This window comes from Parasteatoda tepidariorum, chromosome 11, assembly GCF_982258835.1.
Source record: "Parasteatoda tepidariorum strain Cologne lab strain chromosome 11, Ptep-v5.0, whole genome shotgun sequence".
NCBI classification, from domain to species: domain Eukaryota; kingdom Metazoa; phylum Arthropoda; class Arachnida; order Araneae; family Theridiidae; genus Parasteatoda; species Parasteatoda tepidariorum.
Genome location: NC_141765.1, coordinates 94,511,046 through 94,655,224, shown reverse-complemented (window position 1 = coordinate 94,655,224; position 144,179 = coordinate 94,511,046). Strand labels below are relative to the sequence as shown.

The 144,179-nt window shown below is 28.1% G+C and overlaps 2 protein-coding genes and 1 long non-coding RNA gene across 6 annotated transcripts; 2 read left to right on the top strand and 1 right to left on the bottom strand.

The window, feature by feature from the left end:
- Positions 1-35,238: 35,238 nt before the first annotated feature.
- LOC147801910 (uncharacterized) lies at positions 35,239-37,485 on the top strand. The gene is made up of 3 exons (XR_015430555.1): positions 35,239-35,396; positions 35,879-35,952; positions 37,415-37,485. It is a non-coding gene; the product is annotated as an uncharacterized LOC147801910 (long non-coding RNA).
- Positions 37,486-46,516: 9,031 nt separating this feature from the next.
- On the top strand, positions 46,517-86,193 carry LOC147801909 (uncharacterized). The gene is made up of 6 exons (XM_087154534.1): positions 46,517-46,576; positions 59,155-59,217; positions 64,757-64,845; positions 67,484-67,582; positions 82,486-82,660; positions 85,959-86,193. Exons 1-6 carry the CDS (start codon positions 46,517-46,519, stop codon positions 86,088-86,090), a joined length of 618 nt encoding a protein of 205 aa, XP_087010660.1. The 3' UTR covers positions 86,091-86,193.
- Positions 86,194-112,084: 25,891 nt separating this feature from the next.
- Positions 112,085-133,905, bottom strand: LOC147801908 (WD repeat domain-containing protein 83-like). Of its 4 annotated transcripts, none has more exons than XM_087155395.1 (7): positions 133,743-133,905; positions 133,446-133,670; positions 130,168-130,280; positions 126,390-126,522; positions 122,151-122,259; positions 118,614-118,728; positions 112,085-112,497 (listed from the first exon to the last, which is right to left on the bottom strand). In XM_087155395.1, the coding sequence occupies exons 2-7, from the start codon at positions 133,651-133,653 to the stop codon at positions 112,342-112,344; spliced, it is 834 nt and encodes a 277-aa protein (XP_087011521.1). In that variant the 5' UTR covers positions 133,654-133,670; positions 133,743-133,905; the 3' UTR covers positions 112,085-112,341. The 4 variants fall into 4 exon arrangements, 3 of the variants coding, with proteins under 3 accessions (XP_087011521.1, XP_087011523.1, XP_087011522.1); XM_087155397.1 differs by having other exon boundaries at positions 112,456-112,497; positions 118,610-118,728; XM_087155396.1 differs by lacking the exon at positions 112,085-112,497 and adding an exon at positions 115,572-117,265.
- Positions 133,906-144,179: the final 10,274 nt, after the last annotated feature.

Sequence of the window (144,179 nt, the reverse complement as noted above, 5' to 3'; positions counted from 1 at the left end):
AAGACTGAAATAGATACATTGTGTGAAAGATGCAATATTAAATGAAACTACGAAAATCGCCTACCTATTCTATGATTGAACTTTGCACCATCCTTATTCATCTTGCAATTTTTATAGTTATATATTGCCAATAACTTTATAAACTATTATTTAAAATTCCCATAAAAAAAAATTATCATTTTTGCTAAAAATTATTCCTATTTTGTGAAATATTTTTTCCCTTACATGTCTGATGATAAAGAATCTCTTCGAAAACGATTTGGAAACAGATAAAAGCGGACAATTAGTGGAACTTACACTGAGTTTGACCATACAGATATTATCTCACTTCCTTTTTGAACCATGATCTAAATATTGTGACATCTCCCCGTGTATAGTAGTGTGACATCTCCCCGCGTAGCACAGTGAGACAGTTCCTAGTGTGACATAGTGAGAAAAATCTCACAATGATATTTGTTCTACTCATGCGCAGAAATTCTATTCAGGACTTACTTGCATGAGGTCTCGACATTATTGTTCGATATTGCAACAATCAACATTACTTGAGCTTCATCAAGTGGTGGTGTTGATATTTACTCTGCAGGATTGACATTTTGGTGAAACAACAGATATGCGTGTTCTGGTTTACTCTACTGCTTGATAAAAAGAGCTTTGACTCTACTCCCGCGCAACGTTTTCACATAATAACTATATTATTATTATTGTTGTTGTTGAACTATTTATTCAAAGAGTGTTAATTTCAATGACATTTATGCCTATAAACAAAGGCAACAAGCTAAATAAAATGGGGGTGACTGAAGAAATAAGTTTTTTGATAATCTTAATAAACATTATAGTATCAAATGCAGGTTTACATATTTTAAGTTATCTGTATAACCTCCCTGAAAAATTCGCAAATTCATTTTTAATTTATGTAATGCTTACCTGACTGTAATTTATTGTACTAAAGTATAATGTAAACCACCACACAGTTTGCTTTAAAAAAAATAATAAATAAATAAAAAAAAATACAGAAAAAAGGAAAAAATATATATCTATAAAAAAGAAAAAAATGTAAAAAAAATGTAAAAAAAGAAAATAAAAAAAATATAAAAAAATGTATGAAAATAAAATAAAAAGAAAAAATGTTTAAAAAAAAATAAATAAATAAAAAAAATGCAAAAAAAAAAAAAAAAAAAAAAAAAAAAAATATGAAGAAAAAAAAATGAAAAATATGCATACACAAAAAAATGAAAAAAAATTATTAAAAAAAGCAAACTGTGGATATAATTTATGTATCATTATTTTATATATTTATCTTTTAAATTGCATGTAAAATTATTTTTGTATTATTCTACTGAAAAAGTGAACAAACTAATATTTTGTATGCTTTTTTTTAATTTTAGTGGTTTGTGTATTAAATTGTTCTTACTATTTTATTTATTTATAAATATTGACAATTTTCCATAATTATAGTAATTTAATCTATTACTTCAAGAATTTAACATTCAGTTTGTATTAAAATTTTGTATTTTTTTAAACCTTTTTAAATTTTTCTTTATCTAATTATAGGCTAATTGTGAAATAAATTAACTGTCTTGAACTCTTAGAACTGAAAAAAAAAGTTAAGTATTATAAATTAGAAATATTTGCATCAGTGTTTTACTCTTTTTTAACCCCAATATTCCTTTTAAAAATGGGTAAGATACATTGTTTTAAGTTCGGAAATGATGAAAACCTTCAGTACGAGAATAAAATTTTAAATGATGAACAGAATTAAGTACTCCAAACTAAAAAATTTATTTTCAATTTTTGAATATCTTTAAGCTAATAGATTCGAATCGATTAATGAAATCCTCAAAAACATTGAATCAAATGGACGATTCATCAACTGTTTCTATTCAGATCATCAACTTAATGTTTCACTCCAATCAGCAGTACTATAAATTGATATTAAGAGGACGTTTTTCAAAAGTTGAACCTGTTATCTTAAATATTTACAATGAAATAAAAAAATTATTTTTAAAACAAGGCGAAGTCATACCTCTAATTTTACTTATCGTTCGAATTACTGGAAGCCAGAAATTATGAAATTAAGAATATTTTTAAAAGCTGAGCGAAGCAAAATCGTTCGTTTTGAAATGTTCGTTCCATTCACATAAAATTAATAAGATTTTGCGCACACTTTCTTAACTTACGTCCCTGAAATATAATTCGTATGTGGAAAATTTCTTTTAAAAAAATTAGAAGATTTCGTTTAGATTAAACCTAATCTTTTTTTTTCTAGTTTTTTTTCATTGTGGTGATATTTATATTCATTCTTAAATGATTGTATGTAAGTGAATGGCAAGCTTTATCACGATACCCTCTTACATGAATTCCAAATGTTCTTAGAGTAAATAAATAATAATTTAATTACTCTTTCCAGATTTCAATTAAAAATCTTGTTTTATTTTCATTGTAACATTTCATCTAAAACACCAATTTACTAAAAAAAAAACTTTTTTCAATTTTTTTTTATATAAAATTTTTATGTGCAAAACTTTCATGCTATGCAACAAAAACCTGAATTTTTTACAAATATTTTAATTAAAATTATAATTTTTTGTCATACAAGTTAAAATAATACAGAAATCAACAGTTTAAAATTGCTATGCCATTGTGTTTAGCCATAAACAAAAATATAGTAACTGGAAATATTTTTTTTTTTAAATTTAGCAAATTTTTGGTATTGTGCATGTAGCGACCTCTAATCAATTAATAAAGTCAACATTTATAAATGTTTCAATGGTTTTTTGCTTTAATTTTTTTTCTGTCATAGCAAAGAGATTTCTTCTACTTTATGCAATGTTATTAGTACGAGACACTGGCGGAAAATGTTTCGTTTCTTTCTGTTTGTCAGCCAAAATGCAGGGAATTATTATAAAAAATAATTTTTATTATGCAAAAAAGCCACGATAATCATGTTGAGTAAGTAAATATCTATTAGTAATTATGTACCTTTTGTTATTTTTTAAAAAATAATTTTCTTTTTTAATTGATGTTTATGACTTTCTGTAAAAGGCCAATAGACTTATTGATCTACAACATTTAGGCGACCATCTTATTTTAGTTTCAATTTCTTTTTATTGAAATGAAACATGATTAAGGGAAATGGAACAAATAACTAGCTGTATATACAAGTAGCATCGAAGAAGATTCTTTTAGAGAAACCTTTCACTCTTTGCGTGAGAGTACTTTTAAAATAATGATCCATATACCCAGGAGGGAATTTTATTCATGCCCTATTTTTCGTGTGGGTCAGGATAAGGAATCTTAACGAAATCTACTATGGAACCAGGAATTGCATTACGATTCTATTAATGGATTAAGATAATTCAGGAATTTTTTTATCACTACCAAATTATTAATTAAGAGGACATAGTTTTGCTTGATGTATTTTTTTAAAAAATACTTGCATTTATTATTTTTTTAATTTAAAAGTTTATTTCAATTTGTGATGAACAGGAAGCATTAAAAGATCTGTGCAGTAATAAAGCGTTAACAGTTTCTCTAATGTGTTTTAAATTTGTTTCAGTTATACGGATAAATGTACGAAAATGGGTGAAACGTTTACATTCTAAAACTAAGTTTTTGGTTTACTTTATTTATGAAATGTTTCTAGTATTATTGAGACAGACATTTTCATTACTTTAACGAGGAAAAATATGTTCAATATAAATGAAAAATGATGTTCGTAATGTTTAAAAAAAGTACTTCAAATATGGTATTTTCATAAAACTATTGTAATTTTTTAAAATTTTTAAAGGTCTTTAGTCAGTAATGAGCTTTCAGAAACAAAATATTTTTATAAAAAAATAACTAATCATGCACTGTTATTTTTGTAACTTATTTTGTAATTTTGTACTTTGTAACTAAATAGTTGACGGTAAATGTTTAAATGTTTAATTTCACACGGTTTTATCTTTAAAGTACATTTTTTAAAATTTTGTTAATGAGATTTACCTCTCGATGAAAGATATTTTTATGATTTTTTATGCTTAGTGCAAATTTTAAAACTCAGTTTTCGAAATATTTATTTGGAAAATAATTTTGGTTAATGAAATATATTTTCTTAAAATTATGTGACTGAAATATCTATGCACATACTTCTGACTCTGCATAGAAGGAATTCACTTGGAAGGAGTGGTTAAGTGGGATGTGTAAAAAAAAAAATAAATACAAAAAGCAATTTGTTCTTAGTTTGGCAATTGGTATATTACAAATTTATTATTAATGGGTTAACTTATATTTTCTAAATATTTTTAATTACGCGTCAATTTTAAAAGTCGCGTATCTTAAGGTGAATCAGTTTCCAAATATAACCTTGTGTGAACGTGCTTCCCCTGTTTGATTTTCATCAATTGTCCGTTCGTTTCCAATATTAATCTTTTAACTATTTCCAAGCTAGAAAAACTGCCAGAAAAGAAACAAGTATCCTGAATTTTTAATGATAATGTGCCCATTTCTTTCCTTTGAATATTTAACCAGTGATTTTAATAGTAATTAATTTTCTGTGCAAAACATTGGCATTAAATACCACTTAAAAAAATATATACACAGTAAAATTTTTAGTTTAAATAAGTATTATCCCTATTGTTTCATATTTTACCAATATATAAACTGCAGCGATGAACACGCATTCTTTCTTAAACTTCTGCAAATTTTGTAGAGTTTCAAGTCTTTGGTAGGTTAATTATGATGTCAAAAAGAAACCAATATATCATCGAAGAAATTTTTTAAGTTTAAATTTATGGTGCAAAATCCTTTTTATGCTCTTAATAGTATTTAAATCAGTAGTTTTGGAGTTTAAATGCAGTAAAAACTGATTGCATTAAAAGAAAAAAAAAACGAACAAGGAACGAACTCTCAATTCTCTCTCAACTTTAGTCTTGTAAATCAGTTATGTTGTCAAAAAATATCTTGCATATATCCGTTTTTTTTAAAGAAATTTTATTACGCTTTTGTTCCTTTATGGTCAACAGTTGACAACGAAACTGTGAATTAGCTTTTTTTTCCTTTATAGTTAGTTCAGCCCTGAGATAATAGATGAGTACTCGTTTTTTTTTTTTTTTTTAATAAAAATAGATAATCAAAGAAATTGCCAATATGTTTTTTAACCATTAGATTTTACTAAGCCTGTTGTAAAAAAGAAATATTTAAAAAAAAACATATAATTCTTAATATTAATATTTTTTACAATATTTTTAATAATATTAATATTAATATTCTTAATATTTTTTCCTATTCAAAAATGTATAAAAGCACTTATATATTTGTATTACAGAATATACTTATCCTCAAATTTAATAACTTTTTTTAAAATTTCATTTTGAGGTTGCGAGTATTCTCTCTGCTGGTGGCGGGATCGAATGATGTATAACTCACTTCTCTGACTGACATTTCAAAGTTCCTTGATTTTGTTTGAAATTTTGGATATTTAAGATTTAATGAAATGGTGGTTGAAAGTTGAAATCTTCCCAGTCTTATTTGTATTTCAATACTTTATCTCTTATCTACTTTATTATAATAACCGTATTAAGAAGTCTCAAATAGTAACTAATAGGTCAAACTAGATAAATGTTATAATTCCCCCTTTTTTTTTAAAAAAATTATTACAATCTGAAAATGAATTAACAGTTTTATTTAAATTCATTTTTGTTTCATAAACTTAAATGTTCCATCGCAGTTTATTTTAAGATATTCTGCATGAAAATTGTGATTACTAACTATAAAATAGTTTAAAGGAAATGTTACCTATTATAAGATTTTTAATTGCATTAAGATGTGCCTATTTTCAAACATTATTTTTTTATTCAACAAATTGCAATTATTAAAATAGTTTTTTGAATAAAGTTGAAATATGCCAAATTGCATTTGAAAAGGAAAATGCTATTAAGAGGTGAAATGTATGAGGAAGAATATGCTAGGAAATTATATATATTTTTTTAATACTATTAATTTATATTTTTGATAAAACAATGTAGTTTATATGATTTTTAAAATATTCAATCTACTTTGAAATTTAATTCGGTGCGTTGTCCAATAACCAATCTCAAAGCAGTATCATAGACGCAATTTCTTTCAGTTCCATACGCACCATAGATATGTCCTTTTTTATTTTCTCGTCATGAAATGCATAAAAGAAGTTAAATTGAATTAATGATTAAGAGCTTTATTTTCTTTAAAAGAATTAATAGTATAACATTGATCGGCAAAGCTCTCAGTTTTCCAAAATACAGTATTAAATGTATCAACTGGTAAGAGCTGTGCACTGCTATTTTAAATATTTCATTTAGTCGAACTTTAATAATTTTAATTTTATTTTAGCAGTTACTAAAATTTTTCCGTCTTTAAAAGTTGAAATGATAATTTCCCCACTAATGATTAATTAAATGTTGCCCATCATTAATTTTAATCATTAATTAATCATTTCTTTGTTGTTGAATATAGCGTTTAAGAGCACAAGAGCTGCAGACTCCTTTACTGCTCCAAGACCAAGCATCGCTAACATCTATTCAATTTAATGAAATCAAACAGTGATATAAAACAAGTCTGATGCAAAAATAAGAGGGATAAAATAATTTGTAATTCTCATTCTTATTTTGAGTCAAAAATATAAATTTGAATTTGTTATTTAATGCATATTTTTGTTAATTTTCTTCCATATAAAATAAACGCTAATTCTTCTAAATAAAATAATCTTGGACCTGCAATCACCGCATTTTTTAAATATTAGTATTTTTTTTAATTTAAAGCTACTGTATTGGTCAATGTTTTAATGTAATTTACATCTTAACAGATCTTTAATAGCTTTTAAATAACATGAAACTGAATATTTAACGTTAATAGTTTTTTTAATATAACAATATTGACAAATATTGAATTTTCAAGAATAAGACAAATATTGAATAATTGAAAACAAATAATAATAATTTATTGAATAAAACAAAGATTGAATTTTTAAGAGCTTATAAAAGACAATAGACATTCCTTAGATAATAATTAATGACAAGTGTTCTATAAAGCAATGTGTGGATTAAAAGTTTATTAAAAACTTAGGCATTTAAAAATTTTATTTATTGTTATTAAAATGAGTTACATGTTGAGTAAAAATATATTCTCAAAATTAAAGTAAAAATGTTTCCAAAATATTACCAATAAGAAAATTGTCGTTAAAAAAACCCTGAAAACACTTATTCTGATTAAGTATGTAACTTACTATTTCTTTCAAAGATATTTTATAAAATAATCTAAAAAACTAAATGAAAATTAATTTCTTTTAAAAAAAACAACTTAACTATAAAGCAAAGTAAGATTTTATTATTAAATTACTTACACAAATTTAAATTTGTGATCACAATATTCTGTAAAAACTTCAGAATGATGGGATAAAAAAATCACTATTTTGTATTCTAAATGACCATTGTCCACTCCCTTACCATTTACTTAATCACTTTGCTTTACGCGTATGTGAAAAAGATAAACATTAAAAATCACAGAAACCAAAGACTTTGTGCATTTTTATGTGCTATTATCATTTTTAAAAAAATAAAAATAAAATATCCTCTGACACCTTTTTTACTGGTCCACCTTAATTAGTAAAAAAAAACATTTATGTTGAGATTCATATTTTTTTTAAGGTAAACAGTTATACTAAATTTCTGGATTCTTAAAATGATTTTTCGACTGATTGCATTTATCTCTTGTCCAAAACTATATAGTTGTTTCTTAAAAGGCATATGTTTTTTAATGAAAAAATTTGTCATTTTTTCATTCAAGTTTTTTTTATCCTATTGGTTTTCAGAAAGGTTGTCTTATTACATAAAATCGTCAACTGAATAAAACAACGATAGCTAAAATTAACAATGGCAGTGCTTGCTGACAGTTTTGATATTTTAAAAATATCAGTTCTTTCTTAAAAAATTTGATTTGCTTTTTCGAAAAGAGAAAATGTTACTGTAATTTTTGTTCTAAGATTATCATTGAAATAACAATAAACCAAAGTTTAAAATTTTGAATGGTTGCTCATCTATTTTTCTAAAGTAGATATTTTGTGATTTGCAGTGAAGTAGAATATTTTGGATTTTTATATTTCTCGAATTGTTACTGCTTCTTATTAAAGTGGTCTCAAAATATGTTTAAAAAGTTTCAATGATAACGAATAACACGAAATAAAATTCAGTTATATGGAAGTATAGTTCATTATGTAAACTTTATTTTGGTATTCATCTTTACTTAGTCCTGTTGAAAAGAATATAATTTAAAAGAGTACAAAAAAATCTAAATTCCATATATGTACTAAAAAATCAGTGATTTAAATTACATCATATAAAATATTTGAAATATTGAAATAGAGGTTAAAATGACAAATTTAGATTTCGATATATTTGGATCAATATTTTCTAATTTATCATCTTTTCAATAGTTTCATCCATCTTCACAATTGATAATGATTCCCATGTTTAGTGGAGGAAAATGCACCTTAAAATTCTTTCTAATTGCTCTAGTTAATTTTTTTCTATTAACAGTTTATTAATTGATACATGAAAAGAAATTTATGTCTAATGTTTGTACACACGTATCAGTAATTACACACTGGCTTTGTTGCGTGTCTTCCTTTTAAATATAATTTACTAAAGTCAGTTAAATATTTCCTAAGTATAAATTGCAATTATATTTGGCCTCGATAACTTTCAATATTTTTTTCTTAAATTAAAAATAAATCTGCTAATTTTTTTTAAATAAAAGTTAAAAGTATAAAAAGTCAGTTTTGATAAATGAACAATACTGATTTCAAAAATAAAAAAGCAAAATAAAACAGTTCTGAAATTTTCTACATTTATTGATAATTATTTGGATTTTGAGATCCTTTAACAGTACAAAATTGTACTTGCGTTTTTGTTGTTAAAATCAGTTACCTCTGTTCGTTGAATGGGAGGATTTCCGTATCGTTAATTACATTAAAATAATCTTAAAGGTATAATATGAATAAATAAAGGTAATATAAATAAATAAAGGTATAAAATAAATAATTAGCAGAGGCTAATCACCTCGTATAACTGTAGAAAAACGTAAGAGTTGGACTAATGTCATGTCACCACCAATTCTTTTGTTTTTACTAGTTCAGTTGCTGAATTATTGACGTACCTTTGGCATGAAATGAAGCACTTTTTAATTGATCTGTAAGTGATCTAAGTTGGATAAATTCTCAATAGTTAACAGTCACTTACGATACATTTTAACTTCTCTCCATGGTTCATGATTATATGGTAGATAAAAACCAAGCTTTAAACAAGCTTTAAAGTTCTTAAAAACCTTTTGTTTCAACTTAATCAAAATAAATGTGCTAATATACGTAAATTGTTTCAAAAGCTATTTCCTAGTAAACGTGGCAGCAGAAACAATGCAGCATGGTCAAGGGCTCTGCGGATTTTTTTTCTTTTTTTATTACTTCTTGGGTGAAATAGAAAAAAAAATTTTGAAGATAAAATTTCAAAAAATTGTCAAAATTTGTCAAAATTGTAAAAATTGTTCGACAAAAAATTGTCAAGCTAAGCATTTTTTTTATATATATATATATTTGCTTTAATACTAATTTTTTTTTCAATGGGCTTGGCGTAAACATCTGCTAGACCAGAGTTATTCATTTTTAACTATGCCATATTTTAAAAACATCTTTAAACTTATTTTCAATCAAAAATATATAGCTGAATAGACAGAACATCAAGAATAAATTGTTCGTCAAAGTAAAACTAAAGACAAACATTCCAGATCATTTTGCATATCTTAAAATGTTTAGAAACTTCAATTTTATATGTTGGAAAATAAAGAAAAAATAATTGTAGGAAAATGGGAAACGATTAAGTGCAGCAGATGGAGAAAGAATTACTCCATTCGTATATTCAAAATATTCTTGTTAATTTTCCATTTATTATTGATAAATGAAAGGTATCCATTCTGTTGAGGAAACAAAACATCAAATAATTTATGAACATCTATCAATCACAATAACATAAATAATTCATTAATCATATATCAGCTACTGTAAACATTTAAAAGTTTGTTATTGCAGCTGATGAATATTACTGAAAAGCTGTTATGAAAATCTTTTGCTTATTAATTATACAGTAAATCATTTTATCATTCATGGCTCACATATTCTACAATCTCACACTTACTGAGTGTGTTAATATGAATATAGTAAACACCATTTTCATTTTTATTCAGTTCAAATCAGTAAATAAAATCAGAATCGAATTTTTTCAACAAATTTTTTATTTTATAACCGTAGTTGAACAACCGACCCAATTTTTGGTTTTCGACTACTAATGTTCCTCTCAGTAGCCTTGCAACTTAGAGCCCAATCCAGAAGACAAGAGAACTCCTGGATCAAGTATTTGGGGAAATGTGCCCTCGTGGAAGGCTTTTTGATGGAATTAACACGCATTTGCGTTTCATGGAGATGAAAACCATGAAAAACTCCCACTGATTGCCTGACTGCAAGGGGTTTCTAACCCATGATCCGTCTACCACTGAGGATATTTCACGTCAGCACTGAAGTCGGTGCGAACCGTTTGCGGAATTCATGTCACCCAGCCGTCACTGGGATTCGAGCCCGGTACCCCTCATTGGAAGGCGAACTCTATATCCCCTAAGCTACCGCGGCTCTTTCAACAAGTACTGTTATTAATGATATTTTTACCACAATTATAGCATTGGATATTTGCCTTCTTGTGCAATATAATGCAAAAGAGTGTCGCCAACGCAGCGCGCATATTAAGGTTTCTTACGTTATCCAAGAGAAAGAATTTTAAAGCTTGACATTATTCCTGACTTTATGTTTGATATGTAATGGATTGTTGTTTAAATTTATGATAAATTTCTATGGTTAAAGTTTAAAATTATTTTTTGTTAATATGTTTTAGGATATAATGAGATTTTGAGATTGAAGAAAAATTGTAGTAAAAGAGCTAAATCAGGAAGAGTTTAACCCTTTCTCACCAAATTGTTTTCGTTTTGAAACGCTGGTAAAATAGAGAGATAAAAAAGAAACCTTGAAAATGTAAGGAAATTCCATAAATTTGAGGACAACTAAGAAAATTCAGGACAAAATATTTTCACCTTCAATATTTATTATCGTAAGGATAAAATTTTCTCGCTTATTTATCCCCTTCTCTATTATACATATAAGGTAGTTTCCTACTACCATATATGTATCATACATGGATATCTAGTTTCCGACTACAAATTATTTAGAACAGTTAACTGTGCTCGAATGGTGACCCCTATACATAAAAAGGCTGACTAAGGTCTTGAAGTCTGGGCCCGTGTGAAAATCAAATTGTGAGTACAAAGGAAAGTATTTTGTTGATTTGAGATACAGTTATGAAATTGCATCATTGTTTAAAATTTGAATTATTGTTTAAAATCAATATCAGGTTAATTTTGAATAAAGATGGAATCTTCTGGATTACTTAAAATAGATTGTAAGAAATAACTAGACTTCTTAATTTAATTATTATGTATAGTTTTAATACGTAAGATTAATATATTCTTGACTCCCGATGGCTGACCGGTAGCTCTTAGAGCTGTCGTGCCTCAGGTCCCTGGTTCGATTCTCGGGCCGGGCAAGGTTGACTTAGCCTTTCATCCCTTTAGTGGGTCGATAAATGAGTACCAATCATGCTTGGGAACTAAACACTGGGGGTTCCGCGTTCGGCTGACCACCTGACCGGAACATCTGCTTCTGCACCCCAGAGCCCAAGGTCAAGAAAACTGAGATGGGCACAGTAGGCCTTGGCCCTGTAGGGCTGTCGCGCCGCTGAGTTTAGTAGCTTAGTTTAATATATTCTTAACACTTGATAAATAAGTTACACTTGATGTATGCTAATAACCAACTTTTGAATGTCAATTCCTGCCTTCCTTCATTTGCTTAGCAGTGAAAAGCTTAAGAATTGAAATGATAAAGTGATTAGCACAAAACCGTGGGTCTATGATAATTAAAAACGAATTTTAATCGTTCTAAAAAAGGAAAAAAGTAAGATATTGCAACAGGGGATAAAAAAATTATGGAAACCAATTGATGTGTTTTTGTCTTTGATGGTGTAAGGGACAAACGAAACAAAAAAATGTTTGATGGAGAATTATAGCTTGCTTTGAATGACTAGGAAAAATAAGGAGGGTTTCTAACACGAATTTAAAACGTGCCCCTGAAAAATTACATTTTTCCAACAATGAATGATGTTATGGATTTTCTCGGTCTTCGCAATGAACTCAAAAAAAAAAAAAAATATTTGGACATTAAATACAATGTGAATTCCCCTTTTTGTTGTTTTTTCCTCGTGAAATCGGATTTAAAATTCATGGTTTGCAGAAAGGAAGTAAACAAAAGTAAATCAAAAAGTAAGGAAATTTTTTTATTTTTGCAGTATGTTGTATCTGAAGTCACCACATATATGCTGTGAGTGAAGTTGGAATATCCATTCATCTAATGGAATGTCGTGAAGGCAAATTTATGGATGTACTACTCCATGAGTGCATCATTGAGTAACCCTTCGATTTATAGGATGTAACACTACACCACAGTTTACTCGATGGTACTTTCATTAAGCAGTGCTTTCATACGTATGACCTTCGACACTCCATTGGTACATGGGCTGTAATAGATATACCAACCACACTCATAGCGTATATGTTATGACATCAGTTTTTTTTTTTTACTCTTTTTTTTTTCCTTGCAAAAATACGAAATTTAACTTTTTGAGTTATTTTTATATTAATGCGTAATTCAAAATGAGAGGGTGGGCCAAATTTTAAATATATATTCTTAAATTTCCTGCATATTTACTTCTTTTTGCATATTTCATTTACATTTAATGTCTTCCTCCGTTTACATGTTTTTTTAAACTCCTTTTCTTTTAATCTTTTGATATATTTCTCTGCTTTTATTTTCCTGTTATTCCATATTATTTCCTTAAATGTCTTTTTTTTAATTTTATTTTTAATAATTTTTTTCCTCCCTTACCTTTAGCCCATAATTGCCTTTTACCTTTTTGTTCATAGATTTTGTTTGTTTCTAATAACTAAATTCTACGTGTGCGTTATATTACTACCAATCTTACTTTTTATTTTTATTTTTTATGTAAGATTTAACAATTTATTATTTCTCTTGCGTTATCAAGGCAGAACTTGAAATTTTGTTGAAAATGCATAATTACTTTATAGTCTATTTTGAAATTTGATATTAAAAATAATTTTGGTAAATAAATTACAAACTGATTGAAAATTTTCAATTATTTGTTTTTGTGAATTGTTAATGTTTTAATGTAGTTTTTAATTTAAAGCTTGCGTCTTACAAAACAGTGCCAAAGTTCAATTCTAAAAATTGCATGATATTTTAAAAATTAAAAATGCGAGCTTGTGACAAATTACACACGCATCGAATTGCATTCACAATACTTTTAACGACATGCAATCTCACATAGCGACTTATATAGAATTTTACGTATTGTGTATAAGTCCTCGTGATTTTGAACTGAACTCAGAAGGCAAAGAAATTTTATATCAAAAAAGGAATATGAAAGAGACAATAGAAAAATCTAGATAAGATTTTAATTCATGATGTGGTTTTTTTATTATTAAGGACATTTTTTTTAATTAAACGGCTGACAATTGAACATAATGCTAACGCAGCTCCTGAAGCCGGAATGCAAACATCAGAACAAGAGTTCAATATTGAATTCTTGATTTTTTTTTACTGAAAGTTTCGGTTGATTTGGATAACTGATATTTTTTCTCTTTAACTGAATTAAAATTTTCCCCCAGGGGGTTTGCTTAACCCTACAATAAGAATTTACTTTATTCTTAATTCTGACTATTTTTAAATTCATATTTTGTATAGCTTTTATTCGTGTGTATTTCTTTTGGAAAAAAAATCGCATGTAAAAGTTAAACTATTTTTTTTTTGTAAAAATTGAAAATAAGCATTTATATTTCTTTTAAATGTAATTTTTAAAAATGTATTTTTTTAGACTTTTAACGTTTTAAAAATTTTTCAATTTTAATAGTCAATTTCAAAAAAAAACAAAAAACTTATGTGAAAGGAAAAATGGAAAATCAATAGTGAAGAACGGCTTATATCCATTTGTTAACAGAAATGACGATTGGTTCGTAAATTTTGAGAGTTGCTAAGTTTTGGAAAATCATTAACGTGAAAAATCTTCCTGAAATTTTGTTGAAAATGCATAGTTACTTTATAGTCTATTTTGAAATTTGAAGTTTTAGTCTATAGCCTATTTTGTTCCTAGTCTGTATAGTCTATATAGTCTAGTTTATAGTCAATTTTGAAATTCTGTAAGTTTAACGTGAAAAATCTTCTAAAAATCTTCTTATGCACTATTAAGATAGGCAGTGCCTGAAATGGTTCCTGTTCAATCATCGATACTAAGAAAAGTATAGCGAATAGGACAATACTTGTAAGGGAACATTTATGGAAAAAAAGTTTTGAGGGAAAAAAGTATGTTTTCCAATCAGATTTTCAAATTGAATATTTCCTGAACAACCAGCTATTTAAATACAATTATCAATATCAAGAATTGTAAACTTCGTTTTGAAATTCTAAGGGACGCAGATAAATGCTTGTGATATTCGTATACATTTTTACTTTTACGATTACGATGATCCTGAAAACTCTCAAACCCAGAACCAGCTTTCACGGATATAAATCTCCCCTCTTGATTTTCAGTTGTTATTTCATCAAATTGTAGGGTTTAGCAAATACGGGCTTCACTTACCCGGGGCCCCAGTGACGTCCATCTTCATTTACATCCTTTAATTTTGGCATGCTTGATGCATTTTTTTTAAATATTAACTTCGAATGACTAGAATCTTATTTCCTAAAAGAATAATTTTTATATAAGTAACCGCAAAAGAAAATTTTATGACTCACTAACTTATACATTTTAAATAGTTAAAATTTTTTTTGTAATAAATTCAATGAAGTCTAATATATCTACTATAAATTCGTATTTTCTTCAGAAAAATGAAGATGGACGGTCGGATAGAGTATTTTTGTTTTAGGTAATTTTTCAACATTGTTCTAGGCATTTTTTAGATATTATGATTTAATAGAATTACAAAATATGGCCTCCTAAAAATTAAAAATATCAATCCGACTTTTTTACAAAAATTTATACATCTGATTGTTTAAAGGAAAAATATTTTTCATTTTTGACAGCTAGAAAATAATGGGAATTAAGAGAATTGTTTCATTATCCAGTTTTACTTATAAAGAAAAGAATATTTAATTAGTATTTATTAAAATACTTTTTCGAGAAAAGTTTCAAGTGACTTAACAGAAAGGAATTCTGTAAGTTTAAATAGAAGTAAGTTTGTTTGTAATAGTAAGTTTGAATTGCAAAGAGAGGAATTCTATAAGCTGAATTCATAGGCTTGAAATTCTAGAGCTTTCTATTTACTTTTACTAAACTGTTAGATTTAAGATATTTTTAATGTATGGAAGAACAAATGCTCCCAGCAGGAATTATTTTCAGAAACGTTTCAATATTAACAATTTGAGTGCTTGTTTTTAATGAATTTTTTTAAGGTAATTGGTTTTTAAACCAAACATTCCACATGTAATCAATTGATTTAAAAAAAATTACACAGCTATTAATTCTTTTCTACGATTGTGATTAAAGAATAAAATGGAATATTCTCCTAATTCAAATTCGAATACATTTGTTTTTCCAAATTGAAAAGTTTCTGTTCTGAATTTAAAGAAGTGTTGCAACTGTTTTAAATCACAACTAATGAAAACCTATTTGTTCAAAAAATTGTATTTTATTTAAAAATCGAACATAAAAAATGTGTGTGGCTGGAAAGATTATAAAACTCGCATTTATTAAAACTATAAATAAATATCACACTATCACATATATTATTACATATGATTAAAACTATTAATAAATATTTAGCAATATTAATAAACTTTTTTTGAAGAACGAAAAAGTAAAAAGAAATTCTGTTTTCAAGAAAGCAAAACTTTTTCTTGGAACCGATCCAATAAGAATAGCTTCTTTAAGTACAGAAACTTTTAATTTATCATTTTTGATTACATGTATTTTACATAGTTTTATGCTTTGTATTTTACACTTATGTATTTTACACTTATTTATGCTTTGTATTTACATGTATTTTACATAGTTTAGTTCTCGATAAATCTTTTCTGTACTGTTGTAATTTTTCAGGAAAAAATAAAAAAAGATCAATTAATAGAAAAAAATTTCTTAAAACTTAAATGTAAACTAGTTTTTGTAAAAAAAAAAACTAGGTTATCCTTTTCAAATAATCTCTATATTAAATTCATTCACAATACCCATTGTTTTCCTATTGGGGGTTAAAACAATTTTCGTCATTTGTTTTTTTAATACATGGGATTCTCTAAAAATAATAAAGCTCTTATTTTGTGAAGTATGAAAGTTGAATAGGTATTCAATTATCGGAATTGCTTGATTCAGATAACTGCATTAAAACCTGTCAGGAGCGACCACTCTACTGTTCCACATTAAAATGGTAGTTGATGGTTGTTCTTAGAGGTTACCTCCATTGACTTCAAACTTGGTATGGAAGGTTCATGATTTTTTCGCAAGCGTTTTAAATTTTTTTTCTGAGTCATTTTCTTGGTGCGGAAGTACCACTTCTGTTGATGTCATAAAAATAAGTCTGGATGAATAAAATGTAGCATTCATAAAAATGATCCCAACTGATATAATTTAGTATAAAAACAAATTTTCCAATTATGAATGATAAAGATATTTTAAATAAATAAACAATTATGTTTTTTTTTCTTTAATTTTAAATTTAATTTCATATCACAAAAATTAGTTAGCTTTAAAAGATGAGAAGAGATTTGTTTGTTTGAAATGTTTTTTTTTTCTAAAATGACATTTTTTTTTCTCTTTTAACAATCAAATCTATAAGAGAATGACAGATAGCATCTTCTTTAGTGCCCTCTGATTGCAACATGAGATTGTATTGTCAAAAGAGCTTTAGCCAAAATAAGCATGAAAAATATTTTATATGAAAAAAAATATAAGAGCTGCTGCTTTCCTAGACTTTAAAGTTACAGCCAAGCATTAAAAAGTAAAGGTTTTCACATTTATTTTTATTGTTAAATTCTTGTATATACATTATTATGATGATTAGGAGAAATTTTTTTTTAATTTCATTTACAATATTGCATACGTCTTACTAAGTTTAGGACACTTTAATAGGAAAATTTTTAATAATTGAATCAATTTTTTAGGTGAACACAGTTTAGTTAGCCAAACTGTGGTTACTTGATCCAACCCTTTTTGTAATTCGTGTATTTATAATATTTATACATAAATGTTTGAGTGTATTTGATGGAGAAAAATATTCTCTTGTTTTAAAATGTTATTCTTAAATAGAAAGTTTCGTAATTTAGAGCACAAACATAAAAAAAAAAGTCGGAAAAGGAAATAAAAATTGGTAGTTTGATATTTAACCTATGTTTGTTCAACGTAATGTTTTGTTGCTTTAGTTAGAAATAATTTCAGTAAGAAAATATAAGTGATATTTTTTCAGCTCTAAACATAGATTTTTAAGTTGTCAATTAATGGGTAGCATATTTTTACAGTTAAATGAAACGCTATGAGACTTTTTAACATTTTCAGAATTTACGAATAACAACCTGGTCGCTCACAAATATCAATTTTCTAATTTTATCTAATTTAATTAGACAAAAATGAAATATTTTTAAGATTTTCTGACAATTAAGAAGTGTACATTTTTGTTTTTAGAATGTAAAAAGATTCTTTGATTCATTAGTGATACGAACTTGCTTTATATTTTGAAACTTTCTATTTATTCTTCTTTTTAAAGAGGTGCCAACTGTTACGGTTTATCTGTAATTTTTAGTTTCTTATTTAATAATAAATTCCTACACAATAATAATAAATATATTGGCATATATTTTAATATTAGTATTACTATACATAATTATATATTATTAGACATAGACTATATAAAATTAAGTAGATTATTTGGAAATTTCTATAGATTATATATGTTACCGTGATAGATTGAAATAAAAAGAATGTCGACCTTCTCTGATGAATGTCCGAAGTATTTCTTATATCCTATTTGATATTAATTTATACATTATTCGATTATTACATTTATTCGATATTTTAATATCTGATAAGAATAGATTAAAAGACACATCAGTGTTCGGAGTTCCATTCCAAGAAGTGACACTTGACCTTAAAAAACATCAGTGTAGGGTATACCGGGCAAATGTACACCAAGCACTTAACTATACCTAGTATATATTTCGGACATTTACCGAAGCGACTATGTGATTGTCAAAATTCGCCGGTGCAAGTCAACAACCTAAAATTTCGGTCATTCACAGAAACATATATATTATTGTAATACTTCTAATTTCTGATATCTAGTTAGGAAAGTTGGCACCCCTCTTCTATAGATTTTAAGTTTTCTTTACTCTATTCAAAAATATTAATTTGTTTTTATTTTGTTTTGTTTCTTATAAATGTGTTCTGGTTTTTAATATTATGGCTCTTGATACTATGAATTTTTTAAAGTGTTTTCTTGAGATCAAAGCTATATCAGGATTAATAATTGTTAATCTATTATTAATGAGCTATTATTATATTCTTACAGTTTTCATAATTTATATTATATTTATATTATAGTTATCCTCTCAAATACGCTTGTAATATTTATTTCCTTTTTTTTAAATAGAAAGCTTCTGGAAAATGCGATTGTTGGCTTAACATTCAGACTAAGAGTTCATCACTACTCATAGACTAATAAAATCGGATTAGACTGTTACCCTAATTGTAAAACCCACTCCTCCTCTTGAAACTAACTTCCCTTAAAAACTCACTTCCTCCCTGATCGCATTAAATTACTCAAAACTGATTCCTTAAAGAATTAATTATAAGATTGATTTATTGGTTTTCAATTGGTTTGATGAAAATGCTAAAAAACATAGTTTTATGTAGGTTACATTAACACAGTTTTATGCAGCATAAAAAATATGGAAAAGCTGAAGTACATAAAGAAAGAAAAGATTGCCAGCTATTTTTCACAATTAAAAGATTTTATTACGTTTTTATATTTTTTCCTGTGCAACTAGCCAACATACATAGTTCTAAATTGAGTTCTGATTGAGCATATATAGTTCTAATTGAAAGAGTTGAGTAGAGTAAACTTCCGGCGCAACAAGTGAAATTATATATTTTTCAATTAAGTTTTGAAAGAGTTGAGTAAACTTGCTACCCACGACGTTAAGTTTACTTAAGCTAAAATGTCGAAATTTTCTTTCAGAAAAATGTCAAGTTGTGAATAAGGAAATTTACGCAGAACAAAATATAATTTACACATTGAAAAACAAATATACAACTTAAAAGAGTTTGTCCCAAATGTTTTTTCTAATCAATAATTCAAAAAATTTAATTTCAATCGAATTTAAATTGAATTGTAAAATATTTTTAGGATAAAATCATTTTTTTTTGTTACAGTTACGTGTTTTTTAAAATAAACTTTAAATTGACGTTTCATGTCATGAAAGTTTGTATGAATGTTTGTTTACATTCATCTAAATCTCTAATCAGTAATTTTTTAATTATAACAAGATTTAACTAAATCAAACAAAGCTGACAAAAGTTTTCATGCATTAGCAAACAAAAAAATTGATATATAAATTCGTTATCTGTCTTAAATTAAAACAAAATACTGATCTAAAATTTACAAGTTAGCACAATAATTTTGCACAAATATTTCTAATTTATTCAAGAACAAAATTATTAAAAATGTAGGTCTTATTCAACTTTAACATTTTTGAATTCTTAATCTTTATTGTTCTTAAAGAAAGAATCAACAAAATTATTTTGTGCTCAGTGAAATGATTATTAAAAATACATTGAAAAATAAATTTAAATCACTAATCTTTTCTTTTGTAGACGCGCTATTAAACATTCATTAAATTTTTCAATCATAAATAAGTTTGCGAAATATCATTAAATTTAATTTGATTTATTTAGTGATTATTTCAGAAAAAGTATTGCAACCTAAAAAAATTTTTAAGAAGAAAATACAGTTTTTTTTTAAATTTTGCTCTCGTGTTGAGTTTAATTAACAATGTGTAGTCAAAAAATTGGTAAAGAACAGTAATAAATCCAGACATAACATGCAGGAAAGGTAAAATAGACAAATATTTATTTTTCTAGAATTTTATACAAAATCAAAAATGAATTTTTTGCCTTTTTTTTGGCGTTCCTTTGCGATTGCCTGGGTTCACCAAATTATAAGTCCAGCCCTGTTCAAATACAGCAAGGATTTGCCATTTTATTCATAAGATTCTTCCTAGCTGCCTATTGGCAATCATAGATGAGCAGTCTACCTATATTATTAGTCTACGGAAGAACTCTTCTGTATGTGTAGCTAACTTAGTTTATTCTGTTTTGTGCCATACATAAAACAGAAGGTAAGGTAGAAGGTAATATTTTAAGTAAATAATGGATAATGGAATGTTTTTAGCGCCTTCTGAGTTTGGAGTTCAAAATATAAAAATAATAGAACACGCAATAAGTAGATAAGCTGATTATCAAAGGTTATTAAAAAATAAACATTTAATCACATACGTTTAGCAAAATCGAATTAAGGAATAGCGATTTGTCTACGAAATTTGAATTTCATTTTACAAATATGTTATATCTAATTTACAGTGTTATCAACTGCCACAGATAACGCTTAGAAAATACTTAATTGAATGAATTTCTTAATCTCAAATTTAAGGTAAAATAATTGTTGTTGACTATCATATTTACGACGTCGGTAGTCATACGTCTACTTTTTACTCTTTAAAAAACTGTTGTGCAATATTTACTTTTTAGATTTGTTTTTAATCAACTATTTCTTTTCAGGTGAAACTAATACATATTTTAGATTTTTTCTAGTTTATTGAAGTCATTGTCTTGTGTTCTTTGATTTTATTCGACTGGATGAATGACATTTTGTATGCATGCACACAGATGAAGATAGCAGGAAATACTTAGCAGGAATAAAATTTTGCAAGATCGTCTTTTTGGGTGAGTTTAATAATTATATTATAATGAATTTATAATGATTTGAAAATATTTCCCTTGAAAGTTGATGATGGCTCAGAGGACAGAGCGTTTGCATTCCAATGAGGTGAACCGAGTTCGAACAACAGCGATGGCTGGTCGATGAGAATTTCGCATCCGGCTAGCATCGACCACAGTTCTGACGTGAAATATCCTCAGTGGTAGACGGATCATGGGTTAGAGTCCCCTTGCCGTCAACGCTAACCGTGGAAGGTTCTCGTGGTCTTCCCCTCCATGCAACGCAAATGCGAGTTAGTTCCGTCTGAAAAATTCCTTACGAAGGCAATTTTTTCCTAATACTCGATCCAGGTGTTCCCTTGTCGCCAGTAGCTGTGAACCCAAAAAATTTGGATCAGCTGTTCAAGGGCGGTGATGAAATAAAATAACTAAGATGAATTTTTATTTTCTATTCGAATAAAATCTGTGACTTAAGGCATTCTATGGATAGACGTGACGCACAATGAGAAAAATAAATTTGAACTTAACTTCCTGAATAAGTTTAGATTTAATGATCGGATTTTCACGTCGTGCGACTCAATCTTAAAGCATGGTGCTTAGCGTTTTTAAAAAGTGCTAGAAGGTGCTTTATTTCGATTTTCGTTTCTTGAAAACCCTCAAAGATGCTTTTTTCATTGGGTGTTTTTAAAAAGTGCTTGATTTTCCCTTTTCAGAAATGAGATTTTTTTTCTTAACTATGTCGATTTTTGCCACGTATTATGCAAAATCGTGCTTTTCATATAATTCTATTCACCGTTTTCACAATTCATTCAACCACAATCGATTTCGGCGCACCGTCGGTCCATAGTGTATGAAAGCGCTAATCATTTAAAGAATGAAAAGACTTCCTTATGGGCGTCTAATGAACGGTGAGATTATTGCACCCTCATGAGCAACTCTGTTACATTTTGCAAGATATTCCGGCTTCATTTTCCACCCTCACCGAAAAAATCTCTCGATCATTCTATAATGGTTAATATAATCAAGTTATTTGACGGAAACTAGTTATTTTATCATGATCATGTAAAGTCTTTGAAAATTATTTTGCATTTCGCTAATGTATGCAGTGATTAAAAATATTTTTTGTTGCTTAAAAAGTACTTAAAAGGTGCTTCTTTTTTGCTGAGAAATATCGCTACGCACCCTGTAAAGGTTCGAGAATGAAACTACATATATATATATATATATATATATATGCTAATTAATTAATGCGAATGATATATTAGTTACAAATGAAATACGAAAACGTATTTTCTTTGAATGAAAATGCCTTTTTTTCATCACAGATTTGGATTTCTGACTCTCAAAATATAGTGGGGGGGGAAAGAAACCAACCTTAAAGAACACAGGGACTAACCATACTTGTGTTCATGGACTAAAGCCCTGATAGAGTTATCCAAATGAATATCTTCAATAGGACATCTGAAAAAAAAAACTGCTAGCGGCTGATCTCAAGGAGGTGTTTTATGACCATTACTTTGGAGTCGGGTATTAAACAGTCTAATAAAACATTTCAGCTACTTTACTCAGGGATATGCAAATGACATTGTCATACTCATCAAGTCGAAATTTTTGATGGTTTCCCATTGATGTACCAACATAATCTTGATAGAAACCATCAATAATTCCATCATGAACCATTATATTTTTGATGTTAACCAACATAAGTGACCATCACCCCAATGTAACCATCCCAGGAATTTGGACTGATTTATGATGGTCCAACATAAGAATAGCAACTTGTTTTGATGGTTTGTTTATGTTGAACCATCGGAAATTTCGAACATAGTTGTTGGAACGATCATGCTGCACAATCCCCTCAATGTAGGAATTTGGACTGATGTATGATCGTCCAACATGGAAGAAAAAAGAAAACAAATGGTTTTGATGGTATATTCCTAAGAACTAACAAGAATTTCCATTTAACGGTAATTGGAACTATTATGGACCATCACGGTTCATCATGGATGTTGATTCATGAGAATTCTCTTCATGATTAACCACCCTAGTATTCAAGTAAAATTTTCCATCATAAAATGAGGGAAGTTTGTTGGCATATCAAACACTATGAACACAGAATGGAACATGTTGGATGATGGTGACCATCAAATGATTTTGGACCATCATGAATCGCACTGAAACCAACATAAATCATCGAAACTTTTCAAATTGGTCATCAATAAATATTTTTCAAGTAAAGATTTTCACATAACTTGCAAAATGCTATGTAAGCAAATGGCGTATTGAAAGGAATCCACAGTTGACCACTCTTGTACCATGCACTCACAAAATAAAAAGAGATTATTTTTTCACCTAAAAAACTGCTAAATGTCCAAATCAACATTGCCTCTAAAGGTTTTTGCCTAATCCTTGACCAAAATTCAACCTTGGAACAAACATGTTGGTTGCAAAATTAATCAAACCAAAGAATGTATCTTGATGTGTCGTGCTTATAACTGAAACAACAGGGGTTTATAACCGAAAATTATGAAGCAAAAAAATAAATGAACCATCCCGAATAGTTTTTTAAGAAATCGAATTAAAAAAGAGTCGTATTTTAAAAATTTGAACTATTTGACCTAGTTCATTCAAATTTTGTATTTTGCCGTGTAAAATTATATTTTCTTTATAATGATGTAAAAAATTTTATACTTTGCAATATAAAATTTTTTCGACTAATATTAAATAAATAATAAAATATAATAAATATTTATTATAAGTTATATTTTGCAAAGAATTATCTTTGTATAAATGAATTTTATGATTGTTTGGTAAAGATTTCTAATTGTCTTTTAAATATCTCGAGATATTGATAAACGCGCAAAAAGTAAAATAAACATTAAGGGGTCTAAATTTTGGAGCACTCTCCTGACCTAACTATTGGGACCCTATTCCTAGATCCCGTTAGCTGAGACGCGATGGCTCAGGAAATAGAGCGTTCGCCTTCCAATGAGGTGAACCAGGTTCGAATCCCAGCAATGGTAGGAAGGTACGAATCCACATCCGACTTGCAACCGACCACAGTGCTGATCTGAAATATCCTCAGTGGTAGACGGAGAGTTCCTTTGCCGTAAGGCTAACAGTGGGAGGTTCTCGTGGTCTTCCTCTCCATGTACGTATATGTTTATTCATCGAAAGTACGTTTTTGTGTCTAATTTCTTATCTTAAAATATCGTCTGCACTAATTAATTAGCATGTTTGAAATAACACCCTCGAACCATTAAGATTGAGTCCTAGAACGTGAAGATCCGACCATTTGATCAAAAGTTATTCAGGATGGTCCGTTTTTTTATTTTGCGCACTGTACACATCAATAGTCAGGCCTGCCATCACTTGCGCTCTGTGATTCGGTGGTGAAAAAAGGAGCAGAACTAAATTTGTAATGGTGCCTGAATACAAGTGGTTTTTTAAATATAAATGTTTTTCTTCAGTTTCATATTTTATCTACAAGATGGTACTCTTTTCTTTGGTTAAACTATGTTGGTAGCTCTGCTATGAGAATATAGTTGAAGATAAATGATTTCTTCGATTTATTAGGATATATTTAACAATTAAAATTTAAGACAATGGAAGCTTATTTAAAAATTTTATTTTGCACTTCAGTATTAAGGTTCCAACTCAAAACACTAAAGTACTGAATAGTTTCACAACTATGATAATACAGAGCAATAGACTACTTTTTTCAACGTATTGTAGTGTGTCTACCACTACAAAAATACAATGGCAATTCAATAGTATATCAGATATTTAAACCCAATTCTATGTTGGGGTACCTTTACGTACATGAAGGCTGACATTGTCGGTAACTCCTTTCCCCACATTGGTGACCTTCGGACTTGATTTGAACATGCCTACCTTGACAGTAACGGCCACTTCGATCTGAACACGCCTTCTTCGATGGATGGTTCACATTGAACAGTTGGACTTGTTAGTCTCCATTGCTACTCAGTCTCGATCGCACACAACGTATAAACTCGACTGCTAAGGAACAGGAGCGACCACTACCGTGAACTTAATACAGCTCTCATGATCAGCTCAAAAGTACTGTGATCTTAATACAGCTCTCCCGGCTTTTCATAAAACAGCAATAAATCAACTAGTGGTATCCATTCATTGAATTCTATCACAGTTATGATTCTGGTGGGGGAGTACTTCAGTGTGTCTATCACTGCAAAAATACAATTCACTAATATATAAGACATGTTAACTCGATTCTACGTTGGGGTACCTTTTCGTAGATGAAGGTTGACATTGTCGATAACTCCTCTCCACACAGTGTGTTTTAAAACAATCCGATTGTTTTTCTCTTTAATTTTTAAATATATTTTTTAAATAAAAAATGTTCTGAATAAGGAACTAATTATTTTTCTTAAAGATCGAAAAATGAACGAATGTATGAAGGTAGTGCAATCTTTCGTTTTCCCATTACGAATTGAGTTTAATTTTCTTTTCTTTCTAGAATCTGAAGAAAAAGATTACCAGTAAGTTCTCATCTGACATTCATGAATGAAATCAGTGAAGAGTTAGTGAGTATTTTAGGTAAGTTTTAATTAAATTCAAGAAATATTTTACGTGACGATCACAAAATGGCTGCGTACTTTTCTACGTTAATAGGTAAGCTCACACTTGTAAGGTAAGGCACTTATTTATTTTACATGGTACAATACTGGAAGTAAAGTCTCATTTATTACTGAAAAGAGGTAATGCATTTTTTCTTTGAATAGAAAACAAAATAAATTGAATTCGTTCTTTTTAATTATTTTTTTCCGTCGGTTTGCCGTCGGCTCGCAACATGCGCTCGAGGTTTTCTCGCTTTTAAATCACGCGCGACGAATTTCGATCGATCGGGTTTATCATTATTTCATCATAAAGCGCATTCCATCTCTTTTTTTTCCTTTTTAACTAATTAGAATTTTTTTCATCGAAGTTTTGAGTTTAAAATTTTTTCATTTTAGTTTCTATTTCGTATTTAGTGTGTTCCAAACTTTTTCTTCAAATGCTTATGCTCCAAATTTTTTTTATCCAGTATTTATGTTCCTACATCTTTCGTTCTATGTTCCTGTTGCGAAATTTTTCGTTCTTTGTTTTCCAAATTTTTTCATTCTGTATCGGTGTTCCAAATGCTTTCACCTTGTATTAGTGTTTCTAATATGTTAACCCAGTGTTTGTGTTCCGCATATTTTTCAACCATTGTTTGCGATCTTTATTTTTTCACGATGTGTTAGTGTTCCAAATTTATTCATCCCACTATTTTATATTTCTGTATTCTATTCTATATTTTTTTACGTACTGTTTGTGTTCCAATTAATTCCTTCCAATATGTGTTTTTTAATTTTTTCTCTGAGTGCTTTATGTGATGTTTAAATGTTTTGAATGTTTTCTTTAGTATTTTCAAAGTGTTATTCGATTGATAAATTTTTTGTTCAAGTACATTCAATAAATTTTTTTTTTGAGAGGCACCATCTTTATGTATTTTTACGTGCTCAATTCTATTTCATATTTTCTTTATGTTCTACTTTTTTTCATCCAATGACATTATTTCAATTTTTTTATCCAGTGTTTATTTTCCATTTTTTTTTTCATCTAGTGCTTGTGATCCAAATTCTTTCTTCCAGTAATTGTGTTTCAAATTTTTTCCTCCAGTATTTTTGAACCAGGTTTTTCCGTCCTGTGTTTCTGTTTCTAATTTTTTTCAACCTATGTTCGTGTTCCAAATTTCTTGTCTTGTGTTTCTTCCAAATTTTTTGTTCATTGTTTCTGTTCCTTTTAGTTTCGTACGTTTGTTCAATTTTATTCCATATTTTTAATTTTGTTTGGATTTTTCATATTTCCAATTTTTATTTTTGATTTTTCAGGTTTTTTTTCCTTTTTAATGTTTTTTATCATTTCCTATTGTTTAATTGACTTATTTAGTTTTTCTTTTTAATGTAGATTCCATTTCTTTCAATATATGATCCTTTTTTTTATTTAATGTGAGTTTTATTTCCACTATATTTCCAGTTCTTTTTATATTTCCCTTTTTATTTCCAGCTTCTGTGCCCGCTTTTTTATTCCAAGTTTGTATTTCGTTTTTATTTTCATTGTATGTTTCAAACTTCCTTTTATAATATGTATTCAACTTTTCATTTTTCAATATGCGTTTAAATTTTTTTTCTTTCAATGTGTGTGTCAGATTTTTCACTCAACGTGTTTGTATTGCAAATTTTTTCATCCAATGTTTATGTTTCAAAATGTTATGTCCCTATCTTTGTATTTGAAATTTTTTCGTGCTTTGTTTGTTCTTCAATTTTTATCGTTCTGCGTTTGTGTTCCTACTTTTTTCGTCCTGTTCCAAATTATTTCGTACAGTGTTTGTGCTCCAATTTGTTTGTCCTTTGTTCCTGTTTCGAATTTTTTCAAACTGTGTTCATTTTTTAAATTTCTTTATCTAATGTTTGTGTTTATATCTTTTCATCAGGCATTATGTTTCGATTTTTTTTGTTTATCCTGTATTAGAGTTTCAAATTTTTTCATCTTATTTTTGTGTTCCAAATTTTTTTCATTCAGTATTTGTGTTCCAATTCATTTCTTCCAATGTACGTGTTGTTTAAGTGTATTTTGTATTTTTTAAATGTTTTCCTGTGTCTTTTTCAGAGTGTTTTTCAAAGGTTAATATTTTCTTTCCAGTGAAGTTGATCAAATCCATCCCTGTTTTTTTTGAAGAAGTTTTTCGTTACATCCATTCTCTTTTAATATAAATCGTTTTGTTTTCAGAGTTTTGTACTTTTTGCTTCAGTTTTTTTTTTTTTTTTTTTGTAATTATCTTTTCCAATTTTGATTTCCTCATATTTTTCCACCATTTTCAAATGTTTTCCACTCTTATTCATAGTGTTCCAGCTTTCATCTTCTTTTTTCTAATGTACCCTCTGCTTTTCAATGAGTAAGATTCAATGAGTAAGATATATATAAAAAATTAAATCTGCGTTTTTATATCCTATGTGTGTTTTGTTTTCGTTTCCAATGTACATGTGTATATCTTTTTATGGAGTTTTTTTTTCTCGATGTTTTTTTTGGCGTGTTTATCTTCCAATGGTTTTTTCAGTGCTTTTTTTCATATTTTCGAATGGATGTTTGTTTTTCGTATTGGTGCACCACTTTTGTTCCATGTCTCTTCCATTTTTTTCCAATGCGGGCTCTAATTTTTTTTTGCTTTATAAAATTTTCGTTTATGTGCATCTGATCAAGTCCATTTTTGTTCATGGCCTTATTTGGTTTTCATATTATTCGGTTTTGTTTACGGTGCGATATTATTCTTACACAGATTTAACTTTTTTTATTATTAATTTTTCAATTTGAGTATATCCATTTTTAATCTTTATTTCAAGATTTTTATTACTTTAATTATTTTATTCCTATGTTTTTCTCATTTTATGATTTGACATTTTTTTAATTGATTTAGAAAAAATTTTCCTGTTTTTTTTTTGTAAGGATCCAGATTTTAATATGTATTTTCTTTTTGTTTCTTTTTAGCAATTTTGTTCCTCGTTTCTTTTCGAGTGTGTCTGATAGATTTTTTTAATAATGTTTTTAATTATTTTCTTTGTTTTTATCAGATGTAAATTAGTGTTTCATCTTTTGTATTTTTTAGCTATTTTTTTCCATGTGTTTGTAAGTATATTGATTGCTTCCGACCATGTTCCTTGTGCTGTGTTTCCATTACTTTTAATATCGTTAACTTTCAGTTTTTCTAATTTAAACTTTTTCTATATTTTTTTGAGACCTTTAATTTGTTTGATATTAAACCTGTCTCTCTAATCCAATGTAATTTAGCTTTGTAGGATATTTTCTGCTCAATAGGGTGACAAATAAGGAACAACCGGACAAAGTGGGATCTGTTTTGCTGATTGGAACTTCATGTGTAAGTAAAATTTAATCTTCTTAGAAAACTATTTCAAATCCTGTAATTAATTTCAAATTGCAATTGCTTTTATTAAATTCAACAATGCTTGTAGGATAAATTTCAGCTCAGTATTGTGACAAATTGGGAACAACCAGATAAAGTGGGATCTGTTTGCAACTTCATCTGTAAGTAAAATTCAATCTACTTTGCAAACTATTTCAAATCTTGCAATTATTTTCAAACACACATCTTGCTACAGTTTTTTTCCTTTGTTAACAGGCAATTTCTAGCTGTTTAAACAAAGAGTTATAAATTGTATAATATGTGATTTTAATACAAATTCTAGTACGAGGAATAATACATTATATTAAGATACATATGTACGGTGCTCAATATAAAAAATGGGCAACCCTGAATTACTTTTAGTCCAATGATCATATGTTCAAAATCTTAGTAGTTAAAGGGAGTGATCCAAAATATGTTAATAATTAAGTGCAGACGATATTTTAAGTTACGAAGTCAAACGCAGAAACGTACTTTCTCAAAATACGCGAAGCTTTTTTCCTCCGAGGAATTCGGATTTCTGACCGCCAAAATCTAAGAGGAATAATTTTGGGAAAAAACATAATTTTATTTTATAAACTCCCTAGCTTTTTAATTTTGAACCCAATCCAGAAGACAAGGAAGCTTCTGGATCAAGTATTGGAAGAAATTTGCCTTCGTGGAGGATTTTTTGATAGAACTAACCCTGTATTTGCATTACATGACGAGGAAAACTATGAGAAACCTCCCACGGTAAGCCTGACGGCAAAGGCTCCCGTGATCCGTCTAATACGGAGGCTATTTTACGTCAGCACTGTTGTCAGTTCAAGCCTAATGCGGAATTTGTATCGATCAGCCATTGCTGGGAGTCGAACCCGGTTCCACTCATTGGAAGGCGAGAAATATGGTCCCAATAGTTTGATCACGAATGCGGTATTATTTAATAATAGTCGAAATAATGTCGATTTGTAAAGTATAAAATTTTTTACATCTTTTTAAAGAATGTAATTTTACAAAGCAAAATATGACATTTAAGTGAAATTGGTCAACTAGTTCTTGAGAAATTGAATTTTAAAACAGTAGTATTTTTGAAGCTCGATTTTCCAGGAACTATTCCACTACTTCTTTTAGATTTTGCCTTTTTATATGTGAAATTGCATTCTTTGTAATGATGTAAAAAAATTATACCTTACAATTTAAAATTATTTGACTATTAATAACCAAAATAAAAAATAATAAATATTTGCTAAAATTGATTTTTTCGTATCTTTAGACAAAAGAATTTTATTATTGTGTGAATTTTTTTTTTCAATTTACTTAAAAATTTCTCTAGACACTGCGAAATATGCATAAAGTAGATTAATAAGGGCTTCAAACTGTGTACCGTTCTCTTGGCCAAACTATCACGACAAATTTTTTTCCAGATTGCAGCTAATCCCTATATTTTGGGAAATAGATATCCGATTCCGTTGTTTATTCAGAAAAATTACTTTTTTTTGTCTCTTGTCTGATTTCCTAATATAAAATATCTTCTGCAGTAATTAGTTCCCCCACAAACCATTAAAATTGAGTACGTAAAAATCCGATGATTAGATCAAACGTTATTAAGAGTGGCGCTCTTTTTCTTTGGTCACTGTACCTGCGCTCACAAAAATAAACGAATTCTATTACGACAAAAAGTTAAAACTAGTTTTAAGCCATTTATGATCTAGAACTTAACCTCCTTTTCCCTTTCAACTGGTTGAATCATCCGGACTGAGCTATGGTGGCTCAGGGGATGGAACGCTCGCTTCCAATGAAGTGACTCTGGTTCGATCCCAGTGATAACTGGTCGATTCGAATTCTGCTCAGCCGGCACGCACAAACCTCAGGGCTGATGGAAAATATCCTCAGTGGTAGATGGATCATAGGTTAGAGTTTCCTGCTGTCAAGCAAACCATGGAAGGTTTTCACGGTTCTCCTTTCCATGTAACGCAAATGTGGATTAATTGCATCAAAAAGTCCTCCACGAAGGCAAATTTTCTCAAAATACTTGATCCAGGAGTCTCCTGGTCTTCTGGGTTGGGTTCAAAATTAAAAGGCTACGGTGTTGAACATTAGTAGCCGTAGACGCTAAATTAGGTTGGCTGCTTAATGACGGTTATAAAATCATTCGGACTCGCCATAGACCTGAAAAAGCACCCTGGGCCCCAGCCAAAGCCTTCCTTAAAAGTGGGGCCGTTTGACTCCCTGACCTTTAGAACAACAACAACAAAAATGAAGCATTTTAAATATTCAGTATAATTTTAAAACGTATTTTGTCGTAATTCATTTTATTTTTGACATTATGAATATAATATTTAAAATATTATTATTTAAAAAATAAAATACTTATTTAGAAATTTATTTAATAACTAAGTTGGAGGCTACGTTGTGCGTGCTATTTGAATAAATATAGGGCATTTCACCTTTAGCCTAATGCACGTGCATGAAATTCTGAGTTAACAATCGTTTGAGTCAACAAACCGGGGCCTCACATACAAAAGTTTGAAACCAAATTTAGTAAATATCCGTAGAAATCAAAACAATAAACTAATATTTCGTAGTTCTTCCTCCTTTTCTTACGATTCAAAACTTTCCTCACTTGTTCCTTTTTGGTCAATGCCAAGGTTGTTAACGCCTTTTCAAAGAAAATAATGAAACTGGGGAGTTGTCACTGTGAATCTTGGAATTATGGTCCCCCTAGATTAATACATTATCTGATCAGATCAAATTCCAAAACTGTTTAATTCGAACTTGCAATGTTTTATTAATATTATTGAATTTTCTCGCACAAAGTGTGCACTTACTTTGAAGATAAAATGCATCGAATATGTTGGGGGCTCCACAGATTTCCTGGACCTATTGTCATGAATTATGACACCTGTACAGATAAAAATTATATTTTAGTTGAAAACAGTTTTCATTTAAGACTTCAGACAATGTTGGTTTAAACTCATAACAATGTATGTCTTACTGTGAATGACAGAGATTGGTGGACTTAAACTGGTGAATGTTGACAATCACCTAGTCTATCTTGTTAAATGATACTACCCGGCCTACATTTGTCCGCTTTATATCCTACATCAATGTTTTATTTTAAGTTTCAATGTTTACCCTATACTGAAGTTTTCTTAAGGTTCGATATGGATTTGACCGGTACTCCGAACACTGATGTTTCTCCTAATCTATCTTCAGAAGAGATCTTAAAATATTGTATAAATATGATAATATCAAAGAATAAATATAAAATAGGATGTAATTAATATTTCGGCCATTCACCAATGTGACTAAGTGATTGTTGGCATTCACCGGTGAAAGTTGACATCATTTCAATGGTAAAAACTTGATTTCGACGATTTTTCATTCATGGTAACAACTACATTTCGAAAATAGTCTGTAAAAAAAGCAGTTGCAGTTAACTACATTTCATTTTTATTTTATAACCGTCGTTGAACAGCCAACCTGATTTTTGGGTTTACGACTACTAACGTTCAACTGCGTAACCTTGCAATTTTTTAATCCAATCCAGAAGACAAGGGAGCTCCTGTATCAAGTATTGGGGGAAATTTGCCCTCGTGGAGGATGTTTTGATGGAACTAACCCGCATTTGCATTACATGGAGAGGAAGACCACGAGAACCTTCCACGGTTAGCCATTCGGCAGAGGATCCGTCTATCACTAAAGTAGGTTGACATTCACCATTGAAAGATGACATTTTCTTCATTTCGGTGACTAACAGTAATATAGGCCTTTCAAAATTTCTTGCTGATTCAGAATATCATTGGTTTTATTGAGCAATTAATTTTTAAAAAAAATATCTTTCACTCATCAGTTTCTAAATGTTAAAATGCGTCACTCAGTGGAAAATTTATGACATACATTTCTGTTTCATTTGTTGCCTAACAATATAGGCAAACATTTTGTTTACCTGTAAAGTTGGCATATTGATTGAGTAAAAATGTGTTAAGAAATGCTTTGGTTTACAATAGTTTAGGTACTTCAAACAGTTTTAAATGTCACTTAAAGTTGGGAAAAAATAAAAAATAATTTTAAAATCAAAATAAACTAGTTATTGGTACTAATTAAATTCAGGACTAAAAAATTTCATATTTTAATTTTCTTACAATAAATTCTAAAATAAACAATGTTGACTAATAAGTAAGTACTTTAAATTTAAATATAAAATATTTAGTTCCCTAAGGAATGTTTAATATTTCTTATAAAATTTGAAATCGAGTTATGAAGCGGAAGTAGTAAGGCAGTATTAACTAAGTGTGAGAGGTTTCCCACTTTATGCAACGCAAATACGGGCTAGTTCCATCAAAAAGTCCTCCACGAAATCAAGTTTTTCCCAATACATTATCTGGGACTTCCCTTGTCTTCTGGATTGGGTTCAAAATTACAAGGCTAAGGAGTTGAACATTAGTAGTCGTAAGCCCAAAAATTGGGACAGTTATTAAAAAAAAAGAAAGTGTAGTATTAAATTATTGTTTAATACTGTAATTTTATACTTTAATTTGTTTATATTTGTTATTTTTTTACTGTTAATTTAATACTGTTTGTTTGTCTGAAGATTTTTTGTATGTTTAATTTTGTCTGATTAATAATGTTTTTTTGTTTACATTTGTTATTTTTTTACTGTTAATTTGTCTGTCTTGAGATTTTCTGAAATTTATTTTAATTTTGTCTGCAAAATTCGCAGTGGATGCAGCTTAAAATTTCTTTTAACCTTAATCATGCAATAATGTAAATATTTTTCACAACCTAAAAGTGGACAAAAGTATAGTATTAAATTACTTTAAGAAAATGCTGCTCACAGTTAATTAGCTTAGGTTCACGTATTGATGTAATTTTGTCAGAAAAATGCATTGACCTTCTAGAATATTGGCTGTAAAATGTCTCCCTTTTATAATTTAATGTAGTTTTGGAAGAAAAATTTTATATTAGTTAGAATGATTATTGATAATTATTTAGGTTTTATTTATAACTGATTAACGAAAAATTGGAGTGGAAGGTTTTGTTTCTGATTTTCATTCAATTATACTTTCAATGTAAGTATTTTAAGTTTGAAAAGAAATCATGTCAATCATCTTCAGGTTGGCAAATTTATTGTTTATAAGTTTTTATTTAATTTGTTTTATTGAATTAAAAGATATAAAATATTTTAATATTATAATATTATACCATGCAGAGTAATATAAGAAAAATACATTAAAGTTCGATTTCAGTTTGTTTTATAAGCTCGTTTTTGCATTTTATTAAAAGTTCTGAATTCTTATTTTCTGCAGTAAACTATATTTTTCTTTCTTATTTTTTAAATTTGTGGAACACTAATTGAAAGATATTGTTAAAATTTTTTTTAAAATTTTCTAGTCATAAATTTTTAAGGTTTTATTGCAATGTTTTAGTCTAAATTATGCAATACATATGACAAATTAAAACTTGAATTAAAATTGCTTTTTGGATTATGTTTTAAAACTCCTTTACCAAAATTTTATTAGCTACGCGTTATAAAATTTTTTCACCCTACAAAGCGGTAGGATGTGTAATTATTGAATAATAAAAAATTCAAGTGCGTTACTCTTTGAAATCGATTTATTGTTCTGAGAACTTCTTTTTAAAGATTATTCCTCTTTAGTTAAAAAAAAAATTCAAGAAGCTCAAAAATTATAATTTTAGGTAATATTAGTTCACTATAATATTCCTTGTATTTTATTTTTCTTGTAACAATGCTTAACTTTCCCTTTTTTTTAATAAACTCATCTGTTACTTGAACTCTTAAAATAGTTTTAGCATTTATTATTATTATTATTATTAGCAAGTGGAAAAGTTATATTATTGTTAAATGGAGTTTGACTAAAACATTTTAATGTGTTAACTGTTCCAAATAAAAAACAACTAATTTCATTTTTTTTTCTAATCTTGGATCAACTATTTTAAGTAAAATATAATCTCTTAACTTTCTAAGTGTAATTTATTTTGAGTTAATTTGGAAACTTTTCATTTTTTTGGAAATAATGTTTGTAGTAGTTTTTAGTTTAAAAAAAAGTAATTTTGATTTATTTTAATTATTGTTAAATGTGATTCATTTTTTTAAGGACAGCTTGATGAATTTCTTACCATTTTGAAATTTATTAATTTTCAGGGAATAATTCAAAAGTGCCAACTGCATGGAATGATACTCATGAAAAGCTTCTTACCTGTGAGTCATAAAATAATTGTGAACTCAGAAGATAATTTAAAACAAGTTGACGTAATGAAAGGTAATTTTTATTTTAGCAAAATTTTTTAACTTGAATTTTTTTTTTTTCTTAAATTTTGGAAGATAGATTATTTTTCTTGACTGATATTCTTATTTATTTACTGTTTTAATACTTATAAGTAACAAACTTTTTTTAAAAAAAATAAATGTGTAATATCTTATTTTCATAGTTCGTATCTGTATCAAATTATAAATAACAATAATTACTTCTTTAACATTAACATTTGTTTTAGACTAATTTAAGTTGAGAAGTAAGTTAGTAATGGCAGTATAAATCAAATTCTAAGCAATTTAAGCAATAGTTCAAGATCAAGAGCTAATTTAGGAAGTTTTTACCTTATTGAAATTGATAATTTGCTAAGAATGAATTGTAAAACGTAAAATTATCAAGGTACTCAGTTTATTAACATGTTAAGTTATCATAGTTTGGTAAATGAAAGAAATAAAAATTCATATTCAAATTTATTGTTTCCTTTTTTTTAGTTTGGGCTGGAAAATTTTTTTTTCTTAATCTGGCTGCAGGAAGACCATTAGTAAAATCTAGATCTGAGCTGATGGTATTTTTTGTTTTATGTATATTTTTATATTAGATTCTTTATTAAATAAATATTTATGTAATATTTAAAAAAAGAAACATTAATTAATGCGTGATTTTTTATGCAAAACTACTTATTAATTACAGTGCATCAAGTTCAAAAAGGGCATATGCAAAAAGTAAAATTAACGTTAAAGAACCAAGCATTCGACTGCTTTCTATTGGGATCAGATTTAAGAGATGTCCTCCTTGAGTGTTAAGATAGAAAGATTATTTAAAGACGTTTTTGTGACTGATTTTTTTGTTTAAATATCATCTATACAAATTTCTTAGAATAATTTAGATCGTTAATAATTCTAAAGTTATTAACATTTTATGTTAGTACTGAAAATCCAATCATTAGGTCAAACATTTTTCAGCTGTTACTTTCTTTCTTGGGCCCAATAAAACTTTTAGAGCTGTAACTTTTGTTTTAGATTTGTTATATTTGTTTACAGTGAATAAATAAGATTTTGAAAATAGAAAAGTATTTAGTAAAAATCTTCAAATTAATCGTTTTCTAGTTTTTGAATAATTTGTTTTATTTGATTATAACAGGCATAATAAAGTAAGAAAAAGTAATAGTAAAATAAGAATCTATTTCAGTTTGTTTGATAAATTTTTGTTTTTACATTTTATTAAAACTTTAAACTCTTATTATCTGCAGTAAACTATATTTTTCAGTCTTATCTGTTAGATTTGTAAAAAACGCACTTTTATTGATAGATATTTTTACTAAATTATCTGTTGACAAATTTATAAGGTGTTATTGCACTGCTTCAGTCTATATCATGCAATATATATATGACAGGTTAAAACTTGAATCAAAATCGCTTTCTGAATAATGGATTAAAATTCATTTACAAAAATTTTATTAGAAAGACCTTGTAAAAAAGTTTTACCCAACAAAACTGTAGGATGTGTAATTATTGAATAATAAAAAATTGAAGTACGTAAACTATTTAAAAATGAGTTATTGTTCTTTGAACTTCTTTTTAAAGACTATTCCACTTTAGTTGAAAACAAATTCAGAAAGCTCTAAAATTATAATGCAAGTAATATTAGTTCACTATAATATTCCTTGCATTTTGTTTTTCTAATAACGTAAATTTCCTTTTTTAATAAACTCATGAACTCTTAAAACAGTTTTGGCATTTATAATTTTTTTTAGCAAAGAGAAAAGTTATTTTATAGTTAAAAAAATTAACTGGAAAATTTTAATGTCTTAACTGATGAAAATAAAATACAACTAATTCCATGTAAAAATTAATAATTTTTCATGTAAAAATTAAAGAAGACAGAAATCAGTGGATATGAAACAATTTTAAGTATCGAAGAACGTGCATACTGTATCACAGAGTTATTTAAGAGCATTTCTTGTTTATTTATTTAGTTTTTTTTCCTTGCACCAAAAAGATAAATTTAGCTGCATTTTTCATTTATAGAACTTGAAGAATGAAGTGCTTGTTGATGTTATTTAAAAAAATAGTGGTCCATATTTCTAAAGAGGTAATAAATTATTCTGTAACAAAACATATTTAGTTTAAAATTTTACAACATGTCTTAGTTAATTTATCAATTTTATTTGAAGTAGCATAAAAAAATTAATAGAAGATCTATGAACTTATTACTTTCTTTATTATAATGTTACCACGTTTGAAACCTTTTGATTTGTTGAATTTGATATTTTTACAATTTTACAAATTATTCCTTACCTGGACGTTTTCTGAATATCATTTCTATGCCGCTTTTCCTAAAAGTGCAATGCCATCATTTCTTAGATATTCATATAACAATGTTGAGTTATTTCAAAATTTTTCGTTGTACTGGGGGATTGTTGAAACAAATTGAGGCTATATTCTTCTTAATTCAAAATTATTTTCTGCCCAATTTATGGTTTTGTTTTCCCTTCAAGTGTACATATAAATTTTTTGGAAATAATTATTTAAATATTTTTTTTTATTAAAAAGCTTGAGAATTACCACCGTAAATAATGTCTGAAGAATATTTTAAACTGATAAGTAAATTTTTTTGTAGTTAACTGATTTCTTTAAGAAATGCTTCAAGGTGTGCTTTGTTAGATTGGTAATTCTTTAAATTTATTTCTGTCTGAAAGGAAAACTTTCAAGAATGAAGAAAAATTTGAAGATTATTACTTAAGACTGAAGTGACTAAGAATTATCAATCTAAATAATCTCTTTGTTAATTAAGTTTGGGTGCTCTAGTTAATAAAGTTTTGTTATATTGTAAAGTTACATACACACACATGCATATGCATATATATATATATATATATATATATATATATATATATATATATATATAGCACATAAATAAAAATAAAAAGGAGAAAAACAAAGAAAATCAGTAAGTTTTATTTACTGCTCCTAATCTGCAAGCATATAGAACTCATAAAATAAGTTCAAAATGTAGAGAAAACATGGAAAAATTTACAGAATAACGAAAAAAATATTTAAAAGAAATTAATAAAAGTCCGGGGGAAAAATGATAATCTCTTCATCAGCTCAGACGATTATATCCGCGAAAAGGAGTGCTTTCTAATATTATATCAATATAGTCTATGCAAATACATCAATACAATAGTGTGAGGAGCACTAAAGAAATAGTGGATATAGTCATGTGACTATATCTGTCATTCTATACTTTATTTTTTTGCCCCCGGACTTTTATTAATTTTTTTTCTAATTTTTTCTTTAAAATAATTTTCTTTTTTCAATATTCTGTAATCTTTTCCATGTTTTCTCGACATTTTGAACTTTGAGCAAAAATTACTAAATGTAAACTAATTTTTAAGAATAGCTCTTAATATATATATATATGTATATATACACACATATATTAAACAGCTTTTTTCCAAAATTGGTTTATATTTTGTCATTTTTGCTTTACAGTTATTCTTCTTAGAAAAATAATTCGAAACGCAGACAAAGTCTTAAAAAATATTGCATGATATTTTATACGAGGGAAATCATCATTGCAAGTAGCTTCTTTTGTAACTGCACCGAATCAGTTGAGTTCTATAAAATTGTCTTTGTATAGTTCAAAATTAAGTACATATAACATAAAATCCTCCTGCTTTTAAAATTGTGTTCTATTTTTTATATAACCTTGGATCAACTATTTTAACTAAAATATGATCTTTTAACTTTATAAATTTAATTTATTTTGAGTTAATTTAAAAACTTTTCATCATATTTTTTCTTTTTTCTGAAATAATGTTTGTAGTAGTTTTTAATTTAAAAAAGTGTTCTAGCTTTATTTTACTTATTATTAAATGTATTATTCGTTCTTAAGCATAACATAATATGATTTTAAAACTTATTTATTTTCGGGGAATAATTCAAAAGTGCAAACAGCATGGAATGGTACATATGAAAAGCTTCTTACCTGTGAGTCATAAAATAATTGTGAATTCAGACGTAATGAAAGGTAAGTTTTATTTTAGCAAAGTGTTTTTAACTGGTTGTTTCTTTATTTTTAAAAATTTAGAAGATTGATCATTTTTATTGACTTATATTCTTATTTGTTTAATATTTTATTACTTATAAGTAAAAAACCTAAAAGAGAAGCCGTGTGTAGCATCTTATTTTCATAGCTTGTATCTGTATTAAGTAATAAATAACAATTATTAAATCCTTAACTGTTTTATATTTGTTTCAGGTTAATTTAAGTGTTTTTTATGAATGAATAATTATTTTCCCCATGGTGTGTAGTTTTCTTAAGAAGTACTTATTTTCAATTTACGCTTTTTAATTTTAGAAGCCTTTAAAGAAGATTTTTTTATTGGATATTTTTAAAAAGTGCTTAATTTTCCTTTTGAAAATGAAATTTTTTTCTTTGCCTTGTTGATTTTCATCACTTGATATGCAAAAGAGTGGTTTTCACATTGTTCTTTTTAACGTTTCCACAATTCATTCAAATGGAATGCATTTCGGCGTTATGTGTATCAGTAGTGTATGAAAGTCAATCATTTTACATGTTTGTTGAAATACTTGCAGGTCCATATGTGCGTTTACTGAGCTTGGGTTCGGTGAGATTCTTGGACTCTCATGTGCAACTCTTTGCCAGATATTCTTAATTTCAGTCTTCATTTTTCACCCCTGAAATAAAACTGAAATATAATTTAAAAGAAGAAAGAATTCTTTGTCAGAAACTGATTATTTTATCATGATCATTTAAAGTACTTTAAAATTATTTTGCATTATTTTTTTACTGAACATAGTGCTTAAAAAGTACTTAAAAGGTGCTTATTTTTTGTTGAAAGATTTGGCTACATGCCCTGTTTCCTCATCACTTTAATCTTTCTAGTGTTTCTGATGTTTAGTAAGTTATGGTTGAGGTATTTGATAGAATATGAAAAATAGGTTACCTTTGTTTTGTTTATTTCTTTCTAATTTTATTCTTTGACCCTATACATTTTATCAAGAGTAGCTCTATGACTTTGAATCTCTATCTATTTACCAGGTCTTTTATCTATAGTGCCTTTTTTCTTTTTAAAATTCGTTCTCCTAATTATTTTTTACGTCTTTTTTAGTAGAAGCATTTTATAAATTTTATGTAAGGGTTAGGCTCGGTATTGTTATGTTTTCACATGGCTAATTACCTTTAACTTCTTCATAAAGATGGACCCTGGTCATTAGATCTATGGATAAAGCAAGAAAATGTTTATTGCTCTCCATAGATCTGTGCTAAAATTATTAAATAAAAAATTATCTGTTCTACTATTTAAATAAATGTATATAAATTTCATTTTTATATTGAAATAATATTTTTCTGTTAATTTTTTCTCTCTTGGAAATTTTAATGGAAATATATGAAAAATTAAGTCTGATTTTATTTGGGATTGCTTATTATTAACCTTTCATTATTTTTTTTATCTACATGGGCACATCTTTTCATTGAGTCATAGATTTATTCAGATCCATGAAACTGTGGATTAGATTCACAATTCTCTATTTCATTATTTTTTTTATTAACTTTTTTTCCCTATTTATTCTTAGTTTCTATAGTTTCCTTCTTGATGCTAAGGTCGCTGACCAGACTTAGATCAAATTGATATTTATTTGAAAGTCTTACTTGAATGTAATATTAAAAAGCTAAATCAGTTTATTGACATTAAAACTTGCTCAATATTTAATCAAAAATAGCAATAATTTTGTTTTTAAGATACTTAAATTATGAATTAAAATGGTAGTTAACATTAAAACAAAATTTTAATGAAGAATAAATATTGATACTACATGTATTTAAATCGAATAGTTAAATGTGGAGAAAAAGTATTTCTTTATTCAAACTTTTTCGGTTATTATTATTTCTCTATTTATTTTTTTGTCCTATTTATTCTTTGTTTCTATTTAGTTTCATTCTTGATACTAAGGCCACTGTACAGATCAGAATTAGATCAAAATGATCATATGTATTTGAAAATTTTACTCTGATGTATTATTTAAATGCTCAATATTTAATTAAAAAAAGTACTAATTGTATTTTAATGATACTCAAAGTATGAATTAAAATAAGAGTAAACATTAAAACTAAATTTTAACGAAGAATAAATAATAATACTACATGTATTTATTCTTATAGTTAAAAAGTATTAGCACATTAGTAAATAGCAAAGAAAAAATATTTTTTTAAAATTCAATTTGTTTTTAATTTCATATATATATGTATATATATATAGCACAGCAAATAAATACAAAAAGGATAAAGAGAAAAACGAAGAAAATTAAGTAAAAGCAAATAGCTTTTATTTAATGTGCATTAGCTGTAAGTATATAGAACTCATAAAATAAGTTCAAAATGTATAGAAAACAAGTAAAAAATGCTAAGGCTAATGAACAAAGATGAAATAATGAAAAAAGAGAAGAAAAAAATAATTGAAAATAAAATAAAAAATTAATGAAAATCCGAAAAGAAAAGATATAAGCTTTTCATTAGCTCACAAATATATACACTACAATATTAGAAAATACTCCTTTTTTGTGGATATAATCGTGTGAGCTGATGAAAAGATTATATCTTGTATTTTCCGGATTTTAATAATTATTTTTCCCTTTTTTCGGATTTTTTATTTATTTATTCTTAATTATTTTTTTTTATTTTTTCATTATTCTCTCTCTATATATATTTAATTTTTGTTGTAGCACTGATTTTTGGACAACATCATTTTAGCAGTTGCGTCGATGACAAAAACCTTGAGAAACACAGATGTTTTGTTGTAACACAGTCCCAAGGTGAGGTTAGTTAGTTTTATGTTCCATATTGTTTTTAATTATTTTTGTTACTGTGTGCAAACTATTATTATATTCTTTGTTTTAACTAATATTCTTCTAAATAAGGAAAAATATTTAAGCTGTTTACTTCATTATTTATTTTGATAAAACATTTTTGTTTGGTTTTTATTTGAAAGCTTTAGTTTATTTACCATTTTTTTAATATTCGTATATCCCATTTTCATCAAAGTGAATTCTAACCCAACACTTGCAACTTTTTAGTGTTCACGTTTCACAATTTTTGCAACTGCTCTTAAACTTTTTTTTGCATTGAACATGTTATCAAGTACGTAAAAAGGTAAATAGAATAAATAAATTAGTGGTTCCCCAATTGATTCTGTTTTACATAACATTTTTAGTGTTCCAAAGCAGACAAAAATCCCCAAGTTTATTCTATCTAACACATTCTTTCTCTTCATGTGTTTCCATTTTTGCAAAAAGACAAAATTATTTTCTGAGCTTTAGAATACCACAACTGTTTAACCCCACTTTTTTTCCCCATATTGACAGTTAGGGTGAGACGATGGTTGAATCAATAATATTAATAAAAATGTGCTTCGGGAAAAATAAGGATTTCGGTATTTCTTGCTAATCGCGAGAAATCCAAGGCCCAGAAGTTTTAAGAAATCATCGATTACATTTATGCATAAAAACTCTTGTATATTTTATTTAGAAATATTAGAACTAGAATTCATTCTTGACCTATTTTTTATTTGTAAATATTTTTTCTGGTAGAATAATAAATGTGATTAGAGATAAAAATAAACTTATGCATAATTATTTATTTAAATTATGCTACATGTAGTTTACTTAGAATTTCATGTTTTGAAAATATCAGCCGCTTAAATTTATAGAGACATTAATTTTTTGAAATGTGTCAATGATTTTACTCAAGAAATTTTCAGGATTTTTGAGTTGGGCTCGCGATCACCACTGATATACTTCTGATTGTCTGCCTATAACTTTTGGTTGATCCGGATTCAAAAGTATTAGGAAATATTGACATTCATTATTTCATTAGTTTGTACGTTGCAGTGCGTCTACCACTACAGAAATACAATTCCAATTCACTAATATATAAGACATGTTAACGTGATTCTATGGTGGGGTACATTTTCATAGATAAAGGTTGACATTGTCAACAACTCCTCTCCTCACTTTGGTGAGCTTTGGACGCGATGAGAACATGTCGACCTTGGCAGAAACTTCCACTTTGATTTGAACACGCCTACTTTTATGGATTCCTTATTAAACAGTTGACTTGCCACTTGTGACTGCGACATTAATCACCTCCTCGCGTTGTTGCTACTCAGTCTCGATCACAAACAACGTTGGCCTGAACTGCTGATGTCAACACATGAGCGACCTCGATCGTGAACTTAATACAGCTCTCACGATCAACACTCAAAAGTATGGTGATCTTAATACAGCTCTCCCAACTTCTCACAAAACAGCAATGAATCTATTAGTTGTATCCATTCATTGAATTCTATCACAGATAAAATTCTGGTGGGGGTGTACTGTAGTGTATCTACCACTACAAAAAATATAATTTCAATTCACTAACATATGACATGTTAACTCTATGTTGGGGTACCTTTTCATAAATGAAAGTTGGCATTGTCGATTACTACTATCCCCACATTTTTTTTATTTAAAATTCTTAGTTTATTTACCATTTTCATAATATTAATTTTTACAATAATAAATTCCTAATTATTTACATACATTTACAGTAAATAATAATTTATTATTATTTACAGACTCCTGTTTATACTTGATTCAAGATGATTAAGATTACTTGATTCAAGATGAAGATTAGGAAATATCGACATCCATTACTTGCTATTTCTTATGATAGTTTTTAATTTTTTTTCATTTAAAGGTTTCTACTTTATTTACTGTTTTCATAACTTGAATATACTGTAAATTCTTGGGGTCCTACCAGGGAATTTGTAGAGTCAAAGTTGATTTTCCTGAAAAAAACCTAAATCTAGAATAGGAGTTTCCTCAAGCTTTAGGAATCTAGTTTCCGAAGAAACATGGATTTACCGCTAAACAAAAGATAAGACATTTAAAAGTGGGTGGAGTTTCAGATTTAACCAATCATCAACAGGTTTTAGTGTGTAGTGCGTGGCCAGAAGGAATAGATTCTAGTACAAAATACAGAGTGTTAATATTGATCAATTCTCATATTTTCCAGATTTTTTTTAACATAAATTTGAAAGCGCAATAAGGAAATTCATTTTGAAAGTAATATTTGTTTCAGAAATATAATTATTTTAATATGTCTTTATATTAATATATCATAAAGATTAATTTTACTTTAATTACCGAATTTATTTAAATGTAAAACATATTGTATTTTTTATGTTGGAAAACAAAATATTACAGACTGCTAAAGCATACTGTGTGTTTTTAAATGATGATGATATGATTCAATCTAATTTAATACTTGTGGCTTCCAAAATTTTATGCTTACTCTTTGTTTTGTGTTATAACTCATCCATAAAATATGATTAATCAAGAAGCCAATGATACATACGAGTGTATTTAAAGAAAACCGTTTCGGTTGAATGTGTTATTTTTTTTCTTCAGTAGAAAATCAGTTTGAATTTAATTTGATATTGGTTTTAATTTTGTTACATTATGTGTACAAAACTAAAAAATATTCCAATGTAAACTTCAAGTTGAACTATAAAAATTTGATATGATTTTAATATTCTCTGTTAGAAATAATATTCTCTGTTAGAAGTTGTATTTAATTTGAATTAAGCTGTTTTTATACTAGGAATGTGACGTGAAGAATAATAAGATAGATTTAATTTTATTTTTACATCTAATAAATTAAATGTTAAGAAATAAAGTATATTTAAATTAATAACAAACAATATTTCTACAGCTAATAAGTAATATTTAAATGTACTAAAATGCTGAAGATTTCATGAAATTCAAAATTTAGCATACAGTTACATAAGCTTTTAAATATTTTTAAGAATACCATTTATAGTTGCAACTTATTTTTAGTTTCTTTGATTACACAATTGATGGTTTCTGCATCAGTCTGTTATAAATCAATTTTACTTAGGGAATATTTTTTTTAAAAAAAATTTCTATCTATTTATATATTTTTTTCTGTGTTTTACATATTTTTTTCTTAAAAATTTATATATTTTATAATTTATTTCTTCTATTTTTTAATGGATTTTGAGACCCTACCCTTTGCTCGCACCGATTCACAGTCATAATTCTTTTTCTTTGCTTAATAGTCAGTGTATCTTATTACTTTTCATTATCAAGGGAAAAAAGATCATCTTTGTTTATAAAATATATAGTTATTGCAATGATATGTATTAATATAATGATATCTCAATTGTAACAATTAGCTGCATTTGAAAATTTCAACTGTACTAGTGAAAAATATTTAATCTTAATAATGCTAAATGTGCAACACAATCAAAAACAGGAAAATATAAGTTATTTTACTTATTAACATTATGTAATGATAACCTTCAGTTTGAATTGAAAAAAAAAATTTATGTCTCTTGAATCTTTAATATTTTTAAAAATTTTAATATTAAACGTTAAGATTTATTTCTGGCAACATCTAACCTTAGTTTTTTTATTTATTCAATTTTTTTTCGTTTATGATATCAAGCACGGTGTAATCTATAAACTGAAGTTCTCGAAAAAGATAAATATATTTTTTGCAACTATGAATAAATAATTATTAATAAAAATAAAAACTGAAGAAAAAAAATCCCCAAAAAATATTTTTTTTAAAAAAATATCCATTTATTTCAAACTTAAATATAATGTTACTTTTATGATAAAGACACTTTACAAATAACTTAAAAATAAAACGAGTCTCAAGAAAAAGTGAGTCTAGATTTATTAAGATTCACTCTAAAACTAATGAAGTCTTTTATTTAATAAATTTTAAACGATATTAAACTTAAAAATCCATCGATTATAAGTTTAGTTCAAATTTAAGGTTCAATAATATCTTAAATAAAATTTTTACTTTTTGTTCAATTAACTCTAAATTTTAATTAATATTAATTTTTTTGGCGACTTAATAACATAAATTTGTTTTAGATAATTTATTTTTGTCTTCTAATTTAGATAATGAATTTAGATCCCGTTTACCTCCTTTTTTGATCTGTTGGAGCAATATCGCATAAAATTCACTTCACCAAACCATGGCTAAGCACCTAGTCCCTTTTTTCAGGTCTTCATCGTTTATTAAGCATGGTAGGAATGCTATGTAATTATGGCCTTGATCAGATAACGGGGTCAACGCCTGATCTGGTATCCTTCTCTCTAAACTTTTGCATCACAATCTACATGGCACTTTTAGCCACAATAGATTTAACGTGAACCTTACTGTGTATTTACACTGATTGTTTAGGCGACTTCTAAAATTGAATTTATAACTCGCAAGTTCGCAAGTGAAGTGAGCAGCCAACGGCGCTACCACCATCGCCTTCAATTTAATATGCAATAGAGTCACGATAGCTGGTCGATACGAATTCCTCACCAGGCTTTCACCGACCACAGTGCTGAAGGAAAATATCCTCAGTGGTAGAGGGATCATAGGTTACAGTTTCTTTGCCGTCAGGCTAACCGTGGGAGGTTCTCGAGCTCTTCTTCTTCATGTAACGCAAATGTGGTTTAGTTCCATCAAAAAGTCCTCCGCGTAGGCAAATGTCTCTCAATACTTGATGAAGGATTTCTCTTGTCTTCTGGATTGGGTTCAAAATTACAAGGCTACGGAGTTGAACATCGGAAGTTGTAAACCCAAAAATTGGGTCGGCTATTCAAAGACGGTTATAAAATAAAACATGCCAATAACATAAAATGTGTATTAAAAAGTTTATGGAGTCACATTAACTCAACTGTATGTAATTAGAAAAATTATTTGTATGTTATTTTAATAATTTTTGTATGTTATTGTAATAATTTGTATGTTATTTTAATAATTTATTTGGTTCCTTTGATCTTTTTATTACATCGCTGATTATTCGCAGCTTTCAATTCCTTATTGTTTCTTTCATTTTTCCAAAGGATTTGATTAACAGCCTGCTCTACTTCAGATTGTTTATGCTAATGTGATAGATACACAACTTACTGCTTTTTTTAGCTTTCTTTAATATTTTTTTAATGTTTTTAAGATTTTGTATAAAAATTTTAGTTTTAAAATTTCACAAAAAACATGGAGATTTCTTGGTATTTATGTCAGAGTCAATAGATGGATATTTAGGTATCAAAGAAATATAAGTGAAATTCGATTTTGCTAACATTAAATATTTTAGTCATCTGTATATCCAAAATAATTATTTCCCTCACAATAAAAAGAGATATTAAAAGTTACGTACAAAGCAGTTAAATACTACAATTCCAAAGGACAGTTGTGAAGTGCAGCAGAAATTCCATAAAAATAATTGAAACCAATAGAAAATTTAAAAGAAGAAAACAATGAAAATTACGAAATTGATGAAAAATATAAAAATGTCATTTTTATATTTTTAATTGTTTTCTTTTAAATTTTCTATTTGTTTCTTATTCCCTTTTGGTCTTCACCCAATTTTGACAATTTAGTTTTGTAAAAAAGAGTTTGATCTATAATACTATCTTTCCTTAAAAGATTATTCATTTTACCTCTTATGTTATAAACATATAGCTAATGGTGATTTTACTTTTTATCTTTTACTTCTTTGAAGCTTCTTTAATCGACTTAAATTATAATCTTGAAATTACGGTATTTTCTAGTTATATTGCATTTTTTAGATATCCTGTCTTTTAGGTGATGATAATATGTAATGGTATATATACGTTTGAAAATGTTAATGATTATTAAATTTTTTTCAGGTCAAAGCATTAACTTATTATTCCACGACTAGTGCATCATTTGTGCCATTTAGACTGCTTTCGATTGTTGAAGATCTGGATAAAAACAGGTGACTTTCCTTTTTTTAACTGCTGAGTATTATTAAATTAGTTATTTAAAGAAGTTTTTTTTTTTTAATATCAGTTTTTATAATAATTTTAATTTAAAATTCTGTTTGTAATAACTTTGTTTTTTTTATAATAATTATAATCTAAACTGGTTATTCATTTTAAATCCAAAAAAAGAACATGCATTTTGTAGCTATTTTTGTTTTTGCAAGTTAAATTTTTTATTAGCTTGTATTAACTATTAATTTTTTATTAATTTGCAAGCTAACTTTAGAAACTTCAGGCTATTTTAAAGCTTAGCAAATATGCCAATTTTAGCATAATTTACAATGCATGTCAATTTGTTTTAAAAATTTATTTTAATGCTCAATATTATAGATGTGAGAATAGTCTAATCACTGAGTTTGATATTTTTCTTAATACAACTATGCTGAATATAAATTGATTTTATGATCTTTTAATTCTTTTTCATATTATTCTGTAACTACTACTATATTGCAACGCAATACAAAAAAGCTAGCTGTTTTTTTTTCGAAAATTAAATGAAGTAAAATAAGGATTTTTTTAAAGAAATATTTATAAAAATAGCTGTATTTTTTATTAATGTATTTTACTTGCAATAGGTAGGGTAAATAATTTATTATTGATAATTCTTCTAATAAGTGATTTATATGTATAAAAAAATGACTGCCTTGTTTCCAAATCCTTCTAAATATTTAAAGTAGCCAAATCAAATCTCATAAAATTCGAGATCAAATATTCCTGAAAACATTTATATAACATCCAAAATAGACAACTATACACGCCAATAACTTGACAGTTAACTCACTGAGTAAAATATTATTTATTTTATTAGTGGCAGGTAAGTTTTTACCTTACAAAAAATGAAATAAGTAGGAACAAGCAAAATACAATTGTATTTTTCAGAAGCTTTTCCTCAACTCAGGGTTACAAGTTACAAATTTTGACTCGAAATTTTGAACTCAGTCCAGAAGACAAGGGGACTTCAGGATCAAGTATTGTGACAAATTTGTCTTAGTGGAGGACTTTCTGGTGGAACTAACCCGCACTTGCGTTACATGGAGAGGAAAACCTCGAATATCTCCCACTGTTAGCTTGACGGCAAGGGCCCCCATGATCCGTCTACCACTGAGGATATTTTACGTCAGCACCGTGGTCAGTGCAAGCCGGATGCGGAATTTGTATCGACTAGCCATCGCTGGGATTTGTGCCCGGTTCACCTCATTGGAGGGCAGGGAATATGATCCCTATAGTTTGATTAGAAGAGCAGTATTGAGTTGAGACCCCATAATGTTAATTCTATGTTTTACGTATGTCACATGCATGCATTGTTTGCCATATATCGAGAATTTATGAAGTAAACTGAAAATTTTTTGCGCACAATTATAAATTTCGTTTATCTAAAGATAATTCTATGTTAAAAATAGCTTTTAATAAATAATACATTTTTTATTTTGCTTTAATAATAGTAATAATTTCGATCTTTAAGGGATACCATTTTTTTCATCATTTTGAACAATATAATTTTACAATGCAAAATGAAACATGAAACCAACATGAACAAAATTAAAAGGTATACCTTACAATTTAAAATTTCCTGACTGTTAATAACTAAAATAAAAAATAATAATTATTTACTAAAAATTATTTTTTTTGTATCTTTGGACAAAAGAATTTTATCGTGTACAATTTTTTTTTAATTTACTTAAAAATTTCTCTAGACACTGCGAAATATGCATAAAGTAGATTAATAAGGGCTTCAAACTGTGTACCGTTCTCTTGGCCAAACAATCAGGACAATATTTTTCCAAATTGCGGCTAATCCCTATATTTTGGGAGTTGGATATCCGATTCCGTTGTTTATTGAGAAAAATTACTTTTTTCTCTCTTGTCTGATTTCCTTATTTAAAATATTGTCTGTACTAGTTAGTTCCCCCACAAACCATTAAAATTGAGTAAGTAAAAATCCGATGATAAGATCAAAAGTTATTAAGAGTGGCGCTATTTTTCTTTGGTCACTGTTCCTACGCTTTATTTTTTGCAATTCTCTTGAATTAAAAAAAAGCACTTCTTGACAGTTTTTTTCAAAAGGATAAATTCACTCTTAGTGTATTTCGAGAAAAGACAACAAAAAAATATTCATACACAAAAATCAGGACACGCTGAATTCTAACTTTATCTCAAAAAAGTAGGCGAATTCTAATAAGTCTAAAAGTTCAAGCAAGTTATAACCCATTTATGATCTGGAATTCAACCTCCTTTTCCCTGCCAACTGGTTGAATCATTCGCACTGGGATAGAGCGTTCGCCTTCCAGTGTGGTAACCCGGGTTCGAATCCCAGTCGATACGAATTCCGCATCTCACTTGCACCGACCACATCGATGACGAGAAATATCCTCAGTGGTAGACGGATCATGGGTTTGAGTCCCCTTGCTTCAGACTGACCGTTGGAGGTTCTCGTGGTCTTCCTCTCTATGTAACGCAAATGCGGGTTAGTTCCATCAAAACATCCTTCACGAAGGCAAATTTCTCCCAATACTTGATCCAGGACTTCCCTTATCTTCTGGGTCGGGTTCAAAATTGCAAGGCTACGGAGTTGAAGATTAGTAGCAGAAACCCTTAATTGGGTTGGCTGCTTAACGAATGTTATAAAATCATTTCGGACTGGCCATAGACCTGAAAAAGCACAATGGACCTCAACCAAAGCCTTCCTTAAGAGTGGGGTCCTTTGACTCCCTGCTCTTTAGAACAACAAAAAAGAACCATTTTAAGTACTCAATATAGTTCTAAAACGTATTTTATCATAATTTGTTTTTTCTTTGACGTTATGAGTATAATATTTAAAATATTATTTAAGAAATGAAATATTTATTTAGAATTTTACTTAATAACGAAGTTGGAAGCTACATTAATGTGTCACTATTTTTATTTAAATAAACGTAGGGAATTTCATCTTCAGCCTAACGCGCGTGCATGAAATTTTGAGTTAACAATCATTTGAGTGTACAAACCGGGACCTCACGTACAAAAGTTTGAAACCAAATTTAGTAAATATCAGTAGAAATCAAAACATTAAATTATTTTGCAGTTCTTCCTCCTTTTCTTACAATTCAAAACTTTCCTTCCTTTTTGGTCAATGCCAACGTTATTAACGCTTTTTCAAAAAAGAGGGAAAAAGGATAATGAAACTGGGAAGCTGTCACTGTGTTTCTTGAAATTCAGGTCCCCCTAGATTAATTCAGTATCTGATCAGATCAAGTTCCTAAACTGTTTAGGTTGAACTTGCATTGTTTTATTAATATAATTGAACTTTCTCACACAAAGTGCGAAGTTATTTTGAAGATAAAATGCATCGAATATGTTCAGGGTTCCACAGATTTCCTGGCATTAATTAAGTCACCTGTACAGCTAAAAATTATATTTTAGTTGAAAACAGTTTTTAAGCTGTTTTCATTTAAGACTGTAGGCAATGTAGATTTAAACTCATAACAATATATGCGTTACTGTGAATGTCTGAAATTGGTGGTCGTTGTCTTCCACTGGTGAATGTTGACAATCACATAGTCTAGCATGATGCGTAGTGTTTTTTAAAAGTGATTAAATGTGCTTATTTTTGATTTTCGTTTTTAAAAAGCCCTTAAAGGTGCTTTTTTCATGGGGTTAATTTTAAAGTGCTTAATTTTTTCCTTTTCGAAAATGAGATTTTTTCTTTTACCCTGTCGATTTTCGGTGCGTATTATGCAAAAGCGTGGTTTTCACTTTATTCCATTCAACGTTTTCATAATTCATTCATCCACAATCCATTTCGGCGTACCATCGGCCCGCAACGTATGATAGCACCCCAATCATGTTACATGTTTGATGAAATACTTGGAAATCTGCATGTGCATCTGCTGGGCTGAGTCCGTTGAAATTCTCGTACTATTATGTGCAACTCTGCTGCAATTTGCAACATATTCTCAATTTCAATCTTCATTTTCCTCTCTATGAAATTGAACCAAAAAATCTTTTTATCGTGGCTAATGTGATCAGGAAAAGAATTCTTTGTCAGAAACTAGTTATTTTATCTTGATCATGGAAGCATTTGAAACTTATTTTGCATTTTGTTAATGTACATAGTGCTTAAAAATATTTTCTTACTGCTTAAAAAATACTTAAAAGGGCCTTATTTTTTGTTGCGACCTTTTGGTACGCACCCTGTCTAGTTAAATGCCACTACCCGGTATACATTTGTCCGGTAAACCCTACATTCAATGTTTTTTTATTCTTCAGTGTCGCGGTCCGATATACATTTACCCGATATACCCTACACTGATGTTTTTTTAAGGTTCTGTGTCACTGTTCCATAAGGTTCAGTGTCATTGTTCATTTCACCAGTACTCCTAACACTGATGTTTCTCCTAATCGAACCTTAGATGATATTAAAATATAATATAATAATATCAGCAAGAATAAATTAATATAAAATTAGATGTAACAAATATTTCGGACATTCACCAAAGTGATAAAGTGATTCTTGACGGTAACAACTTGATTTCGATGATTTTTCATTCATGGTAACAACTACATTTCGAAAATAGTTTCTAAAAAAAGTAGTTGCAGTTAACTACATTTTATTTTATAACCATCGTTGAACAGCTGACCCGATTTTTGTATTTACTATTACTAATGTTCAACTGCGTAACCTTGTAATTTTTTAATCCAATCCAGAAGACAAGGGAACTTCTGTATCAAGAATTGGGAGAAATTTGCTTTCGTGGAGGACTTTTTGATGGAACTAACCTTCATTTGCGTTACATGGAGAGGAAGACCACGAGAACCTTCCGATGTTTGCCTTACTGCAAGGGGACTCTAACCCATGATTTGTCTACCACTGAGGTAAGTTGACATTTGACGGTGGAAGTTCACATTTTCTTCATTTTGGTCACTAACAGTAATATATGCATTTCAAAATTTTTTGCTGATTCGGAAGATCCTTTGTTTTATTGCCCTATAAATTTGTTTAAAAAATTTCTTTCACGCATCAGTTTTCAAAAGTTGAAATTCATCACTCAGTCAAAAATTTATGAACTATATTTCTGTTTGTTCTGTTGTATACTTTTAATTTCGGTCACTCACAGTAATAGTATATGCATTTCAAATTTTCTCGCTGATTCGAAAGATAATTTGATTTATTTACCAATAAATGTTAATGTGAACAAGTTAAAGTTAAGTAATGATAATTCTAAATGCTTAAAATAAAATAAATCATCTCCAATTCCATGTTTTGATAATTTTTATAAGTAGCTTAATAAAGTAATTTATTGAATAAGTTGAGATAAAAACTTGGAAAATTTTTTCCTCCATCTTTTTTTTAAAGATACATAAAACATTGCTATAATTAAAAGAACTACCGGGAATGAGGCAATTTTTTGAATTTTACATTTTATTTTTCCTTTTTTTTAAATTTTTTTTTCTGTATTCATTTATTTTTCAATCATATTTTTTAATATTAGCAGAAAAAGTTTAACAAAAATATTGATAACTCATTGAAGCTATTTTCATTTAATATTATTTTATTTAATAATGTATTATATTACTAAGCATATTGTTTTCCTTAAAACTCTATGTAATATTAAAATAAATAATGAAAGTCTTTTATTCTTTATTTATTAATAAATAATTTATATGCATGTGTTACTATTTTATGTATATGTATTAATACATCTAATTTATAATTTTATACTTTTAAACAAATTGTCTAAATACTTCATTTAATTTATATTGATTCAAATGGATGAAAAAGAAACAAAAATGTTTATATCAAGCTGAGATTATTACATTTTACAGCCGTAATACTGACGTAATCTTGAATTTTCATTTGCTGTTTAAGTGGTGTTGTAAAGTAATATGTAAGCATATTTAAAATCTCAAGTTACTATTTTTTTAAATCACGATAACTGAACAACGGTGCATATTTTTGAATTGTTAATCAAAAATTAAACTGAAATGTAAAAGAAATATTTTTAAAAAAAATCATTGTTTATAGAAAGCACAGGTTTTGAAAATGAATAACCTGATTTTAGCTATTTGTTAATGAGATTACTACTATCCAGTTGTGCATATTATTATTCTTTTTTTATGAACATTTAATTTTGCTTATTTTTGATTTGGTGAATGGATTTTTTTTTTGGGGGGGGGGGCAGGAAAAATAATGTGTTGCATTTTTATTGTTACCTTTTAGATACTAATTTAGCAAGTTTGATAATTTTTCTTAAATGGTATTGCAAGTATTAATGCCAGTTTCACATTATCATCCTGTTCAACTAATTCTGCTCACTATTCTTTGTTCTTTTAACTGCGATTTATTGTCCCCTTGGGATTTATTATAGCCACACAAAATACTAAATCAAATTTCAAAAAGGTTTCCTACTTTATAAAAATTTCATTAATTTACGATAAAAATATATTTTATTAATGTTAATAATTGTGGTTGTCTATTTATGTTTTCACTTTACTGTTATTTCTTGAAAGGATAGTGGTGTTATCAAAGCAACTTCAACCGAGCAAGTCCGCCATTCAGTTTATAGCGATATAGTTTTTACAAAGATAAACTTTAAGTCTGAAGTGAAAAAACAAGGGCTTGTAAGTTCTATTTTTCAATTCCTAGTGCACTTTAGCATCCAAATAGAGTCTCGGTGCTGCCATCTAGTGTGGCAGAAACTAGACGTCCAAATTAACATGACCAACGGTATCTAACCCATTGTGGTGGTCCTGAAAGAGTGGATACCACTTCTGGAGAACGCACTAGGTCTGCTTATCGGCAAGACCGATTGTGCAGCTCATTGGAAATAAAATAAAAAGTTCTATTTTTCCAATTAATTCCTACTATTAGTTCACACTCTTCCTATTATCTTGTTCAAATTTTCAATCGTTCGTAAAATACTTTTTATTCATCCATTCAAGGTCAAATATTTGTAGTGGATGACGCTTGATGTTAATATAATTTTTTTTTAAATATTAATTCATTCATTAAATTTAATTAATTAATTTAAATTTTATATGGAAGAAAAAACTGAAATTGTTTATTAAAAAGTAACTAAAATAAAATTTTTCTTTTAAGACCTAAGTAGGAATTTAATTTTTTTTTTCTATATTACTTGTTTTTTCACCTTTTTGTATTGAGGCATATTTTTTTTGCTATTGATTTCATGTCTCTTTCTACTAAAAAGTTTAAAGTGTTCATTTATTAATTTTTGTTGATGATTCCAGTTTTGTAATGTAATTTCTATAAATTAGGAACAAATATTCTGTAAATTAAATAAGTTTTATTAAGGGCTCAATTCCTTTCAATTTCTTAATTTCCCTAACAAAAGAAAGTGTCTTTAAATGTCGTTAATTATTAAACATTTCAATTAATGTCCTGAAGTCCCGGATAGCCTGGTTTGTAGCACAGTGTGCCCATGTCCAAGAGTGCGTGGGCTCGATCCCCATTGACCAAAGACTGCGTAGTAAATGGCGACTGATGCACGTTAAATCTGTCAAGTCGCAAAGTCCTCCATGTTCCCATAACAAATCAATACCTCTGGAGGTTTTCCAAAAGGTATTAAATCCAGGAATTTCGTTGTCTTCTGAATTGGTTTAAAATTACAAGGCTAAGGAGTTAAATATTAGTAATCGTAAACCCAAAATTTGGTCGGCAGCTCAACGACGGATAAAATAAAATAAAACATAAATGTCCTGAAATGTTTGTATGTTCCAAATTTTTGTTAAAGTTAAAAGCAAGAATAAATATTATTTATCTAAAAAATTTAGTTATATGAAAACAATGTATGTAACAAAATAAATGCTTAAGTTTTCATAGCGTGTTAAGCATGGTATTATTCTACTTCCATAGAGACAACCCTTAGCTTGATGGTATAGAACAGGGGTGGCAGTGCTCCTTGATAGTCGAGCCATTTTTCAAAATTTGAAATTTTTCGCGAGCCGCAACTAAACACTTATTTAAAAGGTATGCAAAAAAGGTATTAAAATAATTATTTTTACAGAAATTATATTTATTGTAGGCATATAAATAAAAGTACAAAATATGTGTATTGAATTAAAATATTAAAAATTAAACACATTTATTTTACTTCTCTTGATAATTCTTTAAAATTTGGTGAATAATTGGTGACAGCACTTCTCAGTAATTCTTTAAGAGGCTGGTTAGGTAATACTGATGATTTGGATTTCACGAATTTTAAAGTGGAATAAAATGATTCACATAAGTACATTGTTCCGAATATTGAAATAATTCGACAAGCAGCCTTTTTTTATCGGTATGAATTTTGGAATTTGAGAATCATCTCTTAAAAGCCCAACAAGACTGATTTTTTTACCCAACATTGCCGGAGCTCCATCACTTGCAATGCTTACAAATTTATTAAGAAGCACATCAAAAGTTTTCATTATGGAATCTATTAAATTTTTAATATCATCACCTCAGCGACTCAAGCGGGTTGAAGTGCTAATAAATCTAATAATTCTTCTTTAACGACCAAGTCACGTTAAACAAAACGTATGAAAACTGCCAATTGCGGAAGTTCTGTGATATCTGTCGATTCGTCAAGGGCTAAGCTGAATGCAATATAGTTCTTCCGATCATGTTTTAAATTATATGCAAGAGCTGTATTAATCGCAGTTATGCGTCATTAAGCTGTGTGTCTCGAGAGGGGACTTTGCGAAACAACTTGGTGCACTGCTGCACTATTTGGATCTAAAACTTTAAGAACATCTTCCAAGTTTTTTGTTAATAAACTCTCCCTCTCAATACGGGCGTTTTGCATGAGCAATATTCCATTCAATAACAAAACAACCTTCAGCCACATTATTAGCTGTATCGCTAAAGGTCATCAAAATTGCTTATTTAAATTTCATTTTAAAGCTTCAAAGAGCAGCATGTACCTCGAGAGCCGCAGGTTGTCCCCCCCCCCCTTGTATGCAACATTCCATGTGTGGGAAATATATAAAAAGCTCTTATCTCTATTTTTCTCCTCCATCACATATATATATATAATATATATGTAGAGTCGAAAAGTAAGTTAGTAAGTATATATCAAATTCTAAGCAATAGTTCAAGATCAAGTGTTAAGTTAGGAAGTTTTTTTCTTATTGAAATTGATAATTTGCTAAGAGTGAAATGTAAAATGTAAACTTATCAAGGTAGTCAGTTTATTAACATATTAAGTTATCATAGTTTGGTAAATAAAAGAAATTCAAATTCTAATTTTTTCTTTCTTCTTTTTTTTAGTTTGATCTGGGAAAAAATTTTATTCCTAATCTGGCTTCAGGAAGACCATTAGTAAAATCTAGATCTCAGCTGATGGTATGTTTTCTTTTATGTATATTTTTATATTAGATTCTTTATTAAATAAATGCAGTTTATGTAATCTTTAAAAAAAGAAGCATCAGTTAATGCGTGATTTTTTATGCAAAACTACTTATTAAGTACAGTGCATCAAGCTCAAAAAAATACTTTAATAATTTTTGATGCAACTAAATAATAAATAATAGAACAGGAAATAATTTCACAAAATTATGATCTGTATGAGACTCTTTAGATAAACGAGTTTCGTGCAATTTTGTTTTATTTTCTAAAATAGTTCTTAAGACATATGCAAAAAGTAAAATTAACATTAAAGAACCAAACATTTGACTGGTTTCTATTGGGATTAGATTTAAGAGATGTCCTCCTTGAGTGTTAAGATAGAAAGGTTATTTGAAGACGTTTTCGTGACTGATTTTTCTGTTTAAAATATTGTCTATACAAATTTCTTTGCATAATTTAGACCGTTAATAATTCTAAAGTTATTAACATTTTATATTAGTAATGAAAATCTAATCATTAAGTCAAACATTTTTCAGCTGTTACTTTCTTTCTTTGACTCATTAAAACTTTTAGTATTGTAACTTTTGTTTTAGATTTGTTACATTTGCTTACAGTAAGTAAATAAGATTTTGAGTATTGAAAAGTATTTAGTTAAATTCTTCAAATTCATCATTTTCTAGTTATCTTCTGAATAATTTGTTTTATTTGTTTATACCAAGCATAATAAAGTAAGAAAAAATAATAGTAAAATAAGAATCTATTTCAGTTTGCTTGATAAATTTGTTTTCACATTTTATTAAAACTTTAAATTCTGCAGTAAACTATATTTTTTAGTCTTATCTTTTAGATTTGTAAAAAATGCAGTTTTATTGATATTTTTACTAAATCTGACAAATTTATAAGGTGTTATTGCACTGCTTCAGTCTATATCATGCAATATATATGACAGATTAAAACTTGAATCAAAATCGCTTTTTGAATTATTAATTAAAATTCCTTTACAAATATTTTATTAGGAAGACTTTGTAAAAACTTTTCACCCAACAAAACAGTAGGATGTGTAGTTATTGAATAATAAAAAATTCATGTACGTAAACTATTTGAAAATGAGTTATTGTTCTGTGAACTTTTTTTAAAAGATTATTCCACTTTAGTTGAAAACAAATTCAGAAAGCTCTAAATTTATAATGCAAGTAATATTAGTTCACTGTAATTTTCCTTGCATTTTGTTTTTCTAAAAACTTAAATTTCCTTTTTTTAATAAATCATGAACTCTTAAAACAGTTTTGGCATTTATAATTTGTTTTCAGCAGAAGGAAATGCTATTTTATTGTTAAAAAAATTTAACTAGAAAATTTTAATATTTTAACTGATACAAATAAAATACAACTAATTTCATGCAAAAATTAGAGAAACTAGTGGATATTAAACAATTTAAAGTATCGAAGAAAGTGCATACTGTATCAGTGAGTGATTTAAAAGCATTGCTTGTTTATTTATTTAGTTTTTTTCCTTAATTTTTTTCCAAAAAGTTAAATTTAACTGAATTTTTCATTTATAGAACTTGAAGAATGAAGTGTTTGTTGAAGTTATTGAAAAAATAGTGGTCCATATTTCTGAAGAGGTAATAAATTATTCGATATCAAAACATAGTCAGTTTAAAATTTTACAACATTATTTAGTTTATCCATTTTATATTAATTAGCATTAAAAAAATTTTATATGTTTCGCATTCTATGAAATGAAATGATTGTAGAAATAAGTGTTTTGCATAAAACATTTTTTTACTGCAAGGAATATTTGTGCATATTTTATTCTTTCATGTATGCATTAAAAAAATTTTTTTTATAAAGTGAAAGAAATTTATTTTAAAGCCCATTTGTTTTAGTAATATAAAAATGTATTATAAGAACTTTGAATATCGTTGCTTTAACAATCCCCCAAATGTCCTATTTTTTTTCTTCCTACAAATACTTTGTAGAAAGAAATATAGAAAGAATAGTGATATTTTTTTTCTACAATTATTTTTAAATGCAAGAAATATTCGTGCATATTTTATATTTTCATGTATGTGTTAAAATTGTTTTTTTTGTACAATGTGAAAGAAATTTGTTTTAAAGCACTTTTACTTTGGAAACATGAAATATTTTATTTCATAGGAGCTTCGAATATTGTTACAAATTTTGCTGCTTTAGCAACCCACCAATAGTCTTATTTTTCTTTCTACAATTTGTTTCCTTCTACATATACATTGCATAAAAAAAGAATAGTCATATTTTTCTTTCTAAAAATACTTTTTTTAATGCAAGGGATATTCGTGCAGATTTAATATTTTCATGTATGCATTAAAATTGTTTTTATTTGCAAAGTAAGAAATAATTATTTTAAAGTACGTTTACTTTGAAAACATAAAAATGTATTATTTTGTAAAATCTTTGAATATTGTTACAAGTTTTGCTGCTTTAGCAACCCCAAAAGTAGTCGTATTTTTATTTCTACAAAAAAAAACCTTGTTGGAAATTTTGTGGGCGTTAAACTGCATGAGACTTGCTGGAAACACTTTTTTATCAATATCTTTTTAATGAGCTAAAATAATCGCCAATTTAGGTTCAGTTGCTGTAAGCAAATAATTTGTTTTAATGGTTTTTGTACTAAAGATATAGTTGCTTCTCTGACTTAGAATTTTCTATGTCAATTTTTGAACTTAACACAGAATAATGTTTAAAAAAACATGCTTGAAATAAGTGTTTTGTTTAATGTGAAAAGCAAGTGTTTTAACGGGATATTCTGGTTAGCAGTGTACAGGACTCGTGTTCGTGAAAATGGGGTCTGGATGTGGCAGAAGTCAAATTCTTGGTTATAGATTGTGCCACTAGAAAACAAATGCAATCACACCCTAATGGCCTACAACAACAATAAGTGTTTTAAACGTAACTCTGATTTTCAAAAACAATTATTACCAAGCCAATTCCTACCCATTCTTTGTGAAACGGTGGCTCAATTTATAAAAGCATAGTTTATTTCTTAACTAAATAATCCTTGCATAATTGTTTTTTCCTTATGTATCTAAATTTATATTTAAGTACTGCTTATGGGTGTATACTTTTAAAATTATATTAAGAGAAGACCTATGAACTTATTACTTTTTTTTATTATAATGTTACCACGCTTAAAACCTTTTGTTTTGTTGAATTTGATATTTTTAAAATTTTACGAATTGTTCCTTACCTGGAAATTTTCTGAATATCATTTCTTTGTTGCTTTTCCTATAAGTGCAATGCCATCATTTCTTAGATATTCATAAAACAATGTTGAGTTATTTCAAAATGTTTTGTTGTACTGAGGGATTGTTGAAATAAATTGAGGCTATATTCTTTTTAATTCAAAATTATTTTCTATTCAATTTATTGCTTTATTTTTCCTTTCTATGTATATTTTTTTTTGGAAAAATAACTATTTAAGTATTTTTTTTATTCAAACGATTGTGAATTACCAATGTAAATACCATCTGAAAAGCATTTTGAACTGATAAGTAAATTTTTTTGTAGTTATCCATTTTCCTTAAAAAAAATTTGAAAATCAGGATGTGCTTTTTAATATTGATATTTCTTTAAATTTATTTATCTCTAAACACAAAACTTTCAAGAATAAAGAAAGATTTGAAGATTATTGCTCAAGACTAAAGTGGCTAAGAATTATCAATCTAAATGACTGCAGCTCTTAGTCAATTCTTTGAGTGCTCTAATTAATAAAGTTTTGATATATTGCATATATTGTAAAGTTATATCTATACAATCGAACCTCTATTTAAAGATGACACTAAATCCTGATAATAAATTCGATACATGGAAAATTCCTTAAAAAGGAAATACCTTTTTAAAAGCTAACACAAAACAGGTTTTAAATTCATAAACACTAGACTTAATTAAATAGCAATTGATACACCTTTATCTTGTAAACTAGTATATACTGTTTATTTTATAAATTGTAAGCAGGAATAGAGGTAAACATTACAACAACTTCAACAAACAAACAACAGCATTACAACAACTAAACAAACAAACAACTTCAGTGTTATACTATCATGTTACATACGTTTTCAACTGAAGAAATTTATATTTATGTATAAAATTATAGCTGCATTTATTATATAATTAATTTTGCACATGCAATACCATCTTAAGTTTAATTGCTACTGATAAAATCTGTTAATTTTGTCTGAGTTTTTTGTTAATAATGCAAACAAGAGAGGAAAGGGATTCTCTAAATGTTAAATGGCTTCGAAAATCAATTCAAGGTCATTTTCTCCATAAAATACATCCACAAGTTTGAAATATTTTGAGAAATAGGGATAGGTGGTTCTCAAAGAAAAATTCATTAAATAGAAGTCCGACTATATATATATATATATATATATATATATATATATATATATATATATATATATATATATATATATATATATATGTGTGTGGGAGTTAGTGCAGCATAGGAGTAAATAACGACGATAATTTAGCAAACATAACAATTTAATAGGAATAAAAAGGATAGAAGGATATAGCAGTTTTATTGACATGACTCGTGAGAGCTGCCTTCGCGCAGAGGTCTCCGGAATGCATGTGAATAAGAAAAAGATTGTTCTATGGTATTGAAACCTACATATATATAATATTAAACAGCTATTTTTAAAAATTGGCTTATATTTTGTAATTTTTGCTTAAGAATTATTTCTTCTTAGGAAAATAGTTTGAAACACAGATAAAGTCTAAAACAATATTGCATGACATTTTATAAGACTAAAAATGATATTTTTGAAGTAGCTTCTTTAGTATCTGCGCCATATCAGTTGAGTTCTATGAAATTGTCTTTGTAAAGTTCAAAAGTTAGTTAATTTAATATGAAAATTTTCTTTCTTTTCACAAAAAAAAATTGTGTGCTGCTTCTGTAGAAATTTTTTTCTGACCTTGGATCAACTATTTTAAGTAAGATATCATATCTTAACTTTTTAAATGCAATTTATTTTGAGTTAATTTGGAAACTTTTCATTTTTTTGGAAATAATGTTTGTAGTAGTTTTTAATTTAAAGAAAATTTTGATTTATTTTACTTATTGTTAAATGTGATTCGTTTTTTTAAGGACAGCTTGATGAATTTCTTACCATTTTAAAACTTATTAATTTTCAGGGAATAATTCAAAAGTACGAATTGCATGGAATGATACTCTTGAAAAGCTTCTTTCCGCTTAGTCATAAAATAACTGTGAATTTAGAAGATAATTTAAAACAAGGTGACGTAATGAAAGGTAATTTTTATTTTAGCAAAATTTTTTAACTTGTTTTTTATATTTTTTAAAAATTTTGCAAGATTATTTTTTTGATTAATATTCTTATTTATTTACTGTTCTATTATTTATAAGTAACAAACTTCTAAAAAAAAGAAATTTGTATTTTCTTATTTTCATAGTTTGTGTCTATATGAAGTTATAAATAACAATAATTAGTTCTTTATCTGTTTAAAATTTGTTTTAGATTAATTTAAGTGTTTTTTATGAATGAATAATTCTTTTCATTGATAAATATTTGAATGCTTGTTTCTTTTGAAGTAAACATTTGTAATAATGTTTTTTGTTTTTAATGCATTGTTAATACATGATGGTTATGCACAGGGTGCGTAGCATTCCTAAAAGGGGCTTATTTTTGATTTGCATTTTTTGAAAGTCTTTAAAGGTTCTTTTTTATTCGGGATATGTAAAAAGTGTTTAATTTTCTGTCTTTTAAAAAAGATTTTTTTTTGCCGCGTTGTTTGTCATTCTAAATTGCAAAAATACATGATTTTTTTCAATTTTCTCTGCAACATTTATCAGAAACTGGTTATTTTATCATGATTATGTAAAGTTTTTGAATTTTATTGATTTTATGTTAATGAATTAAGAACCTTAAACGATAGAAAAAATAATTGTTACTACTGCACAGATCCTAATTATGTTTTTTTTTTTTCGAAAATGATTAAAAATAATTTTTAAGTCATAAAAAAGTACTTAAAAGGTGTTTATTTTTGCTGAAAAGTGTGACTGCGCACCCTGTATGTCTTCAGCAGAAAATCAGTTTGAATTTTATTTGATTTTGGTTTAATTTTTTCTACATTATCTGCACAAAACTAAAAATATTCGAATGTAAAATTCAAATTAAAATATAAAAATTTTGATATCATTTTAATATTCTCTGTTAGAAGTTGTATTTAATTTGAAAAATTGTTTACATTCCTTTGAATTAAGTTGTTTTTATAATAGGAATGTGACATGATGAATAATAAGATAGATTTAATTTTATTTTCACATCTAATAAATTTACTGTTAAGAAATAAAGTATATTAAATTAATAACAAATAATATTTCTACAGCCAATGAATAATATTTAAGTGTACTAAAATACTGAGGCTTTCATGAAATTCAAATTTTAGCATGCAGTTTCATAAACTATTAAATATTTTTGAGAATACTATTTATAGTTTCAACTTATTTTTAGTTTCTTTGATTATACTATTGATGATTTCTACATCAGTGCGTTATAAATCAATTTAACATATGGAATATTTTCTTAAATTTTGTTTCATATTTTCTTTTTTAAATTTCTATATTTTATAATATATTTCTTCTAACTATTTTTTACTAGACTTTGAGACTTCACCCCTTGCTTATTACAATCATAAACCCCCGAGTTTGATTCGCAGTCATAATTTTTTTCCTCACTAAACATTCACATCAGAATCAACAAGGCACTGTGCCACAATAGAATTAATTTTGCTAACATTCAATATTTTAGTCACCTGTATAACGAAAATAATTATTTGTTTCTTATTCCCTTTTGATCTCTACCTAATTATACCAATTTAGTTTTGTGAAAAAGAGTTTGATCTATAATACTATCTTTCTATAAAAGATTATTCAGTCTACCTTTTATGTTATAAACATATAGTTGATTGTGATTTTACTTTTTATATTTTACTTCTATGAAGCTTTTTTAATAGACTTAAATCATAATCTTAAAAATTGCAATATTTTCTAGCTTTATTGCATTATTTAGATATTCTATCTTTTATGCGCTGATAATATGTAATGGTTTATAATTGTTTGAAATTGTTAATGATTGTTAATTTTTTTTTCAGGTCAAAGCAATAACTTATTATTCCACGACTAGTGCATCATTTGTGCCATTTAGACTGCTTTCGATTGTTGAAGATGTGGATAAGAACAGGTGACTTTCTTTTTTCTTAACTGCTGAGTATTATTAAATTTGTTATTTAAAGGAGTTTTTTTTTTTTTAAATATGAGTTTTTTATGATAATTTTAATTTAAAATTCGGTTTGTAATAACACTGCTTTTTTTTAATAATTATAATCTGAATTGATTATTCATTTTTAATCCAAAAAAGAACATGCATTTTATAACTATTTTTGTTTATACAAGTTAAATTTTTTATTAACTTGGATTATTGCATTGACTCTTCATTTTTTATTAACTTGCAAGCTAACTTTAGATACTATAGCCTATTTTAGAGCTTAGCAAATATGCCAATTTTAGCATAATTTACAATACATGTCAATTTTCTTAAAAATTTATTTTAAGATTTAATATTATGGATGTAAGCATAGTCTAGTCACTAATGTTTGATATTTTTCTTAATATAACTATGCAGAATGCAAATTGATTTTATGATCTTTTCATTCTTTTTCATATTATTCTGTAACTACTACCATATTGCAATGCAATACAAAAAAGCTAGCTGTTTTTTTTCGAAAATTAAATGAAGTAAAATAAGGATTTTTTTAAAGAAATATTTATAAAAATAGCTGTATTTTTTATTTATGTATTTTACTTGCCATAGGTAGGATAAATAATCTATTATTGATAATTCTTCTAATGAGTGATTTATATGTATAAAAAAATGACTGCTTGGTTTCCAAATCCTTCTAAATATTTAAAGTAGCCAAATCGAATCTCATAAAATTCAAGATCAAATATTCCTTAAAACATTAATATAACTTCCAAAATAGATTCTATACACGCCAATAGCATCACAGTTAACTCACTGAGTAAAATATTATTCATTTCTTTAATGGCAGGTAAGTTTTTACCTCACAAAAAATGAAATTAGTCGTACAAGCAAAATACAATTGTATTTTGCAGAAGCTTTTCCTCAACTCAGGGTTACAAATTGCAATCAACCTGTAGTTACTCATATTGCTAATGCCTAAAAGAAATTTTTGAATGTACATGATAGCAATAAATAATATATATTCTGAAATCTATTAACAATAAGAAATTCTTTTTAATTCATTATTTTGGTTTTATCACAAGTTTTCATTGCAATATTTTTTAATTACAGTCGGACTTCTTTTTAACGAACTTCCATTTTGCGAATTTCTCTATTTTGGGATTTTTTTTCTTCAAGAAACTAAGAACATTTTGGAAATTTCTTGGTAAAATAACTTCCAAATAGAAGTGAATTTTCTATTTAACGAACTTTTCTTTGAGATCCACGTGTTTGAAATGTTCTGAAATATTCAGAACATTTCAAACTTGTTGACGCATTTTATGAAGGAAATGACCTTGAATTGATTTTCGCAGCCACATAACTTTTAGAAAAAGCAGCAAAATCCCTTTTTGTTTGCATTTCAAGCAAAAAACTCAGACTAGATTAACGGGTTTTATCAGTAGTAATTAAACTTAAGAACGCAAGTGGTTATGTATGTTTAAAATTACTTTTATAATAAATGCAGCTATAATTTTATACATAAATTTAGCATTTTTTTTAGTTGAAAATGTATGTAGCATGTACTGAATAATGCTTTGCTCTATTCTTGCTTTCATGCAGATTTCTTTTATGCTGAAGATTTATAGAATAAATAGTAGATACTAGTTTACAAGATAAAGGTGTAGCCATTGCTATTTTAATTTAGTGTTTATGATTTTATAACCTGTTTTGTGTTGTTTATGTATTTCTAAAGGTGATTATCTATTTAGCTAATTTTCCTCGCAACAAATTTATTCTCGGGATTTAGCGACTTTTTTAAATAGAGGTCCGACTGTAATGTAATGATAGTACACACTGATTGTGCTTGTTAACCCTTTCAGATTGCTTCGCTATTTGAGCTGATTTTACTCGCTCATTAAATACTAGTTCCTTGCAGTGCTTTTTAATTCCTTCTTAGAAATTTTGTAAAAGCTTTAATTTCCAACTTCTTGGTATACTACTTAGTGGTACTGAAATACTACCAAGTAGTTTTTCCGTACTACTACTTGGTAATTAGATTTGGACTGGATAATTCAATGAATTTTTCTATGTACACAGAAATTAAAATTCAATGTTTGGAGTTGCAACAGATTAACATATTGGACACCGTATGGCATTGATGAATACCTCAGCTCATAGATTAAATAAGACAGTGTGACTCTTTATTAGAATATTTCTCTTTCGTGTACAAACTATTAAGTGATCTGCATAGATTATGCAGCATCATGAAAACAAAAAGAAAAGTCTTAATTATATTGTAACCTATGTATATTAAGAAACCAAATTAAAAAACAAGTATAGCTCAGTTTGCTGGTTTACATTAAAAGTTAGCTTTTAACTTTTTACTTCTGCCCAACTATAGATCAAGTTTCTTTCAGCGTTTTGTTGCCAATGAGAGAAAAAGAAGTTTCATGAACTTAGTGATAGCATGCATATAGTGTTATAAATAAATTCTTTCTGTTATACAAGAAAAATTACCTTTGATTAACTAAGCATTAAATTTTGAAAGTTGGTTAATCTGATGTTTATTCGATTCATTTTAAATTAATTAATACAAACAAAAATATATTTGAAATTGTAAACATATTTTTTTCTATAGGGATTGTGATTTAACTCTACAATTGTCTTGTAATTTGCCATCTAACATGGAAGCATTGAATGCTGTACTACATATACCTGTGCCATCTACTACTAGAAAGTATTTATTTGTTAAATATTATAATCTATAATTTATTTTATAATCCAATAGCTTCAATTGTAATTTCAAAATGAACATACCGTTTATTCCGGCGCATAACCCGCCCCGGCGTATAACGCGCACCCGTAATTTCTAATACTTTTTTAAATTTAGGAAACCAGAAAGCCTTTTAGTGTGGGATATGTTTAGGACCCACCTTACAGATAATACAAAAAATTTTTTGAAAAAATGTAACACCGATATGGCAATTATTCCGGGCGGATTGACACCATTAGTTCAGCCATTGGACGTCAGCTTAAACAAACCATTTAAAGGCAATTTTAAAAAACAGTGGATCACTTGGATGTTGGAGGGCGAGAAAACCTTTACGAAAGAGGGACATATGCGTCATGCAAGTTTGGAAACAGTATGCGAATGGATATTAAAAGCATGGGATGAAATTAAGCCTGAGATGGTTAGAAAATCATTCAAAAAATGCAGCATTTCAAATAATCTGAACGGATCAGAAGGTTTATTTATGGATGAGGGGTAACACAGATGACGAAACAGATTGTGATGACGTGCCTGAAGAAATAACGGAAGACGAATATAATGAACTATTTATGTAGTAACGAAAGTCAATAAAGTATATGGGTAAAGGTATGTTATTTCTTCAAAATAAAAGTATTTTTCTATATTTAAATTTTTTTTATCTAAAATTTTTTATACTTGGCGTATGCCGCGCACCCGTAAATTCCAATGTTATTTTTTGTATTAAAAGTGCGCGTTATACGCCGGAATATACGGTATATCTCTGTCTTTGTTCCTTATTTTTTTATTTTCCTGATTAAGTTAAAATAATTTATTTTACCACTATCCTACTAATTTAATTTTTTTTTCAATCAATAATTTATATTACTTTTAAATTACTTATATACAATATGCTTCTGATTTGTAATTATTTTAATAAATTAAGATCTAAAAATAGGCAAGGTTTAAAGTACTCATAATTTTTTTTAAAGTATTTATCTTAAACTGCTGTGTTCAAGAAAAAAAACAATTTGAGTATATTGGAAGTGGCAACTATAGCAACAGTTGAAATAGAGATCGAAAGTTCTAGTCTATTTATTTTTTTAATTACTATTGATTTCCACAGTTTTTAAAATCCTATATTTTTAATACGATATTATTTATTACAACAACTGAATCTCAAAATAAAATATTCGCATTTAGTAACCTCTTTTTGAAGAGTCCGATTCGAGTGATTTTGTCATCAATTTTTTTTTTGGTAGTTACTGCAACTGATTTCACGATTTTTCTAATGTATTAAAGTAAACAATATTGGGTTATTGGTATTTAAAGTAAACAATATTAGTATTTAAAGTAAAGTAAAGTAATTTAAATTAGTATTTAAAGTAAACAATATTAGTACTTAAAGTAAAGTAATTTAAATTAGTATTTAAAGTAAGCAATATTAGTATTTAAAGTAAAGTAATTTAAATTAGTATTTAAAGTAAACAATAAAGTAAAGTAATTTAAATTAGTATTTAAAGTAAACAATATTGGGTTATTGGTATTTTTACGCATTTCTTTAGCCCCTCCCATTTTTATTCAGCAAATAATTGCACGAGGAATCTATTAAGACATAAAATGTATTGCAGTGGTCGGAAGCAACGCACTATATCTAGTGAAACTACTGTAGTCGCTACATTTTTTCGTAGTTTGTAGTGCAGTGAGCGACTGTTTTATAAAAGTAGGATAGTGACATGGTACATAGCGTTTTTAAAAAGTACTTAAATGTGCTTATTTTTGATTTTCGTTACTTAATACCCCTTAACCCCTTAAGGGTGCATTTGTCATTGGGTGTCTTTAAAAAGTGCTTAACTTTCCCTTTTCGAAAATGAGATTTTTTTTGGTCCATAGTCATAGACCATCGATCCATAGCGTTTGAAAGCGCCAATCATTTTACATGCTTTAAGTAATACTTGAGGGTCTGCATGTGTGTCTACTGAGCTAGGATCGGTGAGGTTATTGCACTCTCGTTTGCAACTCTTTGCAAGATATTCTTAATTTCAGTCTTCATTTTTCACCCTCTGATATCGTACCGAAAAATATCTCGATCATTTTATAATAGCTAATAAAATCAAGAAAAGAGTTCTTTGTCAGAAACTAGTTATTTTATCATGATCATCTTAAGTCTTTGAAAATTATTTTGCATTTTGTTAATGCATATAGTGCTTAAAAATATTTTTGAGTTCTTAAAAAGTACTTAAAAGGTGCTTATTTTTTGTTGAAATACTTGGCTACGAACCCTGACTGAGTAATGCGATACAAAAAAAAAAGTAATTTGTTGCGATTCTTGGCAACTACTTTTAATGTTAGTTTAGAAAAGAGACGCAGTTCAAATGTTACTGATTTTTCAAATTTAATGGTGGCAAATCTTAACAGGTTAATCAATGGATGCAAAGAAAATGACCCTGTGGCTGCAGCTGAGCGTTAACATTGATTAGCCATTACGAAAAATAGATAATTAATCACAACTTCATAAGCGAATGCATACTCGTAAAGCATTGATAATATTTTAAACAAACGGAACGTATTTTCGATGTACCTAATTTCTTAGATGAAATAAAATGGCCTAGAACAATTAAAAAACTGATAATTTCGCATATCTTAAATTAAATATTCGCTGTCGGAAAAGGATAAAATATTGAAACGAACAATTTTGATAAAAGTGTTTTGGAATAACAAACTCGCTCTTGTACCAGTTTTTGATTGACTAAACAAATTTTTAAACTAAATTTATGAATTTCGTTACGAACTATTAGCTTATTGTGGGGATTTAATCTCTCATGTCAACACGACAAAAAATTTCGTTAGTCCACCCATAAAAAATGGGAAAAGAGCCTCAACAGAAACAGGTTTCAACTGATTTTTGTCCTAAGAACCAAAAGTTTAAATGTTAATCAGCCAAAAAATAGTTATGGTCCAGTTGTGTTTCTAGTTAAATTATGATGTAAAACACCCTATGCTATTCCACCATATTTAAGATTATTGTAGGAAATCGTTAACCTTCCGAACAATTTTTAATCCAAAACGAATTTGGGCTAAAATGTAAAGTGGGCAAATACAAAATTAAATTTTGCTTCAAAACATTGCCCATTTTAGAAAATTGTTAGCTCGCGTTGCACATAAAAACTTTTGACAAACTTATTACTAAAACAAAATTAATGACCAAAATAGGTTTTAGATAATTTTTAGCCCAATTTAGAAAGTCATTAGCCCAACAAAAAGTTCTATAAATCACCCAACAAAAAAGAATTATGACTGAAAGGAGTTCTTGAATCAGAAGTTGTAATTATGCATCTCGAAAATCATAAATTAATTACAAATTTTCGTAAGTGCGTTCGTCTGAAAAAGTTATGTTAAATATTTGTAAATCTAAGTTGAAAATTTTTGAAGATGTTCATCAATGATTTTGTTTTTTAAAATTAGTTCATTACAAAGTAGCTATAAGAAAGTAACACACATTCCTTAGCTGAACAAACAAAGATATTGAAAGGAATATTGGTATGAGTTCTGCCACTCTACGCGTGGTGCATGCTGACCACCTGCGGGTTTACTCATCTAAACAATTTTTCTTGACCGTTGAAAAATAAGTGAGAAGCTTTATCTGATTTCTGACCAAATAACAAGTTTGAATTTAAGCTCAAAACTTTAGTCTAATTTTGGGAACTCGTTTGCTCAAAACAATATTTTCGTTAGCCCTTCCACCAAAAAAAAGTTACGTCTTAAAAAGGTTTTAGCCAATTTCTTTGAAAAGAAAAATAACCGAATTTTGAATTTTGCCTTCAAACGTTATCTTATTTATGGACGTCATAAACACCTCTAAACTTATATTTTAACCTCTCTCCAATATATGAATTTTGCCTTGTCCTTCTTAATTTGTGTTATAGCTATAAGCTTAATGAATGAATGGGGAACTTTGATGTTGAAAAATTGACCCGTATTAAATGCCGCTTTAGCTAAGTTATCAGCTTTTTCGTTTCCATCGTTATTATGTGCTTTAATCCATGAGATTTGGAGGCCATTAGTAATATTAAGTAGATTTTGGATGTCCTGTATAATTTGATGAGTGTTGTTATAATTCTTAAGTGCTATTATTGTGTTGAAATGCTGTCTGACCATATTGTAGTTTGACTTGCGAGTTGTTGTTTTATGGCGTGAGTGATGGCTTCCTTTTATGCTATTGCTTCAACCTGGAATATAGCGTTGTAGTAATTAAATTTCAAATGTGTGGTTGATGTGATTATGCCATCTTCATATTGGTACAGTTGCAGCACCCATTCCATCACTCTTCTTGGATCCATCTGTCAATATATTTATTTTTCCTGCTAATCGGGCTTGTTTAATGAAAATAAAGTTTATAAAAATGAGAGTCAAACCTCTCATGATGGTCAACCATATAGTATTAAAGTAGCAATTTCCATCATGGAATGATGGAAGTTTGCTGGCATATCAAAAACCATGAACGCACAATGGAAAATGTTGGATGATGGTGACCATCGAATGATGTTGGACCCTCATGAATCGCACTGAACCCAGCAAAAACCATCAAAATGTTTTGATAGGACCATCAAGAATTTTGACTTGGGGTATGAATAGATTTTTGAAGGTCAGACTCTTGAATTTTAACTAATGTTCATCTCTAAGCATTTGGCGAATGAAACAGGTTTAAAATTAGAGTTTTAGCAACCCTATATAGTTATAGCGACCCTTAAAGATTAAACCACCACATGTAGTCAATATTAGCAACCTCGTGTACTTAATATTGTAATAAAATAAAGGAGAGAACTTTCCATGATTTGAAGTTCGGCAAAAAATCTAGAACATAATAAATATTTCTATTACTTGTATTCATACTTAAGAAACAATAAGACAGCTAGTATTTGTATCTGTAGAAAAAACGGTTAGTAATGAAAATTTGATACACAATCTGATTTTAATGGTGATGAATTCAAGTTCATGTACTCATTTATTATTTTCAGAAAATCCAGCAACAAATCATGTAGGTTGAATTTCGTAGTTTCACTACTATCGTTTCTTTTAGTGTTTTAAAAATAATAGGTTACAATCAATACAGTAATCATATCATGAAATTTTTGAATGGCAAATCGGGAGGGATCATTTAGCAACTTACAATTTTTTATTTCCATTTCTTTAATATTATTGAAATCCTACTTTACTGTTATTTGACATAGAAATTCTCGAAATAAATTAAAAATCTTAATAAAATATGATTGCTATTACAAAAGAATACTGACTGACTGATGCTTTTTAATTTTTTTTAATACAACACTACTATTTATTGATATTAATCTATTAGGAATTGTTTAGTGTTGTATTAATTAAATTGCGATAAAAACTTTTAAGTCTGTGTTCTAAATGAAATAACTAGGAAATGAAAAATAGCATATTATAAGTATATTATTCTCAAGAAACAGTGTCCCAGACCCCTATCTTGAAATAGATTCTTATAAATTCGAAACAGTAAGGAGTTTTAGTTACTTATGATCAATTATTACTATTGACAATAGAATGACTCCTGAAATAAAAAACTGACTCGATCTGCCCAATAAGTCTGCTTATTTTAATCAAAATTCTTAACATAATGCAGCTACTAATACTACTTGCAGTTACTAATTACATTATACTGGGCGGTGTAAATAAAAGCAATAACTGGAGAAGGAGAACTTTGAACTGTACAAGATTTATAAACTTCCTGGTATTATTAAATGCATAAAAGTAAATTGAGTTGAATTGTATGGCCCGCATGATGTGAATGAGTGATGACAATACAATAAAAAAGATATTGCTTTTTAGACCCACTGGAACAAGAAAGCTGGGAAGACGTATTTTGAGATGGGCTGATGCGGTGGAGTCTGATTTTCTTGCAATTAATGAAAAGAATTGGAGATCGAAAATTAATCGGAAGTCGATATGGAGAAATCTTCAGAGAAGGCATTGGCCCACATTGGGCTGTCTGGCCAACTATGATGATGATAGTATACTATGAGGATCACTATTGCGTGATTGCGGCTACCCCCCCCCCTGATTTTAAGAGAAAAAATCCTTTATGTAAAAAAATCCATGTTTATTCATACGTAATAAAGTGCGTTTTTGTGTTTGATTTCGTAACTTAACAGTTAGCCCTAATTAGCGAAGTTGATCATTAGAGCGAAAGTTATACAGATTGTATTTTTGCTCACTGTACATACATCTGTTTGAGTTGTTTATATGTAGAGGTAGACAAATTTATTACATTTTTTAGCGTAGCATAGGCTGTTCAATTTTTTTTTCCGTTTGTAACTTATTGTCAGTCCCACAAACCTCAAAGTTTAAACTTCATTTATATGTATGAGAAATTGCATGATCTAAAGACATCTCAATTTATAAGCTGATACTTTAAATATTTTTTGATCAATATCAAAAAAATGTATTAGTATCAAAGTGTTTTCATTATTTTGTCCAGCCCCTGTATTTAATGTAATCTATTTATTAAACATTTTTGTTACTATCAAAAAAAATTTTTTTCTGAAAACACAGAATTTCTCTAGTAACTGGAGGATATGCTTATAATGTACAAAAAAATGTGAAGGTCCTACTGTTTCAATGCTCAGTTCCTGTATAGTTGTAAAAAAATAAATAATAACTTCTAAAAAAGCGCAATTTAATTAATTATTTCAATCAATATAATTCAAAAAACATAAATGATATTTCTACACACAATTCCTATTTGAAAGGCAAAACCATGATAGTTCCAAGTTTATTTTTAATATTAAATTTTAAAACAATTTGTCAATACTTAATTATTAAAATATTTTGCAATGAAAAATAATAGTTGGAATAAAGTATGTGTTTTTTAAAGTAATATGAATAATATAGCAACAAGGTGTTTGTATATTTCTAGGTTTTCGAAGAAGTCCAATGAGTTCTTATTATTTGTATGATTGTGTGACAACAGCCTCGGCGGTGGTCTACTCAGTGCCAAAAACTCCTTGAATCCGGACAGCAGGCATCTGATCTGTGACTTCGGAAAGCTTTCGGTACGTCTTCTTAACTCTCAGATTTAGGATCAGCGGTCAGAAAAACTATATTATTTTTGTAGTTTATTAAAACTGCGCCTAATTTGTTGCAAATGTAGTTAACTACAACAATTTTTTTTTAAATGTAGTATCTGCTTCACTACTTTAAGGATACGTATTTTCCTGGAGAACTAAATATACACCTATATTCAAAATGGTTTTGAATAACAAATTGGCTTATGGGTGATTCTTTGGAAAAAAAATTTCTTCAAATTTAAAATCTTCAAAATAATCTAATTTTTCTTTTGTATATTTATTTAGTTACATTTATTAATATCTTACATACAGCTGTGTAGTTAATTGATATTTGCTAAAGAAGAAAAAAATAGAAATTTATCAAATTTTGAATGCCAGGAAAATGACATATTAGCTTAGAAGTTACTATTAACTCAAAATGACTGTTTTATTAAGTAACTCAACTTAAGAAACTAAAAAACAACAAAGTTGAGATGTTAATTTTAACATTTTATGTAAATAAATTCAAAAAATGATTATTGTGAAGAATTTTAACAAATTAGTTAAGAAGAATGAAAGTGAAAGAGTAACACACACATACAATGAGATAGTTTTTAACTTTACTACACTTTAATTTGAAAAGAAGCAGATAAAACAAAGAAAACAATTTTTTTAAAATTTCATTAATCTTGAAGCTTTCAGAGGAAGCAAAATGCCTGGAAGATATTGGGTAAGGAGCAGACAGTTTTGAATTTGAGATATTCTGAGAAATTTTGACAGTCCTTTTACCCGGCCACTTAAAGTAATTAGCAGTCTGTTTGCCAGCACGAATAATAAAGTTAACTTTAATAGTAATAGAACGACCTCAAAAACTTCTACAATAAAAATGATAATCTTAGGAATTTTTTAATTAGTTTTATAAAAATTTACATTAAAATTAATTTTATTATAATTAACATCTGAAATTGTTTATAATATTATTTAAATTTAAAATATTTAAATCATTTTATTTAACAACTTTATTACATTCCTTAATTTATACACCCAAGCAGCGTTTAAAGACTATGACAGAATTAAATTGCACAGTGATGTTCCTAGTTTATCCCTTATATTTTTAACTATCTGTGTTTTTTAAACGAAAACCTAACGCCTTTGCGTTAGATGGACCATGATTTGTTTAAATTAATTCTTTTATTCACTGTAGAAAGAATCAAAAATGTTTTTGTTGCTAATGTGCACAGAATAAAATTGTGTATAATAATTAATCATTAAATAAATAACTTTAATTACATACGAGCATATCACAATCCTTCATTAAATTGGGTATTAGGTTAATATTTGCTTTCCCTCTTTACTCTATAGTGGATAAAAATGCTTCTTAAAACTGTGTTAATGTCCTGGAATTTATAAGCCAGGAAAATGACAGCCAGGATATTGACAATTTTGCCATTTTACAGCATTTAACATATTTTCAACAAAGTTTTTGGAAATAATACCCTCTGCATATATTTTAGAAATGCTTACAGCTTTTGGAATATAAAAAAAAATTAGATATTGAAAAATTTATGGGAAGTTTTGAAGCTAGTAATTTTTGGAAATATTGTTTGTGACATGTCAAGAAAATGACATTTTGAAATTCAATTAAATTTTTTAAATATACAGAACAGTCAATGTTAATGCAAAGTGATTTAAAATGCTAACACCAATGTTATTTATTAATTTTTTTTTTAAATCTTTTCGCAGTGTAGTATTAGCAGTATCATAGTAGGAGCAAAAGACTGTCAATTGTCATATTTTGTGAGAATTACCCTACTATCAATACAGTAATCATATCATGGAATTTTTGAATGGGGAATTTGAAGATCATTTAGTAATTTACAATTTTTTTCTTTTCATTTCTTTTTTTCTTTAATATTATTGAAATCCTTCTTTTATATTATTTGACTAAGAAATTCTTGAACTGTTTTAAAAATCTTAATCAAATATGATAGCTATTACGAAAGAATACTGACTAACTGATGCTGCTTATTCTTTTTATGCAACATTACTATATTCTATATATTGATCTTAATCTATTAGGAATTGTTTAGTTAGCTATTATTTAAATTGTGATAAAAACTTGAAAGACTTTATGTTCTAAATAAAAATAACTATAAATTGAAAAATAGTATGTAGTAAGTATATTATAGTATATTGTAGTATACTATAAGGACCCCAATTTCTAGATTGCAGCTACCTTCCCAGACTTTAGGAGTAAAAAATCCATGTTCATTCCGAGACATTACGTTTGAGTGTTTGATTTAGCAACTTAACTAATAGTAAGGACTAATTAATAGTTAGGACTAATTAACAGTTAGCACTACTTAATTAGCGAAGTTGAAGTCACCCATTTAGATTCCTATGGAACTTTTACTGAAAAACCAATGAAATTAATACTTAGTTCATGAAAATCCGATCATTAGAGCAAAAGTTATTCAGGTTGTATTTTTTTTGCACATTACATATATCTGTTAAAGTCGTTCATATGTAGAGGTGGACAAATTTATTACTACATTTTTAGCGTGCTATAGGATGTTCAAAAAAAAAAATTTCGTTTCGTAATTCATTGTCAGACGCTCGGTGACTGCTTTGCACTCTTGTGCCACAGGTCCTGGGTTTGATCCTTGGGCCGAGCAAGACCGACTCAGCCTTCCATCCCTTCAGCCGATAAAATGAGTACTAAGCATGCTTGGGAACTAAACACTGGGATATTCTGCATTCGGCTGACAACCTAATCAGAACATCTGCTCCTGCACCCCAGAGCCCAAGGTCTGGAATACTGAGATGGGCACATTAGGCCATGGCCCTCTATAGGCTGTCACGCTATTGAGTTTAGTTTTCAATTTATTGTCAGTCCCACAAAACTCAAAAAATGTTAACTTCATTTATATGTATGAGAAATCGCACAATCAGTTCTAAATTTATAAACTGATTCTTAAAATATTTTTTGAGCAATATCAAAAATTGAGTTAGCATCAAAGTGTTTCCATTATTTTGTCCAATTCCTTGTATTTAACTTAATAATACAAAATTTTTGCTACTATTAGGAAAGAAAAATATTTCCTGAAAATACAGAAATTCCCTAATAACAGGAGGATATGTTTATAATGTACAAAAAGGAATGTGAAGGCCCTCCTATTTCAATGCTCAGTACCCGTTCAGTTCTAAAAAATAATAATTAATAATAACTTTCGCAAAAGAGCAATTTAAAGAATTATTTCAATCTATATAATTCAAAAAACGTAAATGACATTTCTGCACACAATTTCTATTTGAAAGGCTAAACCATGATAGTTCCAAGTTTATTTTTAATATTAAATTTTTAAAATACAAATTTTTCAATACTTAATTGTTAAAATATTTTGCAAAGAAAAATAATAGTTGGAATGAAGTAAATGTTTTTTAAAGAAATATGTTTAAAATTGCAGCAAAATGTTCGCACATTTCTAGGTTTTAGAAGAAGTCCGATGAGTTCTTGTATGATTGTGTGGCAACAGCCTCGTCAGTGGTCTACTCAGTGCCAAAAACTCCTTGATTCCGGACAGCAGGCATCTGTGACTTCAGAAAGCTTTCGGTACGTCTTCTTAACTCTCAGGTATTTTGATAAAAAATCATAAAAATATTGTTATATTCAGCATTTTAAGACTCAGAAGTTCTCATAATTATTAGCGTAAAAAGTTACATTGAAAAATTATCTTTTAGATAAATTGATTCGATATTAAAGCTAATTAAGTGAAATATTATATTTAAGATTAGTGGTGGTAAAAACTACATTATTTTTGTAGTTTATTACAAAATACTGTAACCGCAACTACTTTTTTTTTAAATGCAGTGACTACAAACTACTTTGAAATTATAGTAACTACTTCTACTTTAAGAGTATACCATACCATGGACGAAAAGTTTCATCGAAAATTCCCTTTCTCCTTCATTTAAAGTGCAGAAAAAGTGAGTTCTGATAAATCTTGATTAAGTTATGAACTTTCAATTGCGGGAAAAAATACTTCGAAACATTAAAATGCAAGCGAATTATTAAAAGAGAACTTAACCGCTGCATAATCCTAAGTCATCGTCTCATCATTTAGTTTCATTTGTATATTTCAGGATTTTCATTTCAGTATTTGAAACTTCGTGGCTTTCTCTAGGTTTGTCTGAACTCACTTTTTCTACACTTTAAATTTTAGACTAGTAATGAAGCGGAAGGAGAATTTGCAAGGGAAATTTTCTTCCTCGGTATGGTGCCCTCTTGAGGAGACGAATCTTGCTGGAGAACTCAATTTACACCTATGCCAGGGCTGATTGTGCTCCGGAAAAAATCCGGATTTCCGGATTTTTCGCTAGCAGTGATCCGGAAGTTTCCGGAGATCGAAGGTCCAGACGTTTCAAAAAATCATTGATCGCAGAAGTTTCCGAAAATCAAATTTTCAAAGGTGGAACTTAAAAACACAAGTTATTTGTTTGTAAGGGAGAGCCAGATACTTTATAAGCTTATATTCATGATTAATATTCATTTTTTATCAGTAAATAGTTGTTATAATCATTAACTCAAGAAAGAAAGACATATTTGTAAATTTTAATTACTTCTCCAGGTCATCATAGGTATATGTAAATGGTATAGATATGTGTAAAATTTTAAATATATTTTAAGTAAACCAAGAAATATTGAGAAAAAGGGAAAAAAAACTTGCTTAAATTTTTTTCTAATTTTTCAATTTAAACTGTTTTTTTTTTTTTTTTTAACTCAAGAAATTTTCCGGAATTTTGACTTGGGCTCACAATCACCCCTGCCTATGCTCAAAATGGTTTTGAATAACAAATTGACTTACATTAAGTATAAGGGAATAATTAAGAGATATTTGTGTTTACAAGAGTTTGTTTTACGAAAATATTTTTTTTTTACAATTTATTCATTTAACCTTTATACCTATACCTTTTTATACCTATTTCGGTAGTAAATATTTAAGAAACTCGAAGTTATCAAATAATTGCATCTTTTCAATTGTCTAATGCTCTTTTATTTCCTCTTAAAAATTAAGTACATCGAAAATATGTTCCGTTTCTTTGAAATAACATCAGTGTTTCACACGTGTGTATTCATATGTGAAAGTATGGCCAAAGTGATTATCTATTTTACGTAATTTCCATTTTAAATGTTAGTTATACGTGATTTTAAATACGTAATATCTATTAAAGCTCAGTTGCAGCCACAGGGTCATTTTCATGGCATCCACTGACTGAAGATTTGCACCCATCAAATTCGAAAAATGAAATGCGTTAGAACCGTACTTCTTTTCTCAACTGGCGATAAAAAGTAGTTGGCAGGAATTGCTACAAACTACTGTTTTTTTTTTGTATCTCCATACACTCCCTTTTTCTAAAAAAAAAAAGTAGCACACTACAAACTACGAAAAAAGTAGCGATTACAGTAGTTTCACTACTTGTAACGCGCTACTTCTAACTACTGTTTAAGATAATTCTTTTATCTAAAACGTAAATATAATCTCTTATTAATATTTTTAAATTGTGTGAATAGTTTATTATTATAGGCATTTTTTTACACTATCTGAGACCAAATTAATATTTATTTTAAATAATTAATTCATATAAATATTTGTATACCATAGCTTCAAAAAAACTTTGCCAAAATTTTTTCTTGGTTTTTGTTTATTTTCGAAGAAAGCTATCTTAAATTATTGTACCAGTCATTATGGACATATTTACTCAGCCCATTATTTATTAGGGAATTTAAATTATTAATAAATAATGAAGTTAATACCTTTTACATCAATGTTTTAATAAATTAAAAGTATACTAAAGTTTTTTTGTTAGTAGTTAGGTTTAGTGTTGAAGGGTAATTTATTTATCACAGCTGTTTGCTGAATTGTTAAATTAGAAATGTATGTTTCGTTTAAATTGTTTGTTTGATACATTTTGAATTAGCATATATTTTATGGATAAATAAAGTCAAATCTTGATACCACAAACTCGAATAGTGACATGAAAATTCCTTAATATTAAGAATCAAGAACCAAATATTTTTAAAATGTTAATCAAACTAATAACTATACGAACATTTTGTATCACATACATTTACTTCAAAAAGCCTTTACTTGAAACAGGGTTGATATCTTTGGTTCTTCATTTGATTTTATGCTTTGCTGAAATGTTTCTGTTCTTCAAGAAAAGTCTTTGACTTCAAGAAAGCGTTTTGAATTCCTCAGAAATTTAAAAAAAAAAATTATTTTTTTGTTTTTATTTTGAGTGATCAAAAATATTTTGTGAGATCAAGGATCACCCAGAAATATATCCAGCTAAAACAGGTTTTTTCTATTATCATAATAGCAAATGATAGTGTTTCCCCTAAGAGTTTTTAGATGGTTAGCCCTCCCTACCTGCCCTTATTTAAAGGTACATGCACCCTCCTTACCCCTTATGTTGTCCACCTTTCATTTAGAAAAAAATGCTCTTTCCTATTCTAAGAAGAAGAAAAAGCAATTAGCAGAAATGTAGAACTTCAGATTAAAATTGCTAGTGGGAATTATATTTAGGCTAAGGCAATATAAAATATTATTTTTCATATTTGTTTTATTATTTTTAGTTTTGTTTTAAAAGGCACATGTCTAACAAAATATAATTAATATATTTAGCAAGATTAGAGCCCGTCAAAACTGGAGATGCCCGTGATTTTGAAAAAGCACCCTGCAAATACATAAGGAATTCAGAATTTATTTTTTAAAAAAAATTCATATTTTTGAGTTAATTCTGCACTATAATTTCATATGTGTACTGACAAATTTTGAAAATTAATGAAACATTACAATAGTATGCATCTTTAATGTTAGAGGGTAAAAAAGATTAAATTTTCCTTAAATGTTAGACAGTTTAACAAATATTTAGAATTGCTAAATCTTTATTTCATTGCTTAATATAATAGCAAAATTACTTGACAACTTGAAATTTGACTTATTCATTCAGCATTTACGGTATTTCATATCTACCAAGTCTCCTGTTTTTAACGAAGACTCTTGTATTTTATGATCATATCCTGTTTATCCTGTATATTCTCAAAATTCTACGCATTTGTTCAGGAAATTTTAAAAAAAATTGGTGATAAAATATTCAGTTTCTCAGATTATTCAGAATTATTCTTATTCCTCAACAGTTGGTGCTATTGCCAGTACTGATGTTGAGTGTTAATGTTGATGTTGAGTGTCGAACCATGATGGCTTGGGGGATAGTATGTTTGTCTTCTAATGAAGTGAACCCAGGTTCGAATCCCAGCGACCGATGACTGGTACATACGAATTTCGCATCGGGCTTGCACCGACCACAGTGCTGACGTTAGAATATCCTCAATGGTAAACGTATCGGGGTTAGAGTTCCCTTGTCGTCAAGCTAAGTGTGGGAGGTTTTCGTGGTTTTCCACTCTTTGTAAATCAAATGCGGATTAGTTCCATCAAAAAATCAAATTTCTCCCAATACTTGATCCAGGAGTTCCCTTGTTTTCTGAATGGGGTTCAAAATTACAAGGCTAGAGTGGAACATCAGTAATCGTAAACCCAAAATTGGGTCGGTTAGTAAAATATCCGTAATTTTTATTTCTCCAATGTTGGCTATTTAAATAACCTTTATTTTAAAAATGGCTAAATAAAAAAAAATTTCAAGAAAAAAAGCACTTACAAATTTATGTGGGACTCATTGTAAATGCAATGTATTATTTATTTGAAAGAAATTTAATTTCCATGCTGTTGAATGTGTAGTAAAGTCTAACATAATCTTTTTTAGAGACCAATATTCTAAACATTTGTCACGTAACAAGATTTACAACAAGACACCTCCAGATTCAGCTATTGATGATAGACAACAAATCCATTCAACAAATGGGTTGTCACCTCAAATGGAAGACTATTCTGATACTTTGAGGCAAATGCAGAGAGCCTCTAATCATCGTAATGGAAAGGTTTGATATTTTTATTTACCTTTTGATGGATACATTATTCTCACTTAGTAATTTTTCTTTCACAACTAATATCTTCTATTTCTTTTTTTTTTGCAGTTTTTGTTCAAATTTGTTCTTAAAACTCATATTTGACGTTTAGTTTATTGGGGTGTACAAATAAGTTTCTGCTGTTTTCTATAAAAAATTAGCAGTTTATTCTGAAAAAAAAGTACATTATCTTTTATTCAAAGTATTCTCCATTACTAGACACTGCTTTTTCCCATCTTTCCGGGAGAATTCGGATACCACGTTGGAAGAACTCTTCATCTTTTGAGGATATCCAATTATCAACCCATTTCCTTGATTTCTTCAAATGATGTAAACTTCTGCTCAAACAGACCATCTGCCATCGACTAGAATAGGTGATAATCTGAAAAGGCGAGGTCTGGCGAATACGGCGTGGGGAGTGCAACTTCCCATTGAAGTGTTTCCAAACAAAATCAATTTTCACGCAAAATCGACGTTTAATGCCGCTTGGTTTCAGATTGTATGGAACCAACTTCCTTGTTTTTGGATCATTTCCAGCGATTTTAAACGATGTAAAAATACTTGCTGAGTCACTTGTAATGTAAGAGCAAGTTCTTTTTGCGTTCGGGATGAATCTTCTTCCAATAATTCTTCCACGGCCTTGTCTTCGTTCAATTTCGGCATTCCACTGTGTTTTTTGTCTTCTACATCGAATTCGCCATTTTTAAACTTTTGAAACCACTTACGATAACTTCTCGCACTTAAAGCAGCCTCACCATATGCTTCTCCAAGCAATTGATGAGCCTAAGCTGCAGATTTCTTCAAATTAAAGAAGTAAATCAAAAGTCCCCGCAAATGATGCTTATTTGGCACATTTTTGCACGAAAACAATTACGTAATGCAAATACGGAATCACCAAAACTTTAAGGTTATGTTGTTAACAGATGAACAAACTTACAATAAGACGTTTAATATCAGTCAATTTCTACATAACTTTCCAGTAGTGCCATCATGTGACGAAGGGCAGGAACTTAATTGTAAACTCAATATTTTTATTTTTTTTATGTTCAATTATGTGTCTGTTTTAAAAACAGTAAAGCATAAATTTATTTATTTGAGAAAGATACAGCACAATTGAATTAAATATTCTGGAATGGAATTTGCTTTGCCGAAATTAAAATCATGAAGTCGCTTATTCCTAGACCATAATTTATTCATCAATTTGTATTCTTTTAAAGACCACATGAACCTTTAAGGGTGCATAGCGTTTTTAAAAAGTGCTTAATTTCTCCTTTTCTAAAATGAGATTCTTATGTTTACCATGAAGATTTTTTGCCACGAATTACGCAAAAACATGGTTTTCATATTGTTAATTTCAACATTTTCACAATTCATTCAACCGCAATCAATTTTGACGTATCGTATGAAAGAGCCAATAATTTTATGTGCTTGATGAAATGCTTGTGGATTAGGGTGGAACGGAATATTTTTTCGATAATTAAAAAGCACCCATTCCCCAAGATTTGAATATTGAATAGTATATCACACTTGAATCTTTTCAGATAACTTTATGCATCATCTTCAATCCCCGCAAAAGCCTAAAAATTTTAAAATTCTTCAAATACACCAAGTTTTTGTAAATTTTTAAAATCTTCAACAATTGTCATATGAAAACAAATTAGCACTCAAAAGTTGTGTATTGAATGAAATAGTATTTGTGAATTTTCCAGAATTTTTTAACAATATTACTTTTTGAAACTGCTATAAAAATTATGAAATTTCACAAAAAGTATAGAATTTTTAAAAAATCACCAAAGTTTTAAAATTGACAAGAAAATAAAACACCTTGCAAACATTTTGTATTTACTAATATATTACTCATGAATTGTTCTGATATTTTTCGGTTCATTTTCCTCTTTACTATACACTGGTGTAGATAACTCCTCAAAATTTCCATCTCCTTTTTATTCATTAAATTTAATAAGGATAAGAATTAATTGAGATTCTTAACCTTGAGGGATCATCTACTAATTGCATGACATTTTTTAAGCATTTTAATGTACTTTACTTTTTATCGTACTTTTGTGAAAAAAACTCAATAATATTTAAAGGCAAGATTTTAAGAAAAAGAGTGAAGTGTTTTTACTATTTTTACATTTAGCAAATACAGTAAGAATTCTTACATTAATTCAGATTTATCATTCTATAAAACTTAATCCCTTAATGATTGATTTAAAAACGTTTAAAATAAAAAAAGTTCAATAATCTGAGATTTCTATTATGAATGTAGCGTCTATATAATATTTTACTTCTGACATAAATATTCAATGCGTATTGTATTAGCATTTCAAAACTATTGAAATTTTTGTAATCGTTTTATTAAAAACATAACTCAGCTCAGTGCAATAATAATAATAAGATTCAATAAAATTTAATAATCAGTATTTCACGTTAGTAATATAAATTTTTTTAGTCTTTCTAAATATAATTTTATAAATCAGTTAATTTTAAATCTAAAACATACACCTGATAGCTTTTTTTCAATTTAATTAATTATAATTTTGAATTAAAAATATTCTTTTTTACATAATCAAATACGGTGATTTTTAATTTAAAAAACGCAATATTGAATACATTTTAAATTCTGCATAAATTGCTTTTATGGTGGCTAATATAATCAAGAAGAGAGTTCTTTGTCAGAAATTGTAATTTTATTCTAATCAATGCAAAAACATTTTGTTTATTAATATATATATATATATATATATATATATATATATGGTGATAGTCGTGTGAGCAGAACAAACAGGCACAGGGCTCTAAAAAGAGGAAATTAATTTTATTTAATCGTTATGTGGTGATCGAATAGAGAGAGAGTGACACAAACTAGTCATGCTGCTCCATAAAAGTTAGTGAAAATTTTGCAAAGAAAACCGTAAAATGTCTCGTTTTAGGGAATAAGGGAAATCTTCAATGGGTTGCACGATTCCCACAACGAGCAAAGGGAAAAATGCCTTACTTTTAATTAATGCATACTTGAACCAAAAATAGATTAAAAGACAAAATGATGTGAGAAAGTGTTCCGTTTTGAATAATAAGTTAAAAAAAGGATTTACTGAAAAGAAAGAACATAAAAAGATTGCAGCTTATATATATATATTGAAATGATATAGACATGATAGTAATCGAAATTCACTATGTCTATTAAGAGTCTATTGTGTTTTCTACCATTTGTAATGAATTTTAAACTTAGTTTCAAGTTTTTAGTTTTATGACAATGAGTTAATTTTAGAGAGATGATCGACGAAATCGCCATGATGACTGCAAACTTGATTGGTCAGATAGTTATGTTAGGAATGGCAATGGGTATCGTCATCATCGTAATTATCAGTGTAAAGTCACCTCGTCAACAACATCAGCCTAGACTACCTGTAAGAAACCAACAGAATTATTCTCCCCCACAATAAGTTGCTCATTTTAGTTCAAGTTGTAACTTCTTTATTTCTTTATGGCACATATAAAAATATCATGAGCTTAAATCTAGTTTAGAGGGGGGTTTTTTGCGTTGCTTTTTTGCCATAAGATCTAATATGACACATAAAAACAAAAATTCGCAAAGATATAAAGCCAAAACTTGTTAGCAGAAAAGCCAAATATATCTATATATATATACAGTCAGTATCGGTTATATGGTCAGCTCATGGGTCCAAAATATTATGACCATATAAGCGGTGTGACCATATATGCGATAACCAAATATATATATATATATATATAGTTAATATGGCGTGAATATATTCTGGAATCAGAATGTATTTTTTAAACAAATAATTCAACTTTCAAAAACGTTTAAAAATTAATTATTAAGGTGCATAATAAGAAAGAATGCAAAAATAATTTTTAGACTTTTAGAAAAATTTAATTCTTTACCGTAGCATATGTACAGTCCGCAAAAAAAAAAAAACGAATCACCCTGAATAACTTTCGTTCTAATGATCGGATTTTCACGAACTAAGTGTCAATCTTAATGGTTCCTGGGGGTGACCTCAAATATGCTAATTAATTAGTGCGAACTATTAATTAAGTTACGAAATCAGACACAAAAACGTACTTTCTCTGAATAAACATGCATTTTTTTTTGCATATTTGGATTTCTTATCTTCAAAATATAGGGGGTAGCCGCAATCTGGGAAATGTGGTCCCCATAGTTTGGTCAGGAGAGCGATTCAAAGTTCGTACCCCTTAATGTTAATTTCGCTTTTTGCGTTTTCAGTCATATTTTCAAAACTAATGAAGCAATTCAAAAGAAATTGCACCCACTCATAAAACTCATTTACCCAAAGATAATTTCATGCAAAAAATAATTTTTAATAATTATTTATTATTTTTTATTATTTAATTAAAGTGAGGATGAAAAAATATTGAATTATATGGTATGAATATTTTTATACCATATTAATCTACATATTTTTCAATTGAAAAATCTAAAGTTTCAACTGTTTTTATTTATTAGAAGCTGAGAAAAATTAAAATTAATTATTTTTAAAAAAATAATTTGGCGACAATAAAGAAATAACTAATTGGGGCGATTAATATTAAAATGTGATATACTTGGGAGGAACTTGACTTCGCGCGCGTAGCGTAAAATTTCATTCATATTTTTTTCGCTAATAATCGTTTGCTAATCTTTTTATTTTTATTTCTTTCACACTATAAAATACGATGTTTCTTTTTTAGTCATTTAATAATTTATTTGCAATTTAGTAAAGAATTTTGAATAAAAAACACTTTATTCAACAAATGTCTAGTTTTAAAAAAGCGTGCTTCTGATAGAATACACCAGATTGTGCTTATTTAATGTGATTATTTTTTATTTTTTTTTATTTTGTTTTTCAATAACTGATACAATTTCAATAATATACATACGTATGCATAGATTTGGAATAATATATTTATCAAATTTCTTGAATATATATTTTATAAATATTAATAAAAATAACATTTTTAAGCATCTCTCACAACATCGCAAATTTCTCAACATCTTATAGGGTAAACTAAACAATGAAGGAACGCTTAAGCTTAGCTTGCCTTTAAAAAAATTCATAAAAATTTCAAAATTTGTAATTTTAGCTAAATGATGGTTTCGACATATATTTGTTATTAAATGCAAATTATGTAAAAAAAGTTAGATAACTTACATAATATTGTTTTAAGCTTTTGGTGGTTTAAATAATAAGTAGTAAGATGACCAAGTGAAGGAACAGCTCTAACCACTGAATAAACACTAAATTTTCCAGAGAATGAACACTTAATTTTGATAATGTTTGATGCTCGTTAGGAATCCATAGGCCACACAAATGTCTAAAAACAAGATTTTTCTTGGAATTACGACATATAACCATAGTTAATGTGGAAAATTTTACTTTTTTTTCAGTCATGGAATGGAAAGTAAAATATGTTTGAATACATAATTTTAAAAAATGTTTTTCATTTTTTTCTCACAGTTTAATAGTCCGTTCTAAATTGTGAATGTTTATCATTGTGTAATCTGATGATGTTTTTATTATTATTATAATTCGATCATTTTTTTGTTTAATCTTTTCCTCATATTTTTTAAGCTTTTTTTAAAATCTTTTTAAGTATTTTTTTTCTCTTCGTCATGAGTAATTTATTTCTTTTCTTTTGATTTAACCTTCCTCTTTTTTCCAAATTTTTGGCCAATGTAAATGTATCTTCGAAATTTCGTTTGATTTTCCAGTTCCATTTCCAGAATTCCTCACTGGATAATAAATGAGAAAAAGGAGTTTCGAAGTTTGAGTAAAACCCTCCTCTCATTGACTTATATCTAGTAGTTACTTATGAAACCAATCGTTTTTGCAACTAACAATGCCTCAAGAGGACTTATCTCAAAATCGGTTTTCAAGATACTTTCATTATTAATGTTAGTTGTCTCAGCTTCAGAGCCAAAATTTGATTATACAATTGTTCTTTTTGAAATAAATTCTTCAATATTGAGAAAAGCGCAGGCTATTGGATATTTGGGAGATTAAACTTTTCTGTCAATGTTCCTTTAAAAATCTGCAACATAACTTGTGAGATTTCCTTCTCAAGCTTCTGAAGAAATAGCGCATCGTTACTCTCGAAGCATGTGTTTTGTTGATAAGTTGTCTTGCTCATTAACTCTTGGTGTCTGTTTTGCATGCATTTGTTACAGTCAACGTTTTCTACATCGAATGAAAAAATATCGCATTTCATAAAAGCATTTTAACTTCATCAGTTGATGCCTCAAATCTTATTTAAAAATGGATGCAAAATTTTCTAGACATATTGTTTTACAATTCTTTTGTTTTCAAGATCTAACGAGATTTCCAAGAATTACGTAGAAAACTAAACCAGAAAATTTGTTTTGAGGAACAAAACTTGCTCAGTTTCAAATTGATATGAGATTTATACCTATCCAGAAGAAGCAAAATTAGGAATTTGATTGCATTTTTAATTAGCCATGGGTAGAAACATTTGCAATATATTTGTAAAATGTTGCTGCGGTCATCGTTTCATTTCATGAATAGCTTTTTCCAATGAAATATGTAGCAGGGACTGATTCTGTAATATCTCTACGAATTCTTCTGTAAGGAAAAACTACCAAGGGAGGTACTTTTTCTTTCCTAGGTACTTTAGAATATAAATCCTTATAATTTTTAAGCAATCACTTTATAAAAGGATGCCAGGGCTACTTCCCTCCTAAAGATTCTCTGAAGTTCTTAAAACCAGTATTTCGAATATTATTCTCTAAGGGAAGTTTTGCCTTTTGAAATTATCTTCGCATTGCACTGAGTTATCGGTGGATGTCACCTTAAAAAAACTTCACCCATTTTTCACCTAGATAATTGTCTTTAAATGGATTTTTCCTACCAGTTCCCGTTAGGACATTAAAGACGGCAATAGGATAATAATTTAGCTAATTATTGGCACAAAATCCTGCAAAGATTGCATTCAAGCTTTTATTATTATATTTAGTTGTTATATTTAGTTAATAAACATAGGTTATTAAGGAGTCTAAGGTATGATGTAATAGCTAATCACTACATTTATAAAGATAAATAATAAATTAATTATTATTATAATTCTTTAAATAAATTTAGCAATCAAATTTGCATATTTAAATGAAATAGTTTTAGGAACTATTCATACAACATTTAACTGAATTTTAGGAGTCCTCTATGTCGCTGAACTACTAATTATCCAAGTAAAATCATATTTCACATATACTATTCATTCACTGGGAAATCTATTCTCAGTGAAGGAACATGCCTGTTCCTTCACTGGTTAGAAGTTGTTTTTTTTTTTATTTTTAACATAATTTTGATTTATAATATGACAAAAGGTACAAGAAAATTAAAATTTTTCTTTTATTTTCATTAACTTGAAAAAATCCCAGTAAAGGAACACTTGTTTATACATTGGTTTTTCATCGTTCTGTAATCCAGTTAATAAACACCCCCTAATCTCAGTACTTGCTTATGTTATGATGCTTAAAATAAATAAAACGTAACTTCAATGACCATATTTTGAATTCTTTTTTTCACAATGAAAAGAAAAAGCATTATTATATGCAATTAATTGTAGTTTAAACGGATAACAACAAACACTGACCTTATAATTTTGTCAAAGAAACAAGGCGTTGAATAGATACTAACAAATTCAAAACTTTTTCCAGAGAAGACTCAAAGACTAGATAACTAAATGCATTGTTAAAGGACTTCCTATTGTTAGGTAGTAAGCTACTCTTACCAATCAATCTAAATTAAAACGTTTAAAATCTTATTTCTAAGAAATATCTATGAAATGCTCCTTCATTTGTTGGTTAACCCTATATCATCCTAATCTTAAAAGAAATTTCCGGAAGTGTATCGCAGAACTATTTTACCAACTATTTAATAAAATTTTAACATTTTAAAATTCTTATTCTTTTCCATTTTACGTTTATTATTTCTTCATTAATATACTAATAATTGTTTTAGAACTTTAATTTAGATTTTCTTTAATTTAGGTTTCCTTTTCAAATTATAGTCAAGTTTTTTTTAAAGAATTATTGTCTGCTAGCTAAGAATAAAACCTTGTTAAGAAATTAAAAACATTCAGCTGTTTAAAATTATTTAATGCAAAACAGCTGATTATTTACTTAGCATACTATTTTTTTGAAAAAAGAATATAAATTATTGATTGTCTTTTTTTTTTTGTTTCTTGTGACTTCAATTTAGATTATCTAAAATAGTGTTGATGTTTTATAAGTCACTACAAAGAGGATAAAGATACCGAACATAAAAAGCTGTGGAATACGTAGCCAATTTTTTTAGTGTCTTAAAATATCTCAGTATCTTAAATGTCGTCCTACTATCTTAGTTGTGAAATTAAATTTTTAATTATCTGACCACGTGTGATTCACTAATTATTTCATTATATCTTTTACTCTTTATGATACCAAGTAGATTTTATTTCTGATAATATACTAAACTATTTTGTTTAATTTTTTACTTTAGCATGATTTCCAAGATATTATTGCAGTATAATTTGTTATCAGGAAAACGCCTTATTTTGTTAATCAGGAAATACTAAAAATTGAAATTTGTAAGGATTCCGAAGCTGTGCACACAATACACAATTTCCGACCTTATTTTAATAAAAAAAAATTTAAAAAAAAACGTGGCAAGTAGGCTAACATACTTTTTACAGAAACTGTGAAAACTAATTTTTCCTATATTTCGTCAAAAGAGGATAAGAATGATATTGCTCCAAGGGACCTACTCAATAATTTCGCTCTATTTCCAGAATGAAATCTGTTTGATCGAAACATATTATTCCTTGAAAATTACACGAGGGAAAAATTAACTTTTATTATTTATCTAAGCTTATTCCATTTATTTAATGATAGCGGTATTAAGGTTAAGGATATGCGTTGGAAGCTCCGTTTATTATTATACTATAAATGCATTAAATCATGTAGCTTGAATTTATTTATTTTAAGTAAATTATTTAATAATTTTAAGCAAATAGGGGTGTAAAAATAAACTCGATCGAAATACTCCGAAAGTATACCCTGAAATATATGTACAATAAACTTTGGAATCGATATATAAAAAATACCTTTTCAAACAACTTCTAGTAGGACGGAAACGCTAACTTGTTTAAAAAAGTTGTCCTTGTTACTATTTAATTTCGATTCCTGGTACTAGGGGACATTCCATTTTCACATTCGACTTTTGAAATTTCAATTGTAAACGGAATTTTTTTATGACCTTAAACTAAAATGTTAAGGCTTGCAGCAAAAAAAAAAAAATTTTTTTTTTACTGCATTAATTTTTTTACAAAGTAGTGAATTATTATTTTTTCAATCTAAGAACCTGTGCCTATAACATATGTAAAACTTATTTTAATATCGAGTGAAATAATTTAATATGTTGTGTAACTAAATGGATAATCCCAAGAAACTGAATCGAAAATATAAAAACTTCATTGATTTAAAAAAATAATAGATGATAATAAAAATAGACATGTTTTGAGCGTCCAATAATAAAAGTCACAAGTTATCCAAGCCTGACAAGTCTTGAGAATGGGCGATTATATTTGAAAACTCGAAACATGTCGACTTTTACTTCCCTCTTCATATGTTTTGAAGCCAGTTGAGTTTTTATCGTCAATTATACTGTTTTACATTTGGGTCTTGATCATTATTTTGATAAGGATTTTACACTAGTTAAAGTAAACATATGCATTTTAATATTTTATCAGGATTCATATGATCTTTAAAAATGTAAGAACATCAATATTGTAAAAGTTATATTTAACTTAAAAATTAACATTTTGACACCAGATATTTTGAGTTAATGAAATTAAATATTTTATCTCTTAAGTTTTTGTGCCCCCATTTCAGTATCTTAAGGATCTTACGAGCTCTGTTTAAAAAGAGATCATCAGATATATATAAGAAAGCAAAAATAACCATAGTAGCAGTATTTGGTGGTAAATGTAGCTTATCGTAATTGAAGAATATGCTGTGCGACATTTTATGGTGAATTTGCGAACGTATAAGTTTCAGAATGTATCGAAACATGAGGATGCTATTTGCTAATCATCTTTATCCAAAGAAAACGATGTAACCTAAATATCTAATAGAATGAAGCTATTTTTTAAGCAATGAATCCTATAATTTGCAACATATTATTTCAATATCTTATTCTTAAACATAACATATTTCAATCTTTTTAAAATGCCACTAAACATTCAGCAATTCCTTGAGTTATAGAAAAAAGAAATATCGTAAATTATAGAAAGCCTTGTGAATGTGCATTAGAATTATTATACAATCTACATTTTATTTTTCAAGCACTTTTTTTTTCTTCAAACTTTCTTGCCTAGAAGACTCGATTAAAACTGTAAAAATGATTATCCCTAAAATTTTGTATATAGCTATAATAAGTTATGCTCATTTTATTTTAGTATAAAATCCTCGAATAAATATAGTAAAAACAGTGTAATCTAAATAATATCAGATAAAAAGTTCATGTATTTAAATTCTAAAAACTATCATAAATAATTTATAAATCGATTCAAATTTACTTTTCAAAGGAGATTAAAATAATATTTTTTTTGCTTTTTGGACAGAAATCCCCTAAAAAAATTGTTTATGGCCTGGAAACTTCGAGATATTTTCTATTAACAATAAATTAAGCCCCTCCGAGCAATCACTGAACATTATTTCAGTTTTTTTACTATCAGAGTTTGGTTGCGTAGCAACCTAGTAAAATTAAGCACTCCTCTTTTGAATTAGTCAATGGGTTATCTTAAAATATTTATTTGCGCAGGCGACTTTTTTTGGCGGTTTTCTGGACTATCGCCAAATATATAAACCTTTATTGCGGCCCAATTTAACACCCAATTTTTCTAAAATTTTGTCTACCCCCACTAATTCAAGGGTCTAGATTCCAAATATGTAAAAAAAATTATATGTTTATTCAGAGAAAGTACGTTTTTGTGTCTGATTTCGTAACTTAATTAATAGTTAGCACTAATTAATTAACATATTTGAGGTCACCTCCAGGAACCATTAAGATTGACACTTAGTTCGTGAAAATCCGATCATTAGAACGAAAATTATTCAGGGTGATTCGTTTTTTTTTGCGGACTGTACATGTTCAAAAAAAAATATTCCAATAAGCTTGTATGTTTCTTCTTCTTGGTTGTTAAAACAACTTTTTCTAAGTCTCTGATAGTTTTTAAATGTTCATCTGAATTTGCAAAAAAACACCTTAAGTCATCTATAGCCTTAAGAGCATCAGCTGTTGATACAGACTTTTTATTGCATTCAGTATCATCCTCATCGTCACTTCCTTCAGCATTCAGATTTAAGACATTAGATACGATGCCTTCCACAGTTGCTTCGCAATTAGTGAGGACATCAACGTCTATTTGGTAATACAAATTTACGTCCGGCATTGCATAGCCTCGGTTTCGAAGATTTTCGGCCAATTCAGCTAATGAAAGATCATCCTCAGGGTCCTCTAATGATACCGAAGAGTCTAGAGAACTGTGGAATCCCGCGTGACGGAAACAATTTTCAATAGTTTTCAAGGACACCATGTTCCAGCTTTGGTCAATATAAAACAGTGCGTTCAAAACTGAAACGTGAAATTCTTCTTTTCTGTCTATGGCGGTGATCATATCCCGTAGAAGAAGCTTTCTATACATAGACTTGAAGCTTTGAATTATGCCTTGATCTAGAGCAGGGATTTCCAACTGGCTGCCCGCGAGGCCTTTTTTTTGTGGCCCGGGAACTAAAATATATTAGTTGTCCTTTTTTTGCGGACAATTTTCGTAAAAAATCTATATGGGTTTAAAATACTTTTCTCGTTAATTAAAAACTAATTTCTTCGTTTCTGTGAAATTTAACATACCAACGGTGCAAAGAAATTTATTTCTCAAGTTTTACATAAAAGATAATATTTATTAAAATTCAAAAATAATCGTGCATGTTGCTCTTTTTAATTTAACTTTCTTGTATTTTGTGAATATAATTTAGAATGTGCGTGTCAGAAATTTTATCGAAGAAATTCTCAGATTTAAATTTTTGAAACCACTCATTTTGGACGAAAATATTTACACACACATTTGTAAATTTAAAATGTAAATATCTATTCTCTGGTGGTTGCAGCAGACAAACCTCAATTTTCTCATTGAATATTTTGTGTGCTACTATCCAAGCTTTAATTACCAACTTTTTTAAAGTTTTATCTCTTAACAATTAGATATCTGTTGCACATTAATTGTTTAATACATAGGTGCACATTAAAGTTATTGTAGCCCGAATTTTTATTATTTATTTAATATTTTTAAAAATATTATTAATAGCAATTAAGCATCTTTAAAAATCTACTTCTCATTTTAATTTGTATTTCAATACTTTTGTTTTGCACATTTTGGTAAAAATCTGATAGTAATATTTAAAGTTCCTTCAAGCATAAAAGAGTCATATATAAAATTTTGATAAAGTTGCGGCCCGCCATTTGATTTGTGTTTTTAATTGTGGCCCCCGGCCTCATGTAAGTTGGAAACCCCTGATCTAGAGGCTGCAACACACATGTGCTGTTTGGAGGCAAAAATACGAGCTCAATCAATTTCAAGCCCTCAACAGGACAGTGAGCAGTTCAGTTATCAGCAATCAATGCAACTTTTCTGTTTTTCTTTGAAAAATGTTGGCCCCACCTTCTGAGAGTTTTTTCCCAGATCGTTTGGGTCATCCATGCTTTGGAATTGGCATCGTACAAAAGGGGTAAAGATTTGCAATTTTTCATGCATCTCGGTTTCAGAAATTTTCCAATCACCAAAGGAATTATTTTCTCCGAACCATCCATGTTTGCAGATAACAAAACTGTTAAACGTTCTTTACTTTTCTTTCCGCCTATACATTTTTCTCCTTTGAAGCAAAGGGTTCTGTCGGGTAAGATCCTATAGAAAAGTCCACATTCATCGACGTTGAAAATGTTAGCAGGATTATATCTTTCATGAATATCTCGCAACACTACTTCTTTCCATTCTTTTAAAGAACTGTTGTCAAAATCAGCAGCTTCTCTGCACAATTTCTTAAATAATAGGTTATTCCTTGCATTGAATCGCTGTATCCAGCCATTGCTTGCAACAAAATTTGATTCTCCAAGTTCTTTAGCTATTTCGAAAGCTTTTTCTTTTAGAATATTCCAGGATATAGGAGCATTTTTGATCGTGCATATTTGATCCATGACAGAAGAGCCTTCTCCACATTCTCATAAGGTGACACATGCTGACGTTTTCTTTCTCGGTCACTAATTGAAACATTTGGAGAGCTACATTTGGCTGCTAAAATGTTGTTTAAAGTTGTTTGTGGTATAGAATTTTCCTTGGCAAAAGTAGCTTTTGAAAGGTTAGACTTTTTAAACTTTTCAACCAATTCATTTTTTTCCGATATTGTTATATTCTTTCTTTTCGAAGCCATAATGAAAGCATGGATACGTTATTCGTTCAGTAATCCAATAAAAATGTTCTTTTTTCTCAACTTCAACTCCTTTTCAAGCTCTGAGAGATAACTTCAAACAATCAAAAGACCTTTTTGCCCTTGGGCGGGGAAAAGAATGCTAGTGGTCAAATGAGAAGAGGGTAAGATCATCAATGAATGCAAAAGAGAAAAGAGGGTAGATTGACGAAATAGAGGGGGAAATTCCAGTTCTTTTCGGGGGTCGAAGGAATGTATCTTTTTTCAAAAGAAAAAAAAAGAAAACTGACCATATAACCGGTAACTCGAAAAATAGGATGACCATATAGGCGGTGATATAACTTATTTTCAATTTGAGGAGATTTTTCGCCTATAAATTTTTTACACTTTTGATGCTTAATAACTAAACCATTGCTGATTAGAATTTTTAAAAAGTGCTTAAAGGTGCTTATTTTCGATCTTTAAAAGCCCTTAAAGGTGTTTTTTTTTCATTGGGTGTTTTTAAAAAAAGTACTTAATTTTCCCTTTTCGAAAATAAGATTTTTTTTACCATGTCAGTTTTTGCTTCGTTATATGAGCTGAGTTTGGTAAAATTATTGCACTCTCATGTGCAACTCTGATGCATTTTGCAAGATATTCTCAATTTCCGGCTTCATTTTCTACCGTCTGATATTAAGCCGAAAAATTTCAGGATCAATTTATAATGGCTAATATAATAAAAAAAAGTTCTTTGTTTGAAAATAGTTATTTTATAATGATCATAAAAACTCTAGAAATTATTTTGCATTTTATTAATGAAGAAAACGTTTTTAGTAGTGCCCATTTCCTAATTCCAGTGTTGGTTTTGACGTCACAAGCTGGCTTTTGATTAAGCGCGTCAAAAATTTGTCGAAAAGTTTCAAAAACTGTGGAAAGCAGAAAAAAACTTGGGACTAGTTTCTTTGTTAACATAGGGGACATTTTATTAGACATTAAATCATGCAAAGTCTTGCTTTATATAATACTATAATTAACATTTATATTATATATCATCTATTAAAAATATAGCAAAAATCGTTAAATTATTAATTGGGTTTTCTGAAAGCATTGTACTTTTAATATATAAGTAATAACTATGAGTAGTTAATTATTGTCAATCTAAATATTGATTTTAATTATTTTATGGCACAATGTAGGCAGATTTTTTTGAGTTAAGTAAAACTAAAGTGGCCGCCAATAACTATCTAATCTTAACATATTAAAAAAAAATTCGTGATTTTTAATGTTTGTTATTACTACTTATAAGCAGATTCGCATATTATGTCTAACCATGCGAATGAAGCTTTGAGGGATATTCAGGCAGCCAAAGAAAACCTTTCCTTCTTAAAAAATTTCCTACAAAATTTTTTATTATGAAAAAATCTGTTACTTAGCTGTTTTTTCCTTGTTAAGAAACATTAAATATCAATTTGTGCATTTATTAGTTTGAATTCCTTAAGTTTATGAGTAGGAGCTTTAATTTAATAAACTATTACTATTTAAATATATTTTGATTTCTTGATAGATTTTAACACATGCTTGTTTATTCAAGAAGGGTGTAAAGTGAAACAGATTTCTTTTCTTGTATAAATTTTACTCTCCAAAAATATTTTTTATTATAATTATAATAAAATATATAATAAAAAATATTTTATTATAATTATAATAAAATTTATAATAAAATATATTTTATTATAATTATAATAAAATATTTTTTATTATGTATTAAAAGAAAGGGATGTTAAAATTTTGAGGGAAATTCAGATTAAAAAAACAGTATTTTAAGGAACTATTAGGAACTGAGATTTTTCATCATTCCTGCTTACATGTGCTTGAATATATCCTGTAAATCATGAATATAATATATTACCTTATATCTAATTTAATTATAATTTGTAAAATATATAAATGTTTGATTAAATGAGTTAATAATTTCTTAAACCAATCAATTTAAGGGTTTAGTTGAGTTACTATCAATGTTTAGTACAGTTATTAAAATTTATTTCTTAATTACCTTTTATTTTATTATGTTATAATAGTTTAGTTCTAGTTTATACAGCTGAGGGTCAATCAGAAGAACAGTTTCAAGTTTCGGTTTTATTCATATTAAAATGAACATGGAGTACAGAAGGCTTCAAAACTATTTTTTTTTTGTAATCGTTTGAAGTAAAAGTGGAAGTAAATGAAAACTGATTTTACACATAAAAAATAAGATCATTGTTATGTTTTTTTTGTATTTTTATTTTCAATAGTCTAACAATTTAAATTATTGGATAAATTTAAATTTGGCACATTTATATTTATAATTATTTACCTCGTGGCAGAATCGTGACGACACAGCGACATTGTCGCAGAATTTTGCTGAGTTCTTGCAGAAAGAATTTTCTGTTAGGAAGTAAGGAATCTCAGTTTTCTTTTCTGCAGAAATTTTTTTTCTCTAAAATTATATTTAAAAGATGCCTTTTCAGCACATCAGAGAGGAAAGAAATGTTCCTGATTTTTCTATTCTAATTTAAGAATGAAAAATATAGAATAATAAAGAAGGAAATTTCTTTTCTGCAGAAATGTTGAACGATTTTTTTCCCTCTAGAAATCATTCTTTTGACACTCTTATTTTGCGCCGATATTCTTGTTAATCCACGCTCTATTCTTACATTTTTAAAAGAAACAAATCAATACAATTTAATTTTATGCAATTTAATTATACTAGAAACTAAAATCAATTATTTACTTTTACTGTGACGATTTCACCGTTTTTCGGCTTTTTATTACATGTGCTATGCTACTGAATTCCATGGGATTTTTAATATTCCTGTTATTTTTTAGTCAATATTATTTCTACACGTAAAATTTAAATTGCGCTATTAAATAATCTCTTTTTGACGCTCTCACTTTATGCCGATACTACCATAAATCCATGTAGTGTTTAGATTGTATTTTCGGCAGTTTATTGATATTGATTTTCCCGTGATTTTTAAGTATCCTGATATATTTCTGACAATATGGGGAATTCGAATCGTGCTTATGAATATTTAATTTTTAAAACAATGATTCTATCGTTCTTATTTTTTTTTCTGGGGGGGGGGGTCATTTATTTCACACAGTCTTTAAAATCTTACATTTTAAATAGGATATTATTTATTACAACAACCGAATCTCGAATCAAAACAAGCATTCAGTACCCCCCCCCCCCTTTAAAGACCGATCAGCGTGATTTCGCCGTCGATCTTGTTTTCAGCAGTCACTGCTACGGATTACAAGATTTTTAATATTTTTTTTTATGATATGTTTTACGAAATGCGAAAAAGGAAATAATTCGTGTGTTTTCTTCGCACAAAATGGGAGAATCTCGCCATTGCATTAGAATAATATATTTAAAAAAAACAATACACATTCATTTAAAAATTAAATACGATTTTTATTTTATTCAAAAGTTTTTTTTTAATTGTGAACGCAACGTTTCTGTTACTTCAAATTCAATTAGTAACATGCATACTTGTTATTATTAAAAGCATCTTGCAGAAAGATATTAGTGCTAGAGAGGTTTGTCGCAGAAATCCCAAGAAAATTCTGCCACAGGGATTATTTAATATTTTATGCAACAAAATTTTCGGTTTTTGGCAGTAGTTTTCAAAACAAAAAGAGTTTTATGTTAAAATAATTCAAGAAAATAATTGATTGAGCACTTGTAATTTTACATGTATAGTAATTTAATACTTCATATTTATAATAGCTAATAATTATACTTATGCTAAAATTTTGAGTTTTTGACGATTATCAAAAACTATGTCAGAAGGTTTTTTTTCACATGACGGTTAAAACTAGATAAAACCATCAATTATCAAAAACTCGCCAACCCTGTCTAATTATGATATTTTTTTAAAATGCTTAAAAATATTTTTTGATGGCTTGAAAAGTGCTTAAAAGATGCTTACATTTTTTGTTGAAAAATTTGGCTACGCACCCTGAATGAGTTTGACAATTATGATTAAAGAACAAGTTTGACTTCTTCTTTAAATTTCATACAATTTATTTCATTTTTGAGAAAAATTTATTTTTGTTTAAATTTAGTTTCAATATTCTGTTATTTAAAAGTTTTTAACATCTGTACTTTATTCAAGAATAAGTTATTTACTAAAAAATATGTGTATATGTCATTCATAATATCTCTTTGACGCTTATAAATGAAGCCTACCAGAATTCACCCAGGCAAAATGTTTGCTAAGTATAATCCTGTTAAAAAATATTTTTTAAATATTCATATTCATCTTTAATCACAATTACAAGTGTTTAAAAATGTGCACAAATAATGAAATTTTATCACTAGTAACAAAACTCAGAGGAAAGCCAAGAATTTTTTTATTTTTTTTATTTTTATTATTGGTATCCAGCTTGCTGATGGACTGAAGTGATTTTGGGCACTTTCAATTTATACAATCTTTAAAGAAATACTAACTCATTTTTCTGCAAGTTTATGTATAAAACTGTATTATAAAAAGTATTTAGTTATTAAGTACTTAAGTCATCAATGAAAAATTAAAAATAGAAATATATAATATTATATGATATAAAAATACAGACCAGTCTTTCACATATGTATTTCAAAATGTTCTAAACTATTCATCCCTCTGAAAGATGTTATTGCTTTTGTGGGAAATTTTATAGGCCACAATTTATAGGTTAAACTTTTTCACTGTTACATTTGTCGGATTTTTCATTTAAGACATTTAAGCAGAACTCCGAGATGGTCCTTGCCTTTTATTGTTGGAAAATATTAATACAGGAAAATTGTTTTACAATTTTACGAAATTAAAAAAACTACTTTTGATATTTTTAATTTTTATAGCAATTATTTGTGATATTGAGGGATCTTCTAATATCATTTGTGATTTTAATATGAGCTCAAATATGTAATTATTAGTTGAGAACTTATTATTTAATTTTCAAGTATTTGTATTACCAACCATTTTGAAAATTCTGTTGCGCAACTTTTTAAACAAAAATCTTATAAATGGCTTATAAGGTATATATAAATATTATAATGTATGAAAATTAGAGCAATACTTAACTAGGAGCAGTCGTAGCTTAGGGGATAGAGTACTTGCGTCCTAATGGACTTGATCCAAGGTCGGATTCCAGCAATTGTTGGTCCCTACGAATTCTGTTCCCATCTCGTACCAACTACAGTACTGGTGTAAAATATTTACAGTGTTTGACAGATCACTGATTAGAATCCTCTCGCCGCCGAGCTAACTGCTTTCCAGGAAAGTCAGTTCATTCCAGTGCTTTATTCCCTTGTCCTCTGGGTTGCATTCAAAACTACTATACATTGAAGTTGAATTATTGCAAGTTATGAAATGAAATACAACTATTAGGAATGAGTTTGTCTATATGAACTATGGCGTAATACCTATCTGAATTGGGTGTTGAAATACATTATATGAGTGAATACTTTAGTTCAAGCTTATGGGAATTCATACACACTAGTAGTAGTGATACAGCATATTTGTTTTGAGTTGTGTAATAAAAATAATTAGATTTACATAAAACTGTCAATTCCATTAAATAATTTTATAATATTTAATTTTCTTTCATTTCTTTTTGTTTAAGCCTAGTTTGCTTAATGTTCCTCTGTGATGTTTGATTTGCAAGCAAATATTATTTAAATAATCAGTGTATTTGCGTATGACTGATATTGGTGGTTGTTAACTTCCACCGGTGAATGTTGACAATTATATAGTCACTTTAGTAAGTGTCCGAAATACATACTAGGCTTAGTTAAGTGCCTACATTAATGTTTTTTTTAAGGTCAAATGCCACTACCTAGTATGCATTTAACCGGTACTCCGGTATTTTAATAACCGGTATGGTAACCGGTATTTTAATATTTGGAGAAACATTATAATGTTTCTCCAAATATTAAAATATCAAATTAATATAATAATACAAACGAATAAATACATATCAAACCGGATATAAGAAATATTTCGGACATTCACCAAAGCGATTGTGTGATTGTTGACATTTACCTGAGAAAGTTGACATTGTCTTTATTTTGGTTATTCACTGTATCATACATATGCAACCTAATTTAATGATTCTTACTTCATGTTGTATCATAAAAATAACTTTACCGACTCCTATCTGCATCATATTTTAATGAACTTTTAAAATTTAGAGTTGTTGAATAACAAAATCGTGGCAGTTACTTTTACACCAAGTATTTTCAGAAGACATTTTTGGTGTTTCCTTACTTCAGAAACTATGTTCGGCTCTTCGTGTAGCAAAACACTTAAGTACCAAGAGTTATATATAGTGATTCACTTTGGTATAAAGTTGTTGCCACCCTTTTCGGTATTGAGATAATTGTTACTCAACCCAAGTCAAAACTTTTTAATGGTTGTCCATTGATGGAATGGCCTAATCTTGATTGTAACCCTCAATGATTCCATCATAAACCATTACATTTTTTGATAGTAACCAACATAAGTAACCATCACCTCAATTCGGACTGATTTATGATGGTCCAACATTAAAAAACCTAAATTATTTTCATGTTATATTCCTGAGAACTAACCCCATTAAACTATCATGAAGATGTTTAGTTGAAACTATCATAAACCATCACGGATCATCATGGATTGTGGAGAGTAAAACCTTTTTTGACGGTTTACCATCATAGTATTACAGTATCCATCATGGAAGGCTTGTTAGCATATAAAAAACCATGAGCTCGGATAATGGTGACCATCAAATGATGTTGGACCATCAGGAATCGCACTGAAACCATCAAAATTTTTTGATGGCACCATCAAGAATTTTGATATGAAAAAAGTTGTATCAGAAAAACGATGTCTCTTGCAGGAGAAATGGTTGCTGCAGTTGGAGGGGAAAGATGACAAAATTTGTCCTCAGTGTGTTTCAATCGAGTGTATGAGAAGCGGTTGACTCCAGCACGTTCAGTTTTTGCTATCAGCAAGCACGTCAGTATCACAGGTAAATATATATCTAATATTTATAATTCTCTTACGTGGCTCCCAAATTTTGGCTGTATTTCTTTTCCGCCAGTGGCAACGTTTGCTTTGTTTTGTTTACGTTACTATTTCTCTTACACGGCGACAAAAAATCCTCATTACAACTCCCCGAATGGCAACGCTAGAAAATCGACCCATGATTGCCGCTAAAAATGTTAGATGCCAAATCTAGCTGAGGTGGCTCAACATACTTTTAAAAACGGAAACTGAAATAATCAGATAGCATCAGCTGCGGCAATCTCATACTATTAAGCTAGGCAGAAGTGAGTAGTTTTTGTCGATAGATCTCTATTTTAGTATTTTGTCGAAAACGCTTTTTTTCACGAATGTATACATTACGAATTCATTTGACGATTTTTAATTTATATCGCGAATTATACTATAGCACATTTCTAATAGGTTTAACGAACTACATGTCATTTATTTGAATTCAAATTTATTTTAATGACTTAGTATTTACTAAAAAGATGTAATATTTTTTTAAAATAAAAAGTTGTTATATGGATTTGAATGATTGTTTTGAATTCTTAAAATTTTGTGCATTTGCAATGTGCCTAAGTTAGTTTATATTAAGCTAGGTGTCAGCGCTCATCATTATTTTAAACTAAAAATTATAGTTTATTTGAAACTAGATGTCAGCGCTCATTCTTATTTTAAGGTCAAAATTTTTTAAAAAATTAAAAAGGAATTAGCTTACACACTTAGCTTTATACTCCCTCTGCCCCAAAATACTTGCTACATTTGAATACTTTTATTCTGAAATTGATTATTTCCTTTGAACATTTTTCCCAGATTTCAGGATGTTACGCTATCAATCAACAAAATTTACCAATCATTCTCTCCTTAAATCACCCAAATCAAAATTTTTGATGTTTTTCCATTGATGGACCAACATGATCTTAATCGTAACCATCAATAATTCCTTCATGAACCATTCTATTTTTTGATGGTAAACAACATAAGTAACCATCACCGCAATGTAGGTGTGATTACTTATGTTGTGATTGTCCAACATTAGAATAGCAACTAGTTTAGATGTTTTACTCATGGCAAATAAATCAGAAATTTCCATCAGAGTTTCAGAGAGAGAGAAATAAAATGTTGGAACGGTCATGAACCATCATCCTCCCAATGTAGAAGTTCGGACAGATTCATGATGGGAAAACGATAGAAAAAAAATTCTTTTGGTGGAATATTTCAGAGAACCAACAAGAATTTCCATTAAACTGTGGGGTTGATTTGGTATCTTTGTTAGAGTCCCCACTTAAACTCTAAAAAGAAATATAACTCTAGGAAAGCGTTCCACATAAAAATGTTTCCGAGAACGGGTTATAGGTTTCTTCATAAACAACACTAAGTTTAAATAAATAACTATCTTTATTAACATTTAGGAAACTTGTAAATTTAACTAAAACATTTTAACATGTATAAAACTTAACCACTTTAACATTGAAGCAGCATAGAAATAAACTGCGAAAAGGTAACCGGCGAGAACATGCCGGATTGCTAGCTAGAACCGACGGGGAGAGAGAGAGAGAGCTATCTGTGAGGATGCGGCCAAGTTATATCCAAAACATACTGTGCGCATTTTGCTGATTTCGCCCTTCACGCATATCTCCATTCAGGTATGAGGTTTACGTCAATTATCGGTTGCGAGCGACGTAGTCCAACGTCAGAGATTCGTAATTCGGACTTTGCATTTCAGACCGCAACGCCACAGGTACTCCCCCTCCAGTCTGAAAGACGAAAAAAAAACAATTACAACAATGTAACAGTAACCATGTATGCAGTTATAACCATAAAATTGTGCATGCAACCATAACACGATATGCAAGCATTAAGGTAATAAAAAATGGACAGTGCGTTTTGAACGGAGTTCTCTGGCATTGTCAACTCCACTCAAAATGTAAGCTGGTTTTAGGCGGTTAATACCTATGTTGACCTCTTTATCTTTGATTTTGAGCTTATAAAATTTTTCATTACGCTGTAATACTTCATAAGGTCCATCGTATGGTTGCTGTAAGGGCTTGCGCACGCAGTCTTGTCTAACAAAAACATGACTTGTCGATAATAAATCCTTATGCACAAAAATGTCTTTGTGACAGTGGCGAGATGTTGGAGCAGGACGCAATCTGTTCTGGCAATACTTATTAGCTTTGCTATTTGGGAGAAATCGTATACTATGAAGTAATGACGTCATCTTTTATTACGTAATAAATAAATGATATCATGCACATGCTTTACTCTAGTGGCGACATCTATGTGAGAATGTTAGAAAATTAAATAACTTTAAAGCTGTTTTATAATTATTTACTAAATATAATTAAGGCTGAGGATCGAACTCATGTCAATCAAAAAGCCTTCGTGGGTCAGTAGTTGGATATCATTACCACTGACATACGAATGCTTGCTAAGATATGTGCAAATAAGTTAAACTGTTGTATTCTGAACACGTGCATCAGGGACTAACATAGGGCTAATCTATAACGTGCATAAATGAAAAGGATTTGATATCGATATCTTTTCAAACCTTTGACAGTTATTAAATAATTATTGCAGCCCCTCTTAATGATATTATAATTTTCTGTGGATGGCAACGGTACTGACCATACACGTGTTAATTATTACATAATAAATAAATGATATCATGCTTTTATTCTAGTGGCGCCATCTAGAGATTAAAATATTTATCTAGTGATAAAAATTTAGTATTCAAGGAAATTAGAAAATGTTTAAAAATTATATATAAATAAATAAATGTTGATATTTAATTTAGGGGGGGGGATCGAACTCACTACCTCAGAACAAACATGCTTTCACAGGATATTAGTTTTTGGTTTCGCTAACCAGTATCCTGTGAATGCACAGCTAATAGAATGAAATAAATAAAACTTTCCTTTGTAGTAAATAAAAATTAAATAAATTTTCAGTAATTACTCTTAACAGGGTGTGTAACCAAATCTTTCAACAAAAAATAAGCATCTTTTAAGCACTATATACATTAACAAAATAATTTTCAAAGACTTGAGATGATCATGATAAAACAACTCGTTTCTGACAAAGAACTCTTTTCTTGATTATATTAGCCACCATAAAAAGAATCGAGATATTTTTCGGTTCGATTTCAGAGGGTAGAAAATGAAATGTAGAATATCTTGCAAAGAGTTGCACATGAGACTGCTAGAAACTCACCGTACTCAGCTCGGTAGATTTGGAAGTATTTCATCAAACATGCAAAACGATTGGCGTTTTCATACGCTATGGACTGACGGTACAACGAAAGGGATTGTCGTTGAATGAATTGTGAAAACGTTGAATAGAACAATGTGAAAAGCACGCTTTCGCATAACACGTGGCGAAAAATCAACACGATAAAGAAAAAAATCTCATTTTCGAAAAGGGAAAATTAAGCACTTTTTAAAAACACTTAATGGAAAAAGCACCTTTAAGGGCTTTAAATATACGAAAATAAGCACCTTTAAGCACTTTTTAAAAACACTACGCACCATGTTTAAAAAGTGAATTATTTAGTTTTATGTATCATATTTTATACAGTCAAACCCAGTCTAAATAGAAATGCAACGTCTAAATAGAATGTAGCTTGCAAAACAACTTAAAAATAAATGTTCTTCTTCCAGCGTGTGCCAAATGTAAAAGATGAAACAGTTTCCGAACCAGCTGATGTTTACACCAGGAAAAGTAAATCTATCACAATACCCTTATGAAAATTTAAGGTATATTTAAGGTCGATTTGAGGTATTTTTGAGGTATTAAGGTTGTTTTGAGGTATATTTAAGGTTGCAGAGAAAACAGCAATAAAAATTATACCTCGTAAAGGTTGTAATTAAGGTGTACGAGGTTGATTTATATATACTTCAGCTTGTTTTGAGGTTGTTTAAAATTCACTTCAAATCAACCAGACTGATAAGGAGATTTTTAAGGTATACCAGGTTTATTTTCTTACACTTGTAACAAAAGAGGTATTTTTGAGGTATAAAAATTTTTACCTTATTTCAACTAACGATAAAAAGGTATTTATTGAGGTATATGAAGTCATTTTATTTATACCTAAGCTTATTTTGAGGTTGTTTTAAATTCACTTCAAATCATCCAGACTGATAAGATGATTTTTAAGGTATACGAGGTTGTTTCTCTTACACTTGTAACAAAAGAGGTATTTATGAGGTATAAAAAAATCAACCTTATTTCAACTAACGAGAGTGAGGTAATTACGAGGTATAAAAAATATACCTTTTTTCTACTAACGATATTGAGGTATTTATGAGGTATAAAAAAATATACCTTATTTCAACTAAAGAGAGTGAGGTATTTATTGAGGTGTTGAAGTCATTTTATTTATACCTAAGCTTGTTTTAAGGTTGCTTAAAGTACACTTCATATTAACTAACTCACTTCCCAGAGTTCCATGCGAGCCGGCAAATGGCGTGCGTGTTGACAATCGAAAGTCTATTCGAAACTTCGACATTTATTAATTTAGTTTTATCACTTTTAATCAAATATGCTTCAATTTTGAAACTTAAATTTTATTATTTTTGTTTTAACGACGCGTCCTGATCTTAAATAATTTAAGTTAGAGGATATTCTTAGAGGCTATCGTTGTAGGCTTAGCAATAAGAGAGAATAACCGAAATATTTCTCGTCACTGTTTTGGGTAACATTACTGGTGAATCGTTACAGCAGGCTATGCACAGTATATTTTATTGTTTGTAATTCAGTCAAATAGAACTATTCTTTTTATTTTGCTTAAATGTACAGGTTTTAACGTAGCAGTATGCACGCTGATTAATTGAGAAAAATGTTCACAATTTCCCTTATAAATAAATCATTGAAAATTGAAAGATTTTTAAAATAGCAATTTTGCTTTGAAATTCTACTATAGCTGTATGCTTATCGTTTGGATATTTGTTGCAAAGTTTATATTATTGTTTATATATATATATATATATATATATATATATATATATATATATATATATTTACAGAGCTTATCCACAGTTCCCTGATATTACTGAGATGGCCTAGGCTATAAATAGCACATGCGCGGCGGCGCAGAAGAAGAGACAAGCAAGCTACTGCTCAGCCTTCCCCTAGGATATAGTTCTGAATTTATACCTAAAAGAAAAAGTAATCTCTCCTAATAAACTACAGAATCTATGTAATTGTTGATAACAATAGTTTGCTAGATATTTGATAATTGAAAACTAGTAACTGTACTAACTCACTTCTTCATGTTTGATCACAAAACTGCTATTTTCACTACATGTTATTTTCTCGCATTTTACCCACGTTAATTATTTACTAAGCAGATTGTTATTACTTATTAGAATATTGGGCAGAATGAAATTAAATCCGATTTCAAGTTTATATGACAATTTGTTTCAAGGTTATGAGCTTTTTCATGCAGCTGTTTATGGTTCACTACTTCAAAAATGTGCGAATTTCGGAAATCTTAAATATTTTAGAAATAAGTCAGTATGGTATGCAATTTTAATCTTGAATTGAATAAAATAAATTGCAAATAAAAACATTTATTGTTGAAAGTAATATGCATTATTTAGAGTTTCATCCTATGGGATGTGTATTTATATTTAAACAAGTGTTTGTAACAACTAACTATTAGTTTTATTCTGCTCGGTATTATAAGTTATATAGGAGATATTATACTCAACTTATTTTAAAAGTATTATTTCAAATCATTCTCTCTTAGACATTTTCCTCTCATAAAATTACTCACAACTTTAAAATAAATGCTCCTTATCAGCTTGTAATTTGTTCTATTCGATTGAGTGTAAAAAAAGAATAAAAATTGGTACATAACTTTAAAATTTTAATTTATTAAACGATTGTAGATTCTTGATTACATTGATTAAAAATTATTAAAATAACTATTTTTTAAGAAACTCTGATGTGATTGACAATAACATAAGTCCTTTTCAGAATCAGCTTCAAAAATTTAAAAAAAAGCTGCTAGTTTCATGAAGTCTGACTAAAAGTTGAAAAATATAGACTAGGTTTGTTGAGTTTAAAGATTTTTAAAAAAGAAAGGGAAAGAAATCTAATTATTAAACTTACAAGTACCATAATGTTACAGATGTATAGAAAAATAAAAAGTGTTAAAATTGCACAATAAGATTGGAATTATACAGGATGTTTATAAAGTCCCGGACCCATTTTGATGTTTAATAACTCATAAAATAATAAAGATAGATTAAAATTAATAACATTAATGGTTAGATAGACTCAAAAAGTTTCATGACCCTTGTCAATGCACTTTTACGTGTGCCCCCTTCGTCGCACGGAGAATATCAAGTAGATAGTCAATTTCACGAGAGGTAGCTTTCTTTTTTACAGAAAAGACAATTTCATCAGTCGTATACTTAGACATGTTGGAAAACTTCGTATTTTCACAACTAGAAGAGCTTCAGCCACATGTCTTTTTGCAACAAGATGGTGCACCACCTCATTGGGGTATCATCGTTCGTAGTTCTTTGAATGATCATTTTACAGGAAGATGGATTGGGCGAGGAGGTCCAATTCCTTGGCCACCCAGATCACCTGATATAACGCCACTGGACTTTTTTCTTTGGGGATTTATAAAGGACAATGTTTACAGAAGGATTGTGTCGAACATTGATGGCCTAAAAGCCAGAATTACAACCGCAATAGCCTCTGTGGATGCCGACATGCTTGCCGCTACCTGGCGTGAAATTGACTATCGACTTGATATTCTCCGTGCGACGAAGGGGGCACACGTGGAAGTTCATTGACAAGGTTCATGAAAGTTTTTGAGTCTATCTAACCATTTATGTTATTAATTTTAATCTATCTTTATTATTTTATGAGTTATTAAACATCAAAATGGGTCCGAGACTTTATAAACACCCTGTATATTTGAATTTCTGTAAATGTAGTTAATGGTAATACTGTCTTCAGTGTATTTTATTTTGTGGCTGTGATGCATGTCATGCTTTTTAGCTACGAGGATTGAATAGAAATGGCAGAAGATATTTATCTGAAAAGGAAAATTAATTTCATCCAGTTAATTTAAATGATAAAAAAAATACTTTCTAATATTTTAAGACCTGCCACTATTATTGTAAATATGACTTTCTTACTAATTTATATTTCTTTTCCTTTTAGGTTCCAATAATTACAAGTTTCAACATGTAGACGGAAACAGTATTTAAAATAATTTTGTTGGTTTGTAAAAAAGTAAAATTTTAGTTTTAAATAAAAGTACTTTGAATTTCAGCTGACTAATTATTTAAATTTGTAGTTTTATAGCTTTAAAAATTCAAGCACCCTAGACAACTATCTTCTAAAAATACGAGTATGAGTTCCCATAAATAATTTTTACTAACTGTAGAATTTGGATAAGTGTTATTTTAAGCTGATTTAAATCAATCTATCAAAATTAAAAAAAAGACTACTAGAAAGAAAAAATTAAAAAAAAGAGGTTGAAAGTCATAGGCTTTAAATGTGGTAAGTATAGAGAAAAATAAATGAATATATATAATTAAAATACAGAGAAAACATGAAAAACAATAAAAATTAATGAGAATAAGGAAAATTATTAATATAAAATATTTCTGAAAATACTTAAAAAATTATTTATGTATTTAAAAAACATACACACAATTACATCAGCTAAAAAGAGTGCTTTCTCATGTTGTATCAATATAGCCAAACAAAATATATCAATACAATAGTGTGAGGAGCATGCAAACATTTTTTTGATATAATTTGCTTTGGTTATATTGATACAATATTAGAAAGCACTTCTTATTGCGGATATAATCGTGTCAGCTGATGAAGAGATTATATCTTTTTATTCATTTTGTTTTCCAGCTTTTTAAAAAGCTTTTTTTAAATAAATAAATAAAAATTTTATTTTAATAAGTATATTCTTCTCTTTTCATTAATTTTTATTATTTTCCATGTTTTGTCAATATTTTAACTTATTTTATGAGTTCTCTCTCTCTCTCTCTCTATATATATATATATATATATATATATATATATATATATATATATATATATATATATATATATATATATATATATATATATATATATATATATATATATATATATATATATATATATATATATATATATATATATATATATATACAATCTATCTATACTCTTTATACAGGGTTCCCACTCTTTCAACGATGCAAACATTAAGCACTTTTAAGTACTTTTTTGAAAAATTAAAGACTTAAAAATAGTATGATTGTTTATCATCGAATGCCACCAGAGACAGTACAAATTGTTTATTTTCTGAAAAAAATCAATTAATAAAAAAAAATAATAACTAACAATTTTATTATAATGTAAGCACTGATATAAGTGTATTAATTAACAGGGTTTGCCAAAGAAGTACCACACAATTTTTGCAAACCCGGGTCGGTTTTTTAAAATAAAAAAAAATTTCAGATTGTTAAAAGTTAACATCATTCATATTGTGAAAGTTAACGTATGAAACTAATCTGTATTCCATTTTTAATGATTTCATTGAAATTGATTTGTAAAATTAAGAGCAGAAATTAGGATTTGCAATTTTTTACATGCATATTAAAAAAAAAGAAGAGTAAATATAGAAATTTCGTAAAAACATTGAAAAAATTATTTTTAACAAGTTTACACTACTAGACCAGCAAATGTGTTATATTTACTTTTATGATGAAAGGCACAAAATTATTTCCAGCCAAACCTGTTATTAGGAATTGACTTTACATAATGTAACTAAACATTCTGGTAAAAACATGAACTAATTTTAAAGCAACCAAAAATTGAACAAAAATTAAAAACAGAACAAAACTTTGAACAAAACTTTATATATATATATGATAGAAACATTCAGGTAAAGTTCTTTTTATAACTGAACATTTTATTTTCTCAGACAACTCTCAATTAGAAGTAATTTAAATAAAAGCTTAGCAAAACTGAATGAGAACTGATATCAAAGATTAAAAAAAATTTAACTACAAACTTTAAATATATTAATTAACTAAAAATATTTACAAAGATATGTACAAGACGATGACACCAAATGCAGAATTGATGGTGCATCTTCAATTGTCATCCCCTACATCTGAGATTTCAGAAGAATCAATCCAAAGATATGCATCTGCTTCAGCCGCAGTCAGCATAATAGGCTTTGAGGGATGAAACGATATTGAATAAACCACTTTACGTCTTTCATGTTTGAGAGTTTCTTTAATGGAACCCTAAAAAAATGACATAAATATTTGATGCAAATGAACACGATTTTGCTAGAATGAAATTATGATAAAAATACTTTCTCAATCTATCAGAGGGTAATGAATTAACAATTGAAGGGTTAAAATTATTAATATTTATGTAGTTTTATATCTAATTTAAATAGTTTTAGTAAAATTATATTTTTCAGTATACTTCATATCCTATACAAATACAGAATAGGCTTTTTAGTATGTTCCCTACTATAGTGTACCGCTCATTATAACAAATGATGCCTAAAGTTCATCTCCTATCTCATAGATACTGTTTTATTTTCATGTCCCTTAGCAGGTACACACTTAACTGTTAAATTCCAATATTAATTATTGGAATTGTTTGAAATTATGATAAAAAATACTTTATAGGTCACAATCTATCAGATTGGATTATAAATCAACAATTGGAGGATCATATTAACGTGGTCACAAGAGCAAGCATACAACACACAGAACTTATGTAAAATTATGTTTTTCAGTATACTTCATACCATATACAAACACAGTATACGCATTTTAGTATGTTTCCTATTATAGTGTACCTCTCATTATAATAATGATGCCTAAAGTTCCATCTCCTATTCCATAGATCCAATTTCCTTTTCACGTTCCTTAGAAGGTACACATTTAACTGTTAAATTCCAATATTAATTATTGGAATTCTTTGAAATTATGATTAAAAAATCTATATAGGTCACAATTTACCAGAGGATAATGAATCAACAATTGGAGGGTCATAGTAAAGTGTCACAAGAACAAGCATACAACACAAAGAACTTATTTAAATAGTTTTCAATAAATTAAGTTTTTCAGTATACTTCACATCCTATTAAAATAGTTTACGCTTTTTAGTATGTTGTCTAATATCGGACAGTATGCCTCTCATTATAATGAATGATGCCTAAAGTTCTGTCTCTTATTCCATAGGCTCCATTTTATTTTCAAGTCCCTTAGAAGGTACACATTTAAATGTTTAATTCCAATATAGAGACCAAAATTCAATCATTTGATCTAGAAAAAGTTCAATTATGCGATAAATCTTCTTAATTCTTACCTACCAACATTGGAGAAATAAAATAAGGGAGATTTCACTAGTGAAATTTTTTTAGGCTGCAAGTAAAGTTTTGATACATCATGCATAATTATGTAAGTCAAAATTGGAAATAATATACAATAATTACATATAGCAAAGTAAAAAATATTTTTATATATCTCAATCTAAAGAAGAGTTTTTAAACCATTATTTATAACTACTTAAACTTTAAACTTAGCATTATTTACTTAGACTATAAACTTTATATTATTTACTTATAATTTACTTACTTAAACAAAAACTATATTAAATTTAGCAAAGTAAAAAATACGTATACAAATCTTAATCAAAAGAAGATTTCTTAAGCCATTATTTATAATTACTATAACACTCACTATATTTATATTACTTTACTTAAACTATAAACACTCAACATGCTGCGGTACTTGCAGTAGCACCATCTATTGAGGAATAAGAGAAGTATTTTTGCTATCAGCGGATATTTTATCATCAAATATTTTTTTCAAAAATTCCTTCAACAAATACGGAGAAATTTCAGAATTTACAGGTAAACGGGAGATAGTCTTAAAATACAGGAGTCTTCGTTAAAAAACAGGAGACTTGGCAGGTATGTATTGTTTAGGAGCTTCCTGGAGGCAGCAGTTGGTTGTAAGATTTTTAATGTTCTCAGGCGAGGGGGTCTTTAGGATCTGGTGTAAGCTTTCCTACACCAGGGGGATGAGTAACAACAACAGAAGAAGTTATCAATAAATTATTTAAACCATTATTTTCTTTGATTTTAACACATAATAAATGTAAAACTCCTTGAATCCTCTTTGAATGAATGACAAGTGACAGGAATGACAGTGTAATTTATGACCACTCCTAATCTATGTAACTCTCATTATACAATAAATGTATCAATCACTCAGTCGATTTTTCAAACAATAATAAAGAAAGAGTTGGGCTATCACCATCTTTTTGTAAGTTATCAAATTCTTTTTGGCACAAACCATGAGGCTCATTATATCAAATGTCTACTGTAATTCATAAATTTGTAGAGCAAAGGAAGTTCTTTTAAAAAAAAATTACATTTACTTTTCTTTTTTTTAAATTACTTTTATTTATTTAAATCTTTATGCAGAAAATTAAAAGCTGCAGAGTTTCAATTATAATAATTTATTTTTAATAAGGATTTATGTTATTTCCCTTCTAAATAAATAAATACAAATTCAGATATACTATGTAGAAATATATATATATATATTTTTTTTTTTTGGTTTACAGCATATCTGTTAACAAGTTTTGTGAAATAAGTTTTGTTAATAGTTTCTTTGAATACATTACTTAAGATTTTCTTTAAACCAGTCAAATTTTCATTGCAATTTGTTTTTTAACATTAATGTACATTTTAGTGATTTTTAACATAAATTTTTTTTTTGGAAATTAATAGTACAATATTTCAGTTATGTATCGTTTAAATGATAGTTTTAAAATTTATGGTGTTTTTCTTCTTCTTTTTCTTGGATTGATATAAACCTACTTCTTCTGTGTTAGTTTTTAAATTACCTTTTCAACCATGACAGAAAATTTTACATGTTTGAAAGTTAAGAAAATCCTGAACTAGAACAGAAGAAATTTGTTTAAATTAAAATTTTAACTTATACTATATATTTTAAATAGGATAAATTATATATTTTTAAATTTATTATACACTGACCTGCAATAATGGAAGAGACACTATCAGTTTTTGACATTCTTTTAAAAAATTTTCAAGAAATATATAAAGGATTATTTTGAAACTTTAGATGTGTTTAGTTCATGATCATTTTTCATACTTCACATTAAGATTTAAAGTTTTCAATGGTTTAGGAGATCTACAATAAATTACGAAACAAAACAAGTTTTTTTGAACATCCTATGTCAGAAAATCAAGCAATGGGCTTGTAAACTTAGAGTAAATATTAATAGAAGCATAGACATTTTTATAAAAAATTAAATTTTTTGAAATTCATTTCTTTTCTATAAGTCTATAAATATTTAAAGCAATTAAATAAAATTTTTGGAGCAATTTAAAATTAATTACAAAATTGTTGATTTAAATTTTTTTAAAAACTTGTTATAACTGGGCATAAAAAGAGTATTTAAGGTAGTTTTTTATACTGAACAAGTACAGAAAAAATTCAAAAAGTTTCCAGCAAATTTCTGAGTAGTTTCTGTACTTCTTAAAAGAAAACTCAAAATAATAAGAGGTTTTCCACAAATTTCATTTTGCACTATTAAACAAGATTTATTAAAAATGAGATTAGCATTGTGGGGGATTAGCCACCATAAGAATATATTTTCTGTCCCTATACCATCAGATTTTCGTTTCCGAATGATTATTATAAGGTGTTATCATTTGTTGTTAAAATTTGTCTTATGATATAAAATATAATTTGTGCAAAACCCCTGATAATTTCAGGCTTTCTTTTGAACGTACAAAAACTAGTTTTTAAATTTTTAAGATATTCAAATCAAACTTTTTTCATTAATTGCCAAATAAGATTTACTACAAAATTATGAAAACACTTTTTAAAATTTTTTCTGTGCATGCGCAGTATAATAAAACTGCCTTAAATACTTAGATCTATGGCAGTTTTTAATGAATACTTTTAAAATTTTAAACCAACAATTTTATAATTAATTTTAAATTGCTTCAAAATTTTTGATTTATATTGACGATTTATAAAGTAACAGCAAATTTTTTTTTATAAAAATGTCCATATTTCCATAAAAATTTACTCTAGTTTTAGGGAACTTCATGTAGTTATTAAAAATAACAACTGAAGTAATCGATAAAAGTTATGAGCTTATTGCTTGATTTTCTGGTATAGGGTGTTCAAAAATACTTGTTTACTTTTATAGGTTTCCCAAACCTTTGTAAACTTTAAATCTTAGTGCCAAGTATAAAAAATCACATGAACTAAAAAACACTTCCAAAATAATCCTTTATTTATTTCCGGTAAAATTTAAAGAAATTTCATGCATTACTGTATTTCTTGTAAAATTTAAAAGGCTTTGAAAATGGAGTCTTATTGGACGTTAAAAAACAATTGATATACAACAAAAAGACTAAATGAATAGATCATTTATATGAAAATATAAGGATTACACAAATATCCTGCATACAAAAACTATAAATACGGTAGAGAGTTTGATGATTCAAAATAAATTATTTACAAATCATACCATAAATCATGTGAAAGGCTTATTAAATTCAAGAATCAGAGATACCCAGTAAAAAGCATTTGATCCTTACTGGTTTGTGTAGAGTAGGGGTATTAGTAACACATTTATGAAAACAAAAACAAATTTCAAGTAATAAGTTAGATTCTATGGAAGCAGCCCAAACATTAAAAAATTTTCTCGGTATAATGGACAATTACAGCATCTCTTATTTTTTAAAAATTTCAATCAAAACATATTGAAAATTCTTTCCTGAATCCGAAAATCTGATTGATTTTTTCCTTCAAATGTGTATTTATTTAATTATTAAACATTTAAATTGCCCAAAAAGACCTCTGTAGGTGATACAATCAAAAAAGATTTTTGAGTGATTATGACGTCGTATTTGCTGAATGGAAACATACCTCATCCAGTGTTTTCATTATAGAAAAAAAATGAGAGAGAATTTCTCACCCTTCTTCAAAAAACAGGGTGAGATTTCTAAAAATTAAAAAAACACAAATAGATTACAATACAAACAGAAAAACATAAATAGATAAAAATTATTTCTTTAATTATAATATTTAACATCTTCTATTTTTTAAAAAATTGAATATTTTTGCTGCATCATATGGAAAATGTCCTATATCTACTTTTTCATCAGCTATTCTCATTAGGTTGCTCAAATGCTTATCAGTCAATCTGTTACGATATTTTGTCTTAATTCGGTTTTGGGTGCCAAAAGACCTTCAACAGATGCTGAACTATTCGGAATCACTAAGTAAATTTGCCGCATTGTGCACACACTTTCCCATCCTCTACATCTGCCAGCAAACAAATGTTGAAAATAATGAAAGATCAAGGTAGAAAAGTGAAACGGATTTTATTCAAAATGGCATGTGACAAAACTTTTTCCAAAATGCACTCGATTTGCGCATTTTGAAATTGATTAATAGAGTGCGCGAATTTTGGGCGGTAATCATTTTTTAATGCAAGAAAATAAAAAATTATCCGAGATTCTCGCACTGTAGTTAAAACACTGCCTCATCCATCCACTAAGGCTATTTTAATGCTCTTTTATTTATGATATGACTTACATTGTATGAACATTCTTTGTATAATATTATATTAGTAAAATTTTTGGCAGATATAACGAAACAGAGATGACGTAATTTTGAAAAAGGCTACATCACATGTGAGATAAATAAAGAGTTAAAGTAGCAAAAAAAAAATAAAAAATTAGTGATGACTAAAAAATTAATGATTTCCACCTATTTAAAAAATATTTGTACAGCAGTAAAATATTATAATTTTCAATTATATCTGTTTTATGATTTAAAAAAAATTTAAAGTATAATCTCACAAATATGCACTGTGTTAATACTGAGGGGCTCAAAGAAGATTGTGAACTTTTAAAAAGAAAAAAAAATCAAAAGAGATAATAAATGTACATTTTGCATGAAAAAACAGTTTTTTCAAAAAGTGACAGGATTTTTTTTCCAAATGATATTGTGATTGAGAAAAATTATAAGACTATGTTCTTCAAATAACCCCTATTTGCAGTTACAATCTAAGGACATGACATGTAGTAGAAATCATTATATTACAGTTTTAACAATCATCAGCACCATCAGCTGACTAATTTTGACTGATTCTGACTTAAACTAATTTTGAATTTGTTGAGAACAAGCACAGTGTTTTTTTAAAAGTGGACTGCAGCAATTCTACATGCGTATTATTTCAATTCACTTTTCAAATTGTTGGTCATTTTTGGAACTCTTGATAGATATAATTTTAGTCATGTTTTTTAATAAAAAGTTGTCTTTAAAGAAAACAAAATAATACTGACTTCAATTAGGTCCCACATGTAAACACAACCATCTTCAGATCCAGAAACTACGAGGGAATCTGTGTCATTGAGGCAGCTTTCTATCCTATACCTCTCATTCTTATGGCCTATGTACCTAATTAAAAATCATGTTCATTTATAATAATGGAAAAGAACTTTAATTAAAACCTAAGTAAAAAAGCAATTGTTGAAAAAACAATAATTTGTACTATTATTAATCACAGTTGTTCAAGTCATCAAGTTAAAAGTTCCTATACCTAACATCGTCCGTAAGTTACCCTGTGGCAGAATTTTTTCGGGCTTTGTGCGACAACCCTCTCTAGCATATATATCTTTCTGCAAGATACTTTTAATAAAAACAAATATACTTGTTATTAATTTAAAGTAACAGAAGTGTCAACTTCAAAAAAAATAAATAACAATAATAAAAATAACAGTAATGTAATTTTTTAAATTGAATTTGGAATATTTTTTTTATTCTAATATTATGAGCGTTTTCTCGAATTTTTTAGGGGAAAAACATAGTAATTTTTTTTTGTAAGTCATAATCAAACTTAAAAATAGTGAAGTCTGTAGCAGTAACTACCGAAAAAAATGATTGATAACGAAATCACGCAAATAGACCACCTCAAAAAAGGTTTCCTAAATGCGTGCTTCAATTTTGAAGTTCAGTTGCTGTAATAAAAAATTTTGAATTTTAAAAACTGAGTGGAAATTAATAGTAATAGCTGCAAAGAAAAAAAATAGAACAAAAATTTCTGCAGAAAAGAAAACCATGTTTTCATTACTATTATTATTTTTTTGTGGTTTTCAAATGAGAATAGAAAAATAACAAGCATTTTTTCCCCCTCTCCACTGCACGAGAAAGGCATCCTTTGAATATAATTAGGAAAAGGAAAGATAAAATCTTCCGAAAATTTCTGCAGAGAAAAGAATTTCTCACTTCCCAAATGAGAAATCTTTCTGCAAGAACTTAGTAACATTCTGCAATAATGTCGCCACGATTCTGCCAAGGGGGTTAGTTACAATAAGCAGCTTTAAAATTAGGCAAAATTGAGAATGATAACAATGACAGAAACAATACTTGAAAAAGTCCTCCCCAGATCTTGCTTTTCTCCTAAGTGATGGAAGATTTTCAGTTGCAGTCTAACTTTGCATTGTTATTTTAATTTTATTAGGGATGTGTGACATTTAATTTTATTTTTATATACATGATTACAAATTGGCCCATTTAATTAAGAATCGAAAGTTTATAAACATTATCTGTTGAAGGAGTTTCATTGTTGAAATGGCAGCATTATAGCTTAAATTTAATAGATTATTTAATACATTTAACCCTCTCCCCAACCAAGAGACACAACCACGCCAAAGTTGCACAAATTATTTATCAGCCAGCTTAGATCTTTTAATGAAATGCCAAGTATAGTTATCATACTTTTTTGAGATTCCACTAGATGAGGTAATCTTGTTGATGAGTTTGCATTAAGTCTATGAGGTAAATATTAGTTTAGTTTCTTTTTAGTAAACTTTAGCTCTCAATCAATCAGGCACAGAGAATGTTATTCATGTGTTGTAACTGTCCATTAATGTTACTATAGCTCAAGTCTGCTAAATAAATGGATTTAGGATAAAATAATTTTAATTTTGCTTAAGTTGAGTTTGAAACTTTAATTGTGAATTTGCATTTAAAATGAAGAACTTTGAATAACAGCGCATTAAGTGACAATTGTTTATAACAAGTCATCCCTTTCGAGAGGATGTCTTTTAAAGCAATAATTAGAAGATATTGATTTTTTTTAAAAACTTTTTACAGAAATATAAGCTGACAATTAGTGCACTCAAGTGTTTTACTATTGTGTCAGAAATCAATTTAAATGTGGAAGGGAGAAAACAAAACACAGTTTCTCAATTCTTACAAAAATATAAGCTGAAAATTAATGTACGGACGGGCTTTACTATAGAGTTAGTTCTGAAAAGAAAAAAAAATACACTATATCTAATTCTGTTTTTTTACTTTTACAGAAATATAAGGTGACAATTAATCAGATTAATTGAAAACTTTTGCTAAGTTCAAAAATAAACAGAAAGAAAAAATTAGAAGATGTATACAGCGTACAAAATATATAAAATCTTGCTGATTCTTTACTGCAAATTTACTTGTTTGTATTTATGCTAAAAATTCCGCTACCATAATTGTTATTTTCCCTTCAGTAACGCATTTTTGTTAAGGTAAAAACACTTCTGCTAAAGCCAGTAAATTGGCCAAGAAGTCATGCAAGTTAAGGTTTAATAATAGTATAATGTAACCACTTTGTTTTTATTTTTTAAAATAGCTATTTTAAAAGCCGTATATTCCAACCATATTTAATTTGTTTTGCTAGTATAGTTTTCATTTCTCTTTTTGGATGCATTAAAACCAAATAACAAATACAATCCTTTTATTTACTATAAGTTAATAAAGGTTAAAATGATGGATAAAAACAGATTTGATTTTTTACTTAAGGAGGGTTTGGTCTTTGACATGTCAAGTATCATAAACATATTTTAACTGCCAAAATCTGCTTAAAATTCTCAAACACTAATGATGAGAGTTACTATGCAAGTTTTAATAATGTATTCAAAATATTTATTAAAATACAGGTACACACTAATATAGAAACATATGCTAATATATAAAAATTAATATACAACTAAATACAAGTATATTATGAATAATTATGTCAATAGAGAAATTGTAGTTTTGAGCACAAACAAAATTTAATCTTATCTTCATTTTCTCTTGAATATCTTATAAGAAAATTCTTCTCTTCCTAAAGAATTTAAATCTTTACGCTGAGTTATTATTATTTTAGTGTTCATACTATTGAAATCAAAATAAATTGTACAATAATAATAAAAGTGGATTATATTATAAACAATGTGTATAATTATATAATTATAATTATATTATAAACAAATTATAACAATGGATCTCAACAGAATTGACAAAATCAGAAAAAAAAGTTAATAAAAGTATAAATTTTTTATATTTTGTAATCAGTAATTTAACTTTTAAACTTAAAAGTTTCAAATCACCCTATTTTATTCTATGTAAAGAAATAATGGCATATATAATTATTTGGATGTTTAAAGTACTTTAGAATCATTAAAATGTATTTTTAAAAGTAGCTTGACAACTATAGAGTTTCCAGCAAGCAAATCTTTTGTTAGCATGTCAAGTACATTTAAGCATATAGTAACATATAAAGTATATTTATAAATCAAAAGGATATTCTTTTTTTGAGAAAAGAAAAGTCGCAAATGAATATTTAAATACTTAAAATTACTGTCAATGTGGTAATTTTAAGTGAAAATAACAAACTTTATACTAATAAAGATATGCCGTTTATTAAATTTAAGACAGTATTTTGATGTGAGGATTAAATGGTAAAATCTACAAAAACTTGTCAAGAAGTGAAATATAAGTAAACTTACTCAATATCTAAAGTAGTTTTCAAATCAAATGTTAACAAAGTTAAAATAAATGATGATAATTACTCAGAAAGCACTTCACCCCCTTCTTTATCTGTAAGTCGCAAAGTATTGTCTAAACAGCTAGCAAGAACACACTGGCCATCTTTCGTGAAGTTAACACAGTTGACTGAACCTAAAAAATATGATAACACAATTTCAAATCAGGTAAAAATTATTTAATGGAAATATACACCTTTAAAGATCATAATATTTAATGGTCTGTGTAAAAGATATCCACAATTATTAAAATTTCTTTTTACATACATACACACAAATATATATAAATATATAAAAGTTCAAAATATAGAGTAAACATTATGGAATGAATGGAAACATGGAAAAAATTACAGAATGGTGAAAAGAGAAGAAGAAAATTATTTAAATAAAATGAAATTAAAAATTTTTATTAATAAAAATCCTGGGAAAAACAAAGATACAATCTCTTCATCAGCTCACACGATTATATCCGCAAAAAGGAGTGCTTTCTAATATTTATATCAATGTAGCCAAAGCAAAATATATCAATACAATAGTGTGAGGAGCACTCAAAAAAAATTTTTTTGAAACAAAATAAAACACATTAAGTAATAAATTTCAAGTAAAAAACAGAAAATTTAATGTAAAGAAAAGACAGCACAAAAGGAAATCTATAAAGCGAGTAGCGAATTCAAATGAATTTACAAGTAAGGGAATATTTTCAAGAATGATTTAAAATATTTTTGTAATAAGATTGCCAAATTACAAAATCTGAAAACGGAAGTGCAAATTGAGGTAAAAGCGTAAATACAGGGTTTTCATTTTATAGAATGTTCTTACTGCAGTACTGAAGCGCTTTTGATTTACTTATTACCAAGGATAGGCCTGAAAATTGATGAGCACAAGTTAATATTATACTGGATAATTTAAAGAAGTTTATAATTAATAAGGTTAATATTTAATAAAACAATTTTAATGATTTTAGAAAATTAACATTTATTTATGGGAAATGGATCTGCACATGGCAAAAATATATAAATTAACAAAGAAGTTTCTAGTAAATTTATTTATATTAACATAGAATTAACTCAATTATTTTATATAGAATTTAATTACTTTAGTTGGGTATCTATTGCTTTTTTTACCAAATTTTGAAAGAGTTTTTCTATTAGTTTTTCGGATAAATAAAAATTACTACATATTCCTTTAATTCTATTCGTTTGATTAAAAATGGCATTTAAATAGATGTTTTTAGAACCATTAGAATTCCAAGTAATTAGTTTATTTATATTAAAATTAAAATAATTTCTTTTATCGTATAAATCAATAAAGCAGATATCTTCTTCTTTTATAATACTGAAATCCAAAAAATTAAAATTATTATTATCATCATGATTACAAAGCAAGACTAATTCCTAGAGGTAAATATTATTTAATAAAATAGTATAATCTTGAAAATTAACGATAATTAAGTCATAAACAAATCTAATATTAAGAGTATAATTTTTTTCATAATAGAGCATAAATAAGTTAGCTAAGAGAGATGAAAAATTAGATCCTTGTTTTATTCCATCAATTTGGATAAAAATATTTTTTCCATTGTAAAGATAATTCTTAAAAAAGACAAAAATTAATTAGAATTTCCCAATAATCAAAATCCCAATTAAGGAAATTTTTAAAATCATAGAAAAAATTCAAAAGGACATCTTTTAGTTTAGAAAGGGGACTGACATTGAAAAGATCCTGGAAATCAAAAGTTGCAATAGAATTAATTTTATTGTGTTTAATAAATTTTAAAATTGGTTGATTATTAGTGATAATTCAAGAAAAACCTTCTTTAAAAATATTGTTAATAATTTTATTTAAATAGTAAGAGAAAATGGTGCAAGGTTTAATTAGGAAAGTATTAGACCCAGATGTGATTGTTCTAAATTTTATAGGAATTTTATGAAATTAAGAACAGATAATTAAGTAAGGAAACTATATTGCTAATTTTAATTTTTGACCTTTAATATAAAGCTAAATTTTTTTAATCATAATATTATTATTTAAATTACTAAGTTTAAAATTTTCACTATTTTTTTTAACTCTTTATTTAAAAGTTCAACATAGAATTTTTTACAGAAGATTGCATAATTATTGTTAGCTTTGTCTATAATTCTTTTTTTTTTTGTAGTTTTATACAAAACTTTTTTGTAGATGCTTAATTGATTGAACAATTTTAGAAAAATTTGTTGAATTGTTACTGTTATCTAAATTTTCATTATTATTGAAAAAAAAGCTTTTTAAGTAATAATAAATAACCGATTTCCAATCTGTTAACACACCTAAAGGTAAAGAGAATCTATTTGACATCTTTAAACAAAAACTATTGAGATCATTAAGAAAGTATTTTAGAATTTTATTAATTGTCTTATAATCATATCGTAAATGTAACCATATCGTAAATTAATTGTATTATAATCATATCGTAATTATATTGTAAATGGGTCTAAATTTTGTGACTTTTATCATTAAATTTCTAAGTTTTCATTAATATTTAAATTACCAGTAATAATATGTTTATGATGTTTATCAATAATCAAAATATTTCTCTTCTTTACAGTGACATTCATTATCGGATGTATTAATTTTTCCAAAATTTTTGCTAATATCATTATAATTTAATATAGTTCTAACAAGAGATTTATTATATTCAAAGTTTTTAATTATGTTAAAATCTTTTAACAGAAATTTTTTTTTTAAAATATTATGAAATTTGATCTTATCAAAAATAGGGTTTTTAAAGTTAATAACGAAATATAAATTATCTAAATTTTTCTTTTTATTTAAAATTTTTTACAACAAGATTGAAAGACTTTAACAAGATCAAACCAAAGAATTTTGAAGTGTAAATTAATAAAAGAAAAGTTAATATAAAGATCTTGAAGTTTATATACATAATAAATCTTAAGGGAGAAAATAAAATCTTTCATAGGGTTAATATTATAATGTTTATTAAAATCTTTTCCATATTAGAAATAAAATTTACATTTAATTTCTCACTATTAAAAGAGTTTTTAATCCTTCCTGATCCCTGTTTACCTAGATTTGTACGCTTATCTTTAATATGAAAAAGTAAGTAAGTTGAGGAATCATTAAAGTTAATCTGAGTATGTTGGAAGGTATCGTTTAGCTCATTCAGCAAAAAATTTTTGTAGAAAAGCATGTAGTAATTTTCTTCTTGTGGTCTTCAAAATCATCTATATCTAAACAAAATCATCTACTATTACTAAAACAATTTTGGCACTATTAAAATTATGTTCTCTAAAATAATTCAATTCCAGGTTATTGATAATTTTATTACTGTTTATATCTGATCAGTGTTGATTATTTTGAATATTACAAGAGTTACTGGTTTGTTCAATATATTTCATATTACAAAAACAGCAGGTCAATATACAAATAGCATATTTAATTTTACAAACAGATTTGGAGCTATCGTTATTATGAATTATATGTATTTTTGTAAATAATAGGGAAAGTTTTACATGGTTTACAACCACACGTTTGATAAGATGGAAAAATTTCAGGTATTGAATGCAATACAAAAAATCCTTTGCTTTCAGAGTAGCAGGATGCTGAGCTGAAGGTCAACTCTGAATTATGCTCTTCGTATCGAGTTTCCCACACAGAATAATTTAAATATTTAACATATTTTTTACCAGGCACTAAATTGTCCTTACTTTTTAAATCCATGAAAATAGGCTCATAGAGCAACATCCCAAACACACGAAATATGAAAAACAAATTAAAAAAGGAAACAAAATAAAAACAAAAGTAAAGTAATAGTGGATAATATTAGGCGCTAAAGCTGCAATAAATATGATCACTAAAACATAGCACAATAAATAAATACAAAAATTATAAAGAGAAAAATAAAGAAAATTAAAAAGTTTTATTTACGGTGTATAAGCTGCGAGTAAATAATGTTAGATTTTGCACATCCATTTTCTGGACAATCCTTGGTAACTAACAAATCAAACGCACTTTAGTACTGCAGTAAGTTAAAAAACTTATATATTATTTATAATAAAAATTATTTCCTTAATTTTCTTCATTTTTCTCTTTATCCTTTTTGTCTTTATTGTGCTATATATATACTATATTTAATATAAAATATTTAAAGTTTCAGGTAAAATAATTGCACCGAAAAAATCATTAAATATTCTTTTGCTAATTATTTAAATGTTTTATAAATACACAGTTACCATTATTAAATGCCATAAAGTTTAATAAAAAACTTACTACTCAAATTATCTTGACATAATAGTCCTTTCCGCATGTCATAACGTCTAATACAGCAATCTAATGATCCTGTGAGTATTTCATAGTCAGATACAGACAAGGATGTCACAGAATCTTTAGCATCACGCAAGACCTAAAATTTGAAATTAGAACTCATAAATTAAATTTTATTTTAGATATTTGAAAGTATTACTGATAACATTTTAATATCAAGAGCACAAAAAAAATCAATAAAAATAATATCTTTTAAGATTTGATAGAGACAATGGGGTCCTAAAATACTTTGCGTCATGTGAAATTTTAAATTTAAAATGTTAGAAAAAAATTTTAACAATTTAAAAGTTTTACTCATTTACCAATACCATGAAAATTAAATATACATTAAAATGTAAAGAGTAAATAGTTTTACAGAAGAAAGATTTTAAAAAGTAATATTTCACTCTCTGATACAGACTTAGGAATCATAGAATATTTCGTATCATGTTAAACCTAAAATTAAAAATCATACTCAATTAAAAAAACTTATTTCAAAATTAATTTTTTTAAAAAAACCTCTTAGACTTCTTTAATATAGTGCATAAAACTATGTTATAATATAAAAACTTTTCTTTTCTTTCTAAAAGAAATACGTAAATTAAAGTGTTTTTAGCTTTGAAACTGACAAAGATGTCATACAACCTTTTGTATCATATGAAACTTAAAATTTAAAACCAGACTTAAACAAAATTCACATAAAAAAAGCTCAACAAATTACAGTTTAATATATTAAATAAAATTATGTTAAAATGCAAGAAACAATTACTTTTACAAAATAAAGAAAGATGTTGTAAATTAAAATATTTGATGCTCTGATACAGACAATGACATACTAGAATCTTTCACATCATGTGAAATTTAAAATAATTGAAAAACAAAATTAATTTAAAAAGTTTTACTCATTTCATTATAACATGAAAAGTAAATATATATCCAAATGTAATGAATAATTATTTTTACAAAACAAAAATTAAAAAAAAAAAAAAAAAAAAAAAAAAAAAAAACTTATTTCATGCTCTGATACAGACTGAAATTTACATATTCCTGCTGCAATGTTGGCAAAGATGTCATAAAATCTTTTGCATCATATGAAATTTAAAATTATACTCAATCAAATAAAATTTATTTAAACAATGGGAAACTTTTGCTCATTTCCTTCTAATATTCAAAGAGAGATAAATTAAAATATAATAGGTAATTACTTTTACAACAGGAAGATGTAGGTAGGTATTTATTTACGTCGCACTAAAGCTGCACAATGGTCTATTGGCGGTCTGGGAAACATCCTTGAGGATGATCCGAAGACACGCCATCACAATTTCATTTCTCTGAAGAAGGGATGGCTCCTTTGCTTTGGTAGCTTGGCGATCTGAACACAAAGATGAGCATTTTACGGTAGAACGAAGACCGACACCACACACACTTGGTTTCTATGCAGGCTGATCAAAGTGGTCACCCACATGTTCACTGACCGCAGCCAGTGATGCTTGACTTCTGTGTTCTACTTGGAACCATATGTTTACGATCAGTCCACTGCGGGACCAACAGAAATATGTAAAGATAATAAAGTTTTTCATACTCTAATACAAAGATGTCCTAGAATCTTTTGTATCACCAGAGGTTGGTCTAGGTTTCTCTGAGAGGTATCTATTTTGTGAAAATTTAGACATAATTTGTGAAAATTAAAAATTACATTGAAAAATCAATACAAAAATATGGTAAAGTAAGAAAATACTTTCAAAACCTGTTACTACATATAAATCATTTATGAATTCTAAATTTTTATATATTTTTCCCCATATATTCAAAAATAATTTCACTATTGTAAACTTTTGGGGTTAAAATTGAATCCAAATTGAAAAATCCATAAAAATCATTGTCAATATGTTCGAATTTTGACTTCCTGTAAAGTTTACAGAGGCTTGCTTTTTTAAAAGCAGCTTGTGAAACTACTGTTTTTTCTAAAGTTGAATTTGCGAAGGTACTACTAAGCGGTAGTAAATCTGCACTGGGCAGACCCCTGGTCACACAAACTTAAATATGACATTCTAACAGAAATTTCATATTAAAAACAAAAAAGTCTAACTCATTTCATTTTAATGTGTTTCAAAAGAAACATTTAAAACTTTATTTTTGTTCCTAGGTCAAATACAGCTATACATATCAATGAATCTTTTACAATTCACTTCATATTGATTAACATTGGCGAAATAAAATAACGGAGATTTTACTAACCGACCCAGTTTTGGGTTTACGACTACTGACATTCAACTTCGTAGCCTTGCAATTTTGACCCCAATCCAGAAAACAAGGGTACCCACTGCATCAAGTATTGGGAGAAATTTGCCTTCATGGAGGACTAACCCGCATTTGAGTTACAAGGAGAGGAAAAACATGAAAACCTCATACGGTTAGCCTGACGACGAGGGGACTCTAACCCGTTATTCGTCTGCCACAGAGGATATTTCATGCCAGCACTGTGGTTCGTTACGACCAGTCATTGCTGGGATTCGAAGCTGGGTTCAGCTCATTGGAGGGCGAACATGCCATCCCCTGAGCCTTCATGGCTCAACTTAAAACAATTCTGATAACACTCAACATACTGCAGTTCTGGCAATAGCACCATCTGCTGAGGAATAAGAGAAGTATTTCCACCATTTTCTTTTATTTTTAAAAACAAAATTTTTTCTTCAACAAATACAAAGAAATTTAAGAATATACGGGTAAACAGGAGATAATCGTAAAATACAGGGGTCTTCGTTAAAAAGTAGGAGACTTGGCAGGTATGATTTTAGTTAGGCTTGGTGAATACCTAGTATTCAAAATATGGCCACCAACAGATTTTTAATAAAAAGTTTATTAGGAATAAATAAAAAGAAATTAAAATGACCTTGAATCATATTTTGAAATAATTCCTTATGAGTAAAACCATACACAAATATCCAACAAAGAAAAGGGTAATACTTTGTGCAATATAAAACTAAAGCAAAAAACGTAATCAAGCACAATGTATTTTCATTTGCGCTTTATTTATTCACATTGTATTTTCGCGTTAGTCATTCCCAAATAATTTATTTAAATTAGCATACAAAGAAAATATGCTTGAAAATAAAATTTCTGTCTAAAACTCTTAACTTTAAATTTCAAAGTACTTCCCTAGTGGTGGTTTCACATAAATTTCGGTCTTTCAAGTCCTACCTTCCTCATTAGAGATTCATTACATTTAGATATCACATTTGTTTTATTCTCATTTAAATTTTAATTTTTAACCACTAATGTTTATACCTTTTTGAAAAAAGTTAAAAAAATACATACTAAAGGCGATTGTAATATCGCACTGTCCAAACAATAATTTCTCAGAGTCCCAGACTCCTGCAAAATAACGTCTTTACTTTACAGCCACTTCGTGCTAACTTTTACATATCTTTATTCACTACATCTACACTTGATCATTGTGCCATCACAAAATGGAGGCATGACAGTGATCATTATCAGATACTCCATATAAACATTCACATAATTAAATATAGAAAGTATTTCCTTTGAAGCCAAGTTTAAAAGGTTACAAAGTATCACATTGTTTTCAATTCTTTGTTTTTTTAAAAATTAATTTAATGGATTTAAGAAAATGTAATAAAAATAATAAAGAAAAGGAAACTGAAAGCAAGATAAATAGAATTTAAATTCATTATCTTATTAATTTGCTCATTTAAAGATCAACAATAAAAATAAGATAAATCACCTGAATAGGCTCGCGAGACTTGCTACGGCAATCCCAACCACAAACAGTATTATCAACTGAAGCAGATAGTATAACTGTAGATTCTTCATTGAACTTAATAGCATTGACATAACCTAAACTGATGAATTATAGTAAGTTTATGAAAAGTATAAATGTCTGTCAACATTTAGATCAAATTCACATGCATACGAAGAGAACTTTCAAAATGCTAACATTAATCTAACTAATAAACAGTAAAGTTTATTTTTCCGGGCATTATAATCTTTCTTTCTCTCTCTCTCTCTTTTTAAGAATTGTTTTCTAAAATTACGAATTCTAATGGTGTTTTTCTGCCTAACATTTTTATCTTAAAAATGACTAGTTGAAAATATACTTTGTTTGAAGTTTTTCTCTAAGGATTTAATTAACTTTAATAATTTAAAATAAACCACATTATTACATTTATGATAATTTAAGAAACACATCTTGCTAAAAATTTATCAAAGACAAATGCTATTTAATTGTACTTAATTAATTTATTAAAATGGTGGAAAAATCACATATTTGTGTTCGATATAATAAAATAATTTAAAATTGTAAGTAGAACTCAGACAGTAAACATGACATCCATATTTTTTTATCTTTTTAACAAACAAAAAGACATTTATGAATAATAATAAAAGGAAGAGTTTGTGTGTGAACATATAACTCCAAAATCATATGTACAAGCATCCTGAAATTCGAACAGGGGCAGCAAGGAACAATTTTTGCCCCAATTTTAAAAATCATTAGATATTTTCAATTAGCAGATGAAAAAATGGTGGTTTATTTCATATTATTCTTGTTATTTGAAAAGCACTAACTTTTCATCTGCTTCCCTTAAACAATTTTATAAGAAATTCTTACACGTATTTCTGGATAAACTTTGTACAAAATGAACATAATATTCTGAAAATTTAGTGAGACTACATCAACTAGATTCTTATATGTTGCACAAAATATTTATTTTCTACTTTTTTTGCAAAAACCAGAAAAAAAAGTTGTTCTTTTTTGCTTTTAAACATTTTAAAATTCTTTTATCTCAAGTTATCCTTCATATAGGATAGAACACGAAACACACAACCAATGATTAAATTTCTCTTTATTCCGATACCTATCCAATCACCAAAAATTTTTTTAGACATGGTCATAAGACCATTGAACTTTCTTTTCTTGTATTAGCAACAAACAAGTGCCATGTATAAATGAAACAACTTAAACTATAAACTAGACAGAAATGAAAAGTTAATAAAACTGTTAAAATAGATAAAGAAAATATGCAATATATACATATATAAATTTTTTTGTTCACGTATGTTAATTCCTTTACACATCATTTGAAGCGATATTTCAGTTTTAATGATTTAATAAGCTATTATATTATTCATTTTAATTTATTGACTTATTTATTTTTAAAATATTTTTATTTTAACAAAGTACCAACTGCTGTGCACAGTATTGTTTGCCTAGTCTTGGAGCATCATTCATAAAAATATCTCTTTAAACTCCTAATATCAAATACATAAGTTTCAAAATAAATATTGCATGTGATAAAAAATGTGGAATTTGAAAAAAATAAATAAATAAATGCACTTTTGCTTTAAAATAATATCATGTCATAGTACTTGTAATTTGTAAGCTTCACATTTTTATATTTTTAATCAATTATTTTATATTTTTCTAATGTACAAATTAGAAAAAAGTACATTGCAAAGTGAGGTAAGGAAAAAAATATTTGCTATAGAAACTTAAAAAGTAGTTCCCTTGTACAAAATTCAATATATTGTTTTTTGAACATCAATTAGAACCTTCAAATTGAAAACTTAGAATTGCGTTACTTTTTCAACCAAAGTATTACAGTTTCCGTAATTTTCAAAAGAAAACATTGTTAAACAAGACAAAATTTATATAAAGTGAAAATAATATCTGGGACATTAATTTAGACTACATTAACTTGATTCTTATAAGTTAAACTCAAAATTTATTTTGTAAGTTTTCCTTCAAAACCAAAGAAAAGTTTTTTTTCTTCTTAAAAATTATTTTATTTATTATTGATTATTAAACATTAAATTAATAGCAATTTTGTTTGCATTTTAAGCTCATTCATTTCACAAAACCAGAAAACAAATATTTTAGTTAGAAGACATAGTGTTTTAGTTACGGTATCCTATAAGTATTATCCTATAGTATCCTATAAGTATTATTATCATTAATAAACATATTTCTTATTTTCAACACCTATGCATATGGTTGTTGGGCAATGAGCTTCATAAACCAAAAACTGACATTGTTTGTACTAGGGTTGGCTGGTTTAAACCAAATGTTTTTGTTTTTTTAAGTAATTCTTTTTACAATTTATTTTTTATTATTTATATTAATAGTTGTAGTTTGAATAGAAAATGTGGAAAAAATAATAAATTTTCTCATAAAAATTGTACATTTAAAAGTGTAAAATTTTACACTTAATGGGAATCTGTATTTCTTTAAATAGAAACATAGATAATATTTTTTAAATGTTTAAAAAATAACTAAGATGAATTTATTTTTACAAGCTTAATTTGTAGCTTAGCTTCGGATTTTCAAAAAAAAATTAGAACATTGTTAAAGTGATTTGAAATAGCTTTTAATGTTAACACCAGTTTAATATGTGAAGAACGTTAGAAAATTAAAACATTATAAAAATGTTGAAAATTAAAAAAAGAAAGCCTATTGTTTGAAATGTGTATCTATTGATACTGACAATTTAGAAACTGCCAATTAAGATTGTAATATGCAACACTTACAGGACAAGACGACCCTTACAACATCCTAGTAGCTAGGCCCCTGGAGTTTTTTTCATCTAAATAATAAAAACAAAATGTTTAAAACTTCTCTTAGAATTTTATTTGAGATAGAAGACATTTTTAGGCAAATTTAATCCCACAATGGTTTCAAAACCAGTTTTGCAGGAATTAATTATTTAAATATACTTTATTTTTTAATGATTAAAGCTTTGGTTTGAGAAATTTGGAAATACTCTTGTGTGACACAAAACTGAGTGTAGATTTAAAAAAGACCTTTGTATTAGTACTTTCCTAAAGTATTAGTACTTTTATACTTTGTATTAGTACTTTTTTTTAGCTTAACAGTAGATGGCTTGAACAGATTCACTAATGTATTGCAGAAAAAAATGCTATATATTAAAACAATTAAGATCTCCAATAATTACATATGAAATCAACATTGAGAAAATTGCCCAACTCTCTAATAAAAGAACATACCAGCATGACCTCGAATCTTTCTCACTATTTGGGCGGTACTAACGTCCCAATAAAAAATGCTTTTGTCCATTCCACCAGATGCTATATGTGAACTATCAGCTGAAGACTGAACGTCTAACACTTCATATCCGTGTCCCATATAAGTCTTCAAGAGCGATGATTTAAAAGGATTCCATAGTTTTATTGATTTATCAGATCCACCAGTCATGCAATAGTTTCCATCAACTAAAAATAAAATAAAAGGGTTCAGCAAGAAAAACAAAGAGCATTGTATTTTAAATGGTTAACAAAACATACAATTAAAGCGGATTGTGCGAACAGCGCCTTGTTTACAAGTTTATTGATTTTTTAAAATATTAGGATAACCCATAGCTAAAGAAATATACAAATTAAAAAATAGTTTTTTTTGCTCTACCCAACTTTCAAACTTTCTGCAGTGGATTCATCGTAATTATATGATGACTTGATGGAGTCTCAGAGGATCAACTTATAGCTTACATAGTACTATCGCAAAAATCTCTATGAAGTATAATAAAGCCACAAGCTCATAATTTTGCAACATACTTTCACTCCATATTCGGTTTGGGGCACGGTAAAGTGAAGTTTTGAATTCCACCAAAACAAAGTCATTATGCTTGACCATAGAGGAAAAACGATATTTTAAAACTTCTTTTATTGTGATTCTAAGACTCCACTTTATTATGGTCTCTAAAGGGACTTCACTAAAGCGCAGCAAACACAAAGATTTGTTTCAGGGCGGGAATGATAATTCTGAACATTACATGGGTCGAGGAATTTTCACCGACTAATGTTGTAAGACTAAATATTGTACAACTCATCTGTTCCCTTTTCTCAGGAATGGGTAGACTATATTTGAGGGCTGATCTATCTGTTTGTTTCTTACGGATTGACTTTTTACCAATCCTTTGTTCGATTAGTTATTTTTCTAAGTACAATACAGAAACTCTTATCGGGAAATCAGAAAACCAAGAAATCGGAACGAAATTTGATAAATTTCCCCCACTATTTAAAAAATTTCTTTTTCCTCATAAGATTTTTCTGTCTTTTTTAAAAGGACTTTACTTTACCATCATTTTAGAAATAAGCATTAGTTGCCCACACTGTCAAGAGAGGTAAGAGTCTTGTACTAAATAACATCAAACATTCCCTTCTACATAGGTGTTTCCAACCAGTTTCCAACCCGGTGTTCCCAGTTAGTCAACAAAACTTATTTTGGCCCATTGTGGGCCCACTAACTAGTCTATAAAAAATTCCTTTGTTTCAATTGTTCGTTACCTTAAATTCTAATTTCAGGCCGAGTTTCAAATTTATAGGTTAATATTAAAGGGAGTTACGGGGTGTGATAAGTGGGGGCCCCCTGATACGACTTTTGTCCCTTTTTTCAGCCATTATTAGCTATTTAACAAAGAAAAATAATTCTTTTCATGTATAGAACACTTTATTCGCTTTGAAATATTAAAAAAGAAGCTAAAAAAATAACATAAAATAAAATAAATAATTAAATAAAAATTATCCAAAATTTATTCGTTTATTAGCTATTATTCGCTATTTCGCAAAGGAAATATAGCTATTTTTATATACAGAACACTTTATTTAAGTTAAAATATCGAAAAGTATATTAAAAAACATAATATAAAATAAATAAAAAAAAAGTCGACCTTACTAGGATTACGAACCCAGGACCACCGGGACTACATATAAACCTTGTCCATAGCGCTGCCGGTAAAGAATATTCTTGACCCGGTGAGCAGGGGTTCGGTGCTGGTCACGGATTAATTTTTAATTGTTTTTCTATTTATTTTATTTATTTTTTTGTAACTTATTCTTCGACATTTTAACATGAATAAAGTCTTCTATGTATAAAAATAGCTATTCCTTTTTGGGAAAGAGAGAATAATAGCTACAAACGGAAAAATTTCGTCTCCGGAACTGCGCACACGACTCATTCCGTAACTCCCTTTAATATTAACTTATAATATTCAAACTCTGCCAGAAATTAGAGTTTTATACACCAAACAATCGTACCAAAGAGAATTTTTATACACTAATTAGGGGGAACATAATGGGCCAAAATAGCCTTTGTTAATTAACCGGAAAAAAAGTTCTTCTATGTATTCGTGAAAGCAACGTGTGAGTCGTGGTGTGGTTGTTAGCGCCAAAGGTAAAAAAGGTTTGTTGACTCGGTGGTCAGGGTTTCGGTCCTGGTCTCAGATTAATTTTTAATTTTTTTTTCTATTTCTTTATTTTATTTTTTTAAATTTATTTTTCGATATTTCAACTTGAATAAAGTGTTAGATATATAAAAATAATTATTTTTCTTTGGGAAACAGAGAAAAGTAGCTGAAAAATGGATAAATTTCGCCTCCGGAGCTACGCACACGACTCACTCCGTATCTCCCTTCGTATCGTATTATAATTTTCAAACTCAGCCTGAAATTAGACTTTTATATACCAAACAATCGTTCTAAAGGAAATTTTTACACATTAATTAGGGGGCACATAATGAGCCAAAGCAGATTTTGTTAATTAACCGGAAGGAAGTTCTTTAAGCTATATACTCGTGGAAGCAACGTGAGAGTCGTGGTGTGCTTGTTAGCGTCATGGGAAAAGAAGTTTGTAGACTCGGTGGTCAGGGTTTCGGTCCTGGTCTCAGATTCATTTTTGAATTTTTTTTTCTATTTCTTTGGTTTATTTTTTTAAATTTTCAATGCAAGGGTCGACTTTGAATTTTTTTTATTTATTTTATATTATGTTTTTTAATATACTTTTCAACAATTTAACGGGAATCAAGTGTTCTGTATATAGAAATAACTATTTTTCTTTTCTGAAATAGCGAATAATAGCTAATAAACGGCTAAATTTTGATAATTTTTATTTATTTATTTATTTTATTTTATGTTATTTTTTAACTTCTTTTTCAATATTTTTAAGTGAATAAAGAGTTCTGTATAAGAAAAAAATTATTATTTTTTTTTTAAAGAGTAAATAATGACTGAAAAAGGGGCAAAAGTCGTATCAGGAGGCACGCACACATCACACCCCTTAACTCCCTATAATAGTAACCTATAAATTTCAAACTGGGGCAGACTTTAGAATTTAATGTGACGAACAACTGTACCCGAGGACATTTTTATAGACCCATTAGTGGGCCGAAAATGGGCCAAAATATGTTTTGTTGACTAACCGGGAGGAGGTATTTTAAGCTATATATTCGCGGGCCTGGCATGTGAAGCATGGGTCAGTTGGTAGCTCTGTTTGAAAGTTAGATTTGAAGGCACGGAGGTCCCGGGTTCGACACCCTGCAAGGGTCGACTTTGAATTTTTTTTATTTATTTTATATTATGTTTTTTAATATACTTTTCAACAATTTAACGTGAATCAAGTGTTCTGTATATAGAAATAACTATTTTTCTTTTCTGAAATATCGAAAAATAGCTTTTAAACAGTTAACTTTTGATAATTTTTATTTATTTCTTTATTTTATTTTATGTTATTTTTTAACTACTTTTTCAATATTTTTAAGTGAATAAAGTGTTCTGTATAAGAAATTTTTTTTTTTTTTAAGAGCTAATAAAGACTGAAAAAGGGACAAAAGTCGTAGCAGGAGGCACGCACACATCACACCCCGTAACTCCCTATAATATTAAGCTATAAATTTCAAACTGGGGCAGAAGTTAGAGTTTAATGTGACAAACAACTGTACCCGAGGACATATTTATAGACCCATTAGTGGGCCGAAAATGGGTCAAAATATGTTTTGTTGACTAACCGGGAGGAGGTGTTTTAAGCTGTATATTCGCGGTTCTGGCATGCGAAGAATGGGTCAGTTGGTAGCTCTGTGGGAAAGTTAGATTTGAAATCACGGAGGTCCCGGGTTCGACACCCTGCAAGGGTCTACTTTGAATTTTTGTTATTTTTTTTATATTATATTTTTTAATATACTTTTCTACAATTTAACGTGAATCAAGTGTTCTGTATATAGAAATAACTATTTTCCGTTTCTTAAACAGCGAATAATAGCTAATAAACGGTTAAATTTTGATAATTTTTGCTTATTTATTTATTTTATTTTATGTTATTTTTTAACTACTTTTTCAATATTTTTAAGTGAATAAAGTGTTCTGTATAAGAAAAAAATTATTACTTTTTTTTAAAGAGCGAATAATGACTGAAAAAGGGACAAAAGTAGTATCCGGAGGCACGCACACATCACACCCCGTAACTCCCTATAATATTAACCTATAAATTTCAAACTGGGGCAGACATTAGAGTTTAATGTGACAAACAACTGCACCCGAGGACATATTTATAGACCCATTAGTGGGCCGAAAATGGGCCAAAATATGTTTTGTTGACTAACCGGGAGGAGGTGTTTTAAGCTGTATATTCGCGGTTCTGGCATGTGAAGAATGGGGCAGTTGGTAGCTCTGTGGGAAAGTTAGATTTGAAATCACGGAGGTCCCGGGTTCGACACCCTGCAAGGGTCGACTTTGCATTTTTGTTATTTATTTTATATTATATTTTTTAATATACTTTTCTACAATTTAACGTGAATCAAGTGTTCTGTATATAGAAATAACTATTTTTCTTTTCTGAAAAAGCGAATAATAGCTAATAAACCGTTAAATTTTGATAATTTTTATTTATTTATTTATTTTATTTTATGTTATTTTTTAACTTCTTTTCCAATATTTTTAAGTGAATAAAGTGTTCTGTATAAGAAAAAAATTATTATTTTTTTTTTAAAGAGCGAATAATGACTGAAAAAGGGACAAAAATCGTAGCAGGAGGCACGCACACATCACACCCGTAACTCCCTATAATATTAACCTATAAATTTCAAACTGCGGCAGACATTAGTGTTTAATGTGACGAACAACTGTACCCGAGGACATATTTATAGACCCATTAGTGGGCCGAAAATGGGCCGAAATATGTTTTGCTGACTGCCCGGGAGGAGGTGTTTTAAGCTGTATATTCGCGGACCTGGCATGTGAAGAATGGGTCAGTTGGTAGCTCAGTGGGAAAGTTAGGTTTGAAGGCACGAAGGTCCCGGGTTCGACACCCTGCAAGGGTCGACTTTGAATATTTGTTATTTATTTTATATTATATTTTTTAATATACTTTTCTACAATTTAACGCGAATCAAGTGTTCTGTATATAGAAATAACTATTTTTCGTTTCTTAAATAGCGAATAATAGCTAATAAACGGTTAAATTTTGATAATTTTTGCTTATTTATTTATTTTATTTTATGTTATTTTTTAACTTCTTTTTCAATATTTTCAAGTGAATAAAGTGTTCTGTATAAGAAAAAAATTATTACTTTTTTTTAAAGAGCGAATAATGACTGAAAAAGGGACAAAAATCGTAGCAGGAGGCACGCACACAACACACCCGTAACTCCCTATAATATTAACCTATAAATTTCAAACTGGGGCAGACATTAGAGTTTAATGTGACAAACAACTGTACCCGAGGACATATTTATAGACCCATTAGAGGGCCGAAAAAGGGCCAAAATATGTTTTGTTGACTACCCGGGAGGAGGTGTTCTAAGCTGTATATTCGCGGACCTGGCATGTGAAGAATGGGTCAGTTGGTAGCTCTGTGGGAAAGTTAGGTTTGAAGGCACGGAGGTCCCGGGTTCGACACCCTGCAAGGGTCGACTTTGAATTTTTGTTTTTTATTTTATATTATATTTTTTAATATACTTTTCTACAATTTATCGTGAATCAAGTGTTCTGTATATAGAAATAACTATTTTCCGTTTCTGAAATAGCGAATAATAGCTAATAAACGTTTAAATTTTGATAATTTTTATTTATTTATTTATTTTATATTATGTATTTTTTAACTTCTTTTTCAATATTTTTAAGTGAATAAAGTGTTCTGTATAAGAAAAAAATTATTACTTTTTTTTGAAGAGCGAATAATGACTGAACAAGGGACAAAAGTCGTATCCGGAGGCACGCACACATCACACCCCGTAACTCCCTATAATATTAACCTATAAATTTCAAACTGGGGCAGACATTAGAGCTTAATGTGACAAACAACTGCACCCGAGGACATATTTATAGACCCATTAGTTGGCCGAAAATGGGCCAAAATATGTTTTGTTGACTAACCGGGAGGAGGTGTTTTAAGCTGTATATTCGCGGTTCTGGTATGTGAAGAATGGGTCAGTTGGTAGCTCTGAAGGAAAGTTAGATTTCGAGTCACGGAGGTCCCGGGTTCGACACCCTGCTAGGGTCGACTTTGCATTTTTGTTATTTATTTTATATTATATTTTTTAATATACTTTTCTACAATTTAACGTGAATCAAGAGTTCTGTATATAGAAATAACTATTTTTCTTTTCTGAAATAGCGAATAATAGCTAATAAACCGTTAAATTTTGATAATTTTTATTTATTTATTTATTTTATTTTATGTTATTTTTTAACTTCTTTTTCAATATTTTTTAAGTGAATAAAGTGTTCTGTATAAGAAAAAAATTATTACTTTTTTTTTAAAGAGCGAATAATGACTGAACAAGGGACAAAAGTCGTATCCGGAGGCACGCACGCATCACACCCCGTAACTCCCTATATTATTAACCTATAAATTTCAAACAGGGGCAGACATTAGAGTTTAATGTGACAAACAACTGTACCCGAGGACATATTTATAGACCCATTAGTGGGCCAAAAATGGGCCAAAATATGTTTTGTTGACTACCCGGGAGGAGGTGTTTTAAGCTGTATATTCGCGGACCTGGCATGTGAAGAATGGATCAGTTGGTAGCTCTGTGGGAAAGTTAGGTTTGAAGGCACGGAGGTCCCGGGTTCGACACTCTGCAAGGGTCGACTTTGAATTTTTGTTATTTATTTTATATTATATTTTTTAATATAATTTTCTACAATTTAACGTGAATCAAGTGTTCTGTATATAGAAATGACTATTTTTCTTTTCTGAAATAGCGAATAATAGCTAATAAACGGTTAAATTTTGATAATTTTTATTTATTTATTTATTTTATTTTATGTTATTTTTTAACTTCTTTTTCAATATTTTTAAGTGAATAAAGTGTTCTGTATAAGAAAAAAATTATTACTTTTTTTTAAAGAGCGAATAATGACTGAATAAGGGACAAAAGTCGTATCCGGAGGCACGCACACATCACACCCCGTAACTCCCTATAATATTAACCTATAAATTTTAAACTGGGGCAGATATTAGTGTTTAATGTGACAAACAACTGTACCCGAGTACATATTTATAGACCTATTAGTGGGCCGAAAATGGGCCAAAATATGTTTTGTTGACTACCCGGGAGGAGGTGTTTTAAGCTGTATATTTGCGGACCTGGCATGTGAAGAATGGGTCAGTTGGTAGCTCTGTGGGAAAGTTAGGTTTGAAGGCACGGAGGTCCCGGGTTCGACACCCTGCAAGGGTCGACTTTGAATTTTTGTTATTTATTTTATATTATATTTTTTAATATACTTTTCTACAATTAAACGTGAATCAAATGTTCTGTATATAGAAATAACTATTTTTCGTTTCTTAAATAGCGAATAATAGCTAATAAACGGTTAAATTTTGATAATTTTTGCTTATTTATTTATTTTATTTTATGTTATTTTTCAACTTCTTTTTCAATATTTTTAAGTGAATAAAGTGTTCTGTATAAGAAAAAAATTATTACTTTTTTTTAAAGAGCGAATAATGACTGAAAAAGGGACAAAAGTCGTATCAGGAGGCACGCACACATCACACCCCGTAACACCCTATAATATTAACCTATAAATTTCAAACTGGGGCAGACATTAGAGTTTAATGTGACGAACAACTGTACCCGAGGACATTTTTATAGTCCCATTAGTGGGCCGAAAATGGGCCAAAATATGTTTTGTTGACTACCCGGGAGGAGGTGTTTTAAGCTGTATGTTCGCGGACCTGGCATGTGAAGAATGGGTCAGTTGGTAGCTCTGTGGGAAAGTTAGGTTTGAAGGCACGGAGGTCCCGGGTTCGACACCCTGCAAGGGTCGACTTTGAATTTTTGTTAATTATTTTATATTGTATTTTTTAATATAATTTTCTACAATTTAACGTGAATCAAGTGTTCTGTATATAGAAATGACTATTTTTCTTTTCTGAAATAGCGAATAATAGCTAATAAACGGTTAAATTTTGATAATTTTTATTTATTTATTTATTTTATTTTATGTTATTTTTTAACTTCTTTTACAATATTTTTAAGTGAATAAAGTGTTCTGTATAAGAAAAAAAATTATTACTTTTTTTTAAAGAGCGAATAATGACTGAATAAGGGACAAAAGTCGTATCCGGAGGCACGCACACATCACACCCCGTAACTCCCTATAATATTAACCTATAAATTTTAAACTGGGGCAGATATTAGTGTTTAATGTGACAAACAACTGTACCCGAGGACATATTTATAGAGCCATTAGTGGGCCGAAAATGGGCCAAAATATGTTTTGTTGACTACCCGGGAGGAGGTGTTTTAAGCTGTATATTTGCGGACCTGGCATGTGAAGAATGGGTCAGTTGGTAGCTCTGTGGGAAAGTTAGGTTTGAAGGCACGGTGGTCCCGGGTTCGACACCCTGCAAGGGTCGACTTTGAATTTTTGTTATTTATTTTATATTATATTTTTTAATATACTTTTCTACAATTAAACGTGAATCAAATGTTCTGTATATAGAAATAACTATTTTTCGTTTCTTAAATAGCGAATAATAGCTAATAAACGGTTAAATTTTGATAATTTTTGCTTATTTATTTATTTTATTTTATGTTATTTTTCAACTTCTTTTTCAATATTTTTAAGTGAATAAAGTGTTCTGTATAAGAAAAAAATTATTACTTTTTTTTAAAGAGCGAATAATGACTGAAAAAGGGACAAAAGTCGTATGAGGAGGCACGCACACATCACACCCCGTAACACCCTATAATATTAACCTATAAATTTCAAACTGGGGCAGACATTAGAGTTTAATGTGACGAACAACTGTACCCGAGGACATTTTTATAGTCCCATTAGTGGGCCGAAAATGGGCCAAAATATGTTTTGTTGACTACCCGGGAGGAGGTGCTTTAAGCTGTATGTTCGCGGACCTGGCATGTGAAGAATGGGTCAGTTGGTAGCTCTGTGGGAAAGTTAGGTTTGAAGGAACGGAGGTCCCGGGTTCGACACCCTGCAAGGGTCGACTTTGAACTTTTGTTATTTATTTTATATTATAATTTTTAATATACTTTTCTACAATTTATCGTGAATCAAGTGTTCTGTATATAGAAATGACTATTTTTCTTTTCTGAAATAGCGAATAATAGCTAATAAACGGTTAAATTTTGATAATTTTTATTTATTTATTTATTTTATTTTATGTTATTTTTTAACTTCTTTTTCAATATTTTTAAGTGAATAAAGTGTTCTGTATAAGAAAAAAATTATTACTTTTTTTTAAAGAGCGAATAATGACTGAACAAGGGACAAAAGTCGTATCCGGAGGCACGCACACATCACACCCCGTAACTCCCTATAATATTAACCTATAAATTTCAAACTGGGGCAGACATTAGTGTTTAATGTGACAAACAACTGTACCCGAGGACATATTTATAGACCCATTAGTGGGCCGAAAATGGGCCAAAATATGTTTTGTTGACTACCCGGGAGGAGGTGTTTTAAGCTGTATATTTGCGGTTCTGGCATGTGAAGAATGGGTCAGTTGGTAGCTCTGTGGGAAAGTTAGGTTTGAAGGAACGGAGGTCCCGGGTTCGACACCCTGCAAGGGTCGACTTTGAACTTTTGTTATTTATTTTATATTATATTTTTTAATATACTTTTCTACAATTTATCGTGAATCAAGTGTTCTGTATATAGAAATGACTATTTTTCGTTTCGTAAATAGCGAATAATAGCTAATAAACGGTTAAATTTTGATAATTTTTGCTTATTTATTTATTTTATTTTATGTTATTTTTCAACTTCTTTTTCAATATTTTTAAGTGAATAAAGTGTTCTGTATAAGAAAAAAATTATTACTTTTTTTTAAAGAGCGAATAATGACTGAATAAGGGACAAAAGTCGTATCCGGAGGCACGCACACATCACACCCCGTAACTCCCTATAATATTAACCTATAAATTTTAAACTGGGGCAGATATTAGTGTTTAATGTGACAAACAACTGTACCCGAGGACATATTTATAGAGCCATTAGTGGGCCGAAAATGGGCCAAAATATGTTTTGTTGACTACCCGGGAGGAGGTGTTTTAAGCTGTATATTTGCGGACCTGGCATGTGAAGAATGGGTCAGTTGGTAGCTCTGTGGGAAAGTTAGGTTTGAAGGCACGGTGGTCCCGGGTTCGACACCCTGCAAGGGTCGACTTTGAATTTTTGTTATTTATTTTATATTATATTTTTTAATATACTTTTCTACAATTAAACGTGTATCAAATGTTCTGTATATAGAAATAACTATTTTTCGTTTCTTAAATAGCGAATAATAGCTAATAAACGGTTAAATTTTGATAATTTTTGCTTATTTATTTATTTTATTTTATGTTATTTTTCAACTTCTTTTTCAATATTTTTAAGTGAATAAAGTGTTCTGTATAAGAAAAAAATTATTACTTTTTTTTAAAGAGCGAATAATGACCGTATCAGGAGGCACGCACACATCACACCCCGTAACACCCTA

What these genes read in the sequence shown, in the direction of transcription:
- LOC147801909 (XM_087154534.1), top strand. Translation starts at nt 46,517, where the DNA reads ATGGTAGGAATGCTATGTAATTATGGCCTTGATCAGATAACGGGGTCA. An exon ending in CGGGGTCAACGCCTGATCTG is followed by an intron (nt 46,577 to 59,154) that starts GTATCCTTCTCT and finishes TTTCATTTATAG; the next exon opens with AACTTGAAGAATGAAGTGTT. An exon ending in GAAGATGTGGATAAGAACAG is followed by an intron (nt 64,846 to 67,483) that starts GTGACTTTCTTT and finishes TTTTTTCTATAG; the next exon opens with GGATTGTGATTTAACTCTAC.
- LOC147801908 (XM_087155395.1), bottom strand. Translation starts at nt 133,653, where the DNA reads ATGACTGGTGGATCTGATAAATCAATAAAACTATGGAATCCTTTTAAA. An exon ending in AAAGATTCGAGGTCATGCTG is followed by an intron (nt 130,281 to 133,445) that starts GTATGTTCTTTT and finishes TCATCAGTTTAG; the next exon opens with GTTATGTCAATGCTATTAAG. An exon ending in GGGGGTGAAGTGCTTTCTGA is followed by an intron (nt 118,729 to 122,150) that starts GTAATTATCATC and finishes ATTTTTAATTAG; the next exon opens with GTACATAGGCCATAAGAATG.